This window comes from Tinamus guttatus, unplaced genomic scaffold (assembly GCF_059628265.1).
Source record: "Tinamus guttatus ecotype Peru unplaced genomic scaffold, ASM5962826v1 Tinamus_guttatus_pri_ptg001548l, whole genome shotgun sequence".
In the NCBI taxonomy this organism is placed as follows: domain Eukaryota; kingdom Metazoa; phylum Chordata; class Aves; order Tinamiformes; family Tinamidae; genus Tinamus; species Tinamus guttatus.
The window spans coordinates 1-116197 of record NW_028290082.1 but is presented as its reverse complement, the minus strand read 5'-3'; the positions used below and the strand labels follow the sequence as shown (position 1 = coordinate 116197).

The 116197-nt window shown below is 46.5% G+C and overlaps 1 protein-coding gene across 1 annotated transcript; it reads right to left on the bottom strand.

The window, feature by feature from the left end:
- Nucleotides 1-46654: 46654 nt before the first annotated feature.
- Nucleotides 46655-107488, bottom strand: LOC148590252 (fibroblast growth factor receptor-like 1; the record flags this gene model as incomplete). Its single annotated transcript, XM_088539264.1, has 3 exons — nucleotides 107379-107488; nucleotides 106903-107012; nucleotides 46655-46927 (listed from the first exon to the last, which is right to left on the bottom strand). Coding segments are annotated over exons 2-3 (334 nt in total), but the record flags the coding sequence as incomplete, so codon positions are not given.
- Between the last annotated feature and the right edge of the window lie 8709 nt (nucleotides 107489-116197).

Genomic DNA, 116197 nt, shown 5'->3' with positions numbered 1-116197 from the left:
CCATTGCACTTGAGGTGGCAGCAGTCGAGAGCAACGCATGGGGACACAGGGGAAGATGCAAAAACATCTGTTTTGTAACATGTTGCCTGAGGACAACATATGTTATGTAGGTTATTTGAGGGAGTTTTTTGATAACTGATTTGGTCAACACCTTCTTGCTTTATTTTGGAGCTCAAAAAGTAACAGCTCATGTGCCAGGCCCTGTCCTGGATACATAGCCAGTGGCTCCACAGGCAGCAAGAGATTATTTTTGAGGAATATTGTTATTCCAACTTTTGCTTTCAATTGTTATTCCAAAATGCACTTTTGCATGTCTGCACACATTAGACAAGCAGTTTGTGCTTGGTGTCATCTAGCCAAAGGATGAACTTCTCACATCATCCATCAGAGCAGGCAGGGTCCGAGTGAATTCCTGTGCACCGCTAGGAAAAGGTGCAGTGCACAGAAAGGGGACTGGGTAGCCAATGGCAGGTTTTCCACAGTAGCCATTTCCCTAAGGTGAAGGATAACTCCAAGGGTTGCTTTTTCCAGCAAAATTGTTGTATTTCACTATATTCCTCTATATTTCTTGACTTCTTTTTTTTTTTTTTTTTTGTAATGGTGCATCTTCAAGAACTAAGAGCAGGATCTGGTTATTAAAATGGCACCAGCTACAACTGAACACAGTTGACCAGTGTCAACTGGAAGGAGAGAACTGGCTTTTATATCGTACGATATTGCTTCTGAGCAAACAGAACATAACGGGCAATCAGCTCCAAAGAGAAACAAGCCAATCAAGTATCCAACACCAAAAAAATAGTTAACAGGAAAGCGATTTAACCAGCTGCAGGGGTGCATAACAACACAGCTGGGCTGTGCCTCGTGGAGCAGGACAGTCCGGATGCCGAGCGGTACCTGGGACCACCAGCAGCACCTGGTGCAGCCGCCGGCAGCTCCGCTCCGGCCAAGCTGCTGTTGGGCCACGATGCCCAGGGCTCCTGGCCGCCTCGCAGCCCTCCCATCGATGGCTCGCGCGAGCGGAGGAAGGACACGGGAGTCTCCTTCAGCTTCTTGGGTGCATTCTCCTCTACAGCTGCTGAACGTAACTTTAGCAAACATCAAGGAGAACAGGAGGCTTTATCGAATTAAAATATTTAACATACTGGCTACTCATCGTTCTCTTTGAAACCAATACCCAGCTGGGATTTGACTTCACGAAGACTGTGACAGTCTTTCCATACCACGTCCCAAAAAAAGTTCGGAAGGGAAGTGCACATTGTTGTGCGCTCCAGGCGGGCCCGCGGGAAGGCTGGCGCGGGACGCGCACGCACACAAAAGCTTTTCATCTCCACGGCCTGCACCCTTGAGAACTGTCATTGCGAGCATTTTATTTTGCTCGCTTAAGCAGTGCTATCAGCAACTGCCTCTTGCTTTAGAGACAGACACGACCCAGGCAAAGGAAAACAAATTAAGGACTTAAAACACCCATCAGTTGTTCACTTTAGCAATCCGATTGCTATTTTTTTTTTTGTCAGTAGACTCTTCAGGGCCAGGTAGTAGTCCCTTGCTGTAACACCGCACACGGGTCCACAGCACGTGCGTTTTTTGAGAGCTTTAGGGAAATATGAGCTACAGTCACAGATTAGAGTCTGGCCTGGAATTTGGGCCTGAACTCCACAAAAGCGGGCACAGCAGGTCAAATGCTACTCCCAGTTACAGCAGAGTGACATTCCAGGGAAGAACAGAAAATCCGTGTTTTTATCTCTCGTTTTTTAAGGTTATTTATACAACACAGAGTAATTGAGGGGGGTATGTTGAGAGATTAAAATCATTTGCAAGAGCTCCCTGGCAAGATGCACGTACACAGCTCACTTGCGCATCAGTTGAACTGTAGAACAAGAAAGTATGTAGCCCTGTGTCCTCTGGGAGAACGTAGGTGGTCTTGGTGACTTCTGAGTCCCGGTCTGGTCGAACCTAGAGGAAGCAAGCTAATGCAGCTCTCTCAGCATCCGAAATTCAGCTGCAGCAGCACAGCTCCGTGGGGATGACTTTACTCAAATACTCCAGATTCCTGAGTTTTTCCGACTTATCAAGCCTAACGGACCACGTTAAGACACAGACCTTCAGGCTGCCATGGCTAGACAGATGCGGCTCCCCGTGCTATGTAGCTTAATCACATCTGTCATCGCCCCATTACACCGAACACAGCGGTGGAGGCATGCCCCAAGACAGGGAGAGGAATTAAAATACAAAATACATATATTACATAAAATATAACCACGGTGGCAAAGAGCAACAGCCAAGAGGACGCTGGTATCCACGCAATGCAGTGGAGGAAGCATGAAATCAAAGCGGTGCACAGGCCCCCAAACACGCGTGCTCATGTGTGGGTGCCAATACGGATATACCTGCACGTGCATATGGAAAGGGGAAGGAGTCCTGTGCATGCCCAGAATTATCTCATTGGACTTACACAAGGAAAACCTCGGCCCTTCTCCACTTCCTTACTGTGGAGACACAGCAGGGATACATTTCACCTGCGAGTCCAAGCAGCTTGGCCAAAACAATAAAACAGCAACGTGCCAACATGCTCAGATTTTTCTTTTTTTCCCCTAACGAAGGTAATAACTTCCCTCTACACAGGCACACATGCACATTGTGCAGAAATATTAGCCATTCTCCTCTACGTCGGCTCTGCTAAGTCAGGTAATTGAAGCTTCAAAGGAGAATCGCAGTTTAATGGAGCTCTGCTTGCCAAAGAAGACAAAGGACTTTCATTAGATTTCTTCCAGCTTATTTACACGACTTATCTTTTTATAAATTCAACTTCCTTCCAAAGTTGATAATGAGGTGCCTTGAAAAAAATAAAATAAAAAGAGGGAGAAGGGAATGGTTTATTTTGTTGTGAGACAAGTGATTATTTTTGTGATAGAGTATGTCTGGTGTAAAGTTCAAAAACAATGGCAATAATAGTCTTTAAGCAAAACACGTAATTGTTCCTGATAACAGTCTACCAGGAAAAATGGCATTTTCAGAATCCTGCGTAATAGCATTGAGAAATACCTTCCAGGAGTAGCTGTCATGGCTAATTTCTGCTTTAAAATCCAAAACCAGGAATGGCTTGTCAATTAGATGTTATTCATAACTTTTTTTTTCAATTTATTTCTTTTGCCTGGTACAGAACGGGCATTTCTGAGACAGGAAAAATACTAATACGTACTAGATTAAAATGTTTCCATGCTTTTCTGACCTTGTCGTTCTCACTTGGGCACAAATATATCCAATTTCTCCACTGTGGATCGCTCATAAAATCTCAGGCACGTTGATATTTTCCTAAGCTGGCCTCCAAAGTGTGGCACTAAGCCTGGTGGACTGCCAGATTTGAGGGAAGGAAAAACAGAAACGAAGCAATAGGATAATTCGGAGCAACGATGGAAGTTACTTCTAGCACGAGAAGCAATCCAAGAGCAGGCAAGATCTGCACCGGTTTGGTAGTGAGAGGCACCGATTTGGTCCCCTCAGTGCTGGAACTCAACGCAGTCTCTGCCTTTTCCCTGCAGCTCTGACAAGGAATAAGGAACCTCAGGGTCTGTCTATGTGGATTTACTCCCAAATAACTGTCACAGCTAAATCACGCTCTAGCTTAATTTACATTCACTTGACAAGCACTCTGTTTCGGCCCCAAGTTCTCTTTTCTGAACTCTTTAAAGATATATATTGGGCAAACAAACTGCTAAATAAGTCTCTTTTTTTTAAAGTCTCAGTTCACTCACAAAAAAGAAGCAAAACAAAACAACAACAAAAACTCCACGCCATGAAATAAAAACATTTGAGAAAAACTATGCATAGCAATTAAAAAAAAATTCAAAAGTGCTAGCGTGCTTGGGTAGACCACCTAAAATAGTTTCCAAGCAAACCTCAACATTTCTAAAATTAAAAGTTGTCATAATAAGAGCATGTAGCAATAGCAAATCTTGCTCTAAAGAGTGCTGGGCCTCCTGTGTGTGAACTAAAACCAAAAAAAAAAAAAGGGGGCAACAAATAACCAAAAAAACGAAAGCAGGAATTTTTACAAGCTGCTTGACTCAATAATATGGTACATTAACCTTGATTTTTATTACCGCCTAGCAGTTTGGCTTTTAGACCAGACCAAAACCCCAAAACCCCAGAAACACTGACAAATACACAGACGGAGGGGAAAAAACGAAAGGGGAGGAAATGGGAGGGTTTTCTAATCTCACATGCACACAAAAAAAGTGCAGGGCAAGCCGTGTGCTACAACCCCAGCGAGTCATTTTATCTCCCCGATTCACTCCACCCGTAATTCCAAAGCAACTTTCCTCCTTCCAGGCTCTGAATCAAAGCAGCAGTATGAGAGAGGTTGGGGATGGGCAGAAATGGGAAGCAGTTTGGAAATTAAGGAGGAAAATCCTCCTGGCATCCCGGTACAAACCTAGGAGTGCTCTGAATTAGCCATGCTCAAAAAGGGAGTGAAAGAGGAAAGCCAAAAGGGCAGGGCCTGCACTCGGGCTGCTGCCCACTGCCCTGGGACCTCATCCCGCAGGCAGCCCCGGCACCCGGCTGCCGAGCCCACGTTGGAGCTGAGGACTCGGAGCCGGAGTTTCCAAAGGCCGTAGGGAGGCAGCGGCTCCCTCCCCGCGGCGGTGCTGGCCCTTCTGCAGAGCGGCCCTCGACACGGCTAATCCCTTGGCGGTTAATGAGCTACAAGCTCGCCTTGCTGGCAGACAAAAGCGTCTGTCCTTTCACAGACAAATGGCTTCGACCTCCTCTTCCAGCAGCATGCCCTGCTAAAAGCTCCTTCCACCTCTTGGGAGGCTGCAGCACCGCCAGCATCTTCTCCAACATCTTATTTTCTGGCATCTGTTGAATATTTTGTCTGAGATGACTTTTTAGATGACCATTCCACTCTGATTTTCCCAAGTTTGTTAAATACACGGATATCAGAGCTGGGAATGCACCAGATCTGCCGAGATTCCAGCCCACATTATGTCCTCTGTCCCACAACTGCATCTGACAAGAAGATGTATAGCCTTTAAAGCAAGAAGGGACTATTTAATCATCTAATCTGAACTCCCATCTAGTTAGTGCTGCTGTATTTGGCAAAAACATTTTCCAGGAAAGCTTCCAGAAAGAAGCTGAAGACATCAAAAGATGGAAAATGCATCCTTTGCCTTGGCAGTCTGTCCCAGGGGTTTGTCACCTTCATAGCCTGGCCAGCTTCTAACTTGCTTTTGTCACGATTCACCTTTCAGCTCTCCTATCTGCTCCTGCCTTTCTCCTGGTAAGCTAAAGAGCTGTATATCCTGTGTTTTCCTCCCATAAAGTACTTGCATATGGCAATTAGGGCACCTCTCAATCTTCTTCTCGATAAGGTTTACAGCGGGAGCTCTTTCAAGCTCTTTCTCTAAGGCCCTGAGAATATTTCTGTGGCTCTTTCATGTAGTCCCATTGACATATCAATGTGTTTCTTGATGCCTGGACACTTCCATTGCGTCCAGCATCCTACCACCTCACCATTGCTGCTCCCACAGCAACATCACCTTCCCCTCCTCACCAATGAGACCACACTAACCTTCTTGCAATGGCATCTTTTACATCTCTATACATTTGTACTTAATTAACAATATGTATAAATGCTTTCCGGACTTTCTGTGGGAATGGATACTGCTTATTGACTGTACCTGGGCTTAAAAAAGGCAGGCAAACTGGGTCTGACCCTGCAGGATTCCCAGCAGCTCTTGCTCCTGCTCTGCTCTTCCACCACCGTGGAAACCTTTTGTTACGGATAGATCTAACAGATGTGGAAGCAACTCAGGGATGCCAAGGAGCAGCAAGAACACAACTGGAGCTGGGCAACACGACCTAACCAGCCGGCAATGGAGAGGGAAGCAGCAACCCACGGGTGCTAATGTCCACTTTGAACCACCACAGTTATCTGAAACAAGGGTGAGGACACGCACTTAGACCAACTAGGCTTTACACCAAACCAGGTATAAGGATGCAGAATCAGGAAAATGCATTTCAAGTGGAAGAGGTCTCTTCTGAGGCCATTTACTGCCGCTGCACCGTGGAAGTGCTGCTCTATGAGGAGAGGGCTTCTCCCCATAAGTGGCACAACCCTGATATCAGAGCCGATCATCACTGGGCTGGACAAGAGTTCACACCACCGCCCCGTGAGTCATTACTCATGTCTGCAAAGCACCTAGGACGTGCAAAGTGACAAGTGTTAGTGCTTTCAACCAAGCTGCACTGACTCGCCAGAACAGGCTTAGTTTCAAAGGGCTGGATTCAGTTGTTGTTTCTCTCAAATTTGTCTGCCCATCACTGCTTGCAGGGTCAGGCATGGGAGAAGGGGGCTCCTACCCAGCAAATCAAGCGGCCACAAAACAAAAGGGATCCCATTCAATTATTCCCGGCAAGCGGATTAAGCAATGAAAGCGACATCCAAGTCCTTTGTGGGGTATTTTTGCAATTATGTTCATTTTTCCTACATTACTAATACGCTACTAGAAACCAGACACCATGCCCAATAATGCAAAAACAAGACAAAAGAATGGAGCCAAGAGGGGGAAGAGAGTGGAAAATGCTAAACAGTAAACTATTCCTCTTAGCAAACGTTAAGCACCAGCAAATGCACGTTACGGCAGGGCTCTAGTCTCACCCAGCAGTGAGCTGAGAGCAAAGTAGCAGATGGTGCTGCAGCCAATAAGCAATTGCTACCAACTGCCTGTCTGGAGGGCTTTGCTTGGGATTAATGACTTGAGAGTAGAGCAAAAACCTGCAGCAAGAGACATCAAAATGTAGGGATCCTTGAGACAGGCCCAGGCTTCATGGAGATTTAAGCTACCCCTATACTATGGGCTCAGGGTTGCTCCCCTGCTAAAAGTCAGCATTGGAGCAAGCAGGGAGAAGGGGTTTGTGAATGTGTTACTAGGAAAAGTAACGCGATCGTGTTACTGTTGTGAATTGGTGCAGCTGTGCTGGCACCAGCAGCTCGGAGGCAGAATGTGTTAGCTGAGAGTCTGGCTTCAGGAACCAGGCAAAAAGCTGATAATGGTAATTAACTCGTGGCGGCTTTGCAAAGCGGTGTGACGGGGCAAGGAGATGAGAAACGCACCGCGGTCCCTGTATCTCCTCAAAGGTAACGCTAAGAATGGCTAGGTTTGTTGGTTGGTTTGCTGGCTTTTAAAAGACCAGTAACATAATCTGAGCTAGATTGGAGCAGCTCTGAGAGGTCTCGCAGTCTTTACCTGTCCCCTCCCAGAGTGCAGGGTGCAGTGCACTGAACTACCTGTGTCCTCTGCTTGGACCATGAGGATTCAGTGTGTGGTCTGACACTTCTACAGAAACACCCCTGTCGTGGGAGAGCATTACGTCCTCCAGAGTGCTCAGATGTAGCCCCTAGCATTAAGTCAACTTTATCCGCCAATCCCCACAGTCCTTCGTGCTATCCAAACCTCCATTAACTGAGAACAATTATGGTTTGTTTTTATATGATTAAGATCACCTTGAAGAGAGGATGATTGGATATCTCTCAGTGGGAGTAATGCAGTTGGGCAGTGTGTAGGGGGGCTTATTTGCTACCTTCATGCTGTTATTAACAAGCTGAGGAATTTGGAAGAGCCAACTCAACACGCAGCCAGAAAGCTTGGTTTAAGCAAGTTTAATGTTCTCTTGATGCACAAGGTCATCCCCATGTGAAACGCTTTCCAATTAAATTCCCCTAACTGGCAGCAACTGCTGGTATCTCTAATTATTAGATGATTAACAGCACACCTAAGCATAAACTGAAGAGGGCAAATGAACCTACTTCAGACTTTGCTGGGTAGAGTCTTTCCCCTCTCTGAGCACAGATATTTTCCAGAGCAAAAGTGAGATGAAAGCTCAGGAGGAGACCTACTGTATCAGGATGGGCAAATGTACATATATTTATCACCGCAGCCCTCCCAAGGACTCAAAGTGCCTTCTGCAAAGGGATACAATTTCCTAACTGGGAAATGTCCAAGCATCAATGTCTGTCGTTGGCCTTAACTACTGAAGCGATCTGACAGTAAGCAGCAGTGAGCTGTATGCTGCATCCATCCGGCTCAACCTCTGTGTGTCTGCACATGCATTTTTGTATGCACACTTTCCTGCATGAGCTTGTAATCCAACTCAGAGCGTTAGCGCAACGCGCGCTAAAGGGGATGGCAGAGTCCTTCACGTGGCTGGAGATCTGAAGCAAAACCTACTAAATACATTATCGTTATTTCAGATATTTAGCTGTGGAAACAAGATCAGGATCTGGCTCATGATCACAAGAAAAACGGCCCTTTTGACCTTTGTCTTTCACAAGGGAGGGGAAAAAACCTGACACTTGAACGTACATAAGGTTTACAGATACATTTCAACCTGGACCAAAGAGAACCCAGTCAGCAGGCCAAATGTAAAGTCAGTGTAAATAAGCATTTACAGCAGTTCATAGTTGGGGCCCCAGTTGTCTGTCCTACCAAATGTTGACCTCATTTTATTCCAGCTTCTTCCAAGCAAAGCAAGGCATTTCTCCTGTTCTCTCTGGGGAGTGCAACGCCCCAAGCAGCCTTGGAGTTTTACTAAAAAATATCTACGTATAGATGCTTTGCAATTGCACCCATGCCTCAGCATAACCCTAATTAGTTCAAACAAAAGTGCCCTCATAGTATTTTATTTAAAAAAAAAAAAAGGATGAGAAAGGGCTGCGATAGCAGTCCCAGCATGGAGAAAAGCTGGCACAACACCAAGCTGGGTGAGCTCTAACTTCCTAAAGCCATGTCCGACATGTAAAAAAAACACACTTGCCCTTAATGCAGGTGCTCACAGAAAGCTGGGGGTTGCACATGGCATTTCCTGTCCAAGAAAGATTTTGCTGGCAAATGAGTGAAGCGTGCTGGCTGTCCCACCAAGGGGCTTCCTGCGAGCTGTGGCACAAGCGGCAAGACTTGTCCTCGCTCCCTGCTATGGGGCCGGATCCTGGAGAAGACGGAGATCTACAGAGACGGGACCTCGGGGGCTGCTGCATCTGCTCTCAGCCGCTCAGCAGGCGGAGGCCAAAACCGTGGCCGCTCCACCAGCTGCAGAGAAACTTCGTCTAATAAAACATGGGAGCTGGCAGAGCTTCTTTTAAAGCCAGCACTCTTTGTGAGGGAGGCAAAAGAAATCTGTTAAATGAAAACCCCCATTATAATGGTCTCCTTACATCAAAAGGGAATTTAGTAGCTTTGTTGCTTTCACAGCAGAAAAAAAAAAAAAAGGTAAAAAAAAATCACTTCTCAGGAGGCACAAATTAAATATTTGTCTTCTTTGCTGACAAAAAAAAGGGGGTGAGGTTTCACTCATGTGCTGCACAAGTAATTCGTGTGTGCTGCCCTCCTGTAACACTATCCTCCGCCACCATCAAAGCGCTGTGGGTAGAGTTTAATCGCTGCCCCTACTTGCTCTGCTTCCCAGCCTTGCCTTAGAGGACAGGTCTCCCTTTGGAGAAGGATTTTACCCTCAAATCCCTCTTTTCAATGCCACACCCCCGGCACAAGATCACAAAGAAAGGAGATTGTTGGAACACAAAACCACAGCCGTTTGATCACAGCGGCGTTATCACGTACAAATACCGCAGATGCTTTCAAACCTCCAGGTATTTATATAAGAAATAGTTAATCTCGGCCCCACGTCTTAAAGACACATTATTTCCTCTCCACCATTGAGATCTGGCTTAGACTTGGAAAGGACGGATGGCATTTATATATGCAGTATATATAATATCAATTGAGAGTCCAAATAAATTAAGGGTCCAATTTATATACATCAGAGGTCTACTTAAAGAGTGGTCCAAGGAAAAACCAAAACAACCAAAACAAAAACAACATCAACAACAACAAAGCCACAAACCTACAGCATATAGACTACCTTGGTTTGCAAAAATATGTGGATCTGGCAGAACTGAGGCCAATGTGCAATAGCATTTCAAGGGGATAACCTATAGCACAGAAATCGAGGTCCCCGCCAAGCTAGACACTACGCCCTGCAAAGTTGTTCTAGAGTTTGAAGTTGTTAAATGGCTTTTTGAGAGCACCATGATCCTTTCTGCACTTCTGCTGATGCCAATCCCATGCAAATTTAAAAGTTCACCAAAATTAGGAGAAAAAAAAAAAGAAAAAAAAAAGAAAGAAGAAGATTGGACAATTGAGGAGCACAGTATTCAGAGTTACTTGAAATAAAGAATTGCAGGGGTACAGCCCAGTGACCTGTGAAAGATGCACACTGAAAGCCTGAAAAAGCGACCAGCACAGAGCTGGGCCAACTCTGAGCACAGAACAAGGTGAAGAGCCCAGGGAATAGCGGGATTTCTGTTCTATGGAAAATTTGGGGATTTCGACATTTGTTTTACATCCAGAGCATGCCTAAGATTTTGACAATTTATAATATTTGTCAAATGGTTTCACATTCATGTTGCCAATGAAAATGAAACAAGCTTATAGTCTCAAAAAATAAATACTTTGATTTATTGGAATAGCCAGAAATGCCTCCCTTTCTGCTATTTTGGCATAGCACTCTCAGCTCCTGCACGCTGCCTTATGGGAGCTGTAGTTCCTGGCTATATTTCATCCCCTGTTATGTATGCACACCCGATGACTGATTCTTGGGATGGATCAAACAAGTTTGGACAAGAGACACGTGTATTATATTACAAAAGTAGCCCCAGGAAAGAATGTAAGACTAAGGTATAACTGCTAGAGGGTGATTCCTGCATTAATACAGGCAACTTAAAACCGTACTGAATTCCCTCAGAGTGAGCTGAACCAACTCAGTAAAACAAAATATTTTAAATTTGAATCATACCTATCCAAACACAAATATTTCTTTGAGCTTCTTCCCAACAGCAGAACTGCTATTTCTGGCATCATCAAAAGTTTTTTGTATTTTTTTTTAATTTTATGGAAACTCCATTTTCCATTAGAAAATGTTTTGGGAGGAAAAAGCTCCCAAATAGCTCTCACAAGCAGCAGCGAACATCTTTGTATTCCCTGCATGCTTGCTGGTCCAACAGGGCGCCAGGGTGAAGCTCTTAGATGCCACCTTGTTATGAGTGTCACTAAACATGAAGAGAAATACACTCTAATTCTGTTTTTAATAGAGTCCTCAGCTATTGGCAGCGTGGTTGCTTCGACTCCAGGCCATAAGTCAACGTGACATCCATGAACTTTCCTACACTGTCATATAGAGAACTCAACCTTGGCTTAGGAAAACTGTTGGCAAGGTTGGCTGCCCTCTTCTGACCATGGCCCAAATGCCATGTTTGCCATGGCAGTTCCCTGAGCAGAAACCTTGCCTCCATCTTGGGCCCTTGGCGGAGACGCCAGCGGAGGGGCCTCCTCCAACAGGCAGCGACCCCATGTAGGACTTCATCCCCATGAGGAAGCTGGCCTGAGGGCGGAATCCTCAAGGAAGGCACAGTCGCAGGAGCAGAGATGGCACCTGTGCCTCTCAAGTTTGATGTGAAACCATATGGAACAGCTCGTCTGGAGGACGAACCTGATCCCCATCGTGTCGCACACCCGCGCCGCTGCGAGGCCCAGCCATGCACCTCCGCATTTATTTTCTGGCACTTGGAGCAAGTGGTTAGTGATTCTAAATACTAAGTGCCTGAGAGGCACTTTGCAGCACCTGGACCGAAGCATGGTGTTCATTAAACCCCTTATCCTCCCCGCACCTTCTGAAGTGCCCTGTTTCTCTCCCTTTTTGTTATTTTTCTTGCAGAGGATTATTCATGCGCCCAGAGGCAACATGAGAAATGGAGGACACAGCATGCCCCACTGGCTGAGCGACCAGAGCATGGTTCCAGCCGAGGTGCCCTCCTCCACACTCCCTTTCATCCTTCCTGCCGGGCACCTTTAATGAAACCACAGGCACACCTTGGGCAGCCTCCTCGTTACAGCAGATTAGCCATTTATTTTCCTTCACTGTGTGAAAAGCAGGGCTGCTATATGCAGGTGCAGGCCAGCTGAGGGGGAATGTGTGCTTGACTTTAAGGGAGAAATTCAGACCAAGCTAACTGTAACCTCCTCTGCTTTATAACAGGAGAAAACCCTGAGATTTGGGGGCACATCTTCCATGAAATCAAACCTTGCAGAAAATGGGGATCACTTGTGTGCACCGTGAGGCTTTCGAGACCTGTTAGCATTCTCTTACCCTGTGTAAAAACTATTCACTTACCGACAGACCATGACTAAGGAAGGCAAAGAGAAGAAAGGCTATTCAGAAAGGCTTATTTTACAAACTTGAGGAGGTACAAGTTACTTTGAGATTTGTTTTCTTGTACAAAGCAAAACAAACATACGTCATCAGCTTGACCGCACAAGCCTATGGCAACCCCAAGTCTTAGTGAAGCAAAGAAAAAGAAAGTGCTTAGTTTTCCCAAATGAAGAGCTTCAAGGGGCTTTCACATTCGGCTTCAGACCCTAATCTATCTGGGGAGTCAACAAAAACAGAGACAAGAAATATATGTTAAGAGACTTGTGAGTAAGTGGGAAGGTCCCAGCAAGTCATCCTCCCTTAGGGAGTTGTTGACTTAAGCACTGGGTATTTTCAAGGGAGAAATGGCAATGCAAAATAGCCTACACATATCCAGACCATGAGAAAGAGGAGGAGGGTTTTATAAGTTACCTGCAGCAAGCTCATTCCAGTGAGCTCAGGATGGAGAGATCATGAGGATGCTCCACAGAGCATCTACCTCCATTAGAGGACCATCTGCTTTCACTAGCAAAGACAAAGACTTCTGCTTAAGCATCTAGTCATAATATGTAAAAAGAAAATCTTTCCAGGAATTATTTGGAGTATTTATGGGCACTCCATGAAGATGGTAAGCTTCCCAGTGGTCAAAAAACTGTCTCGGCTAAAATGATCTGTGAAAGTAATAGTAAAGCATTAAGAAAAGACAATTCTCTGAAAAAGAAAAACTTGATGGCAAAGAATGTCTATTAGCCTTTAAAATACACAGCCTGTAAAAAAGCTAATGAAGTAAAATCAAAGCCAAGCCCAATAAAGCAGCATTTAAAAATCCATCTCCATTGAAGCCTGTTGCTAGATGGAGAAGGAAAAACCATGAGTGGTGGCACAGAAAAGAAAGAAGAAAAAGAAGAGCATGGAGTCTGTAAATACCACAGGAGAGAGATGACTGTTACAGTATAATCTGCATCATGCACTTAATTAGTAACAACTTAGTGAGTTTTAGATAGATGCAACATGCAAATCTTAGGACAAGCAATTCAACTTGAACTCTTGGGCAAAGTCTGCTGAAAAGGGCTAATGTACTTCTTGGGCATAAGGAGAGTACTATATAGAAGTAAGTATGTGATTTGACCATATACACAGCAATATCTGAGCCAGCATTGTGGCTCCAGACCTGATATAATGCCACCAAAGTTAAATGAAAATACTGGAGGGGAAAAACTGCAAAAGTGGACCAAAAATTATTTAGAGACTTGGAGAAAACATTTGTGAGTATTTTGGGGTCTAAACCATGATCATTTATACACACTGAGCAAGAACTAAAATATGAACTAAGCAAATGAACTTGCTGACCTTTAACTCTACCCATGTGCTGCACACTCCCCTGGACATGTAAAGTACATACATAGATGTGCAGCTGGAATCCAGCTGGCTTTTGACAGCAAATCTTTTGTAGATGCCTAAACCTGACATTTTTCAGTAACTTCAATCTTGTGATTAAACAAGATTACTTTCTTTTTAAAAAAATATAAACATTTCTGCATTTTCTCAAACATAAGGAACTAGTGTAGCATAACTAGCCATTGTGTGATATTCGAGATTATTTTATAATCTATTTTCAATCTTCCAGCTGGAGAGCAAAGACTGAATAGTTTGAAATCCATAGAGCTATTCAATTTTACAGGCTTACTAGGCAGGCCAATGACACCGAGTTTCCTGTATAATTGTAGAACACTGGGTCCAGATTTTATATGCGTCCTCGCTGTGCTTATTCTGATACAAACAGTTGCGGCAAAACAGAAATATTTGCTGTCTGTGCAAGTTGGACTGGAATTACGTCCTTGCTCACATCTGATCTGTTCACACAGAAGTCAGCAGGATCAGCCAAAGGAAGAGCAGTTTTGGGGACAAAAGGTATTTAGCAACAACAACAAAAACTAAAAAATTTGATCATGGAGGAAGAAAGGTCATGAGGAGAAGCGCATATGCATCTTTATATTCTATGCATTGTATTGTAGTGTGTGACTGGCTCTTGTCCTCTAACTTAATCAGGAAGACATATTTTAGAGAGTGACATCTAAAATGAATACAGTCAGTCTTGTTTTCACTGCAGGACACAGAGATGGGGTTTGGATGTCTCTGCAACATTCATTTGTCAGGGAGAATGGGAGCCTAGGGGCATAAGGATTAAGAAACGAAATACACACACACACACACATATATATATCTTCCCAAAGTCATCTGAAATATAGGACTACACAGTCAGCCAGTGCAAATGAACATAACTCTACTAATGAGAAGGAGCATCTAGGGTATAAAGCAGATGAGTATCTGCCCATGATAAACTGAAATGGTGACCTTGGTCACATCTGATCTATTCACAAAAATATGCATGCCTTCTGGGGCAGATTTCCCTATCTGCTCAAGTCTGGCAGGGGAGCATGTGCAGCAATGTCTTTTGGAACAACCAGGAAGGGCAGGGGGGGTGCCCTGGTATAAAACAGCAGCATAAATGTAGTATAAATGACTACATCATTATGCATCTCGAGGAGCAAATTTCACTCTCAGTGACATAGGTGACAATTAATGCCCACTGAAGCCAGAGAATGAATCCATAGCCCACCTGTGGTGGACAGCCTCCTGGTAGGTACTGCTTTCTCTGAACTTTATGCTGGCATAAAATAGGTAAAATTTGGCTAAAATCACCATGTTAGCCCCTCTACCTTACCACTGCTGGAGCTGCTTGGGAGGAGAATACTATTAGTATGAGGAGAGAATTTATCTGTCATGAGTAGCAGCGTGCTCCAGGTCAGAGCAAATTCCTTGTTATTTACGCATGCGGCTCTCTGTGGTTTTAACCTTAGTGCAGTCACTGGTAAGTCAATAGTAACAGAAGGAGGTTTGGGGGGATGATTTATTTTTCCTTCTTGCTCCTGCAGAGCAACTGCATATTTTCCTTGTCAACAGCTGCGGCTCATATACACTACAAAGATAGGCAGAAAGAAGAAGAAGAAAAAAAACAATAAACAAGATGTAGGACTCTGAGGAATTGTTATTACATGCTGAGCATGCCAATATAATGCTATTCACGGTCTCCTCTCCCGGTCACTAGAGATTCCAGTGTCCTTTGTCCAAAACAGTTGCTCTTCCCTAGAAGTCTGTGCAAACTCTCGTCTTTCGGCTGTCCCGCTAAATCCCGATGAAGGTTTTTAACTAAGCAAGGCTTAACAAGTCCCACTTGTGCACCTAGCTCAAACTCCTCTGTTCTTCACCCCAAATTGCCACATGCCTATCCGCACTCTTTGTTGGTCTCCTTCTTCCATGCTTGCTTTATGCTGGCCTCCACATCACTGCTGGTATCCATAATCTCTTGGCTGTCCCACATGCTCCTGCATTTGCGGATGCTGGAGCCCACAGTGTCAAGTTATCACTACACTGAGAGGCAGTGACACTTCTACGTGGTTTTCACCTTTTCCACACATGTCATTTTGCCTATGGATTAGGACACTGGAAGCTCTGAGAGAACTCTGGCTATGGTCTCTTTAGCTGTGTCCAAAACCAGCTGTCTCTTCACTATAGAAAACAACGTAAGCCCCAGCAGCAAATTAAACATGAGAATATAAACTGCTGTGAATGTGATGGTAAAGAGCTCTACTTTTGAATATCACAGCTTGTTTTGGTTATCAGTAGTCTGCATTTTTAGGCTGCCTTAATTTAACTGTAAATTCATTAGCACCTTACATGAAAATGCATGCACATGACATGAAAACACAATGAAGTTGAGGCTCAGCCCTCTGCCTCAGCTTTCTTTGGAACAGGAGAACATATAGTGGCAGCTGTCCACCAGCACAAAACACAAGTGTTGACCTGAACTTTCACCCATCATCTGAGCCAAACTTAAGATGTATTCATTGTATTTAAAATGTATTCAAAGCAGTAGAAAGTCCTTACCTTACTGTAAAACTGTCTTTAAGGATTTAGGCACTTTCTAGGATAGTCAATGTCTCAGTTTCATGGTATTTCAGTTTGAAACATTGATTAAAATCGGTCCTGTGATAGCATCTCAAAGCTTCAACTCAGCCAGGTGCCAACTGTCTGCAATGCTCTCTCTGGGGGTATTCAACTCCACAACAAGACAGAAAGAAGAACACTTGGTTTCCGACTTTCTTGGTTTCACCAGAGAGAACAATTTTAGTGTAAAAGGAACACAGTATTGAGCTTCTCACAGCCATTGCACTGCCCAGTTTTGCCCAGGTTTTTCAGCTTGCTATCTGCTTTCATGCATGCCATATTGGTCCCATAAATGGTTATCACAGAATATCATATTACAAATACAAATATGTCAGGAATACACTCAATCGTGCATGCAGGCCTGTGGAAAACTCGTTATTCTCAGTAGAAGAGGAAGCACACAGGGCACCCAAAATAACTCTAATGTACATCCTCATAAATCGGTAATTCAAAATAGTGATAGTCACAGAGGTCCTGCTGCCAGGCTGAAATCTGGCGTCAAGCTAAACCTTGTGGAAAGATGAGTAGCGGTGCTTGAGTTTCCACAGGACAGGTTGGAAGCCTGCTCTAATCACTAACTGACAATTGACTCTTCTCAAGTCATCTCCAGCAGTTGCACAAACTCAACGTCACTCTGCACTCATTTGCTTCCACTCACACTCCCTAGACAAGCCCTTTGGATCTTCTCGAATGGAAGGATGTTCGATCTTGGCAGTCCCACTGAGGAGAACAACAAACTGCCAAAAATCTTGCACTCCTGGGTTAAGCTCTGAGCCGTGCCTACGTGCCTGGAGCCAGCTCCTTTCCCTCCTGACTTGCTCAATGCCAACTTCTTCTTTGTCATGAGGCACGTCCCAGCCAAGGAACCGGGTATCTGTTTTCACTCGCAAAACTAGATCACCCACGCGCTGAGCCATCCCTGAGCTTGGAAGGAGACCTTTGGCTTTTGCTCAGTGGGTTTTAAGAGGGCAATCTTCCAACTTGTGCAACCAGCATATGGCCTGATGCAAGGGGCATTCAAGTCAATCGAATGGCTCCTCCTGACCTCTGCGGCCTTCAGCCCTTGCTCCCTTGGCGTGCAAAGACCTGCAGCCTTCACACTATGACCCCGTGCCCAAAATAGGGTTGAGCACATGACACAACTCTCGCCCCAGCGCCGCTCTGATCCCCCACCTGCTTCAACAGGTCACGGCTTTGTAGCCACAGGAAGATGTTTACACCATGGTCCTATTGACACAGGTCAGAGTTCAAGGAAGCCCAGTAAATCATGACTCTTAACGGGACAGGACTGGAGCTGGGCGGAGGAGAGAAGGGAGGTAGCTTCGCCATCAAGGCACGACCGTCTCTTTGAAGAGGAGCAAACGGGAATGTTTACAGGCCCCCCCTTGCTGAAAACATGTTGAGACGCCGGTTGGCTAATCTGCTTTCCCAGAAGTTGTGCTGTGTGGCAAGAAGCCCTGTTCACTCACAGAGATCTTGAGCTAAGCTTCGGTTTACCCTGCAAAAATCCCAGAGGCTCGAAAGAGAGCCAACGCATTAGTCCTGTTTTTTTCATATGCACTGGACCAAGCAGGCTTGACTCTGAACGGTGTATTCCCAAAAAACTGGCGAATTTGCAGTCCTGGCACTCAGTGGGATTCTGCTCAAAAGGGAGGGGAAAAAAAAAAGGACTCAGTGAGCTCACAAGACAGGGCATGGTTCTGCACAAAACAGAGTAAATAATAGTGTAACAACCTTTCACAAATTTCCATTTATCATTAACCTGAGGCAGACTTCTTTCTCCCCAGCAGAGTACATAAGATCCAGCTTCATTAAACTGCATTTTTGAGTTTCCTGCACCTCTCAGAGGATCTCAAAGATATTTGAGCTGCCTTTAATTACTGCAAAGGACATTAGCACTTTGTCATTCACTGATGCCCTCTGCCTCGATGAGGCTCCAGAGGTGCCTGATGACACTCTTTTGGAAAAGGTGGGTACAAACTGATCAGGAGGCCTCATCATTCTTCTGATCATCATGAGTTTGTTGATCCAAGCTCTAGGGACTGGAGGGGAAAGTGGGGACAGGGCAGAATGTGGGTAGAGCAACAGTAAGAAGGCAAAGTTAATGTCCAGGTGTGGGAACATAAACTAGGCAAAATCCAATTTATGCTGAGATCCAAGCAGCAAGGGTGAATGTTGTATTAGAAATGTTTGACCCTTCTTCCTTTTGAAAATAGTCCATGCTTGAAAGACATCTGAGAAGCATTTCCAAGTGCATGTGCTCCATCTGCTTAGCAAACATAAGTCAGTGTGTCTTCAGACCGACCTCTTCACTGGTGCCTCATCTATACTGGAAACACTATCCTTCCAGAGCTTTATTGCCAAGTCCCTCCCTGCTTAAGCAGATGCAGCAAATAAAATAGTATGGGCAAAATCCCATTATTGCTATTAAAATTGATTTACTTCAGCAGAGCAGCTGCTCCTAGGTTTCGTTTCCTCTGAAAGGAAGTCCTGGTGGAAATTCACACACAGAAAGGAGCCTGCAGGTAAAAGCAAGCATTCATTTGGCCATAGCCTTGGCTGTGAGTACTTTTATCAGATGGCTGTTGTAGTGAAGAACAAATTATTAACCATGTGGGCAGATGGCCTCCATCTTGAGTAGCTTTTGGTGAAACCTCCAACTTGATTTCAGCCCTCCTAAGCCACAAATACTGCTCCTGATCAAGACAAGATGTTCCTTTATAAATCTCAAAGGCAGCTATTGGACCACCAAGTTCTGGCCTAACTTTGCAACTCCATAACCATGCGACTCTGGCCCCAGAGAAACTGGATCAGTCTTCCTTCTCTTGAGGCAATCATAGTGAAGTCTGTGGGATCGGCTTGGCCTTTCCTGGACCTTGATTTTGTAGCTGAAGGTCAAAAAAGATCACCAGAGACTCTACTCTAACTGCCTATTAATGATATAACATGAATCTTGCCTATATCCTTTAAGTCTTCAACTGCACAAAGCATTTCAAATTTTCAAACAACTGCGTTGAGCAAAGTACTAAAGGTGCAACCCTGACTTATTCCTTGGGCCTAGATGCAGAAGAGGATTACTTGCCTCAGCTCAAATGATAGAAATGTCCCTGGCTGTGAATAAAAGAAAAAATATCCTGCCAACCCCTCAAAGAAAGAAAGAAAGAAAGAAAGAGAAGGAAAGAAAGAAAGAAAAGAAAGACTAGCTCCTGGTCTTGCCGGGCAATTGGTGTGTTTCTGGCCACGTGAGAGAAACATTTGTTATTTATTCTCCATTCACTGCTCGGGGACTCCACTTAGTTCCAGTGTCGGGCCACACTTCATTCCTAAGAAAAGTCAGGCACGAGAGGCTGGTGAAGTGCAGAGGCCAGGAACACAACTCACAAGGTGACACAGATAGGCAAACTAGCCTTGTGCCTGCTCTGTAGGCTTTGAGCCATTATTATTGTTATTTTCCTTTTAGGTTACCAAACAGAACTTGTCAACACTATCAGTCATCTTTCCCAGGCCCTGCCTAGACACATGAGTGATAAGAGATACAACCCATGGTGTTGCTCTGAGTAGGGGAACATGCCCAGTTTCCACCTCCAGCTACTTGGAACAATATCCTTCAGTCTTATCTGCGCTGGAGAAAAGCATCGTGTTAGCAAACATATTTGCTAACACAACATTCAACAGCATTTTGCCCTTGTGAACAATGATTATCACATTTAACAACACATTAAGTGATCTCAGATATTTGACAGAAACCCAAGTTGGTGACCTGTTCATACATTTAACTCTGTTGTGGGTTTCCATACACATACAGCTCAGGCCCTCTGCAAAGACGAAGTCAAGGGCAAGCTTATCCCATCTGCAAAGAATTCTACTATTTTTATTGTAAAAAGCATTGATTTTTATATTTGATTGCAAAATTCTCTGCTGCTTTGCATTCTGCTTACTCGTAGGCTGCAGCTGTCCTCAAGGAGAGATGCTCACACACAGGTCCGGATAAGCCAGTCTGGCATGTGGTCTTCCCCGCTCAGAGGAGACGGAGTCCACCAGCGCTCCAGCTGCAGCTGTGCAGACAACTTTCCTAACACCATCCCATGATGCAACGTCTCCTGCTCAGAAATTACTCAGAAATCCCCACTTACACAAACAGGACACAGGAAGAGATTTTAGGACACCGAGGACAGGCTGGCATCACTGCAGCTCTGTCAAAATGTGTCCCTCTGTGGACATAGTAACGCTCTTGCACAGTTAAGTGATGCAACCTGCCGTGTGCACCAGCTGCAATTTTCTCCATATTTTGCAAATCATATGTGGCTCTCAAGATCCTGGCAAATTGTCAGCCCAGTGCCTGGTGCAATTTAAGGGTCCTCAATCCAAATGGCATAAAAGGAAACAGTTACAGAAAGTCTGAAAATAAAGGATGATGTTGGGTTGACAAGTTTGCTAAATATTTCTTCAAATCCTGGGGTTGCCTTCTGTACACATCTACTTCCACATTAAAATTATCAAAGCCTGGGCTGCCATCACTTTCCAGAGTTGCTACCTTAAAGGCTATATTTAGAAGACCTTGTTAAAAAAATAAAATGTTTCTTCTAAATCAGGCTGCTTAGTCCTTCATAGAAAAGGATGTCATTTTACACTCGTTTGCTTAACTTTTATCTATTTCCGTACATACACATACCCGCTTTTTAAAGGAGAGAGACGACTGGGCTACCTCCTGAAACTACCATAAAACTCTTGTAGAGAAAATGCCACCTTTGTCAATAGGGCTTGGGGCTTATTTTTTAATGTCCCTAGTAAAAATTAACATAGTATTTTCCTGGCACTGTGCAAGTGACTGAGCCAGTGGTTGTTACCTTTGCAAAGTACTCCAATCAATAAATCCTTCATCCACTGGCAATTACTGAAAGACTTTGGGCAAAATGTGGCTTATGTGATTTGGGTGCTGGTTAGCATCTCTTGGGCTGAGTTTTCACCTTTAGCGAATGCTATGGGAGGAAAATCTGAAGGTATGAGGAAAGAAACATGTGACCAGAAGATCTAAGTTACTATTACTAAAGTGTTCTTCAAGTGTCTTTAACTATCAAACATTAATGCGATCCTCCTTTCTTGGGGTCTGATTAGATAATCTGTTTCTGTAAGTCTTTTCCAGCTCTTACATCTATGAGTCATTCCTCTTCTGGGCAAAACATAAAATCAGTGTCCTGATATTCATCATCATTAAAAATTTCATTGCATTTTTTACGAAAGCAGCGATGTCTGCTCCAGCCAAAGTTCTGATTTGCGTAATTACTGTATGTTCCGCCTACCTAAAAATCTCCTTCAGTTTTAATCACAGAAGCATTACTCTGTAATGTCTTCCAGGCAGACACAGCAGCCTTCATTCTTCATTTTCCTAAAGACCATGCAATCATGCACAGTTATCTAAAGCAGATTTAAAATGCTGTTTACACACACATGGCACTTGAGGCACTTGTGTGGTATTGGGGTAAATCATCACACCGAATGACATCCAGGGGAGAAATATGCATTATACTGAAACAAGTGACAGAAGTCTAGCCACAAGGATAGAAAAACATCTTACAGGTTCCACTCTTGAATTTTTTTTTCTCACTGCAAGCTTAAAACCTCCCTTGTAAGTGCAGGACACATCCCTCCCAGGACAGGTCTCCCTAGATGGTCCCTCATGGACCTCAGCTTTTCTGCTCCTGCTTTCAGCTGGTTCTGGTCAGAAAGTTCTACAGCAATATTATTTGGAAAGGAATAAAGGTGAAGGAAAGTCTACGTTCCACCACCATTGTTTGGGGGCCCTTTTCCAGTGTTCCCTGCACGGTCCTCCTCTCGCTACCATGGGGAATCCGTCAGGCCAGTGCTGAGGCAAATTTGGAGATGGGCACGTTGCTGTGCTCAGGGCCAATGGATTGCAAAGCACAAAATCCACCCACTTCTCCCATACCCAGAACAGGGTTGTTTGCTCGCAGTTTTATTACTATTTTTATTTCCTCAGTGTTGCTGAGAATGTGCCAGCCCAGGTGGGGTCCAGTGCTTTGCACGCTGTGTAAGGACACCACTTCTGTTTCAGGGAATTCCCAAGAGCAAACTGAACTGTCAGAGTCTGGGCACAGAGACCAGGGAAATACCACTCTGTTTCCCCCGGATTGATGGGTTTTTTTACTTTTCCATAAGTGTTACTTGCATGTTACTTGCAGCATATTGTGCTAGATGGGTTTCTGCTTTGACCTAACGTGGGCATGTCTATGTGCTAATGTTCCCATTCATAAGTCTTGCATGCAAAACTCTATTTGAGGAAAAGAACTCGGTGTTAGTACAGCAGTAGCAAAGATACCAGTGATGGTAATTTCATAATTACACAGCACAGTGTCCAACACAGATCCTAAGCTCAAAGACTACTCAGAAAGGCAAATCCTTAGGGAAGAGAAGTCATACTTCATTACTGTAACAAAGCCCTAAAATGCTGTAAAATTCTACGAGCAAACTACTCCTGCCACATGGGCAAAGAGAAGATTTATACTCTTTAACAGACAGTTAGACTCTGGGACATTCATTTAACACTTAATAGAGGGAAAACACAGTGTATCTAAAATAAATTTGGACAAAGCACCAAAATATACATTAAGTGTGAAAAATCCACAGCCAAGATTTAGGCCAGACAGCACAAGTTTCTGCATTGCTGAAGACTGCATCCTCCACATTTGGGTCAGGTACCCGACCAGTGCTTTCACCACTGTCTGGCATCTTCCCCTCTTCCTACTAGAACATTAGAGCACACTTTAGTCCCTTTTATAGGCATGTCTGTCTGGCATGTTTTGACATGCAATGTCTACTGTAAGTGTTAAAGAAGTTTCCCGAAGTACCAACAAATCTTAAGTTTGAAAGCATGAGCAAACCCAGCAGTCACCGTTCTCTACAATAAGCATGAGCTGACCACAGGAGAATGCCAAAGGGAGATCTAATTCTTTACAGTGTGTCTACTTTGAAACAGCAGGGTGAAATTCAAAAAGAAAATATTTAGGTTTCATTTCAGGAATTAGGAAAAAAAACTTCCTGGCAGAGAAATAATATGTATTAATAAGCTCAAGAGCGGAAGGATAGACTTAAGAATATGGTACTGGGACTCATGACATGAGAGCTTCATTTCCAGTTCCTCCATAGACTTCCTTCATGACTTGATGCAAGTTCCCTCAGTCACTAAAACAAGATGAAGCCTGTCAGTCACCAACTATCTGGGGAGTTGACTTAGGCCGTGAGATCACAGGGGTGATTTACTTCTTACTGCGTGCTAGGAAAATACCCACTGCAGCCCAGCCTTGCTTTCTCCTTGAGCCTCTGAGCAGTCTCATATAAACAAGAATTTAAATGTAAATATCCAAACTCCAATGTATTTAAAACTGCTTTGGACAAGAAAAAAAATAGGCAGAGGGAACAAAATTCACCATGGCTGGGTGCAGGTTAGACAGCCAGGCAGTCCTTGCATCCAGCTATGCCTTCTCCCTTCATGACTCCATACTCTGTCAGCTTAGCTGACACTCTTTTCCTTATCCTTAACATTATTCCCAAGCAAAGAGACAACTCAGCCTAGGCTGCTGCCTGAGAAACTGCACGACAACATCTTGCTTTTTAAACAATTCACTGACTTTTGACCATCACAGAATCACACTGCAAAAAAAAAAAAAAGGCCAGTAAGACCCTCCATTTACCAAGTGCTATCAAGTGTTTCCACGTCATACAAAATCGTAAGTGACAAAGAGGGGAAGATGAGGGAGGGAGGAGAACCAAGCCATTAAGGAAATGAACTGCTGTATACACAGCTGACAAGCACTAAATATTTATCTCTGTTTGAAAAACTGAACTGCTTTCCTTTTCACCTTATCAAATCACCTTCCTAATCATAGGCACTTGTTATTTTTCCCCAAGGACAACACAGTAAGTAGAATATTGACTTGAGGAAAGGTGAAGAGTTCCCAGCGTGACACAGATTGCTGGAGAATTGAGGGTCTGACTCAATAAAAGCCTGAGCCCTGGCTTTACAAACATACTGAAAACAGTACTCTAATGGTACCTCTCTTTCTCTTTGCTTGTTCTGATTCCCCTACCCCATATTAACCTTTAACATCATCAGAACCACATTTCACTTCAGTTCCTAAGCTAGGGTAACTGCAACAAAAACCATAGCTCAGCTGCCTCTGCCTGAGATCCACCATTTCAAAGATGGGGACTCCTTTCTCAAATTCCACTCAGAGGTTTTGCAAAGGAAATTGTTTTTCAGAAGCTACACAAACTCCAAACCTGTCTGCAAGCTGGGAAGACCTGCAGGAACAGAACAGTTTTTCTCCCGTGGCTCCTGTGTTGCTTTAAACAAGGAGGATGAACAGGAGGCCAAAAGAGAGGCAGAAACAGGAACCTTTGGACACTCTGTGTGCCAAGGTCTAGGAAGCCCCACCAGGAACTTGCTCTGCGTTATGCAGAACAATGCAGTGTCCAAAAATCCTGCCCAGAGAGAACCTACAGCACAGAGAACCTACAGCAGGGCAAAAACAGAGTTCATCCAATGTCCCATCTAAAGTGTTTAACCAGGCTGCCTTCCACCCCTACAGCTCATTGGAAAAACATCCCAAACTATTGCAAGGAATTGCACAATTGCAGATAACCAGAATTCCAATAACCAGATATAACCCCTTGAATTCACTCATATCCAGAAGAGATGGAAGCAGAAATAAACTGCAATGTCCCAGAGCTTGCGCATAGAAATTAAAAGAAAAATACTCCAGAATTAGTCTTATATAAGTGCACTAATGATGTTCTGAGGCCTCACTTGAAAACTGCTTAAAAAACTGCAATGTCTCATTGTTACAGTGCTATTAAACGGTGTGAAATGGTTCCAGATGTAACGAGGCTGGAAAAAAACTGGGAGCCTCACACCCCTTCACAATTACATCTTCAGTGGATTCCTTTGCTCTCGCTAAAATATCCCACCCTGCATCGCAGCAGCGGAGGTCCACACTGCCTTACGCACTGGAATGGCGAAGGTGAAGCCTGGAATAAATAATAGTGCTTTTGTTGCAAATGAGCTCCAATTCCCATGCTTTCTTTTGAGATTTCTCTCCCCCTTCATGGCTTCTATATTTTGCTGACTTTTCTCTATATTTAAGCTTGAGCCAGCAAAGATTTGGCAACAAGTGTGGGACAACTGCCTCTTTGCATCTCCCTCTTTAAGGGAAAAAAAAGGGATTTTAAAGAGACAGCCTGTCTAACACAGAGAAGCTTAAATTGTAAGCTGCAAATTCTCAGAAGGCACGAAGCTGTAAAGTGGAAGGCTCGGGGAGCTGGAGATATTCAGCACACCTCAATATCTAGGTTCTTCATCATGCCGCTTGAAGTGGGATTTAAGAGCAATTGACCCGTATCGCGGAGCTCTCAGCGACTCACACGGCTCAGCACCAAGTGCAGAAGTTCATGCTGTTCCTCCTAGTGCGTGCGGAAAGGGCTGAAAGACGATGGATGGTTGAGGTGGGAGAGCTTTGCCTTGGCAAGAAGGACCTGGAGGCGCAGTGGAGTGGGATTGCTCTGCTAGCCACCCCACCAGAGCTTGTGTCCTCTGTGGCCCCCAGCCTCTTCCATCTTCCCATGCCACCCAAGAGCCATCAGACCCAATGACACCCAAAGGTGCCCAAGAAGGGCTTCACCATTGCTCCGGCGTGTGTACGCCGGCCGCATGCAGAACGAGAGCTTAGCCCTCCCACATAAACCCAAGCACCCAGCCATACACGGCGTGCTGCAAACTCACCCAGCACGCAGAGCTGCTTTTAGGGGCAGGATTTGTTTTTCCAAATGGGATTTATTCAAGGGAAAAGCCCTGTCCCCTCGCTGCTCCCGGCAGCTGCCTCTGGACAACCTTGCCTCAAATTTGCACGCAGTGGGTACTAGTCTAGGGATACCATGGAGAAATGCATCAAGAAAACCTAGCCCACTGCAGGCAGGACAACTATAGGACCTTTCTGTGGAGCTGCTATAGGAGAAGTAGTACCAGCCTGGCTTATTGAATCTGTGTGAGCACTGCTCCCTAGCTAAAAGGTCCTTCTCTTCTGCCATGACCACAGCAGCCTTTCCACAGCAGCCCATTTGCTCCTTTTCAGGTGATTAAACTGCAGCTGAAGAAGGTTTCTTGGAGGAAGGTTTCTTGGTAAAAGAGGGCTTCTCCATCTAGTGTCCACAGCCTGTGCCACAGAGCTCCTTCACACAGGGTCTGGGCGTCACCCTCTACAAAACCTCTTGGCTTTCTGCTTTCCAGCAGGGTACAACAAAATGCTCTTTCCTTTGGCCCATTTGTCTCCTCCATCCAGTACATGTCCCAACAGGCCAATATCCCCGATCACCTTCTTGCAGCTTATCTGATTGTCTCAACAGCAGTTGAATAAAAATAATCAGCCACCACCGTTAATGTCCCCGACACAATTTACTTCGGACATTCCAGGTCTGCTTTTCTGACTAATTGGAGAGGCTGCTCCGTTTCTTTCTTTTGGGACACATCAAAGATCTTCCCTCCCCAATTAGGCAGCAGGTTTCATGGATGTGCATTGCACTGCTGCCCAGATTTGAATGCCACGAAGCAGGAGGGGGGGAACAGTTTTTACAGCTCTTACTGGAAACCTATTAAGGACATGGTGTTGAGAAAGAGCACAGTATGGCCTTCATATTTTAAGCTTTGGAAATATCAACCCCAGATTCATAATATTATTTATCCTGGAAGCTGGCTGCTAGGCACCAGCCAGGGGAGAGCTAATCAAGGCACTGGCAGATCCTGATCTTCCCCTCGCCAGAGTCTGTGTGGAGCCTTGCACGACTCTTCCCCTGGGAGCAGGCAGGCCACAACACCCCGGGGAACAGAGGAAACCTCCGACCCGGCCCTTTCAGCACAGGAGACTTGGGCCACCTGCACCTGGGGTGCAAGCAAGCAGGTTGCCTCTTCCAAACATGTGAGCCATGCAGCGGGTTAAAAGTCCTCAGCAATATCCCCAGCTCCTTGTTACCATCAAAAATAAGCGTCCTTGCTTCCCTCCTCGGTTATCCAAGGATTAAGTCACTCAAGATTGTGGAAAGCCCTACAGAGATGAGAGACTTGTGCGAGTGCAAAGGTTTAGTAGGGCTCATGAAGCAATAGTGAAAACTATGTAACGGTACATAGGAAATTATACAGTGTGCATGAGTTACACAAGATAAGCAGTACCCCAGCTCCTCTGTAGATAACTTACACTTAAACGTTTCTTTTTCCTTCACATTAGTGCACTTACTGAGAAATGCAATGTTACCCAACACTAAGGAAAACCTGCCAAAACACCACTGGTGCTTAAAAAGAGGAATTTCCCTTACTTAACCTTTTGAGGAACAAGAGGTTAACAGAAAAGGTAAATTGTAAATCCTTCCAATTTAGAAAGTGGGACCTTTTCAACAGCGCTTCCAAGAAAATCGACTCCCCAAGTGTTCCCAGAATTAAAATGGAAAACCCGACACCTTTAACAATTTCCTGCCACTGTATAACTGTCAGCATCGCATGGATTCTATCAAACTCCCATGTGAAGTCTCAAGGTTAGGCAACCTTTGCCTGACTATGCTTTTGAGTTGTTCTCACGCAGCTTTCTTCCTTCTGCAAGCCCATGATATGTAGCTGGAGAAGGAAAGTCTGCAAGGTGTTTTCTGCAGCTCCCTCCTTCCCCTGATTAGCACCGTGCTATAAAGCCCGGAGGGCAGAGCCTTGAACCTCCCTGTGTGAAGGGACCCGTTTGTATTCCCGTGCTTCCCTAATGGATCTCAGGGTGGGTATTGCAGCTGAATCCAGGTGCTATGACGGGAAGTGGAGCCATGGGGCAAGTAGGAAAGCAATCCCCATAGCTACCTGCCAAAATGGAATAAAATCCAGGGGTCCTATCACCTTGCCTAGTGGCATCTCTCTTTGGGGTAAAGCATGAATCTGGTTTAGCAGTCTGGGCTAAATGCAATTTGGGGTATTGGGGGGATGCTGTCCTTGCTGGGTTCACAGCAGACATGCTTGGACACAACTCTTCCTATCTATTCAACCCATAAAAACTTTTAAAAACCACACAGCCAGTTTTCCTCTCTCCCACATGCGCTTCCTAGTCTCCATCCCCAAGATCAGAATAAACACACAGAACTAGCAGCACAGGAAAAGGTATGCTATTTTCCCACTCCATCCTGTTTATTACAGAAAAAGGCCTGGGTTTCTTCTTGCAGGGTATTCTGGAGTCTCCCAGGCTACCAGATACTCACGTGCTCATGGCTCGGCCAGGTGAGGCCAGAGTGCTCAGGGAGGTCCAGACTGTGATTACAGAAGTTTTAACAAATAAAGAAAAAAGACATCATGCAGTCCCAAAGCACCCCCGGCTTCCATACATATCACTGCAAAGAGAAGGCCTGGCAGGGAGGCAGCTCAAGCAGAAGAAGGAGAATAGAGCGGTTGCAGCAGAGGTTTCCACAGTGCTGTTCATTATTTTAAAGCCGTCATCACCATCTCTCCACAAGACACCGATCTCTTTTCTCTCTCTCTCTCTCCCTTTTTTTTTTTTTTTTTTCACAACAGAAAGAGCATTTGGGACAGGAGAAGTCAATCGGTTTGGCTGTCCACCCTCGGCCCCATGAAACCCCAAGGCGATCTCCTGATTTCCACCTCTGCCGTGCCGGGAGTGACATCAGCTCAGCTCGAGGGGCCCGGCGGGCCAACACAAATAACTGTTCCTGACCAAGAGCACTGTTGCAAGGAATATTTTTGGAACCATCCACTACATTCCTCTGAGTCCCCTGCTTCCTAGTGCAAACATATCCCAGCCGAAAAATTCCTCGCATTTTCTACACAGTGTTTCCTTTGGGCTCACACAATGGGGCAGTTCTTCGGCTCAGCAGCGCGAGTGTGTTGGAAAGGGAAGGGGAAAAAATATATATCTTGCTGCACTGAATAACCCTAAGGGCAACCACAGGGGCCACAGTGTTATTTTGAGGTGAGCAAAGCGATGAAGAAGGCAACAGAGTCACCTCCGATCTACCTTTGCTGAACAAAAGGCTACAGAGCTCGGCGGGCAGGGTGGCCTTGGGGACGCCCCGCGTTGGTGGCCAGGAGCCGTGCTGGCCGGGGGGGTTTCCCTGTGGAAGGAAGTGGCCCTGCTGCGCCGGTGCCGTCGGCTCCCGTGCCTGACACCCCGCCAACCTGGAGGCTTTTGCAAGCAAGGATTTTTGGCAAAATGCATACACCTAAAAAATACGCTGCGCTGAAGCAAGTCATGAAGAGAGCTCTTATTCCTCCTTCGCCCTGCATTTCTTCCACTGTCTCCTTCGCAAAGAGAAAGCAGCTTTCCTTAACACTAAAAATAACAGCCTGATCTTGCAGGGAAGTGTATGTACCTAAATAATCACTCCACATTAACCCCATTCATCCCCAAGCAAATCTACCCTTTCTCAGTATGAATTTTTATTTTCATTTAAGGAACAGCAGAGGCTACTCTATGACATGTGTTTTACTGGCCAAATCTTTGCTTCTCTGTCCAGCTGCCCAGATAAGAAAAAACAATATAGAGGTGAAACTAATAGGGAGCATAAACTAAGAGGCCACTTACTGCGCACAAGCTTTAAAACTGCCTTTACTTCGTTGTCTGTCTTGTTCCTCCAGCTGTAACTTCATCACTTGAGGTTGCAAAGCCTGGGAGCTGTTTCCTGCACAGTGCCTAGCAAAATGACTTCCTAGTGGGGCCTTAAGTAATATCCTCCTTAGAAATTACTCTTTTTTAAAGGTCATCTACTCTAGGTTCATGCTCACAAACCAATGGGTTGCTGCAAAACTGTTTGCAAACACAGGCAGAGCTAACCCAATTGGGGTGGTAAAATTGAGGGCCGTCTGGGGAAACGAGTGTTTAGGTGGAACTCGTTAGCCATGACTAAAAGCCAAATGAGAATGTAACCCATAGCCCTCTTGTGGGATACCCAAAAATGGTTGAAGCGTTTCAAAGGTTTTCATGATCTGCTGGGTCTACTGCGTCCATGGCTCAGATAAAGCAGCATTTTCAGCCCCAGCACACAGCTGGTCACCCCTGGAATAGCTCCCCATCTCCTGATGTCCAGAGATAGAGAAGCATGCAGAATCTTTTCTTTTAAAATCTTTTACTAGTCTAATAAAAATCAGACAATACGCTGTATGCATTTTATAGACCGAAAGGTCTATATTCCATAGGATGAAACTTGTACTTTGGACTACTGTTGGTGCCACAATGGGGAGAAAGATATTGAGCAGCTGCTTTGAGAAACCCAGTAGTCTATCCAATGAGGACAGGACAGTAGTCTATCCAGTCTATCCAATGAGGACAGGTAGGTTGTGCTGCAAAAAATCAGACTCTTGCCAGGCTAAGCAAGCCATCACTGACCCTTGGAAGAACCATTCCCCTGTGCTTTTCATTTCACTTGCCATGGAGAGCACTGACTACTCTCCACTTCAGCCAAGCCCCTAGGGAGAGATCCGTTGCAATGGAAGATAGACGGGTATTTTTTGCAACCGGCTTCCACTTACGTAACTTCGGACTTAGTCCCAATTCCATGAGTCGATTTGCATTGTTTCTAGTAAGTGAGCAAAAAAGAAATCTGCACTGGATTTGGAGAAAGCAGTAAGACTGCAGTAACCTTGAAAAGTTTGGAGGAAGAGGAAAAACTGAAGGCCAAGTTCCCCAACAGTATGGCAAGGTGGCAAGGATCCTTTGAAAGCTGTTTATGGACAGGACTTTTTTTTTTTTCAAATTGTCTGCCTCCAGGACAGCAAGGACAGATGCTTCCAGACTTTACAAATGCTCACAGTCTTAAAAAAAATACTAATTCATTTTTTTTTTCATGCCAAACCTCCTCTGAAGGGCACTGGTAACTGGAAGCAATTACATGCATACAAAAACAACAGTCATGGAGCATAGTCAGTCCTCTGCTCCTCTTAACCTTTCTGAATTTTCCTTTCTAACAACTCCCCTACCCGACAGCAAGCCCAGGCAGACCACCTGTGAACAAATGCCTTTCTTCCCATGTCTGGTTCTGCTGGTTCATTTCAGTGTTTGCTGTTTCCAAGGGCAATTTCATGAACCTCATGAGAGGCCTCCTAAACTTCAGAAACACTTACCAGCAAAATAGCCAAGCACTGAGTGATGGCCAACCTCACACAACTGCTGTTTGCCCTCTCCTCTGCTACTGGAGTCAATAGGGCTTTACCACCAAACAGAATTAAGACCCTTTGAAAGCACTTTCAAGTTGGGCGATAGTCTGATGCCCACCGTCTATGATACCTACCATTCCTTTAGCGAGAGTTAAGCACTAACAGCAGTTTATTACTTGAAAAGTTGCCCTTTGCTGACAAAGATAGGTCTCAGCCTCCCTGGAAGCCATATTCTCACAGTGGCAAGTGATTTCAGTACAGTTTGAGCCTCGTATATCAAACCTGTAGCAGTTCAGGGGATTCTTAACCCAAAGTAAGTAAGTGTCCAACTCATGAAAAACTGCATCATCTAAGAAGGTTTTGCTAGAGGTACCCATGATCACTGACTAGTTTCTCCTAGATCTGCATGGATGGATGGCCATATGACTGGTATCTGAATAAAGGGTATGGAATCAAACACCATTTTTAATACAGTAAGGTGGAAGACTCTAGAAAAAACAAGAAATCTGCAGGACAGCTACAGCTGCAAAGTCAGACCTGTCCAGAAACAAAGGTAATAGATGATGGAAGAAATGGGAATATGCATATACACATGTATGGGTATATACATATATATATATGTACATAAAAAAGAGAGATATACATGGGTGTATCATGCAAGTAGCTTTTGCTTTCTTGTTGGAAAGGTCTCTGTGGGGCTAGAACTGTGTCACAAGAGGGACGGGTAAGACTGAGGGCAGACCAGCCAATATTTTGTGCAAAAAAAGCAATATCATCCTAACACTGCTTAAGTCAAGGGTTTAATTTTCTAGAATTGTGAGATTACCCTCAATTAACTAGTCTTCAGAATTCAGGCTAAGGTCCAGGTCCAGAATTCAGGCTTCTTTAGTCCAGGCAGCCCTTCAGACAGCAAATTCCCTGGGACCAAAGATGAGGTCCTGCTATCAGTTCAATAAACCCTCTTCCCACTCTCTGCAGAAGACAGAGGCAGCCCCATGAGCAGCGCAGCCCACGTTAGTAGGATGAGAATCTCATCTCGACTCCAGTGGAGAAAACAGAGGGCGTCCCTCAGCCCAGCTTTAGTTCGGGTTTTGGTGCTAAAAGATGGAACAAATAGATCTGGCTCATGACTTTGACATTTGCTCTGCTATCATCATCAGTCCCATCTGATAGGATGACACTACGTAAGCTGTGGTAGCCAGAGGAAATCCAGTGCTAAGGAAATGGACATTCATTTAATGTTTATCTAGGATCTGCTCCACCAATGAATTCCAGATGTTGGCTTTAATTGTCACATTCTGCTCTGCTTAAGCAGCAGGAGTTCATAAGGCCGATTTGTAAATCAATCTGGCAGACTCAGACTGAATCCCATCTTTGCCAGTTTTTCTGAGTAAGAAGATGCTCTTAAAATATTAAGTACTTAACGTGTCTGCAATACAAAAGGAAGGAAAGAGTTTTTTTAAAATCCCTCTCTCCTCCGTTTCCCCCCTTTCAAACTGCAATGCTCCTCCAGTGAGTGCATGAATTTTAGTAGTCCCAAGGGTAAGGAGGCCCCATTGTCAGGTATTGGAGATGGAGCGTGGGCCAAACACCCCACTCCCGATTCCTGGTAGCTGTACACATGTTCCTTCTGAGCAACTCCAATGATTCCCACTGCAGCCAGCAGCAACTGCAGACAGGGACTACACCCAGCATTAGTGTTCCTCATATTTAAGCCTGGAATTTTCTTAAAAAAAAAAAAAAAAAGATCAATTACCGTAACTTTGGGAAGGTCACAGGCCCCAGCTTCCATGTTCTTATTAATTGGTGCTTTGCAATTATGGCAGTTTTAACCCATCTGTAGAGCTGGTTCAGAAAGGTCTTTTGTTCTCCAAATCCCAAAGCATCCCACAAGCTCTCGGTTAGACACAAGCAACCCTCATAGTTGTTTTAGGCTCAGCATGTGTTCATGCAACAGCAGAAGGTGTTTGACATGTGTCACTGGGGATGCTTATTGCGACAGCCAAGTAACCTGTCAGGTCTTGATCAGAAGAGAGAAAAAATATTTTTAAAAATGGCTTCAGTTTCAATACTATGTCCCTACTCACTGGGACAGAGACTCCAGCTCATTAAATCTGCTTCAGAAACCTGTTTTTCCAATTTCCTTGTAAAACACCCACTCCTGAGAAAGCACCTCTGTATTCAATACATGTGAACCCTACTTACATTTTCCCAGGAATGTGTGCTTAGTACACACATTTCTCAAAAGGTGTCATTGCCTGTTTAGGTAGGGTTTCAAAAGCTTTCAGCATTGGCAGTGCTCATCCCGTGGAAGTTAATGGGAATTCCTCAAAGAAGGGTTGACTCAGCCTCGTCTGAGTGCTTTTGAAAACCTCCTTGTTATCTTCCATCTTTGCTGGCCCCAGAGATAAAGTGCTCTAAGTTGTTTAACATCCTCCGTGAAGATTACAGACCTCTCTAGGGGACCCACTCCTCCCCGCAGTAAGAGCACAACAAGCGTTTTGCTCGCGGGCTGAGTCACGCAGGACTCGAAGGGAGCTTTGAGAAACGCGGTGCCTCAACTGCTCCAATTACTCACACCATGTGGGGACCAAAGTATCGTGAGGAGCTGGCCAGAGCTCGTCAGCTCTGTGCGAGATTAGCACTTGGAGATAGAGAATACATCTCCCTGCTTTGCTGTACCACATTCCCCCAAAGAGCCGGGATGTAGCACTAAGCCAAACACAAACGTGACACCATCCCAAAGAGCTAACCTGTTATCATCATGCGCCCCCCAGAGCAGCCTGCTGATCCTCCCCATGGCAAGCAGACTCCCCGCGCCAGGAGCTGAAAAAGCTGGCATGTCTCCAAGGAGGGAACCAATGCTAAGAGTGGCAATAATACTGTAAAAATACTGCAAAACCGGCTTTGGCAGAAATAAAAGGGAGATGTGCAGGCAACTTGTTCTGCACTTCATAGCACAGGTGCAAGGATGCAATAGATTTGGAGATCCCAGTCAATCTTTTCCAGAATTTGACCTTCAGGACATGCCAACGTGGCCTTGGAGGAGCAGACAGGGACCACTGTCACGGGAGCTGTAAAACTGGCCCCACCTTGCTGCAGAGGCTGAAGAACAGCAAAAATGTCACTTGTGAGCCAGATGGTGGGCAGCCTACCCTCCTGTTAAATGTGGAGCTGTGGACACAAAAAGGCCACTAATCACTGAGAAGAGCTAACACGGGTCAAACAAACAACTAGCACCAACCACATACAGGCGTAAGTTCAGCACTTGTGGTTCACAGTTTAATCTAGAGCTGAATGCGTCCATGACCTGGGTTTTGCCTAGGACAAGAGTAAAACGCATCCAAACTGTTCCTGGCAAAGGGATGGGGAGAGACACCCAAGTGCTGACGGGGCTGAGGATGTTGGGTGGCCAAATTCCTTCCTGACGCAATTCCACCGATCTGTCCCTGAAAAGCCCTCGGACTTTTGCCTGTTTATCATGGCAAAGTTTCAAGGGGCCATCGTGAAATTCTCTGTCATTACCAGAACAGAATGCCCTAGGAACAACCTCTACTTCTTGAAGACCACAGAGACACGTTTTTAAACGGTGGATGTCAAAGAGTAACACTGGTCCTTGGCCAGCACGCTCTGAAAACCATCCTGTAGGCAATGGGCTGATGGAGTCCCTGAAGATCCACCAACACAAACAAGAATGGGAGTAAGCCTGCCAGAGTGGATGGAAACGCACCTAGCACATCACTTGCATGTCAAGCCAGAGGCACAGACCAGCTTCTTGAAATTCACTCTCAGCATCATTCACTTTGCACAGTAGCCACAGGTGAAGGCTGCTGCATCACCTGAGCCTCACTGAAGGAAAAGGGATTAGCAAAGCACTGTTTAAACCAAAGCGGCTCATGAAAGACCTTGGCTGAAACCACCTGTGGACTTCAAACTCCCACAATTTGCTCTTGGGCTGGTGTTTTTCCCCTAACGAAGCACATGAAGGCTTCCAGTAGAAGTCAAAGTGGGCTCGTAGTTGTCAGGAGACATTGCGAAGATGGACCATAGAGTCGTGCCGGGGGTTGGGCGGCACCGTCCTGCTCCATTAAGATTCCTGGGATTTCTCTGGAGAGACCAATGGGCACGTATGAGAGACCCACCCAGTCCATCAAGTGAATCCAGCTCTCTTTCCAAATCTCCTGTCAGCAAACTGGGAGAAACATCAAAAGCTCTTCTTTCTCCCACTGGCTGCATGTTCAACGGGGATGAGATAGAGGGCCTTGCTTACTTTGGCAGGAAGGTCACTGTAATTTATCCTATTTAAAAAAAAAATCACCAACCCATATGGCTTCCCTTAAGAGAAGAAACATCTACTACTGGACCAAAGAAAACTCCCCGAAGAATTTGTTGGTAGTGCCTTATCCAAATGAAAATAATTTTGCAATAAAGGACTGAATCCCAAATGTTGCAAAGCCCTTTGTTGCCAGCCAAGCAGAAAACCAAGCACATGCTCAGCTCAATAGTTCCACTGACTTTACAAAATTTTGTAGAGAAACAATGAATTAGAAGTCAAATAGAAATGGCAACGTCTTGCACAACATACGGATTGTGTGATCAACTCAAATTTAGTGCTTGTTTGCCATGAAGATGTCAGAGAACCATCTATATCCCACATTTTTCAGTCAAGAAGCCTTGCTGCCTATCTGTAAGACAAGTCTATACACACAGGAGCACATATATACATGGCAAGATGAATGGGGAGAAGACAAAACAAGAGACATCAATTGCCTTTATTGCACTGAATCTTTTTCCATGGAAAATAAAAATATTTACTTCCCCTTAAATTGCATGAAATATTTTCTGCGCAAAGCTGTTAATAATTTTGGCAGTGATTAAACAACAGCATCACTCCTGCTGCTTGTCTCTGCGCTGTTCTGCCCCTCGCAGCAATTTCAAACAGCCCAGAAGAAATCGCAGACAGATGCACGTCGCCGAGGACAGATGTGTTGACCCGTACAGTGCTTTAACAGCTCGGCTCGCGGGATATGTTTACGTTCCTCGCTTTTACTGTGCATTAAAAGAAGGTCCTCTTAAAAAGATTAATTTGAGAGCTGCAAAACACATCATGGGAGCAGAAAGTGAAGGGATAGCGTCTGCGTTATCTGACCCCTTTTACTGCTCGCAGTGGGGTTATTTCTCCTCTCTTTTTACGCGGCCCCATCAGTGCGACCGGACTCAGAGTGACATTTTATGAGCAGAGACGGTCCCAGGACAGTGGCTCGTGCTCTGCGTACGGTGACATCTCACAGGGGCTGCAGAGCACCTTAAAAATACCGCGGCGCAAGCTGACGGAGCAAATAAACGACGCCCGCAGCACTGCTGGAGTCTGGCAGCCCTTAACAAATACAGCAGCGTCTGGGTGTTAAAATACATAAATCTGTCATCGTTACCGGGCTAAGGGGTCGTCATCCTATTCACAGAATAAAGGAGCTGTGCATAATCAGCAGGGCAGGGAGTTCAGAACAAAGTGCGCCTTTTACAAACTCGCGGCTGCTGATAGATGGATGTTTGCAAGGGACTTAATGTCTTTAACAGGGTACGTTTGAGAAGGAGTGTAGGTTTCAGAACTCCTGGGATTAGTGTTTTTTTTTTTCTTTTCCTCTTCTTTTCCAAATTTATTGCCAAGAGCGCATAATGTAAACACGCCAGTCTTCTGACTATGAAACCCACATTATTATAAAGCAAGAAGAATCAAAGTGCTTCAGCACAATGATATTATTCATCAAGTACAACACAGAATATGTTCTTTCTCTCCTCAAACAAAAATAAATTGCATTTAAAAATAGGTTTGTGCCATAATTGCCAGAAGTCCTTTTCTTTCTTTTTTTTTTCTTTTTTTTTTCTTCATCTTTTTCTTAACATGGATGCCAAAGACAGCACAGGAAAGGTAGAAAACCAGACCCTGCAGGAATGCAAAAATGCAGCTCCTCGAAACCCATACGTTTTAACAGGCAGCATACTTCCACGAATGGACAGAGCAGCACGTGAGTGAGCGGTAGTGTGTGCGTGTGTACGTGCATGCACACAGAGAGTCTCCAAAATCAACAGTCAAGTCACACCTTATAAACTAGCCCAACTTGGTGTTGCTCTCTCTATAATAAATATTATGTGCTGTGCTTTACTTTACAAGCATGCCTTTTCTGTATTTCTGAGTTAACTGATATTCCCGTGACTAAAATTTGGCAAAAAAAAAACCCCACTATCTCCAGTATGAATGATACATTGAGCATGTAGTGGGCAAAATAAGGAGATCCCTTCAACGAAAGGTCTCCAGTTGCATTGGGCCTGGGCTAGCAACCCAAGGCCTCCTCTTCTTGTGCCTCCTGCCTACATCCACGCATCTCACCTGCTCGGACCTGAACTGCCCTTTCTGCTGCTGCAATAGAAATGCAGCTATATCTATGGCCTATGGACCAGGAGATGTGCTCAGATCAGCTGCTGGGCACAACAGCATTGCTTTGCTAATGTGGGTTAGATCCTGGCCCTATATCTGTATGGAAAATAACAACAAGGAACCATCTAATTAATAAAGAGAGAGGCAGGTATACTGATTTAAAAAAAAAAAAAAGTGACACGTGTGCTGCAAGCAAGTAGGATCTGCAGCTAATTCTGTTAATATCATTTAATGGAAGGAAGCCACAAACTGCTCCAATCAAACTCGCTTTTAATGTCAGCCCGCCCGACAAGGCGTATTGCTTTCACAACCCAGCAGTGTTCACGCGGGCAAAGAGGATGAAGTCTGATGTGTGCATGGGTGCAGCGACACGTTCCCAAGCATCTGTAGAGGCCTGTAGGATAAATGCATCCATATGTCCCGCATGCCTTCGATTCACACTGGCTGCAGCTCTGGTTTGTTGCAGTCCACCACAGGATGGAGTACGGGGGGAAAATTATATATACATACATATATGTATGGATTTCATGCTTACATCCATGGAAAAAAATCTTTTCATTTCCTTTAAATTGTGAACAGGTGTTGTCACCTTCTTAACTTGGCTTCTATGTTACAGCTTTGCAAGCGGGAGAAAGAAATCTCCCTGAAACAGTGCAGCTTTTGTTAGCCAAAACATGATGTATTGATAAGCATGCTGTAAAGTTTGTTATAAAATCAAATGAAACTAATAAAACCTAACAAAGATCCTGTAAAAACTGTGGACATTATGCTGTATTAGCGCTGAGCTACATTATAGATCTGGCCTTGGAAGAAACAGGAGCACCATCCACTCATCATGCTTTCCAGCTTCTCACACTCCTTCTTTGAGAGCCATCAGTTGAACATCTTGGAACATTTTTCATTTTTGCTGTCATTTCTAAGACTGTTACAGCTAAAACTGGCACTCACATACTCACCTCTTTGTGCAGAAAGAGCTTTCCAAGAAAATATGCTATGAGCCACTGCAATGTCAGCCTAATGTAACGCCCATCAAAATGACTAAAATCAGTGATTTTTTTTTTGTGTGTGTGTGTGTGGCAATCAAGAAATATTCATCTTTTCCTTTTCACCTCACTGTTCCTCTCCCAGGACACTGGACGCTTTCCAGCACTCAACATGCTGCTCATCGGGGCAGGCTCTTCAATCAAGGAAGGAAAGGAAGAGCCGTTGAAATCCCGGGAAGGGAATACCTAATTTGTTTTGGGTGCCTTGCAGTCCAGCCCGGGACACTGGGCTCACACAGGGTGTGTATCCTTATGCCTATGCAAACAAACACGGAGAAGGAAGAGCCCTCCCCGGGGATGAGCGCGCTGTTAGTGGATGATGAGTCACTTCCACTGGAAAAGGAGCTTCATTACCAACACAGAACTTGATGTTTTTAGCTACGAGTTTAAACCGAAACATGAAAATACGTTTCATGCGTCAAGCCCTTCAGATTCCTGTAATCAACGGGACTGGCTCCACCTGAAGCCTGATAGGTGCAGGTGCCTCTGTGCAAAGGGCGGTGGTGGCCCAGGGCCATCATGCGGGCAGGCCTCACACAACGGCTGTGACCATCAGGCCGCAAGGAGCAAACTGATGATCCCCCTTTCTGCTCATCTCCCAAAGGCCCAAGACGATCTGAGCTCTAATTAGCAACATAACCATTACTAAGCATCAGCGACTAGGGCCAGATCTTCATCTGGTGTTAATCAGGCTGCACACGCACAGGAGGCCACCAGCATAGCTCCAGCTGCTGGGTTGGGGCCTTTGCAAATTAAACATGATAACTTTGTCACTGTTTATTGTCACAAGGAATACTTCATTTCCATAGAACAACCGAATAATCATCGTTACTCATGATTACATGCTCAGCAACTGTGTTAACGGTCCCACGCTGGATGGGCTGCCTCTCATGCTCCACGCTGGAGTCAATGTGTTCAAGGAGAAGCGCTTGCTCCGCGCCATGACTAGCATGCGCTAAACCACCTTGCTCTCTAAAGCACCTTTCCTTTTTTCAAGAGTTGACTCATTCCAGTTTCTGCCTAACGTTAGCAGTCCCTTGGCGTGCACACTGCTGACTCAACGTCGATTCACATCTTATTGCTGAGCACATCTCTCTCTGATCCCCAGAGCTTATTAAGAGGCCAGAACCCAAACATAAATGAATTTGTCATGCTTTTCCAAAATGGCTGGTGGCACCTGACTCTGAACTACAAATGTTTTCTCAGCTTTTGCACTAGAAATGAGTTCTGAGACATGGATTGATGACTTCATTGGAGAACTGTAATGCAAACCATATTTTACTGTACTTGACTTTTTTCACACAGTATTTTCTATTACTGCGAGCTGAAAAAAAAAGCACATTAGAATAAATATCCATTCAGACGCTGCCATTTTTTTTTTAGGATACTTATGCTGACTGTTTAAAAAAAGTTATTTTAATGCAAATTTTTCATACATGCCTGCTATCAAACAGAGCTCTCTTTGGACAAGTTGTAAAAACCCATAAAATAGCAGCTGGCTCAGCAGGAAAAAGGCTACTTTAAAGATAAATCTTGTGATGTCATGAAGGATTCTCAAAGCAATCTATTGCAGCAGACAGACAGCAGATATTTAATAGTAAAAATGATTTGTTTGAAAGTGAGATGCAGTTCAGTTTCTAAGGAGCCCAACAGAGATCTAGGACAACAAGCTACACACTTCTCTCCTGGTCTCTGCACCAAAACTTTAATGCTCTGAAGGCCAAAAGGGACCACTCAGAGTGACAGGCAGAAGGGAGGAGGGTACAAATTCAGAAGTGATGGACACTTCACCAAAATCTCTCTCCAAATAAACCCAAAGAGGAAAAACAACAAATACAGCAGTTAGCAATACAGGACAAGGGAAAAAAAAAAAAGGGCAAAAAAAGCACTGGAGCAGCTGTTTTGTGGACCTAAATGCTGATCTTTTTTGGAAGTTGAGGTGAGAAGCGCCCTAGCAAGAGGTGTCCTTGGCAGCCTACAAACTCCCAGGGAAGCAAGAGACTACCAAGGCGGGAACAATCCTCTCTTGCTGCTGTATCTCTTTTTCTCTCCAGCAGAAGGTAATAAAACATGCATACATGAGCAAAAATAAACAGAGACAGTCTGAACTTTCCTCCTGTGGCGGAGCGCGGGTGCGAGCTGATGTGTTTACGGGGCAGCACCTGCAGCAATAGCCCTGCGCATTGCAGGGCCTGGCCCATCGTGTTTCTCCACATGAAAAGCCCTCTGTGTTGTGTGTTAGTGAAACAGGTCGTTATGCCATGGCATAAATATTTACTAATAGTCCTTCCTACTGCTGTTCACAGGCAATCTCCCCTTCCAGAGACTGCTGGAACAAGTGATACTGTTTATTATTTCAGGATGAGATGGTAATGGAGGTTGTAAAGTATTTCCTTATTATTTCGGTTCTCGTTTATTTGCACCTCTGGCTAGTCTCACCTGTTTGAGCTAAGATTTCCATGGAGGGCCTGATGGCTGGGCCTACGTGGGGCTGGGAACTGCTCCTCCTCTGGGGATGCGTGGGAAGCCCTTTGCGCTGGCGCCCAAGGTGGGTGTGGGATAATATGGATAATCAGCACAATGGAGGAACTTTACACTCCTAGCTGACCCTATAGAGAATTCAAGGACTCCACAATCAGCTCTAAAAGAAAAGGGATAACCACTGAAGCCCACGAAAGCTGTAAAATGTAAGAATTACCATTGCACTGTGGACAAACTCACAGTTTCTCCGAGCTGTCCACATGCACTCTGGTACAGTCTTTAATTACACAGTCATTATTTTTTTTCCATAGCACCCACCTCACTCAACACATGAGGTAGACAGCCTTCATATAATGAACAGCTATTCAATATTTTGTTTCTTCCTCTTTGGCCTTAGGCCTCCTTTTATGGCACCCTGGCAAAGAAGTTTTATTCTGCAGTAAAGAAACCGCAGGTTTCAACCAAGCATTTAAAACTAAAACAAAGTTGCTATTCATACCTGTAGACTGTAAACCAACTCCCCTGAATTGATTCAGCTTGAAAAAACCTTCAGTGGACAATCAAAGATAAGACTTTCATGGGCATCATTATACAAATAACTTGCAACAGAGGTACAGCACATTCATTTTGATGGGTTACAGATAATTCTCCACAATAAGGAACCATTGTACTTAATAACTGCAATGCTGATTTAATACTGATTAAAGAGGAGTTCCTCTTCCAGCATTTTTAAATCTGTCTGCAGTGTAATTGGCATCCCAAATCTTGTGGTAAGCCACAAAAACTATTACGGCTGGCTAGGAGAGGAAATTGTAGTTTTGATTTATATTGGTTATCTGCTTTTACTGGCTTACATTTCATACAGGGATGTATTAGAGCAGGATTCCTTGGATCTTTGGGATCTGGGGTCTGCAGTCGGGAGAGGATGGGGAAATAAGCAGGGCAGAAACCAATTGCTACCATCTGGTTAAGCAGAACCTTTGTCCGAGGAAGGAGATCAAAACCTCAGAATAAGAGGAGAAGGTTCCCTTCCAACACAGTGGCAAGAGGATGCAACTAGGAAGAAAAGACTTTCCCAAGCACTGTGAAGGAGAAATAGTCTTTCAGGAGGAGATTTAAGAGGTTTAGGCTCACCTTACCTTCCACACTTCAGTGGTTTTGGATCAATGACCTGATTTCTCTTTGCCTGAGTTACCATCTGTAAAACCACAGCTGTCAATCTCGTGTGCATGCAGACTGGAGACTCTTCCAGCAGCATGTAGGAATAGGCAGGTCCAAGTTGGCTCTGCACTGGACTGGCTGTTTGCTAGCAAGATCTGCTACAATAGTCCCAAAGTGACATGAGAACAAGGTCCGACCCAAGGCACACAACCTCCCAAGACCAACCTGCAAGGTGGCCACACACCTGCCCCCTCTGCCAGCACTCACTGATGTGGATGTGTCCCTTTGCTCTCCTGACACACTTGGGCAATGGCACAGACTTTTGTTGCTTCTCTATGCTCTAATGGAATGTAGACTAATTAATAAGAGTTGAGATTAATAAGCAAAACTCCAAAATCTTTCAGCAAACACTACTGAATGTATTCCAGAAACTACTTCTCCAACTCCCAGAACCTTTTCATGCCATACAGATTTTATTTTCTTAAGCCCTGTCAATTAATGAATCATTTGACAGCATCATTTTAAATGTGTCTTCTGTCCTAGTCTAGATTTAATATCTTAACCACCTTGCTAGTGTCTGACCCTCATGGTTTATGTGTGTTTGGTGTCAGTAATAAAGCTGGAATAAGAGGACTTTTTCTCCTTTGAAGGAGTGGGAGAACAGCAAAGAGAGAAAAGACCATATGGTTCAAAAGGCAACTGCCTAATGAAGTTTGTGTTTTCCAGAGCGCAAACTACACAGCTCCATTGATGAGATCTTCATCCCTGAAAAGGACATGCGGTTGATTTTGAAACACTGCCTCCTTCTCAAAAACCAACAAAGGCCCTTTCTCAACCAAAAGTGTCTTCACCAGGATGAACACAAGCATCTGGCCAAAGCATTAAAGGTTTGAATCCTTTGAAAGAGTAAGTCAGTGATACCCATCTGTTTACTTGCAGATTTTGGCAAGAAAGACCCGAGGGGACCATTTGATTTCAGGGGAAATTTGGTTTGATATATTACAGGAAAATGTGTCTCTGGAGAAGAGGTACATAAGGTAATCCATAAAAAATGGGCTGAACAGCACCACCACATAGGGACACTCTGCATGCGAAAGGAGGGAGGTGAACAGAAGCTAAGAAATACTGTATTTACTTAACATTGGAATAGGGATGCATGGAGATGACTGATTGCTCAGCCCATATGTCTGTCACACATGTAGTGTAAAGCTGCCTTTTTCTTGGCACTAGGTAATCGATATTTGTTTGCATAGGGCTCAATCTCACATCCACAGAGGCTGGTGGGAGTTTGCCACTTCCTTCCACGGCTGCCTGAGGAGGCTCCAAATACCTACTCTTTGTGCCCAGGGCTTTCCCGTGCCAAATATAATGAATGCTATTGTTCTTGACACAATTTAACCTGATAATCCAATTTCCCTGAGCAACTGAATTGGAGTTTTTGCTTCAATCCTTCCTGAACGCTAGGCCAGCTTTTACCTGCTGTTCCCTGCCTTTTCTCTCTTGTTTATTTTTGCTGTGCTATCAAGAAAAGCCAGGGCCTCCTGTCACTCCCAGATGCCGAGGTGTCTCTGCCTCTTGGAGAAATGTGGAGCCCTTGTGACCTGGGTCTTGCAGAGAGCACTGGAAGAGGACACAGAAGATTAAAGACTTTGGTGACATCCACTTACTGGAGAAGCAGAAGCAGGACTGAAGCAAGTTCCTGTAACATTCCCCTCTGCAAGGGAAGGACCAAGGCACCTCCAAAAGGGGTTACATCCACCTTTATAAACTATTTCCACTTTACCCTTTCTGCAGTGAATTGTAAAGAAGAGGAGGAACATGGATAGGAAGAAGATGAATGAGGAAAACCAAAAGCACAAACTCCATGTAAGCTGCATGCCAGTTTTCACACATCATCCTACTGATGCTAGACGAGTCTTAAAGCCAGAGCATTTCCCTCACCTAAGCATCTCTTTCCTGATAAGATATTTGTGCTCTGGTCTCTCTTCTATAATGGCTCTGCAGCAAAGTGCAGTCATTATAGAAGTGCCTTCTCCCAGAATTACCCTGTTATCAAGCAGTGCCAAGTGCTTGCTATATTCTCTGAACCTACAGCAGTCCTCCAACCATGGAGCAAATAGAGCAAAAAATGAGACAAGTGCTAAGCTGCAGACAGCCATATACTGGTCCTAATCTGCCATTACTTTTACCTGTCCCTTTGCTTCCCCTGTGCAAAAGGAGGCAAATCCAGCTCTCTGCAATGAGCTAGTCACTGACCTCAAGAAGGCCTCTGCCTCCTCACTCGCACACCAAGCACTGGCCTGTGCTTCATCCTGAAGCTCTGCCCACAGGGAAACCACTGCTTGCACCCCTCCGTGTCACTGACAAGCCTTTCAGCATCGGTGCTTTGCCTGAGCTTGTTTGCTGAAGCTGCTGTCAGATCAGGCAGCTTGTATAAGTCCTCCTTTATAATTTTGGTCATCGGCACCTAATCCATCCTGAGCATGGTTTAGGAGTCAGGAGATGCCAGGGTCACTCAGAGTAGGCAGAGGTTACTCACAGACGTTGTATCTAGAGGTGAAATAAGTTTGCTAACATGAAAGTGAGCTGTTCAGGGCCAGCAGGCATCCAGTGATATTCCCAGGCACGCACAGTTCACTAGAGTGGTCACAAGACAAGGCACACGCCAAACAGAACTTGATTCCTCAGAGAACTATATAGGTTCCTACCAACCCCACCATCCCTCAGCAAGCGTTTTACATCTGTTAAGGAATTACTCTACTTCCAAGAGGTAGCAGTCTTGTGATGGAAAATAAAAATGCCCATATTGCACTGAGCCTCTTCGTTTGAGGAAAAATTCCATGGGGTTAAAACACATCACCAGGCTTTGCCTCAAATAGGAAACTCCATTTTCCTAAGAAATCAGGGACTGATTTTTCAGAATTCTCAATGTTCCTTTCCCCACTTATTTCAGCTGTGGAGTTCGAGATGTCCTCAGCATTCCTGGTCTCCCTATAACCAAACCCAGCTTTGACCAAACTTGTCCATAAAACCTTCTCCATGTGTGCTGGCCTCTGTATTCCTGTATCTATCCTGACAGCCCTGCCCACAGTTCCACTGTAGGCAGCTGGGCCCAGGCACTGTATGATTGTAAGCACCTCTGCAAGAGACAGCCCAGAAAATGCCTATTTTTGAAGGACATGCCAGGCAGTGAGTTCCTCCTCTGTTATCCTGTCTCCTTAGGGAGAGCCAGAGACATAGATAGGCTTGGAGACAATTCCTGGCCAAGTATTGGGAGAACTGATTAAGAAATATGGCGAACTAGGTACATGATTTCATCACACCTTGTACCCTTTCCTTTTGCCCCTTCAGTGTTTTCCACCACTCAGATTTTAACCAATCTCCTTCCAGCTAAGGAGCAATAAAGCCACTTCTGTAGCAGCAATAATGAAAGACTTGCTAATTCCCAAGAGTCTCTGGATGGGGTGACAGGATCATTCACCCCAATAGGTGACCCCCAAAACACGCTTTCTAGGCCAAGCAAATCCTTTGAAGTCAGTCAAAGTCACAGCCAAAGACTGCATTTCTTCACAATGACATCTGATTTTTTTTTTAAATCCTGCCTCCACTATGGGGATTTTTAAGAAACTGAGCATCTCTGGGTCATATGCCAGCTCTGAGCCTTGTTTCAACCTAAATATTATTATTCCTGGAGACACCACACTTTGCAAAAGCTCAGCACAAGGATCCCCCAGCTGTGCATTTTTATATGGATGCCTTAACATTTGTTTTGAGAACTCTCCGGTTCCAACAGCAAACATAAAGATCAGTGTGACCTCCCCTTATCACACAGCCTTTCCTGTGTGGAATTCGCTGCGATCCGTACCCTGGTGAGCGTTGCATCATTTCTGTTTATTCATGACCTCTGGCACTCCGCAATCTTATCTGCCTGCAGCCGGCTGCAACGCAGAAGATGTGCGGCAGCACGGCCAGCTCTGGCAACCCTCAAACACTGGAACGGGACAGTTAAGAGGAGAGGTCAGTGAATGATTAACAAAGCAGATCCGGGGACACCGAGCGCTGCGAGGACCTGCGTGCACTCACCAATCACTATGAGGGTGTAGTTCACGTTGGCGCTGCCGAAGCCGTTGGTGGCTTTGCAGATGTACGTTCCCGCGTCTTCGCTTTCCACCTCCTTGATTTTCAGCCCTTGCTGAAGGATTCGGAACCGGGTCCAGCCGCTGTGGATGGTCCGCCCATCCTTCATCCACATGGTGAGAGGCGGCGGGTCGCCTTCCACCGGGCACAGGAGTTTGATGGTCCTGCCCAGCCTCACGGACTGCCGGTGGATCACTTTATCGGCAACCCTCGGGGGGCCTAGGAAAGAACAGGAAAGGGAAGGGTTGTTATTGCTTTTCTTAGTAGGATGGCGCTGATTTAAAGGCCAATTATGATTCAGGCCAATCTTACATTAACTGTTATACAGAGATACCGTAAAAGGACTAAAATCACTTACAAGCAAGGCTAAAACTGGAAGTGATTACAGAGGGATACATCAAAAGAGGTATGAGTCCATGCAAGACCTGAAGCTGCAGTGTTGGCCTTGTTAGCAGCTCACACTAACCAGCAGCTCGAACTCAGTAAGGAAGTCCAACTCCAGTTCTGTCTTCCTTTTCCAAAATACCTCATTTTCCTAAAGCACCCGATACCCAAACTGCAGGGTTGTAGCTGGTGAAACAACTGTGGTTGTTTTAAAATTAACACCAATTCTGAAGGCAAAATTAAGAGCAGCACTGGTACTTAAAACAAAACACTCCCCCTCCATCCCCTAAAGAAAAAAACATATAATCATTTCATGTTATGTGTACAGCAATTCCTTTAATAATCACCAGATGGGAAGGATACAGCATAGTCTGACATTGGTTAACATCGAAGACATTGAAGAAGAGGATATTTTTATACCTTGCCTTGGCAATTCTGCTGGTTTAACCTAATGGACAAACATTTGCACATTGTAGAAGGTCATGGTTTCATGCAAAACAAAGTGTCCCTGGAATTCCACAGAGAGAACACACTGTGTGCCGGATGGTGACAGTACATATGTGGACAGACCAACACTCAAGAAGTAATAAGGACTGCAAGAGTGGGAGCGGTGCCTTAGCTAATTCCTCCTGGAGCTTCTTCCCAAAGCTTCAAAGTGCTGAAGCACAGTGTACTTTTTTTTCCCTGCATATTTTCTGCCTTTTCATCAGTCTATTGCACAAGTTCCCCACCAAAACTGCAATAGCAATGTTCTTCCCAGAATACACTATTAATGGGTATGATATTAAGTGCCCCACTCTTGCATAAGGACCAAACTTGCTGAGTTGCATCCAAACCCCACAAGAAGTCTGTGGGATTTGAAATTGCTTCTTCATATGATATTTCTGTTCCTAGTGTTATAGAGGATAGGACCCACAGGGGATAAGCTATGAAGATCATATTTGCACTTCCTTGTGACTAATTCCTATTATTTCGATATTTGCCTGAATATTCCCCAATATGACTCAGACAGTACGTCCAGTCCAGCTCATGAATGACCACGGCGCTGCTGTCTCCATTACTCATGTCAAATAGCATTGATGAGTTTCACATTTGCTGCTGAACAGAAATGTTTCTCATGCTGAGAAAAGAGTCAGCAACTAGCACGGAAATCACGAACTTCTTTAACTAAGAGCCTGGTTAAACCAATGAGTTTAGTTCAGACTGACTGGCTTTGACTCAGATTATGACAAACTGCTGACATCCCAAAGGAGGGTTTTTTTTTATTCTGAAAAAGTCAGTCCTAGACAAAGATAAGGCATCCTGGCTCATCTTCTGCAGACACTGTCAGGAGAGGGAGTCTCAGAGGCAACAGTGCTTTCCCTTGTTCCGGCAAAACACCATGAGAAATGTCTGCCTAGGCAGCACTATCTATGTCCCACAGTCCACACTACTGATGTTCTCCACCTTGGAAGATCTCCAGTCAGCTCTGTGCATGGAAATATTTGGCCAATAATCCCAAGATGCTCCGAACATTGATCTGATGCAAGCCCCATTCTTGTCTTTTTTAAAGAGAAGATGCACTCGCCCAAAGGGATTGTGTGTGTAGGCTTTCAAGCAGAATTCACTTGACACCAAGTGAAGATCCAGCCCCAAATTCTGCTACTTTTACTTGCTTGGCACAGAGCCTTACTCAGACAAGTGCAGAGTCTTGCTGAAATGCTAGGTCAGCCCTTGTAGAGGTCCCTTCTGACTTGCAGCCCTACCAAACCAAGCCGAACTTTGAGATTAGTTTCATTGAGATCTATCTGAGAGCCAGGATACTCCTCCGTAGATATCAAAAACAGACCTATAATTAGTGCCGGGGAAAAAGTGCTTGGTGCAGGGTGAGCAGGCACAGTGGAGAGCGAGCACCCTCCTCCCGAGCTGGAAACCCTGCTGCAGCTCCTTCAGACCCCTTTTCCTTCCGACATTCAGGTTGACTCCTGACAAATTTTTAGACCTGGAGGAGTCAGATAGTTTCCCAGTCACGTCATGTGCCTCGCTGGGGCAGGCAGCACAAGCGGCTCTCCCGATGGCACTGGAGTTGCCTCTGGATGTGTCACATGGTTGGGTCAGCAATCAGCTTGGTCCTCCTAAATGCCATTTTCCTTTGATTGACCTTTCATTCTGAGGAATTGTTGGACCGCTCTCTGTCACAGGATCTACGCGCAGACCTTTTTGGCATGTAGAAAAGGGAGCGTTTCCCCGAGCCTTTCTGCTTGAAAAGACAAATGCCAGCGGGGCCCTTCGCAGCCCCTGACCCAGCACTAGTCCTTTTCTAAGGACTTTAGCACCTTTGTCAGGATGAAGAATAAAAAATTCCCCACTGCTTTTCTTTCCCTACTGTATATGTTGTTGGATAGAGCTGCACGTACCCCTCAGCACAGTGCAGGGCACAGCAGCTAAACCTTGCTTCTCTTCATGGGGTGCTCTAAATATTCCCAAAATATTCCCATTTTACTACCTATCATCTTTATATTAATAACTGCCCGCATAAGCAGTCCTTGCTCTCTGGAATCAGTCCCCTGCATACACCAGGGGCTTCCAAGGCCCTCGCAAGCCGATGAGAACTGGACCTGCTGAGAGTGCTTATGGCAGAACCGAATGCTGATAACACCATGGATCTCTGCATCTTCCTCTAACGTGCAGGGTCTCCTGGTTTTGATTTCACTGCATACTGCCTGAAACCCTGCCTTGGGATGGCAGCAGTGATGGCTGAACACTTTGCAAGTCGAGATGTGTGCGGGCACATCTCATTCCTCCGTGCTGACCATATTTTTGGGGACCAAAGCCACTCACAAGCCTCTTAGACACGTCCATCCACACACCTCCCCCCTCCGGTGCGTTCCCCTTTTTCTTGCCTAGCCTTTTGCCCCGTGCGGGATGGCACAAGATCCTCCCTCCTCCACACTCTTCCTCTCCTCCCGAGGCGAGGGTCCCTCGGTGGCTCCGGCCGCGGGGCACAGCTGCGCACGCCGGCGCAGGAGCCCAGTCCGGCGCTCGGCCCGTGGCCTCAGCCGCAGGATCCATTTCTCCAGCTGCTCCGGGTGACAAAGTCTCGGGAAAGCACCTGCTGCTTCACCTACAGCTGCGGGCGAGGTGCGAATGGGCCGAACCCTGGGTGCTGCTGCCGTCCCACTGTTCGTTGTCCCCAGATTCATCAACACAGAGTTTTTACTGTGGATAACTACCATCTTCCTGGCTTGATCCTGCTATCGTTACTATTGGAGGGACCCCAAAAACTACCCTGAGGTCCAAGGCTGCAGGCCGGGTCCTCTAACAAGAGCAGGAGAGTGGTGCTTTTGGAACCAGGGTGGAAATCCCTAGGGAGGGATCCCTCTTCCACACACCCCTTCATTTCTTTGCCTGGAGAACCTGCAAGCAGAGATGGTGCCAGGGACAGCAAGTGACCTTGCAGGGCCAGCATCAGGGTGCGGGATAAGTGGCTGAGATCCAGGGAGATATTCCATCAAAACTGTCAATACAGATTTTCACACAGTTTTATAGATGAAGCTAGAAAATTGTTGCTTTTTGCTTTTTGCTCCCATTCTTGTAGTCTCCTAAATCCCAGTCGCCAGATCTGGGGTGAGAAACACCCTTCAACCCACATGGGGTTGGGACCACAGGGCCGCTGGCTCACCGGCCTGGAGGCCACAAACGATGGTCACGATAAATGAAGCCCCCCCAGTTCCCCAAAGCAACAAGGGCTGGTGATCTCCTCCAGCTCCTCTCATCCTCAGCCCAATGATTTAAGTCACTTCTTAATATTCCGGCCCTGGGTGGGGTGGGACAGCCGTGTCTAACGGGACTCGGGAAGAAGGGAAGGGAATGCGGCTGCCTCCCCCCACACCCGCTTGTTATTCTTTCTCCAAATACAAACTAAATATAACTTTGCCCCGTAACATTCAAATCATTTTAGTTGCTAGAAGGGATCATGCCTGGAGTTCCAAGGGCCCGGCTGCAATCAGGCTTAAAATATAATTTAAACAAGCCGGACCCTACATTTTCCATCGGCTTTTTTTTCCTGCTCGACGTTTCCCCATCGTCAAATATATATAAATACACACAGAGAGAAACCAACGGACATGGTGAGAGGCCAAGCTTTCTGCTCAAGATCATCTAAGACCAGTCAAACATTAACAAGGAAATGCCGTGATCACCTCATTTGTTTTAAATATTTCTACTCCTCTACATGCAGACAAGTGTGCAGATTTATTTGCCTTGTTTATGAAGACAAGCAACTGGAATGTCCATTCTGCTCCATTATATAAAAGACAGATCCTACACCTGTCTTAGGGAACAGCTGGGCAATTTTCAATTTATATCCTGCGATACTGCTTTCCACTACCCTATACCATGGAAAAGCTCTGCTTGGGGCTCTGTTGCTGATGCTGCTTTGCAAATAATCCTTCCCTTTGCCCCCCCTCCCCAGGACCTGGAGGCCACTGGTGGTTGCCCCTTCCTTGGCGATGGCAGCAAAACCCGACAAAGCCACTTTGCTTTAATAAGTGGCTATTTCCAGGAAGCCGCGACAACAGTTTCTGGAAGCGTATTTAAGACACAGCAGCAGAGCAGGCTGGAGCTTCCTGTCCACATTTCTCACAGTCAAAACCACGCACACATGTCATTATATTTTCCTGGACTGCACTGCAAAGTTCATGCACTCGCTCAACTCATACACGCAGTAAACATGATTTATGGCGCTGCGCGAAAACCCTCTAGATATATGGTGTTTTGATAGAGACCCGAAGCTAGCACTATAATTTAGTAACACCTAGCAGTGAAAGCTAAATGATTTCCCACTCCACATTCCTAACTTTCCGTGAACCCCTTTTACTGCTAACCTGGGGAGGAGATACTGCTTCGACAATTGTTTGGCCGTAGCCTTGTTATTCCTCGAGCTAAACCACGCGCTTGCTTCAAGCTTCACATATGGTGAACACACCAGCACTGACCCATGTCCTGTGAGACCATTTGCCATGATACAGTTCAAAGTGAACTTTATTAACACATTAAACATAATTACAAAGAGGAAATTCCAAGGAAGGTCAAGCAGCCTGGACAGTTTTTTGGAATGGAAAGTAATTTATAATATCCACATACTGTATTGTAAAGTTTATAAAGAAGTTAAATAAGTTTTAAGAGCCCCATGGGTTATGTATATTTTATTATTTAATACCAAGCGCATTCACTTTCCATGAAGATAAGATTTCTTTTGAAGTGCTGTGTTAGCAAATTAGCAAAGCCATTTGCCATGAAGCACCCAAACAACCCATCAACACATGCAAAGAATTGACATCACTGACTATGGCACTCACACACCACACATGTCCATGTCCAGGAGGAGATAGAGCAAACCCCAGACACATTTCCTTACTGCAGCGACACAAAGGAGTGAGATGATGGCCTTCAATCAAAACACTTGCTCAATGTGAGCACAATCTCGCAGGCCAACGCGAGGAAGCTTCATGTAGTTCTTTGCTTTTATGCTTTCCATCACTGAAAAGCCTGATCTTCCAACACCCTTAGTACAAGGGTGGGCCATGCTCAAGCTGGCTTTTATCAGTTCCCCCACACTGTAGATTTAACATGGAAGGCTGGAAACAGCCTTCTGAAAGCCATGTTTTACACCTGCTTCCTTGTTGGTTGACTTTGGGAATCACCAAACAGCTCTGCTGGACAGACAATTCCTGTGAGCAACAGAATGAAGTTGAGTCCTCTCCACCAGCCCCAACATGAAAACCTCATTTCTTACACTCTCTGCACATCTTCAGCACCATTATTTGTATTGTCATTGAAGGCCTTGCTATGTTGGGGTTTGGACAAACACCTACCCCAAATCAATTCTCTCACCAAATAATTTACTATGGAACCACAGCAAGAGCTTTAACAGACATGAGTAGATGTTCCTCAAAGGCTGATGTTGGCTCTTTGCTCAGCAGGGAACCATTACATGGAGAAGAGAGTTGATAACAACACTTTTCTTGACCAAGATAACAAGACAAATGCTTTGCCCATGCATACAGTTGGAATGCAAACCTATTGGAATAGGTTTGAAGTTTGAAGGACTGGTGTATTCAACAGCTTCTCGTAATTTCAAAACAAGACAGGCTGCTTTTCGGGAAGGTATGCATTAGCCAAATAAAATAGGAGTCAGGGTAGGGGCAACTGGGCCAAACGCTTTGGCATGTGACAGAAAGAGATCAGATTAGATGAGCTAATGGGTCTTTCTTGGCTTGGCAACCGGACAAAACCCATGGACCAAAACAGTGCTTATCAAAAACAGCCAAAAGATTAGAGGAAAAAAAAACTAACAGCATCTCTGCCCGGCAAAGAGAACACTCGAAAGACTTTTAGAGAGGAAGACAAAAACACCACAAGTATTTGCACCAGCCCCCATGGATGGCCAGGCTCAGCTTTGGGACAATTTGCAAGAGCAACTTTTTGGCTGGGGCTACACAGCTGAGCCCAGCAAAGCGATGGAGAAAACAGCTTTGCAGATTCATTTTATGGCAAGTGAAGTGACATATTTTCTCTTTCTTTCCTACCCCCGTGGTAGGAGCTGCCTTCCCAGCAAAATGGCTATTTACTGATAGCACAAGAAGTGCTTGCCATATTTTTACATGAGTAATAACTGGCCCCGTGGGTGAAGACTGCCAGTAAATTTTCTACTCTGGAAGTTCCAAAAATAAGAAAAAGTGGAATATTCGGGAACATATTGCATTTAACTAAGTGCCCTCCATACACATTTCACTGCGATTTAATAAAACGGTTATTGTATGTTAAACAATTGGCACTTGGTTATTGCACAGATTTATTACTGTTCAACAACAGTAGATGAGATACATATCTCTTACGTGTTTTTTAAATCATTTGAGCATATGCTTTCAATAATCGGTTGGTATTTATTTAACATGAAATTACCATCTTATTAAATTAAATGTGCATGGGTGACATTCAATTTTGAGTGTTGCTGACTATTTTTTCAGCAGCAAAAAATAGTAACTTTATCCCTTAGGTCTTGAGGTAGCAAACACAGAGGAGAGTTAGGATTATTTCCAACAACTTTTGAAGAAACTTCTTATTCTAGAATGTTTCACTTCTAGTATGGAAGAAAAAGGTATTATTTATTGTTTCTAAAGTGCTGCCAGTGAGCTCAGCATGGTCCAAGAGAGAAGACTAAAATTTTCACTCAGAGGCTAAAAATACATTGACAAGGAGCTCCAGGTATAGCAGATGACCAGAAAGCTTTCTTTAGAGGAGAGATCAATACATTTACCGTTTTCCTTCCTCTTCAGGAAGGCAAACTGACCTGAATGATAGTCTATTTAATTTGCTTTTCCTAAAAAATATCATCTCAAGGTTCCAAAATCAAAGGCTTTTTAGGCCCCCTGTTCCAGGCAGGACAAAGTACCTGACCCTGGAAGAAGGCTGGAAACCCAGGTGAAGCAGGAGGATCCAGGATGCCCTCAGGAATCCTGCCTACGCACTCCAGCATGCACCCACCGAGCTCATCACCGAGCCCCCGCGTCCCCACCATGAGTCACCGTGGTACCACGTCTGCCAACCCGAGGGGTTTGTTGCTTCATGTCGATCCTAACGCAGGCGATCCAGGCCTGAGTTAGTGGCTGGATTAATCTACCCCAAATTCAAGATAACTCGTGCTCTGCCCTTCCAACTGCTTCCCTAGCCCAGCAGATTTCCCGGACAAATCTCCCACCAGCTCCAAGACCTGGAGCAAAACAAACCAGACACTCTGCAAATCTCAGTTTAATTCACTTCTTTTGTAGCAAAATTCCCCTGTGAGCCAGGGGTTGCAATCATATCCCCAGATCCGCTTCAAAGGCTTCAAAGGAAGACAGGGACTCCAAGTCTTTACCATACCCTGCTCCTGGCTCCCTGTGGTTCAACCCAGCCTGGACGTGGCACAAGGTTTAGTAAGTAATTAGCCATTTCCCTTATAGACAGGAGTTTGTGCTGAGCCATACAGCAGGAATAAGTGTCACTGCTTATGCCTGCAGGGAAACAGAAGCCATGAGGGTTGACTCTGTGCTGGTTGACTCCATATTCAGGAACAACGGGAGAGGAGATCTGGGAAGAGGTGCTTGCCCTTCCTGATAGCCCTGGGTGGCGAGTCCCTTGCAGTGCCCATCACGGGCTCCGCCTGCATTTTTATCCATATCATGCATTGCTTTTCCAGTAAAGGTGCTTCCGATATCCAGTCCTGTGTGTGAGTTTTCCTCAAAATCTCCTCTTTAAGGGAAGAAGCTGGAGAAGACTTGATGCTTCCATCCAGCGCTGGTCCCCACTGGCCTTTCCCTATGCCTGAGGTGGAAAAGGTGCAGTTAGGGCCGTAAGGACTCGCACCAAGCAGCCTTGAGCAATCAGCATCTCGAAGCGGAGACACTGCCAAAATATCCCCAGGCCTTTTGCTGCTGGGCTCCCTACATGGAGCGGCGGCTCGTCCGTTTGCTGGGCCCCCGTCAGAAGGGGCTGCTAAGTTTGGTTACCGCAAAAACGCAGGAACAACTGTTTGTTGGTGACCACAAGGAGATAAACACCACGGTATTTCGGAACTGAAGATATTTTCGGAGGCTGCTCTAAAACAGAAGGCACTTCTATCTGGGCCGCTGCGGAGCAGGCTTGCTAGCGAGTCTTTGCAGGAAGGGTTCTCTATTAGGAAATGGCATTTTTGTCAAGAACTGAGATTTGTCAAGATTTCTGTTTCCAGCTTCCTGGTTTACACTTTGAGACATCTTTTGCTTCTAGATTTTTCTTCAACAATTAGCTTGTTAATTAAATGCAGGAGAGCAAAAAAGTCAGTATCTTGAAATTGCATGGGTTAAACAATGGTTATTTTGGGTTTTTTTTTTTTTTTTTTGATGGATTGTTGTGTCACAAAAACATGACATCAGTTTTGATTCAGGTCAGGAATAAATTAAAATACTGAAAAATTTCACACAATCAAAAACTAGAAAAAAAACATAGCTTGTCTTGCTCCAAAAGAAGAAATGCAAACCAAAGTTGAGCATCTGACTCTTCCAGAGACAGCAGCATTTTGAAAATCTCCCTGCAACTCAGTCATACTTTACCCAAACCTCCTGTCCATGCTAGACTTTATGGAAATGCTCAGAGCAATGTCACCCTTACCCAATTAAACCCCCAGAAGGGGTTGCCTTATGTGAGCCTCCGCCAGAGTTTTAGTTTGGATGGGGATGTGCTTTTAAGGCTTTCTATCATATTCAGGCTCAAGCTCATCAGAACAAACTCCCCAAATGCATGTACTGCGAACACCATCTCCTCACCACTAAATATTTCTCTTTAAAGGACTGCTGCTGCAGTGCCACTCTACTAGCTGCTGCAGACATGCTGTACATCTCTTTCAGGAGGGGAGAATACTTAAACATAAATGAAAATAAAGCATTTGCATAGGTCCATTCGGTGAAGACAAACATCGAAACTCAACAGATGCTGCATCTACAGCATCAAAAAAAAAAAAAAACCTATCAATATATTCTTACAGTGTTTCCATCTGGTTCCCTGCTCCCCAGGTGCTGCAGCACATGCTACTGAAGCACAACAGCGGCAGGGAACGGGACTCGGTAACACATGAAGCCTTCATATCTCAAGTCTATTTTTCCATGCAGCGATGCCCACTCAATTCCCAATTCTGGTTGCAAAAGCTTGGGCTATGTCCACCAGAGATGAGAAGACACCAGCACGTAGCAGTGGCTAAATTCCATCCAGGTGCAAATATTACAGATAAAGGTGCAAAATACAAAACTGGTGAATTCCCCATGCTGCCAATATTGAGGATGAAATTTGTCATGTGTGCACACGAATGCAAAGCACCTGCTGGAGGTTTCTCGTCGTCTCTGTTTTCAGCATTCAAGTGACTGGAGCTTGGTCTTGAGGCCAGCTCAGCAAAAGCACATGTTGCATGACTGAGATTAAACCTCAAGGTCAAAACAAGGCAGACACGAGCCCCCTGCCTACCTGCGGCCAGAAAAATCAGCGCTTTCCTAATCGGCTGCTAATCCCCTAATCTTTATTGCATGTAAACGTCTGAGAATGGTTAATCTCCGATCTGGTTACGGTGAAATCCACTGGGAAGCCTCATTGATAAAAGGTGGAAATGTGCAAAATCAATTTGCAGTATCAGTGCTGCCACCGCTCAAGGAGCTGCCATAAAACACAGACGAATGAAAGGACTCTCAAAAAAGGTGTTTCTTGAGCAACGGCTTTACTGCTTGACAAAGGGCAACACTGCCTGGCAAAGGGGGCAAATGCACTTTGCATCTCTCGCTCTGCAAGGATGTGGAAGTGCAGGAGAAGCAACTCCCTGGCATTTCAGCCCATGCCTGCAGGTAATCTCTATTAAATAACAAATTTCGGCTCTTGCCTCTGTTTCTTCTGGCCTCAGGTGGCTGTTCAGTGCATTTGGCTTTCAGTTTTACCTTGCTAAGAAACGGCAGGTATGTGCAGGGCTGAGCAAGAGCTCTGAATTTTGGTGCGGAGCTCACCGGAGCTTTGGACTGCATCTCTGCCCTGCCCGGGCCCTGCGAAAGAAGGACGCGTCTGACTGCTTGGAAAGCTGAAGGCCCCAAAACACCAGTTCCTTGGCCGACCAGAGGACTTCCAAGACCACCATCCTCTTGGCACACCAGTTTCACCAACTTCATTGAGCTACGGCCCCAAAAGGCAGTTATTCCTCCTTTCTGCCATCCTCTTCAACCTCCCAACAGATCTTCTCAACCAGGAACTGAACTGCTCAGAAGGTGCCAGATCCCCTTGCAACCCTGTCGCCGTCAACAGCAGGTGATGACAGGAGCAGATTCACCTGGGGCACAGGGGTGAGCAAGGGGGATCGAAGCTTCCCCCAGGAACGGCCTGGGACCCGCGGTCAGTCTGCACAGTGCATGTTAGTTATGAAAACACTGGTAAATTGATAACACTTATAAAAACAAAATATCTTGGCAAGATCTCACTCTCGGATCATTTTTCTGCAGCGAGGGGAAGGGGAAGCCAAAGCCTCCTTCACGAAAGCCACCAAAAGACAGGGAAAAACACTAAGCAAAATGCAAGGAGAGCCCAACCTAACTCATGGGTTATATCCATGGAGAGGATCCCGAGTGCCCATTACTTTGTTTGTGAAGTCCAGTGATACTGGGTGCATGTTGCTGGTTTCTGCAGGCATCAGCTGAAAGGAGCATCTCCTGTTTATTTGAACAGGAAAGGAAAGCTGTGACCTTCGTGATTGTGGGGAATCACTAAATGCTCTAAAAACAGGAAGCAACGAAATGAAAGCCAGTCTACCACAACTCGCAGGATGCTGCAGCCAGGCTCCTGGCTTGCGGGCGCCTGACCCGGCGGGCTGAGCACGCATGGTCAGTAACATGAGGGTTTCCCATACAGGGCTCCTATGGGATCCACTTAAGCACTTTTAAGTCCTGCCCTGACGAAAGCTGTGGGATCTAATAGCTTCAGGATCTGCAAGGGCTTGGGCTCCATATATCGTCTCCGTATAGGAGATGATGAGCAGGTGTCGCTCTGAGGGAACCTGGTGTGGCACCATCAGCAGGGATGCTCCTATCTCCAGATGTTCGGCATTATGGCACTGGGGAAAGAGGGATGCTGGGGTCAGTCAGAACAAGTTGCAGCTCTCGCAGCACCTACAGCCCGCAGGGGACTTCAGGAGCCACGTTGTGCCATTGATAACAGTTTTACAAGAGCTCTGCTCCCAACTGCCCTGGAATCAAAGGTCTGTTTACTTGGCCTTTGCTCGCTGGGCTGCAGGGGAGCGCAGGGGAGATCAAAGTGGAGACTTTGCCGAACACGTCCAAGTACACAAGTGGCAGATCTGTTTATGTTGGATTCCCCGCACCGAGCGTGCTGCTGCCTGTCAACACTTCGGGCTCATTTTCAGTAACATTAGGTGGGGAGAGAAATATTCAGGAGAGCCTCACAGGTTTCGGTCTGGAGGAAGCAAAAGCAAATTCAAGACAGGGAGCTCCGCTTTTCACTGGGCTGCGGAGGTCAGACATGAACTCTTTGCAGGAGAAAAAACAAATCAAAACAGACCTACAGAGTGTTACACTCCTAAATACAGCTATAGGCTGTACAATGAGCTACAAGAGACAATGACTTTGGTATTATCTAGGTCCCTCTTGCTTTAGTTTTAGCACCCAATAGGACTAAAGTAGACAGTTTGGGAGGTCCGGCCCCCTTACAAATGGGGGACACTCCAGGGACCTCATGTCCAGGGAGACACCCAAAGTCACCAGCAGCAACGCGCATCCTCCTGCAGCCTCCACTGCTGCCTCTCTCAACGTCTCCATGATTCACAGAATCATCATTTATGGTTGGAAAAGACCTTCAAGACCAACAAGGCCAACCACAAACCCATCACCACCATGCCCACTAAACCATGTCCCTAAGTGCCTTATCTACACATTTCTTGAACACTGCCATTGCTCCTTCTCAAAGAAAGGTGGCTGCGGATGGGCTATGAAAGGCTTGAAAGCCATGAGAAGGGATGGAGATGGACCTCCCTCCCCCAAAATGTCCCCATGCAGATCCCATCTCCTTAGGAAACCTGGCTGAAGAATAACTGGACATGGAGAGGAAGGAGAGGAGCCAGCAGTTATCTAGCTCTGAAAACAGGGCTCTTCTTTGGAAGATTTCTGCAAAAATGTTTATGGCAAAAATTTGTTTCTGCTTCTAGAAGTTGACTTGCTCTCGAACAGTAAGTAGATGAACAAGACATTGCATACACCCTAATTCAACTCATGCTTAATATGGAGGGGAATTCACGCGCCCAGGGTGCTCAAAAATTCGCCCAAAAAGCCTTGCAAGGGAAGAGCGGGGGCAGCGCAGCCCATGTCGCTCCTCCTCACTCGGCTGCCGTGGGTTAAATCCTCTTCCATGCTCCTAAAGCATCGCCCTCCTCTGGGTTTGGGCATCCATTCCTCTGTTCGCCCTTGCAGACAGTTATTGTCCCCTCAGGTGTCACTTAGCCAAGCTATACATATATTTACAAGCAGCTCGTTTAATCTTCCCCCATAAATCAGGCGCTGCAGTTGTCTGATCAGATCACTCCGGCTGCCTCTCGCCGGCCGCCCTGACATCCCGCAGATGTCGGGCTGTCAGCTTCGGCTTGGAGCTCTTCATCTTCTTCCCCGCCACCACCGCCTGCTCCCGTTGCTGCGGATGCCACATCTCCTCATGGCTCTTTCCTGACGCAACAGCATCCTGCCTCCTTGGTGCTCATTTCTCCAGGTTTCTCTCTGGCCACTTCTTCACATCCCTTTGCCCCTCGCATCCATCACCTGCTTCTTCTCATTGCCTTTGAGGCCCCTCTTGACTTCTCTCTGCTCCGTGACTGTCCTCAGGGTGGGCAAAAAGTGGGGTTGGATCCACCTCAGACAGCCCAAGGCACAGCAGCACCGTGGGTTCATTGCACCAACCGCAGGGACAGCGTTACAAGCTGCACCACAACAGCAATTGCACTAAAACAAACTTATTTTCACACATGGCTGCAGTCGAGCTAAGCACAGCCCTGGCACCCCCAGAAGCCTCATGTTGCTCCTTTGCTGCTCAATATAATTTTCCAGGCTTCTGTAACCTGATTTGTTAGGAAGGCCTCAGGGCTGTGAAGCTTTTCTTCTGCCATCCAGCAGTGAAGGAATGATTTGTCACGGAGCGAGGCGGGCTGCAGGGCAGGAAGAGCCCAGGCACGACATGGGAGCTGCGCAAACCCTCCCGCGCCGAGCAGCAACCCAGCGAGCATCTCTGCCATCCCGCTCACCACCCGCGAGCCAGGCCAAAGGACAACCGAGACCCCACCATTTTTCTAAAAAACCACCTTGGGAAGAGAAAACTTCAGTTTCTTAAGAATATGAAAGAATGAGTTGAGCCAGGTAATGAGTTTTCAGCACCCTAGATGCCCTGAGATAGCTTTCTGAGTACACCGCTATGTGATATACGTTAATGCCTTATATAATAAAGATAAGCATGGAGCATGCTGGAAAAGAGCATCCTGTGCAGTAGACACCAGTAGACATCAGAAGATGTTCATAAGCAGCTACCATACATTGAAACCATGCCACACACTGAAACCATCATTTGTGGCTCAGAAATTATTCTTGTAGCCATGGAGAGATACATGGAGAGAGGAGAAGTCTCACGATAGAGAGCTGGAAGAAAAGCCAGCTCTTATTTCTGTAGGACTCCAGAAATATTTTTCAGTCCCACCAAACCTTTGTTAGCTTTAAAGTCATTCCAAACTTTCTTCGGTTATGTCAGTGATATAAAAGTCCAAACTTTCCCAAGCATTCCTGGAAAGACACTTCCTGTTTTGGTGAGAGAAAGAGGGTATTTTAAAATAAAAATTAATCTGACAATGCTCAGGGTGACTCAAGCCTGTCACAAAACCAGAAGTGCTTTTGCAGATGGAAGCCGTTACCTGACTTGTTTTCATTTTCCCCCGCTTAACATCCACACAAGCCAGATGAAGGAGCTGCTAGCAAAACCCAGTCACTATTTCCAAAGCCATACATAGAAACAGAGTGGCAGGAATAGAAAGCTATGGAGGATCAAGGGCTACAAAGCCCCAAACATCTGCCTTGCCACAGAAAGTGTGGGGTTTCTGTTCCTTCTCCTCCTTCCATGCCCACAATGGGGCTGCCACGAAGATCCATCACTGCTGCAAATCTGGCAAGCCCTGTAAGTGCTGGCAACGCTCAACTCCCACTTATTTATAGGGGCATCAAAGATGCCCAGTATTTTTTTTTTCTTTTTTCTTTTTTTTAAGGAAACTCTACATTTGTGAGCTCCTATCTCACTCTACCAGTGGTTTTCCTCCAGCAAACCGCTCTCATGTCCCTGTTCATCCATGCCAGGTACCTTCTCCATTTAGGTTCACGAAGCAAAGCAAAGCAGGGCAACACTAGCTGGTGATACAACAGTGTGTTCCCAGCGCAGCCTGTACATCTTCCTACCATTATTTTAACATCCAGAGGTGGAGGAAAAACTTTGCCCATTCCCACCTTCCTCCCCCCTCCGCCAGACAAATACGGCATTCAGTGCGTCTGCATTTGAATTTTCATTGGAGCGGCTCCAGCAACCAGAGGGAGCTGCCCGAAGCCAAGGCTCCGCTTCCTTCAATACACCTCCTTCATTCGCACTCCCCCGCTTTTGTGCCGCTTTGGTAATCTCAATCTGCGGTCAGGGACAGGATAAAATTTCAGCTATTTCCCCCCTTCTACTGCAGGGAACAGGGCCTGCTCTTAAATCAAGAATCCCTGCACCCCAAACCTCTGGTTACGTACTTAGTTATAGGCAAGTTTTTTAATGCATTATAGGCCTTTTTTTTTTCCTCTTTTCCTTTTTTCCCCCCTTATTTTTAAGATAGAGCTCTGAAAGCCACAGAAGCAAAGCGAGTTCTCAGGAATATCCAAGGTATTGAAGGGAGACTGTGGGATGCAGGAGAGCACTTGGGGTGGCTCCGCAGTGCTTTTCTGGCCTAATCTGCAGAAATTGATGGCAGTACCAGTCCTCCCCTCAAAAATTTCCTCCCTTACCCTCTAGCATGAAAGAAATATTCTTAAATTTTCAGGAAGCCCTAGGAGCAGGGAGCACCTGGAAGGCAAGCAAAGTCCCCATGACCTCCTCCTTTTTGTGAAGCTCTAACATATATTCTACCAATATTTACATAAATATATATAATTTTTTCTCTCTTTGTTTTTCTTTCTTTCCCCCACTCCTTCTCCTCTACATAAGTAGTAATCCAAGAACCACGATCAGCCTGTTGCTTGGCTTCAGGTCTCTTGCCTGGGCTAAAGTTACCTCCAATTCTCCAGCATGGTTTGGGGAATTTATTTATATTCACTGTTCTGGAGATAGACCTCATGTCTTGCCAAGGGCTCGCTTGGGTCTTACAAAAGGAACACTGACAAATATTTATGGAACCTAAAGTGAAACTCAAGACACTGTTAAAATAAAGTTTGCCTTAGTTTTTTTTATTTTCCTGAAGAATTGACCTGGCTTTCTTGGCAGAAAGTCTAATCCAAATGCTATTGGTATCTTAACAGCTCATAAGAACCACATGCTTCAAATAAAGCCATTACTATCAGACACGCTGAATGGTTCAATTAAACAAATATGAAAATAGACACTTCATCCTGCTTTAACTAAGTGGGATCATTCCACCCCTGAATCCAGACTGACAATGAAAACGAGATAGTATTTATAGAGTAGCTTTTTATCCAGAAAGATCCCCAAGGCTTAGGCCGACTCCGCTTCACACGCTGCTGAGATGCTGCCGCTGCGAGGGAGGAAGATGGCGGAAGCGCTGGCGGAGCGGCAAGGAAGCTCACAGGCCGCTCGGAGCATGGAGGAAACTTGGGAGAGCAGGACGGACCCCTGTTTGGACTGGAGAGCATCCAACATGCAGGAGGTAGCACTCCACTGCTTCAAATAAAAAATCTGAAGGCAAAAATATATCAAGTTCTGGTGTAAGCTATTCCAAAGTCATATTTTAGAATAGAAAGTCACAGGCCATCTTGGAGATGGACCATTCACTTGGTCCCACCGCTTCATGTGTGCACAGGAGGTTCTCCAGAAGATGCTCCCTTGAGCTATTCTCAGGATTACAGGAATTAAGACTACTAATGCTAATACTTTTCATGGTTTCCTGTGAACATAAGGCTCCTAAAGGCTCATAGATACTTTGACTGGTAGTCACACACACTTCAGGGCAAATCCTGGGTGCAGGACTTCTCCAAGGCTGCCCAAACATCCATGGCAGTCACAAGAACCAAGTTTGGAGCCCATGGGATGCTCAGATGATGCTTCCCCTGTGCAGGACATAAGCCCTGCTGTGAGACTTTGGTCAGGTACGAGAAGCTCCGCAAGTCCCAGGGTCTTGAGGGGTACAGGAAAACTCAGTGAGAACTTTCTGCAATAGGAGGAAAAGGAAACTGCTGATCTTTGGAGTGACAGCATGGCAGAAAGCAGGGAAACAAGGAAAAGACTGAGATAGGCAGTACTTGCTCCAAAGAAAGGCAACAATTTAGCACGAGCAAACTAAGCACTTGAGAGTTTTCTCAAAATGTACATGTAAAACATCTCCGTATCCAGTCCAACATTATTGCAGAGGTTTGGGAGTGTTTCATTTCAACCTTGGCGGTTGCTATTCATTTTTAAAATTTTGGCCCTTTTCTGGTAACAGTAGACTACATTTAAAATCAAAAGCAAATCATTTCAAATCAGAAGATGGTGCTTTTCACTTAAAGAAAGTCAACTGCGATCACCAACTCCCTGGGTAAGAGACAATTATACTGCTGTCATGCTTTACAGGTACAAGCATTAGCCTGTCCCGATCCAAGACAAAGAGCTTCAGACACACCTGTGAAGTGGAAGATAATAGTATTTTTTTTCCTTTTTAATGAACCTGATGAGTGATTGAAACCCATCTTCTCCTCGAAGTTTCAGTTATCATGAACTAGCATTTTTCACCCCTCAAAATTTTACCGCTCACCACCCCAAATTCTAAGCTAGATCCAACGGTGCAACAGGAACATCTTAAATTTCCACCAGCACAGCCTCTAGCTACTTGGCCCATAAGCACAGAATATGCAGGTTTTCACACACACATTTGCCTTGAAGAAGCAAATGTAACTTCTTCCCCTACGTGGCAATATCAGTGACAGATTAAACCAATTGAATTCTTCCAAAAATCTGCAATCCAAGTTGATGTGCTTTTATGTTAACAAGGCTCAAGAAGATGAGAATCCACCTTCTGCTCCCATGGCTGTGCTGACTCTAAAGGATTCCTGGAAAAAGTCAACGGAACAAGAAGGTGCCACTTCTCCCTCATCTTTCTCCGAGCAGAGCCGAGCCTGTAAATGTCAGTGTTTACGCAAAGCTCACCAGGCTGCCAACTGTGGGCCTTTCATCCCGACTTTAATTATATTTAGTATGTTGCCATGAAGCCCCAGCTTCAGGAGTCATGGGATAAAACGAAAATATAAACTTTAATTTTTTAGTCTTTGTGGTGATGAGCTTTGGGGAAAGCTTCAGAATATGAACCTGCAGCCAGAGAACCAGTAGTAAGAGCTCAAAGGGCATTTTTAAGATAGCTTATCCTCTTGGGTGCTGGATTTGCAGTCATGGTTCTGGGAGGGACAACATTGCATCTGTATCTTCTTCTGGGGGACTTAACTAGGACAAAATCAGAGATCTGCAAGAGTTCTGGGTATTTGTCTCTTGAGTGAAGAGAATGACAGGTAATAGCAGGGGACACCTACCTATTAAACTGGCATTGAAATTAATAGGAATTACAAGGTTCTCTAAGGATCTAGAACAGGCAGCACTGCTCCAACATAGGCCTACGCACCTATCCATAAGGGCAAGCTCTGGAAGGAGTGTTTTGCAACAGGAATGCAACACTAACGTAAGAAGAGCCAGGGAAGCTAGATTTTTTACTTTACTGTCCCCTGTCCCTCTCTTCCCTACCCTCTCCTCTTCTCCCAAAACACAAGCAGCTAAAAAAAGATGTTTTAACCCATAAAAAATTAGCTTTTAAGCAGGCCCTGATACCATGTCATGCCAAAGCTGCCCTTCTCCTTAACTGGAGCCCAGGATGCTGCTGCCACACACTGGTACTTGTCATGCCACGGCCGCCGCTAGGCAGGATACAAATATACCATGTTAGTTGTTAACAAAGAGCCTTATATTTTTTGGTCCACTATGTCAGTCCTTCATACAGCATAGGGGTTCCTTCAGCTCCTTGCCAAGCTCTCAACTACGGAGTGCAAAAGCAAAGCAGTGTACTTGCAGTCGTGCAGCACGGTGCAGAGACGTGTTCTTCCACACTGCATCCCCGCGACAGGTCTGAGCTCATCCAGCTGCCCCACAACAGTCCACGCTCGCCTCCAGACTTTGCAGAAGATGCTCCAGACCTTCTGCTCGCCCTGCGGAGCCATTGGCCAATGCTTGGCCAGTAGGTCATGGTGTGCTTTGCAGAGCCAGCTTTCAAGTCGAGAGCTTTCCACAAGCCCTCGACCAAGCAAGGAACGACTTTCCCTTAAAAACATCCATTGAAAGACCCAAACCCAGCCTGAAAAGGCACAGGCACCTTATGCAGCACTCAGAGGGACCAGTCGAGCTGGTTTCTTTGTTCAGGTGAGGGCAAGAGCCCAACAGTACTTGTATTATCACTCATCTTAACTACGCTCACAATTAGGCACAGTGAGTGGGGTTTCCAGAAGCACCTGAGCCTGACAAGCATGGCTGGCACTGACAGAGAAAGGGAATTTTGCTCCTCAGCCAGCCAAGCACTTCAAAGGCTTCATCCTTCATTCAGCTGCCGAGACCAAGGTGCACAGGTCCAAGGGCTGCTACGCTATCGGCTCAACGCCGCTCCAGCCTCAACACCAGCATGGAAGAGGTATCTTTTGAAAAGATGCAATAGCTGTTTAAAAACAGGTGTTCTGCATCCAGCAGAAATGAGGCAGAAACTACCTGGGTTTGCTTTGGGAAGCATGCTGGGCAGGAAGGAGGAAGAGACTAGAGCATGAGAGGTTTCCCACTGCAGCATTGAGCAACAAGAATAGATGAAGCAAAACCTATTAAAACTCTTCCTAGGATGACTATTTTTTTCCTCAAGAACAGACACAGGGATGCTCAGCCTCGCAGTTTTCCAGGGCTCATTCGCTGCCCTCCCATTCCTAAAGAGCAATTGGAAGATGCCGTGTGCAGAGCTTCTCCTCGGGCTGGTTAATGCCGTACCTCTCCGGCCACCTCCGCATTCGGAGCAAAGCAGCACGAGCCTATCGGGAAGCAGCCCCGGGGCTGCAACAGATGTCCCGAGCCACTTCCTACAAATTGGAAAAGGAAAGTGGCCCCCTCAGGTTAATTATGGGGAGAGGCCACACACAGAGCCATGCAAGGAGCCCATGGGACGAGGGCAAAGCAACTGCGTCGGGTTGGGTTTCAGGAGACGGAGCGTGAAATCCCCCTCGCTGACTGCGTGCTTTCAGCCCTCAAAGGAACGGCCTCTCCTCCACGGCAGACACGGCTGCGCTGCAGCGGCGAGGAAGGCGATGCCCCCGGTGCTCCCGCAGCATCTCTTGGCATCAGCATCCTCCCCGGCGATGGTCACGGGCCGTTCTCCTTCAGCCCAGCGAGTCCCAGCTTTGCACCTGCCCCACTATTTACACAGGTGCACAGCAGTTATAAATCCATATATATAAGACTAAAGCATAAATGCTGGGGACTTGGCTGACCTGGATGTTGTTCTTTTGCTGGTGGGATGAATAGGCGAAAATCCTTTCATCTTTCTCTGCCTCATTTCCCCATCCATATAATGGAGACAATGGTACTTAACTTTTTTTTTTCTTTTTTTTAAACATATATGTATATTGGTAGCTCAGGAGCAATAGCCAGGCACGCAAAGGGCTTTGAGGCACCTCACCTACACAAGTGACTACAGAAATCAGAGCCTCCCACAAGCCAAGAAACCTTGTAGTCAAGTTGCTGCCGGGGTCCACAAGACAAAACCAGAGAAAGAAAAACACAGATTTCCCCAAATAATGTTGAGAAAGGATCTGACTCTGAAATTACTAACTATATTAATGTATCTGAGCAACAGCTCAGCAGATGCTGGACTTGGCTGTACAAGCAAGGGCTCAACAACTGGCCAAGATGCTCCTATGTGAAGCAAGGCAGAGTATAGTATTTGCACTGAAGAAATCAAATGAGGAGGAAAGGAAAAATGAGTTATGGCTATTTTCTCTCTTCTCCCTTTTCTTTTTTTGCACAAGAAGTTGATTCCAGGCTTGTCTTGGAGCTCATAGTTCATGAAAGTTCTTCTGTAGGGGTGGATGCTCATCAAAGGTAAACTGGAGTACCCAGCCAAGGGTAACTTCAGCCTTAGCTGAAGAATCGGCCCTGTGTTTCTTTCAACTAAAATATATGTCTGTGGTCAGGTTAGCATGACCTGACAATGTGGATGAAAATAGCCACCCAGAAACATCCAGCCAGCCTGCCTACAAGATTTATCTTTGGTGGGGGAGAAAACAGCTTGATGTTTACTTGAAGTATGATTTGGGGGTTGAGCATCCATGGATGATGGATTCATCTGTGAAGGAGGAGAAGGCTACGGCTTCACCCTGGAAGTCACCCCTGGCCTCAGAGGTGCATGTGCTGGGAGCAAAGCAGTGCCACACGGGCAATGTTGCACAATGCCAGTAGGGCTACACTTACTGATTCTTGAAGAAACAGGGAAAAATAACACTCTGTTTTGGTGAACTCATGTATTTGCCAGGAGGAATGGAAAAGCTCAAGATTCTCAATCCAAAGGGGACTTTTTGTTGACATTCCATTTTGTGGAAAAAAAAAAAAAGGTGGAATACTTTGGGCTTGTTCCAGTAGAGAACTTTTTTCTTCTTTTTTTTTCACTCTTAAGAATGACTTGAAATGGAACCACCAACCTTTGGACAGCTGCAATTCCAGCCTCTTCCTGTAGCATCTTTTCAATGTGTCCAAATCGCTTCTAACATGTTCATTGACACTGTGCTCAGAAGAAAGGACAGCTACTATTTACCATCGGAAAGGTCTGAATAATTTGAAACTTCTCAGAGCATGACCAGAGCAGTAATAACACAGTCCTCTCCCTGACAAAAGCACCAGGGAGCGCCTGGGGCAGGAGACTTTCATCAACGCATATCATATGAGTGGTAATGCATCCAGGGACCTGGCGAATACCCACAAATGCATGAAAATGACCAGGGATCAGAAAGTACCTAATGAAATATATCTTCCTTTTTTTTTTCCTTTTTTTTTCCCACTCCCAAAGACCAACAAGTGATCTCCAGGCTTGAGCCACCAGTCTGTACTTCCTCCTTGTCCCTGCTTCCAGGAAAACCTACCAAAGCCATCCTAGTTTCACTAGGAAGATTAGCAGCTAAGTAAAGCTGGTTTTCCTGAGCAGCATTAGTTCAAGGGGGTGCTGAGATAACGTGTTTGCCCTCCATATACCCTCTAAATATTTAGTAGGCACATACTGGTCATCACAGTGTGTTCTCCTTACCAAAGACATCATCCTGCCCAACAGATCTACTCAACAGACAGGATGTGAGTGAGCACGTTATGACTGGGAAATATTGGGAAAAGAAAATAAAGTCCTTGGCCTTCCATATTTCAAGCTGAACATCAAGACTTCTTAGAAGTTCCCAGCAGGAAGATGGGCCCTCATCTTCCTGTCCCAACAGCTAAGGATGGCACCTGGTACAGCCCACAGGTAAAAAATAAAATAAATAAAATAAAATAAAATAATAAAGTAAGATTTCTGACTTAAGCCCAGCTATCGTGAGTGACACCAGCTGCCGAGCTATCTCCCTGACTCCCCTGGGGACCGCTCGGCCGCTGGCCAGCGCGCTTGGCTTTGCCACGGCAGCAGTGACGCTCAGCTATGTGTGACCACTCACCATCGGCTTCCTGCACCGTGACAAGCTTTGAAGTCGGGAGCGCTTTGCCCTCCTTCCACAAGCCATTTTCACTGCAAACAATAAGTATTTAAACGGGAACCTCACCAAAGTCCTTTGGAAGATTTTTCTTTACCCTGCTGTCAACCATAAAATATAGTCGGACCGCAGAGAGCGAGAGACCTGCCTGCTCCATCACGGCTCTGAACTCAGTACGGCCAGGCTCTCCAGCAAGGAACTGCCCCCAGCATTCTGTGGAGCTGCAAGAAAAGGCACTGTTGGCTTCACTGCAAAGCTGGAAAGACTAAAATGCAACAAACACCTCTTTTCCTCCTTTTTTTTTCTTTTTTCCCTATTTTCCCTCTTTTCTTTTTCCTTTTTTATCTTTTTTCTTTTTTCCTTCTATTTTCTTTTTATCCCTTTTATTCTCTTTTCCCTTTTCTTCCATTTTTTCTTTTTTCCTTCTTTCTTCTTTTTTCCTTTTCTTCTTTTATCCCTTCATTTTTTTCCTTCTTTTTTCATTTTTCTCTTTTTCCCGCCTTTTTTTTCCTTTCTTTCCTTCTTCGCTTTTCTCTGAAAACCTCGCTAAGCGGCTCCCTCAAGCCGCCCATGGAAAGCAGCCCGCTCGCAGCCACTGGGGCTGCTGAAGCCTCTACCACGACACAGGGAACCTCGTCCCGCCTGTTCGCGGCAGACAACAGCACCTGCGGGCAGCGGCGAGGGGTTAAGCGCCGGCAGCTCCGCGTGTTCCGCGGTGCAGCACTTGGCACCGCAACAGTGGCGCCGAACAATGGCGGGGGCCGCGCGCCTGTTTGCTTTGCCCTTAAAGTAACATTTTTGCTGCAGTGTCATCTTTCTGCTCCGCCAAGCAGGCGCTCTGGGTCAAATCAGCTGCATTAGCCGTCAGCAGATTTTTTTTTTCTTTTTTTTTTTTTCCTGGCCCTTTCAAAAAGGGCCTTTGGGCGACATAGGAAGAAGCCAAATTGGCGGAAAAAAAAAAAAGAAAAAAAAAAAAAACAGAATATAGAAAAACGGACGGCCTGCCCACATGTTTTCCCGGTCAGGCGCTCCCATGACTGTAAAATAATCAGCATTCTTTTTGGGGAAATGTAGCAGCTATAAGCCGGCGCGCTGGCTTTGCTCACGGGAAAGCAGCACGCTGTCCTGAAAGGGCTAAAGCTTGAGTCTTATAGCCTGGCAGCTTCCAAATTCCTGCGACCGCCCGGAGAAATTGCTCACAAAAGAGCTCTGACCCGATAGTGGGGATGTGGACCCTCCAACGGGAACACCGGCAGGGAGACCTGCTGCCACTGATGACCTCCTCCTTCAGTTTGGGCCTTGGCACCTCGCTGTCCCGGCCACACTGCAGTAGCAGATTTGAGGCCTGTTGGCTCCCTTCCCAAACAAAGCCTGTTTTTTAAAACATAATTTATATCCATTTACATGGAGGTGAGCATGCTTCAGCAAGGACAGGCCCAACTTCAGAGGGTCTGACCTACCAAACCATGGCCTATCAAACCCAGGACCCACCACCACAAGCACCTCCAAAAAGGCAAAGGACTGAACCAGCCTCCTCACTCTCTGCCACTGTCCCATAAAAGAAATATTTAAACACTTAAAGAGAAGCATTTTTAAGAAAAACACCTGTACAATGCAACATTTCCGCAAGGGCAGTTGCTATCCCAAAGCAAAGAACTTGCCTAGTTACATATGGGATTCATATAATATCCACCATGAATATCTGTAGTGACAGTGACAGTGAACAGGTTGTTAAAATTGATGAAGATTTTAGTTGCTTATAATTTTGCCACAGATAATTCCTTGGGCTAAGACTGTTCCATGCTGGGGACACATAATTACATTTTCAGGAGAAGGGAAAAATAGTGTCAGAGCATCTAATTAGAAATAGTGTCATTTGGCATACACACATGAAAGCTGAATTAAGGGCAGAAAGTGTTTTTTTCCAATCTTTTTGCAACTTAAATAATTGGGTTAATGACGTTTTATGTGTTTGTAAATACGCTTAATGGATGGATAAATTAATGCTGATTCTTCAGTGCTAATTCCTACTGCAAATGAGGAAAGAAGTTGGACTAATCATTTTAACACATTAAAAACAGAAAACATTAAAAACTTTCCATTTATGAGATAGTAAAGTCATAAGTCTCAAGTTTGCACCTTCCCTGCCGACTGATCAAACACTGATACCCTCCACGCTTGCACTGCAGTGAAAGACAGACAAAAATCCTCCCTAAGACCCGTGGAGGCCTGAAATGCAAATTGGAGGAGGAAGAAGCCGGCAGGGGCCTTCGCACAAATTCGCCAGGTTATCGGGACTTCACCCGCCCCGTAATCGATCCCGATTGGCCTCAGAGGATGGAGGTGGCAGGAGGACAAAGGCTCTTTCTTCACTCCGCTTGCACCGTGGCTCTGCTGTGACGCTTAATGCGCCAGGAAGGGCAAGGTGGCGCTGGACATGGGGCCTATCAGGTGACGTTAATGTTCAGCCCAGATATGGACCTTGTGTTTGGAGGAGACAGACGGTCTTTGAAGAACACGATCGCTCTTGCCTACAATGGCTGCAGCAAAAGAGACTTGCTCTGGTTACCTTATGGGATGGGCCGGTAAAGCACAGGTCGGATTCTTATCACAGTGTTGGGTTTGGGGATTCTTTTTTTGTTTTTTAATCATTGATTCATATGGTAATGGCTGAGAATGCAAAATCCAACAGCTACAAAGAGAGGGAACACAAGAAAGGCATAGATTTAGCTGGTTCACTTTAAGGTTGCACACTTTTGTGGTGTGTGATTTTTTCCTTATATTCTTTATATATATATGCTTTTATTTTTACATATATGCATATTATTTTCCTTATCTATATATTCCTTTCCTATTTCCTTTCCTATTTCCTATTCCTCAGAGCAATTAATCATAGTCATGCCTTTGCACAGCCCCTGCAGTGCCAGTCGGATGTGGGCTCAGCCCCAGCAGCTCTCCTGGGGCGCTGGGTTTCTCAGATTGACTTTAGCTCTGCTTACCCTTGCTTCCAAAGTTTGCTTCAACATCTGCTGAATAAACTGGAGCGGTGGGAGCAATGGAAGTGGGAACTAAAGGCAGAGGAGGCTGTTCTGAAATATCAGATCAGTTAGGGGAGCTCTACAGAGATGGCGATGGGTTGAGCACGGATGCAATTCCCACTGAAATCAGTAGAGAGGCTTTCTCTGATGACTCACATCCAGTTTGGAAGTACACAGAATATACTTGTTCAAAGCAATCTTGAACTTGCAGTTGTTGAATGCTGCAGCTCGTATTCAGACAGCAGCATCTCTTTTCTCTGCTAGCTGAATTCAAGTTAGGGCAGCCAGCAGCAAACACGGGCACTAGAAAGGTCAGCATTTCCGAAGCCCGTGGCACCCTCACTCCACATACCCTGGTTTAGTTCCTCACTACCAGCAACCGCACTGCTCCACTAGCAGCTACAGTTCCTCTCCGATAGCCTCATCACATTTGAGGTTTAAGGACTGGTCCCCAGACCAATGGCCTGGCCAGCATCAGTATATTGGGACCATGCCCCCACCTCCCAACGCTCCCCGTGGGTACAAGATTCAAACCTGTCTCTGCTCTCAGGAAGTGTAATTGGACCTGAGGATGCTCTAGTACTGTGCCAAAGAAGTTCAGCATCTTGCTGGATCAGACCCTTCGGATGCTTTACAGAGATTTTTGCAAAACAGGTGGAGGTTATGGTCAGGAAAGTAAAACTGATACAGATATGCTTTTCATCTACATTCTACCTGATCTGAATGTCTTGCCTGCTAAGGTTCTGATCTTGGCACTTGGGCTGAAAGTTAGAAACACCAAGTGACAACACATACTGGTCGTGCCTCCAGAGAGCCAAAGGTAAGTTACAGCAGCAGGAAACAGGTTGCACAGGAGGGATCCCAGACTGACTCAGGAGGCTCCTAGCATACATGAGAAAACCTATAGCTTATTTAGTTCTCATGGCCTAAGCACAGCTTTATTGTAATAATTGCTATGTAGCCCGGAAGCAACTGACTGCAGAGCATACCATTACATACCAGTAAAGCACTCCATAAATAACTGTATCCTCAGTATTCAGCATATGCCTTTAGAGCATCAGGACTAACATCCCTTGAAAAAGAAAAACAGGGTAATATGAAAGCAGATATTCTCATTATCAACATATCTACATATTTTTAATCCTGACCAGCACTTGGCCCTGGTGATATCTCACGGCAGCATGTTCCAGAGCTTATCTAGAATGGCTTGGCTTTTCATCACCTTTGAAGCTCACTGATATTTCCTTGTTCTTCTGTCAGGCTGCCCTTGGGTTCCCGGACAGCTCTGTTCATGCTCAAGGCATTCGGAAAAGAAACAGATCGCAGCTGACTCAAAGACACTGTCTAGAAAAAGGGGCACACTAGGCCTTCCTTGCAAGTATCTGCTACTCATTTCCATGCCTAGCAATCCTGAGCATGATCTGAGATGAGAACAAGCCCAAGAACATGGTCCCAGTGTGATGTGGGGATTTACAGCACTCCTTGAGGCCTGGAGGAAAGCTCTGCAAGTAGCCAAGAAAACGTGTGAGATGCAGCATTGCTTTATTGCAGGTGCCCACCCAGCCCTGGACCTGCCGTGGTGGTTAGGGGCCAGAAGGGTCCACCTCGGGTCTCCAGCACGTTCACCATTGTAGGAGCAGAGCTCTGCACCACGTCTCTCCAGGAGAAGCCAGTCACAGACAGCCTGGCACTTCCTAGGGTGGTTATTGATGTAAAACAACATATCCTTCCTTTATATATGGCAAACAGATCCACACGCTGCTGATGGAAAGGACAAATGGCACTCTCTCAGGTCAATGGGGAAGCCTGCTGATGAGTAAAGATTTAAACCGTAGTTTAAGTTCTAGGCAAGAAAGGTAATCACTAAACCAGTCTTTCTTCCTTCTCCATTAAAAGTCCTTGATTTTTTCTCCTGGAATTGATCCATATTGATCTAGCTTCAGGTTGGGATATTTGGATGTTAAGCAGTGCTTACAGAGTATTTTCTCTTCTAATGGTAAAGAATGGAAAATGCATTACAAATAAAATCAATAATAATTGCAACGGAAATTCTAACAATAACTGTAGCAGAGGGAACACCCTGAATTCTATATGCAGTCAAATTCATCAGGATAGAAACATAAACTTGCTCTGTTTACCTTTAAATGAAAGAAAAATTGCAAGAAGCAGGGAGCTGAAATCTGCATCACTTGATAACTCTGGCAAACTCTTCTTGGCTTTATGGATATACTTCTAAATCCTCTTTATTTAATAGTGTAGGTTTTCCTACTTTCAGATCGCAACCTAAGGCAGCTCTGATACTTCTCCCCATATATACAGAGAGATAGATAGATGCACAATAACTACAGGGTGAGAGAAGGGAAATCAAGGGGCTCTTAAGGTCCCTTTTGCTGCCCATGCGTAGGTCTGGTGTAGCCTCATGTGGGTCGTCAGCAGCTCCGTGGCCAGGGTGAGTCTGCACCGAGTGTCTGGAGGAAAATCCAGTCACTTAGGGGGCAATGCAGTAACGAGGGTGAATACGACACGGGCTGCCTCCTCCCTGCCCGGCCCCGGGCGGCTCGGGGGGGCTCTGTGCCGGGCGGGCACGCCGTCCTCCAGCTTGTTTTGAAACAACAAGAAAAAAGCTTATCGTAATCCTCCTGGCAATTAGAGCCCTGGCTGGCTGCAAAGTGCAGCGCATTTATCAAAACCTCCTTTGAAGGCGCTGAGGGAAGTGAATTTGAAGCCGTTGGGGCCGACAGGAGCGAGAGCCCAGCTGCTCCCGCAGAGCCCGAGCCGGGGTGAGGGGCAGAGGGAGGAGGGAGAATTCCCCGGTCTGGGACACGCACGTTTTCCACCAGCCTGCTTGCGCAAGGATAAATAAAACGTTATCTTTCGGAGCGTCTCTCTGGAAGGCTCGGCGGATTGCAGCTGGCATGCTCCGCGGACTCTTCCTGCAAGGTTCGCCAAAAGTTAGCCACCCCTGAAGCCATAAATCATCCCAAACCAGCCTTACTCTCCCCTTCTCCCCATCAACATGAGAAAAACCCAAGTTGTTAAAAAAGAGAGAGAGAAAGAGAGAAAATTGCCAGTTTTGTGAAATGTCAGGAAGACAAAACTGGCAGCTTTTGCCTTTTTCACTAGTTGCATCAGCAGCAGTTTCCCTCAGGCAGTTCATACACAGCAGGACGTTAAACAGGGATCATCTCCCCGTGCTACACGTCGAGTCCCTGGTCCAGGGCCATGAGGTGGGATTACAACAGTGCAGTCCTGTACAAAACAACTAGATGAGTGTTAACAGGCTGGAGAGGACTTCTCAGACCTCTACCTCCATAGACTTGGTATTGGCCTCTGATTAAATTTTCCCATTCCCTTTCATTTCCCACATACATCCTACTGCTTTCCCCACCTAAGACAGAGAAACTGACCTCTGGACATCATCTTCCCTCTTCCCTCTCCTCAAAATCATTTCCTTCAAGGCAGGGGGGAGAAAGTTTCTGAGGATGTTGTCCCTCCTCTTCTGCTTGCCCCTGCCCAGCATGAGCATCCAAGCATTTGGACCCATGACACCTCTCCTGCCCCCTTGGGCAAAGACCATGGATTTTTAGGTTGAAAGGGTAAAGGGCCTGTCTAAGACAAGCAAAGTGGTCAATGCTGACACCACGAAGGAGCTCGATGGTGACACTATGGCTCCCCTACCTCAGGGAGACGGGTCTGACCCATGGTGCAGCCATCCAAGACCGTTGGGGCTCTTTAAAGCTCATGGGCCTTGAGTGGTGGAGGGAGAAAGAAAAAATTGAGGTTGGAGGGACATTGCAAGGCCAAAGATTCAATTTAACAGAAGTTGGGAGCAGTCACTAAGCCCAAATTCCAGCTCCTGTCATTGCCCCAGACCCTGCTGCCTTCTGAAGGACTATCCCCTAAGAGCCACAAATGACAAATCACAGTGAGGCTATCGAACAGCCCCAGCAGCTCAACCCCTCTTCTACCAAAAATATATACACATATACACCCCAGCAGGGCAAAGCACATGACGATAGAGAGGAGAAGAGAAGGACTGGAAGAAGCAGCTGGGAAAGTAAAGATGAATTAAATCATCCTGAGAAACCCCATCCATTCCCTGTATTTCCCCCACAGGATGGGATTTCTCTTTAGGCCATTTAAACGCACGGTCCTACATCCCCTTGCAAGACAGCTTCCCTTCTCTGCAGTTTTATTAATCCCCAAGCACTGAACAATCGTTGCCTTCAGTAACTTTTTAATCACTCCCAAATCCCTTTCCTTTTCGGGATTCGTGCTGAGACCCCAAGCCGAGCTCTCTGCTGGAGCAAATCAGCGTAGCGACGTGCACGGTGCCGCTGATTTACATCTACCGGAGCCTTCCCCGCACCCAGCAGCTCCGCTCCCCGCCCTCCACGCTCCAGCCTCAGCTCCAAACCCCTGGAGCTGGCGAAGGCAGGCGACGCATCCTCCCCTGCATGGGGCTGTTCTTGGGATCTCAGGAATGTGGGCACCACGTCGCTAAGAAAAGGGGCACTGTGCTGATCTTATACAAGGGGACGTGGTAGGGACGAGAGCCAGGATGTAGCAGCCTTACATCGGTGACAGGGGTGACAACAGGAAAAGAGAGAAGAGAAGAGAAGAGAAGAGAAGAGAAGAGAAGAGAAGAGAAGAGAAGAGAAGAGAAGAGAAGAGAAGAGAAGAGAAGAGAAGAGAAGAGAAGAGAAGAGAAGAGAAGAGAAGAGAAGAGAAGAGAAGAGGAGAAGAGGGAAGAGAGAAAAGAAAAGAAAAGAAAAGAAAAGAAAAGAAAAGAAAAGAAAAGAAAAGAAAAGAAAAGAAAAGAAAAGAAAAGGGAACAACTTTGATCATTCCCAGAGTACAAATGCAGGTTTATATTCTTGCCATCTGGCAGAGTATCATGTTAAGAGCTGTGCAGACAACAGTGGCCGCTACTGCGTAGTGTGCTATATACCAATAAAAGCTGAATGGATCCACAATAAAGCAGACTTTTGAAATAGCTGTGAAAGGAAAATCTAGGCCACTAAGTGCTGCTAGAAACAATGTCCGTATATTTTTTCCTTTCCTTTACTATTCTCTTCTGTCTTGCCCTTGCTCTTGGGATTCTTCTTCCCTCCCTTTTCCCAGCCCCAGTGGCTGCACAGAGAGCTATCAAGTGAAATGCTGAACCTCAACTAAAGGTTGTGTTCATTTAACAAGCATTAAATAACAGTCAGGAGGGGCAGACCAGCAGCTGCCTTCGCAGCTGAGGCCAATCCCCCTCCATAAACGATGAAGCGAAGCATCCCAATGACTGCAGGGAGCAATGGGGTTTTTTTGGGGAAAAAAAAAAAAAAAAAGTCCTAGAATCTGTCTGAGCCTCCAAAGCACCATACCCGCTGGATACGGACAGACACAAAACATTTTCAGTGCCAAGATGTGCTCTCCAGTGGCACACTGGTAGAAACCACATGGACAAAGCACATTGTCTTGAAGACCCAAGGGATCCCTTCTCTCTGTTTTGAGGATGTATCTCCCATTTAGATTAATAAGAATATTAGCTAACAATTAGAGGGAAGAAAAATTTAGCCTGGCAGCTAGATCTCATTGTTAATAAGTTTTCCTATCAGGAAATACCATGTTCTCAGAAGGGAAGCAATGGAAATCATCGCTCAAAACAAATGAACAGGTTGTTAGACTAGACGCTACAGGGAACAGTCCTGATCTGGCAGGAAGACCCGGTAGCCCAACTCTTCCTCTTTAGCATACGCGATTTTACAATTGCTCGGTCATTGCAATAAATCCTTCAGCTACTCTATGAAATGTCTCTTTTTTTTACGGGCTTAAGTCTCGAAAGAACTCACTGTGCAGTGTTCAGGCCAGCTTTTCATCTTCCCCTGCAGCTCTGAGCTTTCCAAACATGCTCATCACCCAAGAGGCTATCTTCAGAAAATCCCAGATGAGGTGGTACTGATGTGCCAAGACTCTGAAGTACTAAGACTATGTTTGATGGCTGTATGACTCTCCAACAGGAAGAGCTATTTGCATGATGTTCTTATGGATGTTCACACTGTCAAAAGAGCCAGATATTATTTTCCCGAAGTAACACAAGCCATCTAAAGAACTTCTCCGGGAAAGCCAGTAGAGTATCTCTGACATCTGCATTGCCATAGACACTCTGGTACTAACCAACCCCTTTATCTCTTTATATTTTTGTTGATAGCTGAACTATGCGATGCAGTGGTTCTGGCATCCCAGCAATGGCTAGTTATCAGGAGCAAGAAAGCACGAGGTCTGGGAACTCACTGAAAACATTCAGAGGCGATACGTGAGGGACTGGGAGAGATTAGACAGGGTTTGCTGGGGCTCCAGGAATTTCAGCAATTCAGGAGTTACATGGTGAGGTTTCTTTATGTATGTGACAGCAGCGAGCAGGAGGATGGAGTTTCCATCTCTCTTTAAAGCCATCTCCCCCATTCCTTCAAACATACAAAGCTCCTCCTGCATCTTCTCCACGGTTTCAACCAATTGGGGTCCCCCACGCCGGTCCTCAAAGTAACAGCCCTCATGCAAACTGGGAAGACTCAACTAAGTTCTCATTTCACCAGGAACCAGACTTCAGTCTGAGTCACAACATCCATAGTTACCTCCCCAAACAATTCACCACTTAGAAAGGGCTAATTAGTATGAGCTAATTAGTTTTAGGAAAAGAATGCTTGAAAAATAATCCAAGTGCGTAAGGTCAGACCTTCTGTGTTTTGCTCAACATACTTATTTTTTTTCCTGCTGCTGAAACAGATGCCAGAAAGGTGATGCAAAGTAACTAAACCAGGCAGATGCTGAAGGTTCGCAGAATCAAGTGTTTAAATGTATTAAAATGCTTATAGATATAAGTTCGACTTCCAATGCTTCTAATGCAACAGACACACAAAATGCAGCCATTTCACGGACAGCACTAGCCATGCAAATTGTTCACCTCCTTTTCCCATACACCCCCAAACCCTTGTTCTCGTTTTGCCCTGGGAAACCCAAAAGGCAACACAAAAAGCGCTGCATGCGCCAACAGTGAGGTTTTGCAAGAGTCACAGCTACATTCATTTGCCGTTGGGCTTCTGCCTGCCCGCAGGGCAGCTGTGAAAGCAAAACTACTGGGAAAACACCCGGCCAAGCGGGAATGGAAATGCCGACACAACCCAGAAAGCAGCAGCAGCCAAGCTCAGACAGGGACGCTGCAGCGGGAGCTTTCTCGCATTGTTGTTGTTTTTTCCCTAAAATAGCCTGTTAGATAAAGGGAGCCTGTGATTAGCTAAGTGCCATCTCCCCTGATAGGCATTTGCTCATTATCTGCTCGCGACACCTAATATCTAATTGTACTGAAAAGTCCCAGCAGCACAGCCTGTTCTGAGAGGGACTTAATAGAGGGACTGTGGGAAAAGGAAAAAGGCCGCCTGGCACATCCAAGAAGGAACAAGGCCGAACTCCAGCAGGGTTAGGATGTCAGCATGGGGATTGCAACAGCATGGGTGGAAAAGGTTAGTTCTGCTGCCGACCTCTCCGAAACACATCCAGATCCCAACTACCAAGGTCTGCCTGCAAAAATGGTCGCATTCAGTCATGGCCGGGGCACTTCCCTCCACCCTCCCTGTTTACAGCACCACACTTCAAGGATGCCAAAGAGAGCAGAGGTTCACTGTGCTCCAGGGAGAGACAGACCCTGACTCACAAATTTACACAGAAAAGCAATGAGAGAGAGGAAGCATTATTGCCTCTGAAGGAAACTTTTTGTTGCTTTTTAAAATTTCTCCTAACTTCGATCATCTCACTGAACCTATTTGCCAAGCAAACCCATGAGTAAGCAGAAGAGCGCAGCTGGCAGAGCAGCACATCACAGCACAGAAGACTGGGGATGGAGGAGGTAGGAGGATGGACCGTTTTTACACCCACCTTCCCTCTAAGGTCAATGCAACTTGAAAAAACAGCCTGAAGTAAACGGGCATCAGTTGACACCTCCCAAAGTAGCACAGGAAACATATGGCAGAGTCCAGGTTCCCCAAACTTCAGCCCATCTGAAGCAAGAGATCCATTTGTTTTCCTATCCTTGGGTAGTCAATTCTGGTGAAAGGTCACAGACTAATTTCACCAAGGGGCTGGTAATGCCAAGAAGGAAGAAACCAGCCCTGTGGACTCCAGGATTGGCACAAATCATCTTGCCACTGAATGCAAAGCTGAGCTTACCAGAAACACCACACCAGTTCAGGGTTTGTATTCAGTCCCACTGAAGTGAAGGTGGTGGATCAAGTTTTATTTGCTTTGTTGCAAACTATTCAGGAAGGTATGGAATATTTCTGAATCTCATGCTATCCGTATTAGAGAAAGAAAATCCTTCAATCCTTAAAAAGCAGCAGAGGAAGATTCTGGAGTCTAGCTCTGCTGACAAATCTTGGCAACAAGATTTCTCTCCTAGGCTTTTTCCTCTCACAACAAAGTGCTTCTGAGGTTTGACTTGCAGATGCATGGAAAAGGCCTAACAACCAGAAACACGGCAGAAGTTTGATGATTAGGTTGCAGAGTGGTCTTCTTGCATGTCAGTGAAGCAACAGTCATGCTTAACACATGCACTCCAGCAGTCATGACACAGCACAAGAGACTCCCTGTCCCAAAAACTCACGTGTGCCAAACCTCTCCATCCTCCGACACGCATGCCACATGCCCCGGAGTGTTTTGTTACCCAATGTGCAATGTTGTAATGCACAGCTCTCAGGGACACTGCTTTACTTGGCTTTGAAATCAGTCTGGAAGCATCTCAGTTATCCAAAGTTGGAAGTGCTCACGACGCCTTAGATGATTGCTATTCTGCCAAAGGTCTGGGTAAGCATCTTACTGCCCTAAAACCACTCTGAGTCCTCTAATCTAAGCAGAAGCAGTAGTGTTGAGTCTGGTTGCAGGCCAGATTTGCCTATGTTTTAAGATTTGAGATCTAATTATAAGTAGGCTACAAAACATTGTTTCCATGATGTTAGAATGTTCTACACTAGAACGTTCTTATCAGAATTGAACCATCTGGAAAAGCACAAAAAAAGCTTTCAAATCCCCAAACATACTATTTTCAAATGATTCCCGCTTTCCTGATCTCCTGGTCACCCATGTAACTGGCATGGAACTCAGAAAGAAGTGCCTCTGGTCATACAATCCAAATCCAGAAGCAAAAACCGTAAGCATGGATTTGGATTTTACAAAAGAAAGCCTTTTCTCCACATAAAAATTAAGATGTGGCTATAACAGATAAAGACTTCAATTGATGCCCATTCCCCGTGAAATAATATGTCACATATAACTGATTTAAGCTAGTTGACTTTGCAGAAAAGTCTCCCGTCGCCTCTAATGGTGACTTAACTTCTTCTAAGTGTATGCAACATGAGACCAGCTGTGATGTGTGTGTTGTGTAAACCTGGTGTGGCTCTGCTGAAGTCAGCAGATGTGGTCCAGATTTGCGCTGCTTTCTTGGAAAGAGGAATTTTGCCATCTATTTATAACATACTTCCTTGCTACAGAAATCTCCTTAAAATGGAACTCATTTTTCAGTAAATATTTTAGAAAAAGAAACAAAAGGTTCATCAATTACTGAAAGACTTCCCTAGGCAACAGCAAGGAGCAGCATGTAGGCCAAGTTTTGCTGTCATGCTGACACAAAGCTGGAGTCGACCTAATCTTGTCATTAACATGATTGCATATCCACTCTGATTTAAACCGTGCAGAACCCTGTTCTAGTGCAAATAATGCACAAATCTGCCAGGAGTCAGTGAGACTTAGCTCAGTTCTATACCCACTTATGCCATGAGACAAGCTCTGAAGATAAATAATGATAATGAATGAGAAACGTGTGTTTAGCAACCTAAGTAATTAACAGCTAGAGAAAGATGGACAGACACATAAATCCATCAGCAGATGGAAAGGATCCATTAATTGCGTTGCGTGGAAGCTGCTGAAGTGGACCATTCTTTTTTTTTCTCTTTTTTTTATGGTCTCCAGGAAGACAAGCTAGTAAGAAAGTTTGCCTGTTTGAGAAATGCCCTTCAGCTCCTACCAGAAGGTAGAGCCACCAGAAACACTTCAGTGTCCTACTCTGCTCCAGCAGCGCCCCACACACGCACCTAGACTTTCCTCCCATTAGTCAGGAGACTTGCCTGTTGACTTACTTAACTTCCTTTTCTTTAATGTCCCCAGGGTTAATCTTTCCCACACAGGTCTCATTCATATTTAATCTCTGCCTCTGTTTAACTTGTCAAGGCACTAACAAATGAGGAGAGCACTCGGGGCTGAAAGTTTTCCTCTGATCTACTTGCTCCCAAGAGGTAGGCGGAGTGGATGGACTTCACATGACACCCACAGCTCTGTCCCAGACAAGGCAAACAAGATGACAGTGAGACACAGGGTTCCCTAGACCAGTCACACCCTAAATTTGTCCCTGCAGACACCTTTGGCCTGGGTGTCTTGACTCCCATCAAACCCTTGTTCTGCCCATGCCCCAGCTAATCTGCACGCTGGGTTGAAAACAAGGGATGGAATCTTCAGAGGACTAATGCAGCTGGTAAGCAGGATAGTCAAAGCCAAGGTCAAGGATTTGGGGATGCAGAGCTCACCATGGTCTCCTCCAGTGCTGACTCAGACAACATCTGGGGGGATTACAAGCACTGCATGGGACAAGAGTATTCCCTGGCCGTCAGAAAGCAAGGTCCTCAGAGCCACCTTTCACAAGCCCAACCTCTGTACCCAACCTCCATATCCTGCTTCCATGCCCAACTTCCATTCGGTGGCGGCAGCTTCCTCACGAGGAGCCATCCCTGTCTCTCCCACCCCACCACAAGCGCGCTGCGCTGGCCTCCTCAGCTGCTCCGTGACCTGCTGGGTTCCGACTTCCTCCCACCCAGCTGCCCATTTTTTCTCTCCCTCCTTACCTCCACCAAAGCAGGGATTTATCTCCATGATTGGAAAAAAAAAAAAAAAAAGCCTCCTTTAAAGCCAAAAGCCCAGCTCCTGAGCAAGCCCCAAGCCGTGGAGCCGCCGTTCCCAAACGCCTTTCGGTTGGGGCCGCCCAGACACGGCAGCAACCAGGATTATCTCAGACTTGGCTCCCTTCCCGAGGCCCCGGACAAACCTGGCTTCTCCCTCGACTTTCTATTTAAAAACCGGCTGGAAGATCGGCACACGGCATTTTCAGATTAACAGGTTGCAGCCACTCACGCCGGGGTGGGCGGTTTCTCCCGGCTCTGCCAACATCTGCACTCGGGCACTGAGCTCCTCCTGATGAAAAAGCCACTTGTGCATCCGCCACCAGGTTATTTTTTTACAGGCAGCATTTAGCTGTTAATTTAACAGGGGATCGCTTCCTAGAGCAGGTTAAAAACTTCTATTCTGAGCAAGAAGAGGCTGAAGTCATCTGCATACAGGCATTATATAGATTTGGGTGTTTATTGCATTTATTTATTTGCATATTATTGTATTTATTTTGTATTGTTGCTTTTATTTATTGCATTCTGTACTTCATCTGCAGAAACCAAGCCTTGCAACCATCCTTTCACCTGGTCTGCGCATGAAGCCAGCAGCAGACCTGACAACACAACACGATTTTCTAACTCCTTGCTAAACAAGTTCCTTTCAAGGCACACATACAGTCCAGCACAAACCACAACGCATCGGAAACCTCGACCCATCCAGAGGTGGGCAGGAGAGAAATGCTCTGTTTCACTAAAGGTTTTAGAGATTTTGAAACCTGGCTTGATGTCAAGCACAAACAAAACCGGAAACACCAAAATGCTCTTAAAAGGAAACACTCTTAAGAGGAGCGTTTAGGTCTCGAGTTTAGCAGAGCTGACACCAACCTGCGAGACTTCCTCCTTTCAACAGGTCTGATGGAAAATTGTTCTCAGATTGCTTTCTTTTTACATTGCACCTAATTTAACTACATACACAGAAAGAGAGAGTGCACATACATGGAAATAGCGCATGTCTGTGATTCTGTTACACCCAGTGCAAAAATTTACAATGATGCAAAATGAGCCAAAACTCTGTTGCGTCTATGCTTTCGGGCTTTATATCACAACTATTACTGCAGTTCCCCTGAGGTCTCAATCAATAATAGAGCCCAAAACAAACTAGGTACAACATGCAAGAATCCATCCCAGTAGAGAAACTGGACCAAAAATACCTGAGGAAGAACAGGGCCATTAAACAGGTCAGCTGAGTCAACGACCAGTCAACGCAACAGCTCAGTTAAAAAGGGAGGGATACAGCTCTCAAGAGCACCACCATTTTCTACATGGATTTGCACAACCATAAGCAACCACATGCTTGAAAACCAGTGTCACTGTATGCTCCAAGCGAGCCCCTCAGCATTAGGGCACCCAGATCTGGACTTATGCGGAGGAAAGGAGGAAAAAAGAAGCAATGGCAAGAGGGCTGACAGTAGAGATGATAAAATCCAGGCATGAAACACAAATGGGTTTTAACACCCAGAAGCAACTCGTGGAAAGCATGGAAACATGGGCAGACATTTACGCCATGGTGCAAGCACGAGCCAGCTCCGTGCAGACAGACCCGCTGCTCCAACTGCAGCGCCAGGGCCAGCCTTGGAAGCGGCAGTCCCCAAGGGCAGTGCATGAGAAGATCCTCACTTGCAGCAGATCAGCTCCTCATCAGTTTGTGGGACTGGCCAGCAATTGTACCCTAGAAGCTATGGTGTCATGGTCCTTTTGACCTGTCCAGCAATGACAGAGAGCAGCAATGGGAGGACAACCCCTCACAGGCAAGTGACAGCAAGTCACAACATGCAGATGGAGCAGCTGGACACCAGAGAGCAACTTGTGGGGATCCACTAATTCTGTTACCTTCAAATTCCTGAAATTGTTGGATAATACTTAAAAAAAATAGCAACAGCCACAGAAGACATCTGAGTAAAGTAAGAATAAAAGTACTCACAAATCACATTTGGACCCAGAGAGATGCATGGTTGAAGTCCATGGCAAACACCAAGGATCCCTTTAAGACAAGCCATGTTGTAGGTTCAAAAGCTTCCTACAACAGATCTTTGGGGACAACCTCTTCTTGCCAATCAAGCACCCTCTTTTTTAAAATACCTTTGCTCCTGGACAATGCGCCCATATTCTCCTCTGTCAAACTGCAACCTTGTCTACAGCATCTTCCAAGGAGCTGAGTTTTGAGAAGAGAGACATTTCACTATGGGCACCCAAGCCCCTCCGATGCACTACCTGGCCCGGGAAGAACGTTCAAACCATGGCATTTCCAGCATTGCTTCCCTTGGTAGGCTACCTGCAAGCTCGTATTCACTCTCCTAATGGACAGAGCAGAGACAAGGCCGATTCCTTAAGCTGGGCACTGAAATTGGATGCCCACAACTAGCACTGCCTTACCCTGGGATTGGCGTTCGGCCCGGCCCGGCCTCCCAGTACCCGGAGCGCGCCGGGCAGCATCCCGAGCCAGGCAAGCTCTCAGCAAGGGCCGAGGCGGCGCCGGGCTTTGAGCGGCTCAATGACGCGCTGTCACTTCCCAGCCGGGAGCGGCGAGGAGCCCGGCGCTGCTTCCGGAGGCTGTTATTTTATTGTGCACGGGCTTCCCCTTCCCGCTGGCTGCATGTCACAGCCGGCCTCGCCGCGGCGCCGGGGGGAGCGCGGGCTGCCCGGCGCTGCCGGCGGCCCCGATTTCACGCTCGGCTGCCGTACGGAAACCGGAGCTGGAAGGGACCGGGAAAAGCAGCCCAGGCGGCCATCAATTCCCTCTAACAATTCCCAATTAATTCTGAATTTTTATTTCGCCACAGCCCTGTTTTCATGAGTTGGCCGCCTATGTGCAAGCAAGATTTGCACCTTGCAATTTGTCTGCACAAAAAAACCCACTGTAACAGACTCAGTTCCCCCTCCATGTCCTTCTGTGTAGCACCTTAACCCATGGGTGAAGGGCAATAGGGGAGGGAAGAAGCTGGGGCCACCTAATTCTGATCCACTGGCTGCCCAGGTGGGTCACATTCCCACCTTTGCTGAGCTTCACTGAGTGACCTCTATTCCCTGGACCTGCAAAATGGAACGACTGATAACTGACCTCCTCGGTAAGGCATTTTGAGCTCTATCCACCAAAAGCTGCAATGCAGGGATTACCGCCGATTGCAGTAAGGTAGCCCTCAGTACAGGGATGATCAACACAACGGTCTCACTGTGGGCACAAGCCAAGAAGCGAGCGAGAAGTGAGCCACAAGCTCAGACAGCAGGCTGGAAAGTTCAAATCATCCTTTGTTTTAAGGAAAAAGCAGAAAATGCCAGTATGGAAATTCTAAGTGATTTGTTCACTCTTCAAGGGGTTTTCTTCCACCTGCATGAAAAAGAATTAATCAGCACCCACTGAGGCAGCGTAGTGTTTCTTCACTCATAACTTCCAGATCAGTAACATCTAGCAAAAGTTGCTGGGAGTGGTGAAATTTTCGTAATGTTTTCAATTTTGCGAGCTCTGGCAAATCACTTAACCTTCCTGCAGCCTCTCACTTGACCCCGTTCCTCATCTGTAAACCAGGATTAGAAGCATCCTTTCCTTCCATATTCAGAGACTTTGGAAATGTATATTACATGGATCACCCTTAGATCAACCCCTTGTATATTACAGGGATCCCACTCACTACATCCACCAGCCCTGGCCTCACCAAGCACAGACTGGCACCTCGGACATCTTTGGATGGCAGCCCCGGTCCACCAGGCTCCAGGAGGCTTTTTATGCAAGGACATGGACTCAGTCCTCCCTCCTCTCCATGGGCTTCCCTCCATCCCGTCCACCCCCACGGCCACTTCATTCCGTGCACTAACGGGGCATATCTAGTTTCTCCCTCATCCGCTGATTAAGCCGACATGGTGCTTTGCACGGTCTTTCCCGGGCTGCTTATCACAGGAACAAGAGGGAGGAAAAAGCACAAGGACAACTCTGAGCAAGGCAACACCGTCTCCTGCCCGGCACCGGCAGAGCTCTCTCCAGGAAGCAGCGAGCACAAGTGGCCTCTGCTTCCAAGATCTCCCCGGGATCCCTAGATCTTGGGGAGTGCCTTGCTCTGCCACAGCTGCCACTCCCCAGCATGCCTGGGAAAACCAGGATCACTTTCACAATCGCAGGGGCACTGAAACAACAAGCGCTGCTACTTTACATCACTCCAAAATTCATTAGATACATTTTAATAGTGTGATTTTTCCTAAAATTGTCTATTCGTCTGCCAAGCTTTGAGGATGTTGAACGCACTTGAGCGATCTTATGAAATTTTTCTGGAAAACCTTTTTTTTTTCTGGTAGAACTAAAAAAAATACCCCAAAAAATAAATTGGGGGTTTTCACCTAATCCTATTTCCTTGGTCGTTCAAATGGTCAGAATAGCAGGAAGATGCTAGGGCACACAACAATTATAAAGAAGTGAATTGCCATCATAACCTAATAAAGCAGTGACAAGAGGGTTAGATTCAGGGATGGGCTCTCTTGATATTAGGTGCTTGGGTCACTCTGCACACAAAATGTCTGGAGCTGAGATCATCCATGCTGGCCTGGCAGACAGGACCCTGAACCTGCAAGAAGCCTATATTCTTCTAAGGTAGGACTGCTTTGGGTAGGCTCCCCCATGTACAGGTTTTCTGTGTTTGGGAGACTAAATCGTTGCTTGATTTCTACAAGACAGCTGCTACATCCAGGCTAATCCCCTTCACAACCAGCAAAGAGAAGCTCAGTTCAACCCATGGTAATGCAGGCACTTAAAAGAGGTCAGACAATCCCCACACCAGGTCTGCTAGCGCAGCACGCTCTCCAGCCAGCAACAGAGCAGTGTATGCAGGACCTGTGAAACTGCTTTTGGAAAATACAAACACCAGAATATGCCATTCTTGTCTGCCGCTTTCTTGGGCTGCGGCCAGAAACAAAACTGCTTTAGTAGCCCAAGACAGGCTTTCCACTCATAAGGGGCTCGCAACGCGCTTGCAGCTCCTTTCAGCTCACACTAAAACCCTTCAACACCTTTACACGTTCCTTGGCTTCCCAGAGGAGCCAGCCCAGCATCTCCAAAGCAGGCTGTGCACATACTCTGTGATTAGAGAACCTCCAAATCCATCAGAGCATATTTGTCATCTCCAAAATCCCGAGCGGAGGGAGAGGAGCAGATTTCAGAAGGGGTCGCCTACCTGGGATACACCTTGCTGATGCAAACGGACCATCTCAGACACCACCTTCCTCAGCGGTTCATTCGCACCCAACTTAGTTGGAGGTGAGGCACAGAACTGTCCCACTGACACACAGGGGTCATTTGTGCAGTTTTAAAATGAGCTATTTCCAAAGGAAATATCTTTTTTTTTTCTTTCTGATGGGGCCAGGGCATTTCAGCTGGTATCACTATTGAATGGAGCAAGGCCAGGTGGGTTATCACTCCAGATAGGCGTCCTGCTGGAAAGTGCTTTCACACACACAGTTTGGCTGGGCTGGCTAATACAGCACAGCACTTACAGCTCCTTGAGGCCTATGAGTTCACTTCTAGGCTGCAGGCCAGCTCGGAAATCACATAACCCACATGAGCAGCAAGGTTGTACGGAGACATTTGTCAAGAAAAGAGATAGTTCCTGAGTGTCGTTCCTTGCAGGGCCTATCTCAGCAACCCTGAAATGAAGATAGCCACTAGTCAACAGTTTGGGGACTAGCCTTGGGGAAGTCAGCTAAGAAATGACTGCCCACCTGCACAAGTAAGTGAAAGGGTTTCCATGACGGGGGGTAGACAAGAGAGGAGAAAACACCTCCTGGTTCTTTTCTGCAGAGAAACAGAAAAATTTGAACTCATACTTTAGCACTTCTATGACAAGCAGAAGGACCAAGGAGGCATAAAAGGGATCCCAATCACTTGCTCTGTCTAGGAAAGAGAGAGAAATATGGGGAATTCTCTTCCAAGGAGGTTGAGGATGACATTTGTCCTAAAAATACTCCAAATACAGAGCAGACCTTTACTGTATCATGATGGAACAACCTTCATGAAAACATAGCCATTGGTGTCACCAGTTTTCCTAAACCCTATAATCGTATTTACTTTTTTTTCCTCTTTTTTTTTTTCTGTTTATGGGTAGCTTGCTCCTTGAAGGAGAGGGGAGGGAGCTTGTTTTGTTACATTTCTCAAATGAAATGGTGTCAACGGTGCGCGGTGCTGCACGGCACTTCCCCTCTCGCCGCGGGTACGCTGCAGCATAAAGGCCTTGGGGCTGATCTCACATCCTCTTAGACAATTAGGAGTCAAGGCCAGAAGCTCAGCCAAAACTTGACACGCTCTTTAGAGAACAAAGGTCGCGAGATTGAAGTCTTCGCTCCGCGCTTGGGCTGAAGTAGCACAAAACACAGGTCTGAGGCAGTTGAGGCTTTATCAGGTGATGATGGCTTTTTGGAGAATAATGAAGACTGACCTCAGCGTCTTCCTCCCTACTGCTCACAAGAAACCTTCAAGCCACCTAACTGGTATGAATCATTCCCCAGTAAGTGCTCCTACCCCGTGACAGTGGCCTCATCAGACACCCAGTCCAATGATAACGTTCCCGATGCCCCTAATAGAAGCTGGGCCAACACTGGCCTGGGTGATTAAAACAAGCCAGAAGCTGGAGGTCGCAGGCTAAGCTTCTCCATGGCTCCATGAGGAGAAGCATGGGATGGGATGGCCGTTGCAGAGATGCCAAGGTGACCTCTGCTCAGTTGCAGACCATGCCTGTGACCTGCCGGGAAGCCAGGGGCTGCAGAGGACAACAGCTGGGCAGGAATCAAGCCAAAGAAATGCTGCAGGGCCAACCTGGCCCTCCTCACGCTTTTGCATAAATAGCATTTTTGGAAGATTAAATAAAATAAAAAGTCATTACATGGTTAAATGGCTAATTTCACAGCCACACTTATAGATGTCTTCTGTGTAGCCGTGGGGCAGCCGTGCCCAAGACTGACAGCACCAGCTCCCCCCCCACACACACAAAGAAATGAGGCTTCACTAAATAATTTGGTTTGGGCTAATTTAAAACTAATCCTCAAAGCCCATTGCTTGCTCAGCCTAGGCGTCTCTGGGAAGAGCCCCGAGAGTCAGGCTCCTGCGGCAGACGTCGGTCACCAACCTGCCCCTTGTACAAAGTCTTCTCTCTATGCTGGGACTTAAATATGAGCTCTTCCAAACTTGGCCTCAAATTGCAAAGACAAAATTAGGCAACCCCCTTACCACTGTCAGCTGGGCAACTGCATTCAGATCTAAGATCACACAGATCTAAGCCTGAACCAGACACAACGTTGGCACTTTGCTGAAATGCGTTTTCAGTTGGCGACATTGGGCACAGGAGCTCCCATGAGAGAAGCCACAAAACAGGGGAGAGCCACTAAGGCAGAACTTCCCTCACTCCATTCCCAGCTAAACGGAGCAAGATACATTGCAAAAGCCAGTGCCACCTCCATGGGTTCCATCTAGCCTGCGACTAGAAAAAGGCGAAACATTTCCAGCCATGTCCCTAAATAAATAAATACTCCACATATTGATCCATTGTACTTTTACTGAGCCAAAAGCAAAATCTGCATCCAATACCACTGAAGCCAGTAGCATAAAAATGTAAGAGAGGGGGAAAAAATCCCCAATTTTCTTCAGCTTTCTTTCATGAGATGCTGAAGAAATTCCAGAAGCAGAATGAGTGGTGCAGAGCAAGAGAAACTGCATTTCAGCTGTGCAGGCACTTGCTTAATACTCCCAATACTCCCATCAAAGTTTCTCCCTAGAAAGCTGGATTTATAGAAAACAGGTTTATCAGACTTTAATTACCAATGTATTAAGAAAAATCCCACCGCCTGCCACAGCTAATGATTATAAAAAGCACCCTGATAAAGCAGTCATAGTGGATGAGCACGCGCACGCATTCACACGCAACCAGCCCCTAACAGGAGGCAGCGGCAGCTGCTTTCAAACGCGGCGCCTAAATGGGCCGAGAGGCTGTTTTCTCCAAACGCAGCCAGGCATTACCGCTGCCACAGCCACTTTCAATCAAGCTTTTCCAGGCAGAGCAACACAAAGGAAGAAGTTAAATCCATGGGAGATTTCCAATGAATACCTAAAAAACCTTTTCATGGCCCGAGCGAGGGGACTCGGTCCCAGCAGTGACCTCGGCAGCCAGGCAAGCTGGCCGCGCTCGCAGGCTGCTCCCTCACAGTTTTCATCAGTTAATTCAAGGTCTTGCACTGAGCAGGAGAGAATCGGAGCAGCAGAAAGTCTGGCTGAATTTGCTGTGTGCTCTGAAATTTCATACATGAAGGCAGAGATGCTTTAGGGGGTTGTTATTTTGCGAGGGAGCAAGATCGCAGGCACTGAGAGCTCGGGAAGGCAGACAGTTCTGCATTTATCCCAATGGAAGGGGAGAAAACACACATGTATATATGCATATGTATTCTCTATATGTATATATAATATATACATATATATATGCCTACCGCCCTGGTACACCAGGGGCTTTTTCCTCTCCCAATGATTTTTTCCTCCTTAAGCTCTTTTTACCAGCCCAAGCAACAAAGCCAGGGGTTGAAAGACGCAGCCGAAGCGCCTTGTTCCACAGAAGAAAGAGACACTTTAAGGCGGCTGTCAATAAGTTTTGCCCATTTACATGTGTGCGCTGCGCTCTGAATGCGTTACGCTCCCGGGATTTAGCGCCACGACAGCAGCCCAACAAAAGGGGACTTACAGAGCCAGCCAAGCAGAGGGGGCAGAGGGGGGAAATGCATTTTGCACAGGATAAAATCCTTTGCCAGACCACGAGGGTTGGGGATTTTTGCTTTGCAAAGCATGGTTGTAACATCGCTTCCCGTTTATTTTCAGACATGCTTCCGGCTTGGAAAAGTGCATGTGTCCCTGCAAGCGACTGCTGTGATGCAGCTGCATAAAAATCGCCTCCATGGGAGAGATGGGGAAGACACATCCCATTCAGCACTGTGGAAAAGGAGCTTCTGGAAAATCTGTCCTGCATCAGGGGGATTGCTCTGGCTTTTTGCTTAGTAAGACACCCTCGAGAGACAAAACACACTAGGGTGAAGCCAATGGACATGGTAAGACATGGGGAATTATTCACATAGAGAGATGTTTGGTAGGTTTAGTCGGCCATGAGTTTATGCCCTCATAAGGGAAGGGGCAGAGGAAGCTCCCAGCTCGGCAGGACAGATCAGGCAGCCCCGTGGTACCTGCCGCTCGCTCCCCGCATCCTTGACACGGCGAGGAAGAGGATCCAGGGCGCGAGCTTCACTGAGGTTTCCAGGAAGAGCAACTCTAACCAAGCATTTCTCCCTGTGAATAACCAGCCAGGAATGCCCACGCTGGGCCAGGAGGAGCCTGCAAAAAATTAACCTGGTTTTGTAAAATCCCCTTTGAAGGAGAGAGAGCTGGCAGAGGATGTGAGAGCTGTCTCGCCTGCCCCATTACGCACGTTGATACAGCAAAGGTGACCCAAGGATGGGCTGTCACTCCAAATGGCCTAACAAAATCTGCAAGGTCAAGTGCAGTCCTAGAGTACCGATCAACCACTCAGAAAGGAGACCTCTGACTAGGAGACCCTTATTTCTGCTTTTATTAGGAATCTTGCAGTAATTATCGATTTTCTGCAAGCCTCAGATGCTATAGTTTGCAGCAGCGTAGAAGCTGCAGTCAAAAATAAATAAATAAACAGATAGATAAATAAATAAATAAAAAGGAGGGAGGATGCAAGGAAGGACCTGAATGTACATTAGAAGCAATATGAGAAAAGAGCAACAAACTTCAGTTGTGAAACTGAGAGTAACCAGCCCTGTCCCGGGGACCTGTCCCACCAAGTGTGCCCTGGAGACTTCTTGCTAAAGGACATCCCCAAGAAAGCAAAGCAAACATTTACAAGCCTTCACTTTTCCTACCAGCAGCCCAAGTTGCTCCAAATCAAAGCTCCAAATTGGGGCTTCACATTGGAGCTGCATGGGTATCTGCCACGAGAGAACACGTCCTGGGGACCTACTTATTCTCCAGGCTTGTTATTGCTTGTTCTTGCAAGTGAAGTAGCACAAGGATGAGCGCCCCTTCACCCGGACCCCACTGCAGGCAGGACCTGCCAAGACCTCGTGGAATGTGAAATCATCCTTAAAACAGTCTCTGGGATAATAAATCACCGTCGCTCCATGTCTTTTAACCAAGCGATAAAACTCTCCTGAAGGACACACGAATAAAGTGCACACACGGACTCCCGGCCACCTTGGCCTCTTCTCGCACACTCCCAAAACGCAGAAGGGTGGCAGTGCCCTTTCTCCAGCGTTTAATCTCCAAATCCCCAATTACATCACAGATAAAGCAGATTTAGAGCCCGGAAGAAGGCTTCTTCCAGAAGTAGGAGAAAGGTGTTAAATCAACAGCCCTGGTAATGGGTTTATTAACTGCGATGCTTCTTCCTCTGCAGACAGACAGAAAGACAGCAAAGCCTGGGAACCTCTGGCCTCCCATGTAAACCCTTAAAGGAGACGTTTGGAGGTGCCTTAGCTCCTGCATGGACCCTGCATCTCATCCCCAATGGAGGCCAAGTCCTTGGTGCCTCCCGTGGCAGGGCAGGATTTGCAGCAGTCCCTCAGAGAGGGAAGTTTTGCTTCCCGTTCCTGACCCGCCACCCCCAACTCCTCCTCCTGGATCCAGCTACAACCTTTCTGCTGGAACACTTTTTTTTTTTTTAAAGTCATGTTTTCAGGGTCACTGTGAAATGCTGTTGTTTTCAGCAAACAGAACTGCCTGAACCTGATTTACAGCACATCCTGCTTGGGCTTTGCAAAGAAAACACGGCGCCGGATTCCGGTCAACCCTCAAAGCCACTTGAGCTTCAGACACTAATTCCCAGGGTGCTTCCCGGAGGTATTAATCCCCTTGCTCCATGGCATAAATTGGCCACTGTAGGAGTCTGGAGGAACGCACCTCTGCTCCAAGCAGGGATGATATTGCACGCTTAGGAGTGGTTTTCCAGGGTTTTTTTTAAGTGGAGCACCCAGGCGCAGCTATTTGGTGATACCGGCCACAGCACAGGACGGGTCTGTCCGGGATGTTGGCACCTGCTCACTGGTGCGACATCGCCAGCTCGCGAAGATGGAGGGGAAAGAGCAGAGCCAAGTGCGGAGCAGCACGGCCAGCGGAGCGCGGATCAGCTCCGTTTGCTCCTGAGCTGCTTCCAACAGGATCGGACACCTGCAAACAACGTCAGGGTGAGGGTAACGAGGAGATGGGCCCCAGGCCAGGTGCCTCCTTCACGTGATGCCCACCAGGCTTAGTCCTAATTGGTCACACCTGGGTCTTGTCCGACCCCATCTGCCCATGCCATGCATGGAGATGGGCACAAGCTGCAAGACATCCTCTGGTGAGGACACAGGGCCAGACCCTGCTCAAAAGCATGAAAAAAAAAATCCTAGTGTGGATTGCCTGGGAATTACCCGGAGGCTTTAATTGCTGGCACCACACGCAGACAGACGAGCGGAGACCATATATAGTATCGCCATAACGATCTCAGGAGCCTAAATATGGCCAGGACTCAGCTCTCAGGTTCACCTAAATTTAGGTGGCCAAGTCCCCAGCAGAGCCAATATGAAGTCAGCACCCCCTTAGTAGCTCCATCTCCCTGGGGAGCTCTGCGTGCACCTGTAGACATGGGCACATAGCCACCTTGATCCAGGAGTCAAACCTCCCGGTTCCTTCTCCCAGGACTGCCCGCTGGCATTTCCATATGCCGAGCTCCTGGGAAGGGCCGGGAGGTGCAGAGCAGCCACTGACTTCCCACCCGCTTCCCCGAGGCCACCCCACCAGTCCCCAGCCCAGAGCTCGCTGCGAGGTTCTGCAAACACCAGCACAACCTTGCCCGCTAATCTCCCTTCATGGCACTAAACCAACACAGACTGTCTGTCTCCAGGGAAGCTGTCACAGGATACAGGGCAGGAATCCATCATTTGCAATGCACGGAAATATAACGTACATGTATCCGAGGCATTCGGTGGGAAAACAAAGACACAGAAGGACAGGAGGCCAAACTCCATTGCCTTCCAGCTACCGTGCTCAGCAATTGCACCACCACCAACACAAGAAAGCCCAATTCCTCCTGTATGTAACAACGATGTCCAAGCAGGACACCCCACCAGATGCCCCTTGGGTCTGTGTTTCTGTAGAGCTGCTCATTTGTTATTGTGATACTCGAGGGAACCAGCCCCACGATCCATCACCGTCCGCACAGGTGATGTGTCCCTGAAAGAAAGAGGTGTGCGAAGCTAGAACGCACCAAAAAATAAAATGATGGAGGTGACAGAGGAATAGGGAAGACTTTTTTTGCAGAGGCAGGAGAACTGCATCAACAAGAGAAACATCTTCTGCTGGTTATAACCAAAAAAAGAATAGGAAGACATGTGATGAATAGTTCCACTGATATCGACTGGATTGCTATATTCCTGAAAATACGAGCACTTCATAAATACACTGAAATATCCTGTCGGTGCTGCAGGGAGTGCGCCAGCTCCCTCAGAGCATGGACATCTGGTGGGGGGTTTTCCATTGCTGTGGAATTTCTGGTGGGGAGAAGGCGAGCCGAAACACCCTTCAGACGTGGCTGGTCCCATGAGAGCACTGACAGCTCCAGCCTCACCACCCCACTTTTTTGGGGGGGGGAAAAATCTATTTTTTCCTCTCTCACCCCCCCTGGGATTTAGGGTGGTTTTGCTTTGCATCTCTCCCCCACTCTCCATCTCCTTCAGCCCACACAGCAGCAACACACCCAGCTTAGGGATGCACATGGAAATCCATGGTGGGCTTCAAGAGGACATGTCCCCGTCCCAGGAATGGGGACACCTCGTCTCAACCCCGTCTTTTCCCGTAGCCACAGCTCTGCTCCAGTTTTAATGCTGGAAAACTTACAGCAAACAGCTCATTCCATTACTCTGCTGCATTTTCATCCTCCTCAGGCAAATTATTTGTTTTGTTTTGGGTTTCTTTCTACATTTAGTGTAGGGTCTGCATAACTCTTGCAAAGACAAAACGGAAGGCGCTTGTAAATCCATCGGAAAAAAATAAATCCCCATCAAGAGGCTATTAAAATTCATTCAGGCTTGTTCCTCTCTGATGTTATTTCAATTAACGTATGGAAACTGAGTTGTTCCTGCCTAAGTTCTGCATTAACATTTTATCCTTTCAAAGAGTTTTCTCAGTGGAAGTTATACACTGCTTTTCTTTTCTAGACAGAGGACCCCCCCGCCAAGAGGTATTTTCAATCCCCCCATCTACATTTTCAGTCAGGATTGCTGCCAAAATTCACATTTTTTTCCACAGATCCTTGCACATCCTCACACTCTCAGCAGACTGCACTCATGGCAATACCAAAGTGACCACACGGGTGGACAGGACATCATTTGACGAGGCCGCTTATAACAAGGGACAGCCCAGCAGTGGGTGGCATGACACCCATGTGGCGGGCAGGACCCAGGCAATGTTGAGAGAAATGTGGGAAATCACTCCGAAATGGACTCCAAAAGCTGGAATCTCCTCATACCAAACCCTCAAGAGATGTGCTGCTCTCCAAGAGAATTGATGAAAGAGTAAACAAATGAAACAAAATAAAATAAAACACAATAAAATAAAATAAAACAATGCCTGTCCGAATAGTCCAAATGTCTCTGAAATGAGACATGTATGTTAGTGTAATAGACACTTTTCCAATGGGATCTGAACTCTGGATCCAACTCCGATTCTTCCAGCATTCTTCCAGGGCTCCCACTAACCCCCAGCACTGCTATATTTTCCCTGCGGGCCCTGCTGAATTTTAGCCCCACCTCAAAGCGGTCACTCCATAAACGTCCATACAAGTATCTGGTCCTCCAAAGTCCCGAGGCCTCCTGCCATGGATGGGAACAGGAGGGACGTGCTGCCTGTGGCCACCCCATGCTACCCTGCGAGCTCAGGTCATGCTTCAATGGCTCCTATAACTTACTGGGTTTCCCAGGAGAGTCCCCGGCCCAGAACACCCACAGCAAGGGCTGAAGAGCTCACACAGGCACCAGGCTGGGAGTGGAGCAGGACAAGGGCAGGATGGTGGTGGATCTTCAGCCGTCATGAAGTCACATCACATCTGAGAGGCATTTCCTGCAGGCTGGCAGGGAAAAGAGGTTCCTCATGGTCTGCTGGCGACTCGGCCCAGCAGAACCCAAATCGAGCACTTGGCCTTTGCCAACATCATGTGAAGCAAGTGCTCCACGTCACAGGACTCCGGCATTATCCACCAGGCACAGGTGCACAGCCGCAATTAGAAGTAACCAACCATACACGTGACCGGCCATACACGTGACCGGGCGTACAAGTGACCGGCCATACCAGCGACCAACCATACACGTGACCAGCCATATGAGTGACCAGCCACACGAGTGACCAGCCATACCAGTGACCGGTCATACCAGGGACTGGCCATATGTAGCAGCACCTTCTAATCCAACTCAGCCCATCTGAAAACCCTGGGAGATTTGATCACCACGTTCTTATCTTCACCCAAACTCACAAACACCTCACTGGCTTGTGGAGCATCAGGTAATACATTTCAGATAATATTCCCCCCACCCAGAGATCCCACAACTATTAAGTTTAGCTTGGAAACTGGACCACAAATCACAGGACAGTGGTAAATCTTCAACTTGGTGCTCAGCTTGTGCCAAGACCATGTTTCACCCCGGCTTTGCCTGAAACCCGCTTCAAGAACAACACGTCGAGCCTGTGTCTTCAGATCTTTCCTCCCCTCCCTAGCAGCTCCCGACCTTTGAGGGGCTGCACGGAGGGTCCTCACAGCCCCAGGATTGAGGGCAGCCCTCCATAACCCCGGCATCGCTCTCCCTGAGCGGAGCCGAGCTCCGTAAACACGCTCCTCCGTGCAGCGCCCGCAGGGATAAGCCGGGAATGCAACTTGTGCGGAAAACGGTAAATTATGGTAATTCATTTCCTCTGCCTCAGCAGCTGTAAAAAGCCCAGGAAAAGGAGGAGGGTAAAAAGAACAAACAAGAGCCAATGGCAAGAAGGTGACTGACGATCTCCACCAAACAGCTCCTGTAGAAAGGGGGCATCCCCGGGGCTTTGCTCTGCATGGGATCCACATGCTTCGGTGACCGAAGCCGGTATGAAGAGTCAGAGCTTACTTGTAATTTGCTAACGGGAAAATAATTTCACTAAGCAAACCACCATGCTTGGACTCAACCCCCTGATTAGCACAGCTGGAAGAGAGGGCAGCAAACTGCTGTGGGAATTAACTCGCCTGACCCCTGGGCTATAGTGGCACTCAAATACTCTGCGAGTCAGATGAAGCCGAAAAACTCCTGGAAGGCCACACTGAAAGAATTTACTGGGTTTATTGGATTTGCTAGGATAAAAGAAAAATAAGCCTCCAACTCCACTTAGCTGGTCTGTGAAACAAGTTTTCTCTCCCGACATGATCTAGAGGGGGGTATATGAAGCATTGGGCTTTTTTGCCCTTTTTTTTTCCTCCTTTCCCAGGAGACTCTCAATAAATAATAATAAATATTACAAATATACAGGTTTAATTCTGCAACTACTTTTGAGTAGTACCTTGTTGTTTTCTTCATGTAGTGATAAAATGAAGAACAGGGAGACAGGTTCCTACCTCTGTTCAAGTTAAGGATCCCAAAGGCAAATTTTACCAATTCAAAAGCAGGAGTGTTCTGGTATTCCAGTGCACTTCCAGAGCCAGGAGTAATCCTGCACATGTCACTCCCCAATTGCTGCTTGCAGTCCCCCGAATCTTCAGATCTACCCTGACCTTGAGGAAGCCAGAACTGGGACATTTGGCGTTAGTGACTTGAGCAGGATCTTACTCTGCTCTAGATGAATCCCTGCTCTGTTATGTTTTTTTCCAGCCCCAGAGCAAAGCGCCCCAATTTGCATCCCCCACTTTCTTGTATCTCTTTGTGTCAAGGAAGTCATAGATACATGCTGAGAAAAGTGGCAAACATTTCCAGGTAAGAAATCCAGCAATCAGAAATGGCCTGTCCCAAGGCTTGCACATGCAAGTGTCTCCCTAGTAGTTTATGACACCTTGTCGATCAAAACTGACAAGGAAAAGTAAACATCTGTCTTGGCCCTGATTAAATTGAAAGCTCCACTCTAATTAGGCCCTAACGAAATCAACCCCGAGCAACACCGCATTTCTGATTGGCTGTGAATACCAGGAGGAGCAGAGATACTCATCAGCTCTGAGCCATTAATCTGGTTTCGTATTAACTATTGCAAATCGTGACGAAACTTCCCTGAGCTGGAAGCTGGTTCCACATGATCCTGAAGTGTAACCTGCTCTTCCAAGGCCCCCGGTTCTGCCCCTCTGATTCATAGGCTTAATCCTGCTCACAGCCCACTGAGGCTCAAGGGAGTATCACCCTCAGGGCTGACAGTGATATCTGAGTGTTAAAAGATATAAAGACTTATCACAACACAGTCCTCAATCTCTGGACCCTGGTGTTTTGCAGATCATGTGCCGACTCTCCAGCACCAGCAAAGGATGCTAACTCTCCTCCCAGTTTCCAGATTTAAATTGCCCTAAAATATGTTATATACCTCCTAATATTACACATCAGGGTAAACAGAGACTGTGACTACTGCCAAGATGTTGTGTGAATCTGGAGAAGAATGTGAAAGAGTTTGATGCATCCAGAAACAGAGGGAGAGGGCTTATAACATGCTTTATATCGGGCTATTTAACCTATGAAGGAGTCAGTCACCAGTTTTATGACAGCTTGTCCATGCCAGATGAGCATTCTTCCTTCTGCAAGGAGACTATAGTCTGCAGAGATATTCCACAAGGTCCAGGGATTTATGTGGTTATTCATTAACCTTTCCCATCCTTGACATGCAACTCTTGTTCAAGATTTGTTGTTGCTTAACCAGTGTTAACGGGTTGGTCTAGGTCAGAACAAGTGACCCAAACAGCTTCCTTGGTTACTTCAATTCGCACAAATCTGTAGGTCTTCCAAGGCCTTCACTCAAGAAGCTGGATTCAAGCAGTGCTGTGTTAATCAATCCAGCCCGAGGTGTCTTCCAAACCTTGGCTAGTCCCTACACGTCCTTCCAGGAGCTCTTCCAGCTTGTTCCTCTCCAAGCTCCCTCGTTTGGGACAAAACTGCAAGGCCACAGGTCCTTGGAGCAGCACTGCTCCAACACCAAACTTCTGAAGGGGTCAGTTCACTGGGTGCGAGAAATAGGAGCGACTCAAGCCACAAGAATATGAATTAATTTGCACAACAGGCCATTTCTTTTTAAGTCTTCATTTCTGCATCTCTCTACTGTCCCTGTGCTTTTACTCAACACGCATAAATACTGACAGCTCCAAAAATACCCACCAAAGTCAACGGAGCCCAAGTGGCATCTAGCTGGTGACACCTCTTACTCACTTCCCAGTCGCTTGGCAGGATACCCAGGATTCTGTAAATCTTTCATGGAATAAATTTAAAAAGCCACAAGGAGGAATGATTTTGCCTCCCACCCATCTCGAAATCACCCTGACTGGTGCACCAGAGAGGCTGGGAATCAAGGTGCTCTGAGAAACATTAACCTTTGCTGAGAAGCCTCTGTTCCCAATTTACATTTTTTTTCCCTTAGCAAAACTCAAAATAAGTTCGAACACTTTATGGCAGAAGTAGCCTGGAGTTATTGGCTGCAGTTCTTCCTGAAAATTGGAGTAGTTATGATGAAATAGAAACACTGGGTTGCTCACAGCATGGCTGGACTCTGCGTTTCTGCTGCCATACCATGGCGAGAGTGTATAAGCTGGGCATCCAACCAACCTCCACGCAGCTCGTGTTTATTTGACTCAGAAAGGGGAGGGAAAAAAAGGAAAGAAAAAAAGAAAAAAAGAAATCAGGGATGTGAATGAGCTCGGTGGCAGACAGCAGATATTAACTTGTTAAATAGAAGAGTGTTCAGCGCCTGCACACCCAGCAACACTGCCTCCGGAGTGACACCCGTTCTTCTGGGATAAAACCCCCTGGGCAGACCCCAAGTTGAAGCAATGAATTTCCAAGCTGGAAATTCCAGCACTGGCAATGGGCACAACAACATGTCTTCCTGATGGAAAAACCCAGCCTTGCAAACAGAAAAATCAATGTATCCAGACACCACGCTTGGAGCTGCGTGGAGGTCAATATTACTCCTACTCCATAAATTGCTTCCTTGCGGGATAGATCCAAAGCCCTGGAGTGGGAGTTGCTGTGCCAACCCTCCCAGGCTCTGAGTCAGGTCCAGACATGCTAAAACCGGCACGGGCTGTACCTGCTTATCGAATACAACATCAGGGCGACAGCATCAGATCAGCCTAGCTTCCCTCTTCACGCTTTCCCTTTTGCTTTAGTACTGTGGCTACACTAGCATCAACAGGATTGCAATGGCCAGGAGTCTTTGAAACTTCCACGTTGATCCTGGGGTTTATACTTCAAAAAAATAAATTAAAATCCCTAAAATGATCAAAAACATTCAAGCTGTGTGCAAAAGACTCAGACAGGTCAACACAGTGCGTAAAGGAAGTCCGTTTGTTACAGAAAGCATTGAGCAAATTAAAAATATTCCTAACAGGATCAAACCATTCTGGTGTGTGCAGCCCGCTAGCAAATGCAGGAAGAGGACAGATGAAAGAGACATTCTTTGGAACCAGAGAAAATGGGCAGGTTAACGGAAGAAAGGAGAATTCGCATTGACTACTGTAATGCCAGGACACATGGGAACAGTAGGGAGAACATTTGCTACTGAACAAATAGAGTCGGCATTTAGATATATTTGTTTTTAATTCAATCTAGGCAAAAGCGGACCTCTACATTATTGTTTTTCCCCTTTCAGTGGAAATTCTTCTCTCTTCTCCAGCAGCAAATCCAAAAAATGTGGCCAGAGGAGGACCATCTCTACCTCCTTCCCCCTATACCCTACCAAGTGTTCTGCCCTCTGATGTACCGTGTCGATCCAGGTCCACAGCACTGAGGCGCTGCTTGGAAAGGGACTATCAGCTGACAGATAGGGCACTGGAACGGATCAGTGTGTCCAGCCCGATGACAAACCCATCATTAGTTCATAATAAATTAGCAGCAATGGTCTCCCACTTTGCGAAGTGGTCCGTTGGGTTGCTCGTTGTTTTGCAAAAGTCACTTAAATGATTTTTGCTCCCGAAAGAACCAATTTATTGTATTAAAAGAAAAAATAACCTCATGGCACGTGGAAATTTCTTCTTTGGATAACAATCCAACTTTGGAGTTTAACTGTGTGCAAGTTCATTATTAAAAAAAAAAAAAAGAAGTTTCTTAATTTGCTGCTTGTGTCTTTTGATGAAGGTCGGAGAAGCGTATGCACTTTAAAGACAAAATTATAAAAAACTTTAAGGAAAACCTAAATGCATTTGAAAAATGTGCTGAATTTTTGTAATATTTCTAGTAAAAAGGAGAAAAAATCAACCCTAATTTTCCAGTGACACACACTGTATGTCTAAACTCAGCTGCAACTTAAAGAGACCGGCAGCCTCAGAAGAGAGGAGGAACTGAGGTTTTAAAATAAAATAAAAAATAAGGAGGATTTTTTTTTATGTTGACTCTAGGTTCAAAAGGTGCTGGCAGATTTTTCATGAATAAGTTCACTAACAGCATGATCCAAAAAATGCACCAAATTTAACCAGACGATCTCCAGTGACTTACGCAAAATGGGAATCAAATGGTAGGTCTGAATATATTTCTCTTCCACAAATGAGAAATTACTTAATCATTATATCTGGTAATAATCATCAAACAGGAATACGGGAATTTTTAAACAGAAACCAACAGCTGCCTCTTTTATATTCTCACTATTTATCTTTTCCCCATTAACTACTGTTCGCTCTCATAAACCACAAGCTACAGAACATGTCCCTTTTCCTCCAATATTTAAGACAAAAAAAAAAGGCAAAAAAAAAAAAAACAGTCCTGCCCCAGATGCTTGAATTTTGTGGCTGATAACAACAGGGAACCACAACCTCATCGGCGAGCGGTCGCAACCCAACTTTTCCGCCGCGCTCAGAAAAGCGGCACAGCACAGAGCTACACGCACCCAAGACGAAATCACCATCCAAATTAAGTAGTTTCCAGCAGCAGAATATCAGTTTCCTAGCAGGAACAGGAGGGTTGCCGCTGCTCTTACCAAAAACTTCCAAACATACCATAGGAAATCTCAGCTGGGCATCGGGAGCAAGCCAAGCACCGTCCCTGGGACCATATAGGGTAGCCAATGCGAATACGATGGCAACTTGACAGATTGGGAACAACTATTGCGCGAGGTGCTGCAGGGATAACCTAAGAGGGAAAATATCGGATTCTATTCCCTGTATCCAACCGGAGGTGTGGAGCCACGGCCGCTACATCACGACATGGTCACTAGAGGTTGGTGACCCAAGGTGGCATTCGTCCCCGCAGAGGACATTTGTCACCAGCTATGGAGCTGCGCGGAGGGAACGAGGGAGGGGACACGGGAAAGGGGCTCCAGCACCCGCATTGGCCCCGCTATGGGGTTGGCAAGGCCCAGAGCAGCTAGTAAAAGGTCTGAAGCTACTACCCCAAGCCTTGGCTCTTGGCCGAGAGGCAAACTAGCCTTCGGGGAACCACGATGCACTGATTTTGCACTGGGATTTTGTGCACACAGAAGTTTTCGCACTAGTGTTTGTCCTTGAAGGGAAGGACGACACATGAATGATGAAAAATAGCTACTAATGCTTTGGTTTTTGTGGAGGTCCCACTAGGAGATGCTGAGCCTGGAATAAGATGGATCACTGGGCAAGTTCTTCCAGATTCCACTACGTTTCCAGGTATAGACAAGCCCCTAGCCAAAGCCTTTAAGTTTGACCCCTAAAAGCTGAAGTCCAAGTTGGAGCTACCTGCTCCCCCAGCCTTTGAGACGGGCTGAATTCTGCACCGGGACTTCAAAAGGTAGATCTGCTCTTTGCTTTTCATGGCTATGTAAAGTGTCAGGCCACTTTCTTAAGGGCCTCTCTTGGTTTCCTAAGCTATTGCTGTTCTTGCAGTGCTTTGTGTATCCCCGATGTGACACATTGGATCACAAGAGTGCACCAAGGGACAGAGGCATCAGGCACAGCCTGAACCTTGCAAAAATTTCCCCTTTCACTGGGACAGAAAAGATGCAGTATTAGCCCCATCCATCAGTCAGACTGAACATGAAGAACCAGCATTTCCAACCCGTCACTCCTCCATGCGGGATTTAGGTCAGAAAACACCTCTTTCCTGCCTAGCCCCTCAGACCCGGTGGCACTGGCACACTCTGCACCACCCACAATTTGCAACAGGGATACAAAATATTACACAGCACTTGGCCAAAACCAAGCACCTTCTCCCGTTGCCGCAAAGCCCCACGACCTTGGGCTGCGGCTCTGGCTATAAAGCAGGTAACGTCTATACCTCTCCAGCAGCGTAAACCACCGCATGAGGCATCGGGAAAAAATCCGCAGGCATGTTAACAGCTAGGCACATTTTTGAGAGAATCTAAAATTACCTGAATGTAAATTACTCAGAATCGGGGGCACTTCTCTGCAGCGCAGAGCGCAGCGGTACCATGACAGGCAGCGCTGTCTCCCCGCTGCTCCCTCGAAAGTTGGATCTTTCACCATATCAGCAAAAGAGAAAAAAAAAAGAGAACTTTTTTTGTGGGGTTGCCCCTGTGATCATCTATTTCCATGCGATTCTATTTCTGTGCCATTTTAAAGAACCAGGGGCATCTCCCCAGCCATTTGCAGCTCTGATTTCCTCGGCTCTGAAGAGTTCAATCAGCTTGAACTCTTTGTCAACCCTGACGAAGTTAAATATATTAAAAAAAAGTCTTTATGGGGAAATCTACAATGTTCTGAAATTACCTCTGCTAACTTTTTGTTTCCTTGCTGTACAACTGCAGTCCATGGTCAACCATGCTGTGTTTTCCAGGGGCAATAAAAGCAGGTGAGCAGAAGTGCAAACAGCACTTACACACGCAAAGCACCAAATCCTCTGCCTGCAACGGGGCAGACAAAACTCTTTTTGTCTTCTCCTGCCCACCGTGGGCTTTTGGGGGGCTCCACCAGCTCCCAGGTCTGCTGGAATAACGCACCTCCATGAGGTCATCCGAATCCACGCAGTGCTGCCCGACGCCCGCAGCTCAAAACTGAGTCCCCATTGTAAACCTCGCCTGGAATCCAGTCCTACAGACCTTCAAGGTTATATATACTGTTTTCTTTTTCATTCAGCTTCCAGCAGAATCATTTTATAGTGCTTCTGCCTCCATAAAATATTTGCGCGGGAGCCAAGAAGGAAAAAAAATTTTAAAAAGCAGCGCTCTAACCCAACGTGGGGCTCTCAGCTTCACGCTTCCCCCTCCTTGCCCACACTTAGGCAAATGTTTAAATCTTTTAATTGGGAGCTATGGGGCCCTGGCCCGCACTGAAGGATTTAAAGGTCTTTCACCAATTCCCACAGTCCCTGCACCCCGTGCTCCCACAGCGACACAGCCTTCTCCTTCATGGCCACACAGATCCACTTTGAGAGAATAAAACGCTTCCCCGTTTCCCGACGGCACCAGCCAAGGTATGTCCTGGGCCAGCAGTCTTGCAGCTTGGACCCCGTCACTTGGGTTAAAGCACCTTCCTGCAAAAAAAACTCTTTTTTCCCACCCGTCGCTGCCAGGTCAATGCATTGCAATGTGTAACCTGTTTATGGAAATCTGATCAACAACAAGAGACCCAGCGGGAAAATACGGGCTGGCTGTTGGGAACTGTCATTTGTCTGTCACCGAGGACGCTAATGGACGCGTCTGTTCGGTTTGCTAGTGGGAACGCGCAGGGCCGAGTCCGGCGGGGCGGCTGCAGCACAGAGACACCCAAAGAAATGCTGGATTTCTTTAAAAACTACCCGGGCATTTTCACACGAACGCGCATGCCAGGGTCCTGGGAGTTCACCTGCGCTCGAGAAACCTCAGCAAGCCAAGCGCGACCCAGCTCCATCCGAAGCGATGACCGCACCGCGCAGGTAAGGAGGCGCGCGGGCCATGCCCAAAAAGCAACCCGCGGTGCCAGAGCCTGTGCCCATGGCAAGGCCCTCGTGGGGTCCCTCCCGACACACTCTCGGCTGTAGCAAGAGGAAGGGCGCGATCCGTGAGGCAAAGGCTGCTCTCTTACCTCTCGCCGAGGAGGAAAACGCAATTATCCCTGCGAGAAGGAGCGCGAGCTGCAATTCCATTTTGAAAAGCAGATCCCTCCGTATTGCACGGGCTACCGTCCTTCCAGACCTGCCGGGAGGAGAGAGGAGAGCAGCGTGATTACCAAAGCAAACAAAACAACGCCGAACTTTGCACACTCTGCAAGTCTGCAACAGAGGCGCGAGATGAGAAACGGCGAAGGAAACAGCTCCACATTTGCAATTTGCTCCTTGGCGAAACTTCGCCCTCCCTCGCCGCTCCAGCGCGATGTAAAGCAGGAATCCAGCGCGCTTAAAGCGGGTGCCCAATTCCGCGCTGTCCGGGACGGCACCGGGCAAACAAACCCGCGGCGAGCGGCCGCAAGACGGGGCAGGAGGAGGAGGAGGAGGAGGAAGGCACGGGCGGCCCGCGGAGCTCTCCGCTCCCCCTCCGCATCCCGCGGGGCCGCGCACTCACCTCGGCCGCCGCTCTCTAGCACCGCGCGCCCATCACCGCCGCTCGCCGCCTCCTGCCGTGCGCGGAGCGAGCCCCGCGGCCGCGGCGCCCGGCGCGGCGCCTCTGCCGCATCCCCCGCAGGCGACTCGCCGCCAGGGAGCCACCGGCGACGGGCGGAAAGGGGCGCCCGGGGGCGGGGGGTGGGAAAAATAATAAAAAACTCTCAGATTTTCCTCTTTTTTTTTTTTTTTCCGGGCGCGTGTGCGCGCTGGGAGCGCGGGCACCGGCGGAGCCGCCGCGGGATGCCCGCTGGTGCCGCGCCGGGCTCGCCGCGCCGGAATCCCGTTTAAGGAGCGAGGGGAGGAGGGGAAAGGGGCTTGGGGACGGGGACGGTGGAGGGGGGGGACGGGGAGGGGTTGGGATGGGGAGGGGGGGGCCGGGGCGAGCGAACCCGGCGCTAAAGCGACTTTCCCCGCAGCGCTTTGTGGCCGTGGGGGCCGAGCCGCCGAGCAGGCGCCGCCCCGCTCCAAACTTCGCACCAATGGGCCGGGCCGGGCCGGGCCGCGCCGCCGCTTAACCCTTTGCGCCCCCGCGGAGCGTCCCGGAGCGACAGCCCCGCGGCGGGGACAGCGCCCGCGCCCGCGGGGAGGCCTCTGGCCACCGCGGGTCACTTGCTCGCCAACGCGGCCGCTGCATCCCCGCCCGTCCCCGCTCCAGCTCTCAGAACCCCCGGGCGAAAATCAAGCCGACGAGACTAAACACATGCCAAAAAAAAGAAAAAAAGAAAAAAAGGAAGAAAAAACCACTACTTTCATGCCCACAGACATCGTTACTACTGATGCTATTATTTATACTATTTATTAGCCCTCTTCGTGTCCCCAGCATGACCCTTACCAGGAGAACCCCTCACGCCAAGCTACAAAGTAGCTGAACGTGCAATTTGTCTGTTTTGCCCCGGTTACGAAATCAGGCCTTCTTATTGGCACTTACTTGTTTTCACTCAGCAGCTCTATCTCAGTACGCAAAACCAGTGTGAAAACATTCAAGACTAAACATACAAGCCCTCCAAGCCAGGAACAAAGTGGCTGGCAGAGGTGTTTTTATGCTTTACATATTTCTATCATCATTTTCAGTATTAAACTTCATTCATCTGAGACATCCCAGATGGACTGCTCCTCTTAACAGGCAATAACTTCAGCCTCATTGACTTCAAAGATGGTGTTGACTGAGTCAAACCTTCAGGACTTCTCCTACACAGATGCAACTTGCTTTTTCGTCCAGGCTATATTCATGTCACAGACTCGGACAAAATTGCTCCAATTTACACCGATATGTAGGACCAATCACAGGCTACAACTCTCATCATATCATATCATATATGATCATATCATCATCATCATCATATATGATCATATCTCATCATATATAAAACATGCCTTTGTAACACTTGCCTAGCTGCTTCACTGTGAAGAAGGCAAACTCCTTGTCCCAAAGACATCATCATCTAATATCTGGCCTGAAAATCATGTCTATTAACATGATGCTCTGTTCTCATGCCAAACCCCACTGCAGTCAAAAGTAGCTTCAAATTTAACTGAAAATGGGAGAGAAACAAAGTTATGGGGGCTACCAGTGTGTCCCAGGAGGGCTTCCCACAAGATAGCCAGACCCCGTACAAAGTTCTTGCAAATTCATCTCGGTTTTCTGGGTCAGGCCCTCAGGGTGGAGACCAAGGACTAATTCCTGACTCTTCCACGACTTTCCTGCCTACAGAGATGGCTCCACTGAGATGAGCTGCCTGGGCATGAATCAGCTCCCATTTGGAGGCTGTGATCCTCTCCTGACCCATGCTATGTCCACATGCATGCACCATGCCCCGCAGCCAGCTCATCTGACACAGCAGAAAAAAAATCCTGGGATGGATTCCGATCTTCCATACTCACTTACTACTGAAAAATTACACATGTCTCTGAGGACTTTGTGGGCTCCCAGCAGCTCCTGGGCTATGATCATCTCTCCTTACAAAATACCCATGAAGCAGCAAAATGTGGACATCTCCTGCATCACTCAGATAGTGGGAGGGCTTGAGAGCTGGAAGGCTACAGAGGTGGCATGTGGGACTTTCCAGAGCATCCAGGTGCCTAAATACCTGCAGAGTCTTGCTAGGTCTGTTTAGGTACCCAGATGCTTTCTAGGAATCTGACTCCAAGTGTTGCTGCATCAGGATGATGCAGAAGATCAGGAATGAAACCCATGACTTCCATGCCCTAGGCTAAAATAACCAGACGACAACCCCTACCGAGTCCAAAACATCTGCACAATTATTGATTTTGTTCAGGCATTCAAGAGTCTCTGAAAGACACTCAGAAACCAGCTGAGGACTTCATCCATCTCTCACTCACAATATCGCAGTGAAAAAATAAATGTAGACTGTTGATATAACAAAATAATTAATATTCCTGAAACAGCTCTTAGTTTATCAGACACAAAATCGCGTGCTATTTTCCTGATGCTTTTACCTAAATAAGGAAACATGTGGCGCTATGTTATTCTGGGCTGGCTGTGATTTGCAGGATGATTGAGGAGCCTGAAACTCGACTGCTCCGGTTTGCTCCTGCACACCACAGTCTAGAGACAAGTCTGTGGGAAAGGCACTTTCTCCAGCTAACACACAGATATGAATGCTAAGTAATGCAGTACATGCCTCTGCTAGGCTTGAGGAACAGACTAACAGTCAATTTGGATCCCAGTTTTCCCTGTTTTCAGGCCTTGAGTTCCCAGACTTCATCTAGCTGTTATGATCTAGTGAATGTGCATCCCCACAACAACGCTCCTCATGGCTCTGAAACACATCTTTTTTTCTCCCCAATCTGCTAAACTCTTTTCACTCAGGAGCTGCTCACCTCTATCCATGGAGCCAGAACTCCATTTTACCTCCTTTTCTCACCTCTTTCTTGTCTGTTTCTCCTCTTCTTTCCCTCTCCAATGCTCATGCTAGCATTGTAGATCATTGGGAGATGCCACCTCCACACTGTGATTTCTACCCAGCTTCAGCAATGTGGAACTTCTTAAGCTGCAGAAGATGCATCTGTATAACCAGCCCAACGAAGGGTTTCCCTGGGAGCCGGGGACATCAATGCTCCCATTATGTGCCACCATGGGCATGGGCCCCAGGGACATGCCACAGGAGTGGGCGGTGTGTGGGAACATCCCACTCACAGCCATAGAAGCATGGGAAGGGGGAGGACGGGCTTCCTCCACCCACCACCCATCTATGCAGCCCTCCGCAGGTTCCTTGTGAGACCAGCGCACAATGTTGGGTCAAGGTACCACTTCATCCAGGCACAGGACAGACACATAGCAACAGATGCTGGAGGTCATCCCAAAATGCGAAGCCTTCCACACAGCAGCTCTTGCTGGGGAAGCGACGGCGCAGCCAGTGCCTTGCTCAGCTCCAGGCTCTGAGGCACAGGAAGGGGCTTTCTCAGAGCCGGTGCTGATCTCTTTGCATCTATAGCTGAAGCTAAAACAGCCTCAACTATAAACTATGACTAATCAAATCTAGCTATAACTTAGCTGGTAGTCAGAGGTATGAGTAGATCAAGAGGTGGACCAGAACGATATGCCCCTGAAATCTATGGGTTTTCTTTTTCCATAACAAAGAAATGACACTTTTCCACACACACACTCTTATTCCTCCAGACTTCGCTTTATTAGCAGTGCTACAAAGAAATGCAACAGTCTATCACATGCATAAGATTAGCTTTTATCCATGAAGCATGAACACCATTGTTAGGGTGGAGGGGAAAAGGGCCCCAAACAGCAGCACGAGCTCATGACCACAAATGTCCTGTCCCAACATGAACCACACTTAGCCCCAACGAGTCTGAAGTCAGTGAGTGCTCACGTAGCCCAGTGCCTTGAAACGAGGCTGCTTCCTGAGATATTCCCAGATCAAATCCTGCAAAGTTGACTCCCTGAAAGCGTCCTAAAATGGAAAGGATGGGTGGGTTCATTCAGGTTGCTCTTCCAGCTCTTGGCTGGATTGTCCTGCCAACCAAACCTCTGAGATACTTGGAGGATCAATGTCAGAGGATGGGCTGTCCCCTTCTGCATCATTTCCCTTGCATCTGGGTTTTCAGGGGATTTTCAGGAGTAGGGATCTGTTTCATCCCTTCAGTATGGATGTTGCTGCAGACTCCAGGTGGGATCGCAAGATCTACTTCAAAGAAAAGAAAATCTGAACAGAACAGAGTCAAATTCTGAAAGGGAAGGATTGCTCTAGAGTGTTTTAAAGTCAGAGTGAAATAGGGTTTGTCTATCTAGAGCTTTCCTCATGGAAGAGCTTACACTCCACCAGCCCTCTCACTTCAGAAGCCTTCAGAGGTCACTACCTTGTGACCCTGATGCTAAGAAAAATCCTAGCAAAATCAAACACTACAATCCATGCACAACTCTCCTTCCTTGCAGGCAAAACACAGCAAGGATGTGCTCAGCAAAGAGTTTAGATCGAGCGATAGAGAAAGAGGAACACAGAAAGGGTTTCAGGCACACAAGTCCAAAATTGGAAAACCTCTACTTTCTCCTTGACTTGCATCAGTTGATCTAGCAAGAGATATTTCCTCTCCTAAAAGCTTTGCTTCCCTTGCACTCAGCGACTATGCCACCACCACTGTCAGAGCAAGAGAAAACCACATCTGACAGGCTCAGCACACCACTTCCACACTCCCAGAAGGTGGGCTCATATATTTGAATGAAGAATATGGTCCAGAAACCTTATAGCAGATCAGGTTCCTTTTTTTTTCCAGAAGAGCTGTATTTCTTCTGCTTTCTTTAAATGGACCTCATCCTTCTTTCCTACATCCCTCAGCATCACCTTGCGCAACTCACTTGCCCTCCACATTTTTTCCACCTTCAGATGTCCGCAGGCAGTTTCCGTGGTCAGCGCTTGGTCAAACTGCAAGCAGTTAAACTTTCCAAGCGTTCTCCATAAACACATCTTTCCTTGGGCCCCTGATCTTTCGTATCCCTCAACACTGACTTCTTGGAGTCGGGCTGACACTGATGTATGGAGGATATGATTTTGCTTTCCTTTTGCATCTGGCTAATACAGGAGTAATCCCGCTGGAGCCATCAGAATTGTTGCAAGCAAGAAGGGAAAAAAAAAAATCCACCATTGAGCCAATGGGTTAATCCACCAAAGCTGAGGCTCAGCATGAGCACCCCAAATCCAGGATCTCAGGGACCTTCATTGCCCCTCAGCACTCACTGGCAGCCTCCTTCCATGCAAGGACCTTCATCCATGCTCAGTGATGCTGGATTCAGCTCTTCCAGGTGACACAGGCATGAAAGGAGAGACGGGAAAAACAATCATCAAAGAAAGCTTGAGATGAACGTGCAGCGTGGAAAACAGAAAGGGCAAGTATTAATTGCTGCTCGGACATGAGGAATGCTAAGGGAAGCTGTTTGGGGATTTATGTTCAAGAAAATAAGACGACTTCCCAAACTATTTCCTTTCAAATCTCGCAGTGTTTTCCATAAATTCCGTGTGCATGTGTGGCGCGCGCTGATAACATACAAACTGGCGTGCGTAAACTGTTTTGAAGTGTTTGTACAATTTCATCCAAAAATGTGACTCTGTGTTTGGGTTTCAACTGTCAGCAGTAGGAGATCAGGCAAGAGCCGCACGCATCGTGTCCAGGACACTAACTCTGGCTAGGGCACAACTGCCCCCTTCCTGCCTGGGTCTCTGTAAGGAAGAGAAACTACAGCTTTTCCCAAGGAATAACAAGCAGCAAAATAGCCTGTAAACAACGAGGCAGCCTCCGACCTTGGTTCCAGAGGCTGCAACCCACGCAAACCCACCAGAATCAGTCAAGCAACTCCAGGTCTGGGTAACCAGGATTCGAGATACGTTGATTTGCAGGTCAGGCACTCTATTTTTTGGAACTCTTTGCAAAAAAACATCCCAAAGACTGTGGCAGGGAGGGCAAACACACTTCAATCAGTGTTGTTTGAAACATCTTTCATTTACGAACATTCTTGCTGAAGCCGAACATTAGTTCCACTTTATCAGGAATATAATGCAGCTGCCTTTTCTGGATGGGAAGCTCACCAAAAATATGTTAACCATATAGTCAACAGCTATGCCTTGTTTACTCTTACGCACAAAACCATTCGGAAGCAATCCTTTGAGGAATATATACACACACACACACACACACACATATATATAAAAATATATATGTGGCAGTGACAGGAAAGGCCGGGAAGGGGCAGAGGAAAGCGCTCGGAGGACCTTCTGCCCCGTCTCCCAGTGAGGCCAGCAGTGCGGAGCCGCAGCCGGGAGAGGGAGCAGCCGGGAAGCAGCTGTGTGCGGATCGGGATGATCCGTCCTGCTGCTGCGGGGAGGACGGGGCGCTCTGGGCAATCCCTCCATCCCAGCCAGGTTAAACACGAACCATGGCACAGGAGAGCAGAGCCCGCCGCTGGCAGCGCTGCATGGAAATGCTCACGGATCTGCCCTGGTTTTCCACCAAACACAGACATGAATCTGCTGCTTTCTTAGCCCAGCTGTTAGGAAACTCCCAGCTCCAGCTTTCCCAGGTGATAGGAGCAGAGTGGAGCTGACTGGGGCCTCGCGTGGCACCCAGGGACCAGGTGGCTGGAAGGGAATCGTGGATCCTACTGGGAAGGAGGCCAGCGGATAAATCACGTATCGTGGAAATTAATAGGAGCTTAGTCTGCCCAGGCTGGGGAAAAACTTATCTTCTCGTGTTTCTGCAAAGTGCAGATGTCCGTTTGCTTAAGAGGGCAATTAAGATATAACGTTAAAAATGTGCAACGAGTTTTTCTTTTTATTATCAGACAAGAGTACGGGCCCTTCCTCGGCCGCTCGTGCCCCAGGCTGAACCTGTTTGGCCTGTGTTATTGTGCTCGCGTAATGCAGTGGAAAAGAGATTGGATTAAACAGGCAGCTCTGGAGAAGTAAAGAAAAGGAACGTGCTTTAAAGAGTAAACAGACAAGTCTGGGGATAATAGAATAACTCCCGCAGACAGTGCTTAGCCAGAGAGAGAACAGGGCCAGTGCGAGCATCGCAGCACGGATTTTTTGTCTCCGCAAGGAAGAGCCCAGATAAGGCCAGATGGAGCTGGGGAGGCAAGAGGCGTCCACAAAGGTGAGATGGAAATGAGAAAAGAAAGCATGAGAAAAATGTGGCTTTCCAGAGCCAGGGAGGAAGCCCGCTTTGTCACTGGTCTCTGCACGTGGAGACCTTTTCCCAAGAAGACCGCGGAGAGCAGCCAGGTTAGCTCCTGGTAATTCCTTCCCTGACTCCCAACCAAATGTGTTTAGCAGCAGAAAGATGTTTTTTCTCCCTCACTGCCAATCCTGCTGTTCAGCCTGGCCAGCCGGGTCGAGTGCTCGGCTTCACCTCCCGCTTCCTTTCATGCTGCTCCAGCAATGTCCAGAGTGAGCCCAAAGGCAGCAGTGGGATTTTCCCAGCTCAGGGAATCCTATGGGAACAGCCAGTAGCTCCTGCCTGAGTTGGCGGCAGGATATCCCAGGGCAGGAGAGAGCCAAGAAGGTTCTCTCATTTCTACAATCATCAACGTTGTATAGTCAGAGCTTAGATGGAGAGTTTTGTAACGCATAACTTAACTCATCCTGCCATTTATGCAGGTGTTACTTCTTCTCTGCTAATAATGGGACAAGAACCAGCACGTGGGCTGAGAACAGATATACATGTACATAAAGACCAGCTATGTGCATTTTTTTCCTGTCATTTTCCTAACCACAATCCAAATGTCTTCTCCATAAACCGTTTGCTAATACAGAAAGGATAAGAATATGAACACATTTTTGGGTTCTTATGAGACCATTAGCTGACAGACAGATTATGGACACAGCCACTCCTACTTTAGCACAGCACTTGAGAGGGATAAACGGAGAGAAGGAATTGAACATTGTAAAGTTATACAGTGCAAAAGAATCCTCCAGGGACTACCACATCCTGAGTCTTAGACAAGGAAATCCAGATCAGGCATCGTGGAGAAAAATTAATACCTTTTATGGCCAGGCAGAATTATGAGGATGATCAACCTGAATAACACATGATGCATGAACCCACCATTCCCAACCAAACAGGGTGAGTCTATGCTATAATCCAGCACTGAGGTGCAGGACTCAGATTACAGACACTGAAGTCATTTGCAAGCAAGGATCAGTGGGGGATTCCCAGAATAGATTGGAAAGCAAAAGGAGAAAATCACAGGTCAGTTCTTCCAAATCACTGACCCCAGATGCTCTTACTTTAGGGTGCTATGGCAGGGTACACAGCTTTTCAAAACCCAGTAAATGGAGTAAACGTGCATTAGGGGAAGGCAATGGTCCAAGGGATTGCTCTGCTTTCACCAACTAAGCATTTCACCAACTAAGTGTTTCAGCTTTCCAATCCTGCAAAGGAACCTGGCTCAGAAGATCTGGGTAACGAAGAGCAGGATTTAGCCCCAAAGAGTGTTTTCTGAGTCACACTGCATAGCTCACTCACGCTGATGGAATACCCAAGCAACAGGACAAATCACCTTTCCAAAGAAGTCCTGCAGAAGGTGGTGGGAATCTGGGCACAGGAAGCAGGTCTACGTGGTTTGAAAGCTGTGAGGTGAGGAAACAGCAGCATCCTTCAGCACAAATGCAGATCTCTTGCCATGAAAAATGGCTTGTCAAGAGAATATGGGACAAGAGGACATTTGCACGAGTATATGTGTGAATAGGAAATAAGACAACCTTTCTTTTTTTTTTTTTAGTAGAAATGCATGGTTACTAGCACCTGCGTGCTTGC